A 117,799-nucleotide genomic window follows, 5' to 3' on the forward strand; every position below is an offset into this window, starting at 1 on the left:
GGTATAATAAATACAACAAATGGAAATTCTTCAGTAATTTTCTCAAAGATAAATTATTCGGTTTCGCTAAACAAGCACCCAAATTGTTTGCAAATCTTTTTGAATTCTTTATTTGTATAAGATGTTTTGTAAATATATAAATAGATTTCTTTTTTCTGCATTTTATTATTTTGTCTTTAGAAACCTATTTTAAAGCTATTTGAAAATGTTTGACATGTTTTTTTTTGTCAGATAACATTAGGACAATGACAATTTGAAATGTATTTTTATTAATTTATTCATTTTTATTTTGGCTTACTCCCTTTATTAATCTGGGGTCGCAACAGCGGAATGAACCGCCAACTTATCCAGCAAATGTTTTACGCAGCGGGTGCCCTTCCTTTCTAGGAAACATCAATACACTCTCATTCACACACACACTACAGACATTTAGCTTATTCAATTCGCCTATAATGCATGTCTTTGGACTTATGGGGAAAACCGGAGCACATGGAGGAAACCCACCAAACACAAGGAGAACATGCAAACTCCACACCGAAACGCCAACTGAGCCAGTTACTTTCTTGCTCTGAAGAGATTGTGCAACCCACTGAGCCACTGCGCTGCCCCGTCATTTTTATTGTATAATTAATTTTTTTAACTAAATATGCTTGACACACCCCTGCACTACTTCGAGATTTTTTCAGGAATGCATTCCAATACAGTAAGCATTAGTTTACATGACAGTAAAAAACAAGCTAAATGAAGAAAGTACCGAAACTGTTTTTATATTAGCACCATTATACGCACACACATGCACAAAAAATGCTTTTGTTTTGTTTCTAGTCCAAATATTAAAAAAAATGTTTTGCTTTCAGAAATAATGCATCAAAATTAGATGAGTTTTTCCTTCCAAATAATCTATGTGTATCTTGCTATAATTTTTATTTCTGAAAACAAACCAATATTTTATACTTATGTAAAAATGCTTCTTGATTTAAGAATTAAAATTACTCTAAGTAATAAAGGCATTTTGTGAAATGTGTACAACTGTCAAGTAAAATAATACACATTAATGAAACATCTGGCTTTCAACTAAAAACAAACAAAACTGTATTTTTGGGATTGTTTATTTCTAAGAACATTCTTGTTACAATGACCGATTGGTTTTATTCTAGCTATTTTAATTCTTTAGCTTCCACTCCAAGTAAAGAAGTTACATTTCGTTCTTGACACAGAATCAATTGTAGGTTTATTTGTTTTAACGATAACATATGCGCAAAAGTTTAGTCACCCAATTACAATGCCAGTTAAAGCGTTAAATGACACTCCAGATGGTGCAGGCTGAAAGGTGCTTTATTGCTCGTTTCCACTGAGTGGTACAGTACAGTACAGTACGGTTCAGGTCGGTATGGGTTACCTTTATTAGGCTTGGGTTTCCACAACCAACATTGCGAGTTCAGAATAGTCCAGAAGGCGATTGCTGAAACAATTTGCTCCTGAGTTTTGTCGGGCTTCTCCTTTATTCGCGCTTCACTCGCGAGTTTGTCCTTTTCTTTCTGAATTTGTCACTCTCGCCTTTGTCAGTTTCCAACAGGATTGGGTTTCAAAAGCACGTCAATAATCAGGTTATTATCATCAGCTAAAGAAGTTTGTTATTTCAGATATAGATGCGCAGCAGAGCGCAAGCAAGAAAGCGAAACTGAGACTGGCTCAAAAAAAAACACGGGGCACAGGGTAAATCTGCTCTTCTTTTTGGCTTTTGTGGCTGTTCATCAAGACGACCACAAGGTTAGTTTGAGCCTGGGTCGACTATGGCTCGTTATTATATTTACATTGTAATCTCGGCTCAGTCGGCTTTGTATTTTAAACATGACGGCTCTTTTGTTTTCATTCTGGATTGTTGCGTAAGCAAATGACGTATCTCTGTACACCAATAGCGTTCAGCTGTGTGTCTAGCTCCGCCTTTTGGTACACTTTCTCTTGTTTGGTACCTTTTCGAAAGGGTGACGAAAAAGTGGTATGGTACAGTTCGGTACATCTTTTCACAGTGGAAACGACCATAAAAGCATACCAAACTGAACTGTACCGTACTGTACCACTCAGTGAAAACGGGCCATTACATGCAGTCTGAAGAAACACTGTATTTTTAGAACAAGCTATTTGACCACTGCTAATTCTCTACCCATTGAGCTTGCTTTCTTAACATTTATTTATTCTTGCTGATTGCCTTCTGTTAGATAGTTGTGCACTCATATTGCATATATTTTCAATATCAGAGTTGTTCTAATACATTACCTCCTCTATTTGGTCTGCTACTATGATGCATGTATTTCTAAGTATCTGCAGTACATTTGAATGGTACCAACAGGTTTACATGCTTTGTGTTTTAATGGATAAAAGCATCTTTCTGTCTGTCTGTGTGTCTGTGTGTCTGTCTGTCTGTCTTTCTCTCTTTCTTTCTTTCTTTCTTTCTTTCTTTCTGTGAACATTAATAATAAATACTTGTTGATGAATACCTGTGTAAGACAAAGTATTGTCTGGTCAATTTCATTTGTAAATGTACATCCTTTCCTGTCGTTCATACCTGCCACACATTCCGCAAAAAAAAAGGGCTAGTAATCAGGTAAATTGATTAAATAATTATATAAAATGAAACAGGTGATGTCAACCAGTAATTGTAATTATGGAGCAGCATCCAAGAAATGTCTAGTCTTTTTGGAGCAAAGATAGGCCAGTTTGCCAACAAATATGTGAGAAAATTATTGAAGTGTTAAAAAACAATATTCCTCAAAGAAAGATAAAAAGACATTTGGTTATTTTACTTTCAACAGTGTATAACAGGGGTGGCCAACCCTGTTCCTGGAGAGCCACCTTCCTGCAGATTTCAGTTGCTGCCCATATCAAACACACCTGAACCAATTAATTAGGACCTGAACACCACGTGATAATTAAAGGCAGGTGTGTTTGATATGGGTTGCAACTGAAATCTGCAGGAAAGTGGCTCTCCAGGAACAGGGTTGGCCACCCCTGGTGTATAACATAACTAAAATATTTAAGGAGTTTGGAAGATTTTCAGTGCATGAAGGACAAGGGTGCAAGCCTAGGCTAAACAACTATGATCTCAAGAATCATCATTCAACTATAAGTGATATCACCCAATGGGCTACTTTGGTAAACCTTTGTCAAGTACCAAAATGTGTAGTTGCATCCACAATTCCAGTGAAAACTGTTCTGTGCCAAAAGGAAGCCCTAGGTTAACAGTGTACAGAAGCACTGTCAACTTCTTTGGGCTCAGTCTGGGCTCAGTGGCATCTCGTATGGGCCATTGCATTGGAGAAATGGATGCTGTGTGTTCCCATCAAAAACAGAAAATGATTCAATTAAACTCACCTTTATTTCTAAAGCGCATTTAAAATGTAGATTGTGTCAAAGCAGCTTAACATAGAAGATTATAGTACATTGAAACAGTTTCTGTCCAGTTTTCAGAGTTAAATTCAGTTTAGTTCAGTTCAGTGTGATTTAATTTTCACAGCTGAAAGTCCAAACATTGAAGAGCAAATCCATCAATGTGCAGCTCCACAAGACCCGAACCATGCAAGCCAGTGGCAACAGGGGCAAGGAACAAACTGCACCAATTGACGATAGTGAAGGTAAAAAAAAACCTCAAGAGAAATCAGGATTATGGCTATGGCCACACTTCTTGTGCAGAGCTGGAGTCTAAGCGCCAGAGGCTGGAGAAAGCTGAATGTCTATCGTGGAGAAAGAGGAGAGGTCCCTGGCTTGTGTACAGGCTTGCCCTTTAGGATTAATGCAAAGACTCATCTATCAGTGGGGTCTTACAGGAATCTGTCTCACGCTTTCCACTCCTCCATGACCACAACAGCAGATGCTCAGGATACAGCCTGGTCCAGGATTGTGGAAACCTAGCAAAAATAAAAAAGCAGACTAACATAAGCGTAAATGCTGTTTAAATTATAAAATTATTATTTTAAATGATTAAATTATTATTGTTCAATTAATTAATAAATGTGCTTTTACACAGCTAATTGTAGTCTAGGGATTTTTAAATATGACACAGACAAGTGAGGGCAATAGCATCAACTATCTAATGGGCCAAGCTCTGCTTTCATATGGCACTTCCCTTCTGCTGATAGAGATGTATGCTCTGTGGTCACTTGAAGCACAGTGTGCAGACAATGAAAGCGCTGGGTCTGCCTTCTTCTTGCAGATTCATTACCTATTTTAAAAGGGGGTGCTAGGAACCTTTTGCACATAACTGGGTCAGGGTCTCAGGAAAATGTGAGTAGGCCAGTCCAAATTCCTGGCATGATTTGCTAACCGAAAATGCCACCAAAATCCTAACCCTAATGATTGATCCTTAATTACAGCAATGTGACTAGCAGAGCTGTCATTAGACAAAAATCTTAGAGATACTGAATTAAGTGACTGAAATGGACCTGTAAACCATTAAGGCTGCGGAGGGCATAAGAGGAGGTGGGGATGGATTAAACTCTTGCCATTTGAGAACCAACTGATGAGGTTATGCCTTCCAGGGCCGGCCCGTGGCATAGGCAGTATAGGCCAGTGCTAAGGGCTCATTTCTGGCACCCCCCTGGATGTACAGCGCCCAACCAGGGGGGTGCCAGAAATGAGTGCAGTAAGTTGGTTGTGTTTTCGGTTTTTCTGACACATTCAGTGATAGACGGCAATAACTCAAAAACCTCTTACCCTAAAAAGATCTAAAGTGTGTTTCCTACAAAATGGCAAAGCTGGTTATGTTTCACAGCTGTCTTTTTCTTTTTTTTTCGCTCAACATTATGAACACTGCTCAATTTAAGCCCTCGCCAATAAGCATTTAGCTGGTAGAGGTCGCGCCGAGCGGAGGTCTTAGTAAGAGACCGTCGGAAAAGTGCTTCTTTTTTTTTCTTTTTTTTTTTTGGCTCCGTCCTGCATGTTTTATTTTAAACACAACTAATTTTCTCTTAAATGAGCACAAACAGTTACTAAAGTAGTCGAATGCTTCATTATAGATCTGTGCATTCTTAAATTAACACCTCTGTTATTTAATTAATTAATATGCAAATACAATTAAAAGTGAAGTAGATTTTATAGCTTTATTTAATTTCTGTATAGGCCATCGATTTTAATAGGCTAAACCTTTTATTTTATTGTCAATATTTTATAATGTTTGCTATGTATTCTATAATTTGAAGCTATTTGTTGTCCTATATTTTTTACATCCAACGTTGGACAGATTGCAAATCAATAAATAGCAATAGTGCTATCTGTTAGTTTTGACGTCAGCTAATGTTATGGAAAGACATAAATGTTATGAAAAATAGTAAAAGTAATGTAACTACCCCCATCATTCTTTCCTCAAGCAAATGCGTAAATATTATATCTATTCAGCATTAATGTTAATTGCATTGGCATATTTATCAGACGTTTTCCCAGCTTGTAGTTGTCAAATAAAGTGAAGCACTTTAACATCAAGACCAGCAGCCTGTAAGTACATTTAAGACTTGTTTCAGTTGTTGTGTATGGTTTGAGGACTTGTTTTCAGCTGTTTGTGTAAAGTTGTAGGACATTTAAACTTGCTTTCAGTTGTGTATCATACTAGAAGTGTTTAGCCACTGTTTCCTTGGTTACTATAAGAACTTGTGTAGCGAACGCGGACGGTTTTCGCGTCGTCCGCCTCAGTTTCGGCCCTTGTTTTGACTCGGGAGGCGTGTCCAAACGCCAGGTAACCACTATATAGTGAGCACGCTAGCTTAGTCGGCAGGAGAAGCACTTTAACATCGAGACCAGCAGCCTGTAAGTACATTTAAGACTTGTTTCAGTTGTTGTGTATGGTTTGAGGACTTGTTTTCAGCTGTTTGTGTAAAGTTGTAGGACATTTAAACTTGCTTTCAGTTGTGTATCATACTAGAAGTGTTTAGCCACTGTTTCCTTGGTTACTATAAGAGCTTGTGTAGCGAACGCAGACGGTTTCGCGTCGTCCGCCTCAGTTTCGGCCCTTGTTTTGACTCTCGAGGCGTGTCCAGCTGAATTCAATCAGCTAGTGCTTTGGGGTTATATAAACAACTAGTTCACCGCGGCAACGGTCGTGGCAGCCTCGTGTGAAGACCGACGAGTGTAAAGACCATCGACTCTACCTGCGCGACTCCATCGAGCAAAGACACCGACAAAGCACTTGAGTACTTTACTTTCTTGTTTTACACTTGTTTTTTGTTGTCAGTGCACTTTTATTATGTGTTTTCTGATTCCTGTTGTTACTAACACTCGCAAAACACGTTAGGTACGCTGCAGGCGTAATCCTCACAACCTCCGTTCAATACAGGTATCTGCTATTTCACAACTCTCTCTCTCCGTGGGCCTCTGGAATTGTCAATCAGCTGTTAACAAGGCAGATTTTATTACCTCCATAGCTACATATTCTGACTATAATCTCATGGCTCTAACTGAGACCTGGTTGAGGCCGGAGGACACTGCTACACATGCTACTCTTTCTGCAAATTTCTCTTTTTCCCACACTCCTCGTCACACAGGGAGAGCGGGTGGGACTGGACTACTAATTTCCAAAGAATGGAAATTTACTCTGATACCGTCCCTGCCAACAATCAGCTCCTTTGAATTCCATGCAGTCACCATTATCCACCCCTTCTACATAAATGTGGTTGTCATCTACCGCCCACCAGGTAAATTAGGTCACTTCTTAGATGAACTGGATGTTCTTCTCTCATCTTTTTCTAATATTGACACTCCCTTGTTGGTGCTAGGTGACTTCAACATTTACGTTGACAAACCGCAAGCTGCAGACTTTCAGACTCTGCTTGCCTCTTTTGACCTAAAAAGAGCACCTACCTCTGCTACCCACAAATCAGGTAATCAGCTAGACCTTATTTACACACGACACTGCTTCGCTGATCAAACAATAGTAACTCCACTACAAGTATCGGATCATTTCCTTCTGTCTCTCAACATCCACATTACTCCTGAGCCACCACACACTCCAACACTGATTACCTTTCGCAGAAACCTACGATCTCTCTCACCCAATAGACTATCCACCATTGTTTCAGACTCTCTTCCTCCATCTTGCAAACTCTCTGCACTTGATTCGAACAGTGCCACTGATACACTCTGCTCCACACTAGCATCATGTCTAAACCGATTATGTCCTCTTGCATCCAGGCCAGCCCGTGCCAGTCGTCCTGCACCCTGGCTCTCGGATGCTCTCCGTGAGCATCGCTCAAAACTTCGAGCTGCAGAAAGAATTTGGCGGAAAACTAAAAATCCTGCACAGCTCTTAACATACCAAACTCTTCTGTCCTCTTTCTCAGCTGAGGTTACTTTGGCAAAGCAGACATATTACCGTCTGAAAATCAACAATGCCACTAATCCTCGCCTACTTTTTAAAACATTTTCCTCCCTTCTCTATCCTCCTCCTCCACCCGCATCCTCCACACTTACTACTGATGACTTTGCTAAATTCTTTTGCACCAAAACTGCAAAAATCAGTGCTCAATTTGCTGCACCTACAACAAACACACAAGGTACACCACCAACACCACACACACTCACCTCTTTTTCTCAGCTCTCTGAGTCTGAGGTGTCCAAACTCATGCTATCTTGCCATGCAACCACCTGTCCACTCGATCCCATTCCCTCTCATCTCTTGCAAGCCATCTCTCCTGCAGTCATACCAACACTGACTCACATAATTAACACATCTCTTGACTCTGGTTTATTCCCCACTTCATTTAAGCAGGCTAGGGTAACCCCACTGCTAAAGAAACCCAACCTGGGCCATACGCTACTTGAAAACTACAGACCAGTATCCCTGCTTCCATTCATGGCCAAGATTCTGGAGAAAGTAGTGTTCAATCAAGTCCTGGACTTTCTTACTCAAAACAATCTCATGGACAACAAGCAATCCGGCTTTAAGAAAGGCCACTCAACTGAGACTGCCCTGCTCTCGGTCGTGGAGGATCTCAGACTGGCTAAAGCAGACTCTAAATCATCAGTCCTCATTTTGCTGGACTTGTCAGCTGCTTTTGACACTGTCAACCACCAGATCCTGCTATCTACGCTTGAGTCACTGGGTATTGCGGGCACTGTTATACAATGGTTCAGATCTTACCTCACTGACAGGTCATTCAGGGTGTCTTGGAGAGGAGAGGTGTCCAACCTACAGCATCTAAACACTGGGGTACCTCAAGGCTCTGTTCTTGGGCCACTTCTCTTCTGCATCTACACATCACGGAAACGGAAATGCTTGTAGTTTCTGCCAACTCGACCCTACACCATAACTTTTCAATCCAGATGGATGGGGCAACCATTACTGCATCCAAAATGGTGAAAAGCCTTGGAGTAACGATTGATGACCAACTAAACTTCTCTGACCACATTTCTAGAACTGCTCGATCGTACAGATTCGCACTCTATAACATCAGAAAGATCCGACCCTTCTTATCTGAACATGCAGCTCAACTCCTTGTTCAAGCTCTTGTTCTCTCCAAACTGGATTACTGCAACTCTCTACTAGCTGGGCTTCCAGCTAGCTCTATCAAGCCTCTTCAACTGCTCCAGAATGCAGCAGCACGAGTGGTCTTCAATGAACCTAAACGAGCACATGTCACTCCGCTGCTAGTCCGTTTGCACTGGCTGCCAGTTGCTGCTCGCATCAAATTCAAAGCTCTGATGTTTGCCTACAAAGTGACTTCTGGCCTTGCTCCTTCTTATCTGCTTTCACTTCTGCAGATCTATGTGCCCTCCAGAAACTTGCGTTCTGTGAATGAACGTCGCCTCGTGGTTCCATCCCAAAGAGGGAAGAAATCACTTTCGCTCACGCTCACGCTCAATCTGCCCAGTTGGTGGAATGAACTCCCTAACTGCATCAGAACAGCAGAGTCACTCGCTACTTTCAAGAAACGATTAAAAACCCAACTATTTAGTCTCCACTACACTTCCTAATCTGCAATTGCCTCTCTGAATATCACACTAACTGTAAAAAAAAAAAAAAAAACTAATACTTCCCTTCTTAGACTTTACAGACCTGAAACTTGCCTATAGCACTTATTCATTGTTGCTCTTGGTTGTGTAAATTGCTTCCTTGTCCTCATTTGTAAGTTGCTTTAGATAAAAGCGTCTGCTAAATGACTAAATGTAAATGTAAATGTCAATCCAAAAGCTATTTAGTTTCTTATGACTACAGTGGAATTTACTGTGATGTGACGGGGCGCCACCTGAAATCTTGCCTAGAGTGCCAAATTGCTTAGGGCCGGGCCTGATTCTTTCTCAGCGCCCCTTCAAAGAGAGCAAAGATAGCAGCATGTCAACCTTCAGTTTTGAGGGTGACAGCCAATACTCCAGCTATCCTAATAGAAGATAACACACCACTGATGTGGCATGTCCTGGGTTCTTCTCAGAGAGAAGTGATCCACACAGCAAATAGACTAAACTTCAGGATAAAGGCATGCCTCATACATTGTGCCTCATACATCTTCATCAGGGTTCCATTCTTAGTACCTCTCTTAAATGATCTACATAAATTGGCAGATCCTGGATTTTTTTTACCTTGATAACAGATTTCTGGTTAATTTGGTTTTATAAACAATTTCATGAATTAAAATCATCAGATTAAAATGTCTGGATGAACTTGGCTTAGATTACTTGTGTTGCAAAGTCAAGATCAGCGATCATAATCAGCAATGCAACGATTGGCTCAGCAGCATAATGACATCATCCAGTTAATATTAAATTGTCCATGATAGCAAAATTAAATTAAATCTGTAGTAAACAGTTATTTAAATATGATAAGCAATAACTTTCCACATTTGTTGAGGGCTGCAGGCTTTACACTTTTATATGTCATGTGTAACAATTTTTGTAGTTTATTTAATTTATTTAGGATTTTCTTTAGTAGGCATAATCATAAGACATAACCCCAGTTTTGAGGTGTGAATTACACAACAGTTATGTTTATTAATTTTACTATATATTTTTTTACTGTCTTTGTCAGTTCACTGTTTGTGAGTCTGTGCTGTGTTTATGCTTTGTGAGCTTTGTGATCGTGCTTTGCTCTAAAGCAGTGGTCACCAAACTCTATCCTGGAGGGCCGGTGTCCTGTAGATTTTAGCTCCAACCCTAATCAAACACACACAAACTAATCAAGGTAATCAAGCTAATCAAGGTCTTACAAGGTATACTTGAAACATCCAGGCAGGTGTGTTGAAGAAAGTTGGAGCTAATCCCTGCAGGGACACTGGGCCTCCAGGCCCGAGATTGATGACCCCTGCTCTAAAGCTTCAAGATCAGAATCCTTGTCTAAGTGATTATATTGTTTATCCTGTTGCTTCTTCAAGAAGTGTTACCAGGTTTCTTTTTTTATTTGTTCATTTCATCCTCCTTCATTTCAGTCATTTTATGGAGCTTAAAATATGCCAAAACAATCTGAATTTAAAATTGTGTTAATCTGAACTATTAACACTTATTATTCAATAAAGCTGAATATTGTATGACATTAAAACATGTTTTGAATTTGAATTTCTTAATTTGAATTTCTTAACTTGAAAATTGAAAATTTAAGACAACGATTTTTTTAATCTGTCTTATTACAAAAATTACGATGGATAATAATTAAAAAATAGACAATTCAAATTCATGTTGTTTAGGCATATTTTAAGCCCCATATCATTTTACTCTTAATTTTACTTTACTTTTATTTTCAACTGAGCCTTTCCTTTTTTGTTTTGTTGTAGAGTTTACCGTTTTGATTCTAGCTCTGTCTTTGTGTGTCTTGTTTGTCTTGTCCCTTGTCTTAATGTTCTCATGTCCTGCTCTATTGAGTCCCTGGCTGCTGATATACTCTGCAAGGCTGTTACTGGTGAGAGACTACAGCCCTCTAGTGATTGTTCTCAGTTGTGCAGATCATCTTTCCAGATCTTTACCACTTCCTACCTGGCCAGTTCATCCCTGTTCAGTCTCCTAGACCTGGGACTCTCCAGCACAACCAAACTCCATCACCTGTTTGAACTGTACATTACCTAAACCCTGTTTTAATCTTGTTTGTCAATAGTAAATATGCAAGTACGTAAATCATAGGTCTTAAACTGTATTCCTGGAGGGCCGCAGCTCTGCACAGTTAATAATTCAAATTAAGATAATTCAAATTCAGATTGTTTTGGCATATTTTAAACTCCATATCATTTTGGTCACAAATTTATTTTACTTTACTTAATTTATTTTCGACTGAGTATTTCCCTTTTTTTTGTTGTAAAGTTTATTGTTTTTGGTTATAGTCCTCTATGTCTGTGTTTGTGTCTCTTGTTTGTCTTGTGCCTTGTCTCCATGTTCCCTGGTCCTGTCCAGCCGTTTAGTAATTATATAAATATAATTGTATGTGTTGTATCTGCTGGGGGGACTCATTCCCTGCAGAGTTTCTTCTTATTACCCTTCTTATAGGTGTTTCTTAATCTGAAGAACACATAAATTCCGCATCAAGACAATTTGCATCAAGACAATTTGCTGGCAGCTTTTGTTTATTAAGTCAATTTGTAGTTCTACATTTAATGTAAGTATTCTTCAGATTTTTTTGTATTTTTGCGCTGTGAAAGCCGAAGCAGAAAAATGTATGACATTACCACTTGTCAATAACTACTAAATTTCTTCATTCATCATAAAATCTAAAAGGATTTAGGTGATATACAGATTAAAAACTTGATTAATAATCACTCTAACAATATTGAAATTAGTTACTCTGAAGGCCATGTTAAATCTGTATCCCAGTCCTTTAATTCTGAACAAGTCTTTTTTTTTCTGTGTCAATGTGATGTGAAATTAAAAGTAGACAAATGCTTCAGCGTCTATATTAAGGCAGCTCTTTAAAACATGTTATAAAGACAGTCCTGTTTTTCCAGCTTTGCATGTTATGAGAATTTTATGCACACATACAAAAACTTGATCGCAAACAGGTATATGAGTGAGTAAATGGAAATGTTTTGAAAAAGATGTTGCAAATGCATAAGCCGGGACTTAATTCAGTTGAAAATTTACATTAAAAATATACTTATGCAAACAAACTGTATGTGTTTTAACAACTTGTGACAATTAAATATATACTGTGAAATATATAGTGTGAAAAAATGCAGTTATTTTCATAATGAGTAATTTCTCAATCTGACCACATGATGTTAGTGTAACACAATTAAGTTTTATTCTTTGATACTTATTTATATACATGGATAAAGCAAATGCATTTAAAAAGACATTTTAGGCTACCAGAAAATACAGTTTGCTACAGAAAATATAAAACCAACAGATGAACTTTGGGGGAAACATAAAATGAAAAGTCAGACAGGAATTTGAAAAAAAAGAACATTAAAATGAATGTAAACTTGATGTGAAACCGAGTAAAAGTAAACTACTAATACTACTGTAAACTACCTATAGTACTATTCAACATTGTATTTTACTTTAGTAATGTTATGAATGGGAGTGCTTTTAGCTTGTTAGCAAATATTCCCAGTGTTTCTTGTTTGCTGTATGAGCACAAAGTGCACCTGTAGAAATTGATAGGAGTGTAATTGGAGATGATTTGCCACAGGCAACAGATGCAGTGAAGCCAACACAGTTGAGTAGTCCTCTCACAGACAAACTAGGTGCTTTAGAAATTTTACTTGACAATCATTTATCACTTCAGTCTTGTAGATTATGTAAAGTCCTATTTAAATGATGAGAACTTTTCAATAAGGAGTGTTATCAGAGAAATATTTCTGCATGAAGCGGAGAACATATCCACCTGAAGATGACATCTACAATATTTTTTCCGTATGCACTCTTTTTTGGGATTGGGCTGCAATGTGTTCAAATGAGACTATACACAAACCGGTGGGCAGTCAAAATAACTGGAGGCCCTGAAGCTGCTGACCTTATTGCAGAAAAATATGGATTTGTGAATATGGGCCAGGTAAGTGTACAAAAATGTTTTCTAGTGAAAACACTTCATGTTTTACTCTCTAGTTGAAACTAAACTCTTTAACGATATAAGCTGGATATCATTTCACATGTATTCAACATTGTTTTTCCGCAATGCTTGTTTCCTTTATCAAAGTACTTATTGTGATGCTAAAAGATTTATAAAAATATATTATTCATTCAAATATGGAGATATGTGATGATACTGTGGTAATGGTGTCATGGTTTGGCTTATTGACATAGAAATTGCAAGGTTTCAAGAGGGTTCAATTTCTGCCAAGATAAAACTCCATAAACAAACTCACATTCCTATGAACATATGGTATGTGAACACAAACTTTTTTCTTTAAATTTAGTTTTCTCTTCAAATTAGTCTTTCATTTTTACAAAGCCCATGTCTCTGGGTCACTGGCTCTTCTATAATACATGTGTTTAACCATGCAAGACTGGGCTTCTAACCCTGATGGCATCTTATACCCTCCTACAGTTAGTTAACCAACTGACACATTTCTATTCTCCATATAACAGAGAATTGCAAACTGTCTGTACAAATTAATAGAGCTACTGTAAACATAAAAGACATAATTCAGTGACAAAGGAAATTCGTAGGATTTTTACATGGTATTCTGAATGAAGGACTATAAGCCAACTCTACTCTTGCTGTAAATTATATTGTAAAGGCACTGTGCAAAGTCAAAGTTTAAGGACAATGATATTTACATATTATTTTTATACTTAGAAGTAATACATGTTCAGCAAGAAAACTTCATAAAATGTAAAATGTTGCATTTCTATTTCAAAGTCAAAATTTCCTGCTTTGATAAATGTATTATCTCTCTGCATTTCACCCCAAAATTAAATGTGACTCAATATTTGCTTCTCCAAGCTGTTCCAAACTTGAAATTATTGTATTTCAAATGAGGGAAATTATTTTCTCCGTGAAACACAAATAAAGACAGTAGCTATATGAGCTCATTTTGTCCTATTTTTGAGAGTATACAATCAGAAATTGAGAACATAATCAACAGAAGAAGGCTCTAAGACAAATTAATGTTTAATTATTGAATTGGACAAATTCTGACTGAGGAAATAAGCTGGCCAGTTTGTTATTTGCCTCGGCGGCCATCTTTGAAACACCTCTAGGGCAGTATGCTCAGGCATTCTGTCTGAATGAAGGAACATCAAATTTTCCAAAACTGCATGCCAAGCTTACCATTGAATTTCATATTAGAAATCACCAATAAAATTAAACAACAACTGTGTCTTTAGTTTCATTTCTTAACATCTAAATCACACAAAATCTGCAAAAACTCATGTCTGGTCCAAACCTGAGTGAGGTACAAGTGACATGTCTTGTGTATTCTATAGTCTTTGCTATAGGCTACTGTCTTTTATTTAAACAAGTTTTAAACAGATTTATTATTGTTTTGGGTTTTTTTTTTTTAATGATGGATGATATATATTTTTAAAAAAGCTTTTTTTTATGTTTCTTTGTTCAACATTTATAATTAAAAATTCTAATCTAAATAAAATAAATTGTAGTTTCATTGCACACTTGTAAATAAACACTTTATGCTAAAACAGTATGGTAAGCACTTTTACAAAAATGTAGAAGATGATTTTGTTGCATAAGAAAGTGTGGTTATGATCACCATCCAACAAGCTAATCCAGCAAAAAGAGTGTGTGCTTAAAATGTCACTAAAATGCAGTCATAAAACCACATAATTTAATAGAAGATAAATTGAACAACTGCAAAAAAGGTCCTTTTGAAAGAAAAAAAATAACCACTTCTTTCAATAGGCTGCCTACGGGCCTGAAAGATATTTTAAAGTACATTGGTAACTCCATGTCTTAAAAAAAAAAAAAAAAAAAAAAACTATTGTAATCAAAGTCTACTGTTTTCCCAAAATTCTTTCAATAAACTTATTTTGTATTCAACAGAAGAAAGAAGATAGTAAATCTCTTAAACAAGTGAAGGATGAGTGATTAATGACAAAATTGTGTAAATCTCTTTATGCAAAACAGTAATAATAAAAATCAATAATAATTTGCTTGTGAACCAAATTAGCATTATAGACTGATTTCTGAAAGATATCACACCGAAGATTGGTTAACAAAAATCTATTTAATCACAAGATAGATTTTTTTAAGAGAGAGAAATCTTTAAAGTTAATTTAAATTGTAATAATATTTCATAATACTGTTTTCACTGCTTTTCCAATCAAACAAACACAATCTCGATTAGCATAAGAGTCTTCTTTCAAGTAATCTCTGAGGTTTTGTTGCTTAGAGTAATTTTACGTTTTAGGGCATGTTTAAATTATAGTGGAAATCATGAAATTTCTTTGACTTTTATTTTCTTTTTAGGTTTTACTCTCTGTGTAAACAGAAAATGTTTTGTCAGATCTGATTGAAAACGTTGTGTTTGGTAACATAAGTTCCTTTACCCTCAGTCAAATGACATGTGTAACTGCCGCCCACTATGGGGCTGTTTAGTTCCGGTTAAATCTGGTATGGTTTCAGCCAACATCATAATGTCAAGGCACGGGGTGTCAAAGAGTGATCAGCAGCCAAAGTTTAAGCTCAGCTGAATTGTGTAGCGGTAGCTCAGGTTGCCTCTAATGGTAAGTCTATCAGCGGTGTAGAATAACTCTTTTGTTGTTTCAAAGTCATACGTCAGGCATAGATACATAATTTATATCTCTGTCAGTCACATCTGAGCAGCGGTGGTGTATACAAAACACAATCTTCCTCCTCTTGTGCTGCTGCAGATAGGTGGGCTAGTGGACCATTACCAGTTCCAGCACAGTGGAATCATCAAACGATCCACTATTAAAAGCAAAGGGAATCACAGTCTCATCACCATGGAGACCAAGGTAAAAGGATCATATACCTTCAGTCACAGAGACACCACTGAATAGTTAATAAGTTAGACTACACCACTCTATAAACACCCCACACTTACCAAAACTGATTAAGACAGTGGTGCACCAAACATGGATGCATCCTTAAACTTGCCAAAAACGAAACGATAATTATTCTTAATAAATATTTCATTTCATTTAATTGACTGTGGTTTGTGAAGCATGTAATGTAGTGAAGCATGCACGCTAAAGCACATCATCGATATGTTCTGATGCTATAGGTGGAGTGGATCCAGCAGCAGATGGTTCAGAAGAGAGTCAAAAGAACTGAAACAATGGACCAAACCCATGATGGGAGTTTCAATGACCCCAAATGGGACAGCATGTGGTATATTGTTAGTATGCAACACACTGCAATTTTACATTTAGTAAATGAAACCGTGAAATTGAGTGCTAAATTCTATGCAGGGTGTTATGGTGCAATGTGCTTATGTTCATGTTTTAAAGACACTTGTTGTTGGTATTTGGTTAGTTTAGGATTATGTTAATTAGTATGGTATGAATGATGTTCAGACTGATTTGTTCAACATTTGTGGTGCTATGCTGACATGGTGTATAAGCTTAGTTACTGTTTTGGTGGTGTGGTTAGATTTAAGGGTGGGTTAACATGTAAAGAGTGGGTCAAAAGTGTAATTATATAATTCCTTAATTACAGATGTAATGGCATGCTGGTGATTTAAAAAATTCTAAATGCACCACTATACTTGGTACGTATTTTCAATGTTTTAAAATAAGCTTATCCTGCCCAGGCTGTATTTATTTAATTAAAATACTGTACAGTACAAATTGTAACATTGTGAAATGTTATTGCACTATAAAATAACTTTTCAAAAGTAGTTTATAATATAATTTAATCATTTATTCCAGTCATTTTAAAGAAGAATTTTCAGCTTCGTTATTCCAGTCTTCTAGAGTTAGATGATTCTTCAGAAATCACTCTAATATTAATGAGTATAGTTGTTATTATTATTGGTCACACTTTACAATAAGGTTCATTAGTTTATGTTAATTAATGCATTTAAAAGGATGAACAAACAATGAACGATACATTTACTTCTGTATTTGTTTATGTTAGTTAACGTTAGTTAATGAAAATACAATAGTTCATCATTAGTTCATGTTAACTCATGGTGCATTAACTAATGTTAACAAGCATAAACTTGAATGTTAATAATGCATTAGTAAATGTTCAATTATGATTAATAAATTCTGTACATGTGTTGTTCATGATTAGTTCATGTTAGTAAATGCATTAACTAATGAACCTTATTGTAAATGTTACCTTATTATTAATATTATTATTAATCATGTTAATAGTAATAAAAAGCAAAAATGAATGGACTAATAATTACATTTGAAAATACATACAATAAGTAATAAATAAATATTTAATAAATAAGTATTTAACTTTTTTTTTACATTTAATAAAAAATTTAAAATTAAAATGACCCCTAACTTTTGACTGGTAGTGTATGTACACTGCAATGTTTACATTAAGTGAATTTTTTTATATTTCTAAGCCACATGGACAGTGCAATGGGCTTCAAGCGGTGCTCCACCAGCCATCTGTTTACAGTTCATCAGAAAGCAATATGCATAAAAATACAGGTTATAAATGTAATCAGGGCCACATACCATGCTGTGTAGTTATCAGAAAACAATTGAACATGTTGAATCAATGTATTCTATGGCACATTCAATATAATGTGAGGTCTTTGTTGTTTGTGGCATGTGGTTAAAATGTGCTGCCAAATGTACTTACAAGCATTTATACTTTGCAGAAATTTGATTTCTGTTGTAACTTGCATGTCATGAGTTTACATAAATGTGTAATCTTTTTTTTAAATACTGCATTAATTACACTAGCTCTGATGTTAGTCAGCACATCAAATTAGTAATGTATTTCTGTAAATTATGACTTATTATTTTTACTTATTGTTTTTAATTTGATTTTGAAACATTCATTCATTCATTCATTTTCTTGTCGGCTTAGTCCCTTTATTAATTCAGGGTCGCCACAGCGGAATAAACCACCAACTTATCCAGCAAGTTTTTATGCAGTGGATGCCCTTCCAGCCGCAACCCATCTCTGGGAAAATTTTTAAACATATTAATGTAAATATAATTTAAAGAGAAGCTACTTCTATGATTAAACTTAAGTAAACTTAAGTAACGTAAGTCCTTTTAATCACATCCAGATGGTCATTTATTTTATTGATACTACAATATTAAATGAAATCAATATAAAAAAATGTATACTATATTATAAAGTATAAATAATAAAGTAAAAAAAAAAATTGAGGTTTTGGCATCACAGTGGCGCAGTGGGTAGCATAGCACGATCACCTTACAGCAAAAAGGTCACTGGTTCGAGCCCCGATCAGCATTTCTGTGTGGATTTGCATGTTCTCCCCATGTTCGCGTGGTTTTCTTCCAGATGCTCCAGCTTCCCCCACAGTCCAAAGACATGCTCTGTAGGTGAATTGAATAAGCTAAATTGGCTAGGTGTTTCCCAGTGTTTGTGTTTGTTTGTTTTGTTCCCAGTTGGGTTGTGGCTGGAAGGGCATTCGCTGCTTAAAACATGTGCTGGACAAGTTGGCGGTTCTCTCCGCTGTGGTGACCCCTGATTAATAAAGGGACTAAACCAAAAAGAAAATGAATGAATGAATGAATGAAAGAATGAATGAATGAATGAATGAGATAAGATTTAAGATTTCAGTTCACTAGAAAGATACATTCAATGCAATTAAGTGCACATCTTTATTGAGAGTCTTGTGATAATCTACATGTATTGAAACATACTAAAATTTGTTACATTTGTCTACTGCTCTATAGCACTGTGATCACAACTGCTTAACCGACATGAACATTCAGGCCGCCTGGCGCAGGGGCTACACTGGGAAAGGAGTTGTGGTCTCCATTCTGGATGATGGGATAGAGAGACAACATCCAGACCTAAAACAGAACTATGTAAGTGTCTTTATTTTCTTGTCATTTTGTAAAAATGTGAGTTGAACCTCGTTATCCCCGATTGAACTCTCTGTTCTCTGATGAGGATTTGTGGCCCTGGAAAAGTATAAGCATGGACTGCCATTTGAACTTTTCTCAGTTTCTTAAAATACATTTGCTATAGTCTAATGACATTCTATTCAGCAAAAATGTTACAATGACAAAATGACAAATGTTAGTATTGTTATAGTACAATTTTTTATCTTTTTAGTGACATGATTATTTGACATAGGTTGTATAGGCACAGGCACATACTGCATACTGTATGTTATATATGTGTTGTGCTGAATTTGATTTGCATTTTATTTTTACTGTACAAATAAAAATAAGAGTTTTTGAGTTATATTTTAGTTATATTTATAATTAGTTAACTTAAAAATGAAGATTCTGACATCATTTACACTCCCTCCACTATTTCCAAACCTTTATGAGTTTCTTTCTTTTATTGAACACATACAAAAATATTTTGAATATTGGACCCTAAAACCATTGATGTTGATGGTATTTGATTTTCCTTCTATGGATGTCAATGGACACAGATTTCCAATATTATTTAATATATGTTCTTTAGCAGAAGAAAGAAACTGATAAAGGTTTTAAACCACTTGATGGTGAGTAAAAATGAGACTTTTTTTTTTGTTCATTTTTGGTGACTCGAGTCCTGTTTGTGCATGTGTGTGCATGTCTGTGTGTGCGTGCGTGCGTGCGTGTGTGTGTGTGTGTACCCACATTCTGTTGGCAAACTTAAAAAACGAGCCAAGTCTTTAACAACTTAGATTAAGGAAACAATTTAAAAAAATGTAAATAAAATTGTATATTTAGCCTAAAAAAGTTGGTAGTTTAAGCCCAATGTATTAAATGCTTAATGTATGGAGATGTCCATATCTGCAATGCTGTCTGAATGAGGTGTAGACATAAATTAATGTTCCCTGCTGCATTACCTTACAAAGGATTCTTGAAATGTTAACACCTTTTGCTGTGATATCTTATTGAAAATGTTTATATTTGTCAGCACATGAATGTTTTTGTGTTGTTTATTTATTTATTTGTTTGTTTATTTGTATTATATACTTTATGGTATATTTTGTTCTTTTTACTATATATTTCTTATTGGTAAGACTTTAATTTAATTTAATTTAATTTGTGAATTTGTGCCTTTTTCACATTTTGTTGACTAAACGTTGCATTGCAGCTACATGCCAATTACTTGTCACTTGAGTATTAGTAGTCTGTCTGCTGTCTGTAGACTGTCTGCTGCTCATATCATACTGCTCCTTCAACAGACATTTAATATGACAGACATTCAGCAGGATTCCTGACTCTAACTGCAGTTCGGCAGTTTCACTTTAACTCATTAACATTTCATTCATGCTGGGGTATTAGACTCAAATAAGGAGTAAGGACTGGTGAGAGTGCTATGGAATTTTTTAACGCACGCCAAATGAAAAGAAATAAAATTGCTTATTTCGCGATGTGTGTGTGTGTGTGTGTGTTTGTGTGTGTGTGTGTGTGTGTGTGTGTGTGTGTGTTCATGTTTGCGCGGTCCTTTACTGACCGCGTGTGTGGACCTTGTCTGAAAATATGGCAAAAAGTCCTATATGTATGGTAATTGCTTGATCGCAGTGTTTACTTCAGTAATGCCACTAATATATGCATACTCCACGTCCACTTAATTTCATCTCTGATTAGTTCAGTGATGAGTTATATTTGAGTATAATTTGAGTAATGAGTAATATTTGAATTACAGCTCAAAATTCATGTTTACCTAAATAAACAGTCATATATATATATATATATATATATATATATATATATATATATATATATATATATATATATATATATATATATATATATATATATATATATAAAGAAACTTTGCAAGTACATGTCAAGTAACACTAACCCTAACCCCAGCCTAGTAATCTACTTATAATTTATTGAGAATTAGCTGGCATGTAGATGCAATGTAACTTAAATTAAATAAAATGTGTTAAACGGACCATCAAAATAAAGTGATACCTTAATTTTAGTAGTATAATTGTATATGACAATAGAAAGTTAAAGACAATTTAATGTTACATTTTGTAGCTTAATAAACTCTTTAAATAATTCTTTAAGCACATTAAAGCACATTACCTTTTGTACTTTGTTTGTACTTTGTACTTCAAGTAAATTTGAAAAGGAAGACTTTTACTGCATTAATATTTCAATGAAGTATCTGTGCTTTTAATCAAGTGCTTGATTTCTATACTTTGTCCACCCTGGTGACTAAGATTTTTACAGATTCCTATTCCCTAACCCCAGAAGTCAGCAACAGTTGTTTTAAAAATTCATTCTATGTTTATAAGGATGCACGTGCCAGCTACGACGTCAATGGGAATGATCCCGATCCAACACCACGTTATGATGTCACCAATGAAAACAAGTCAGTCCATTTCCAAACTTGTGACCTAATAGTCTTATTTCTCCCAGTCTTCACATATTTAGATTTTACATTTAAAAATTATTTTATTTGTTATTTGTCTAAAGACATGGAACAAGATGTGCTGGTGTGGTGGCTGCCTCTGCAAACAATTCCCTTTGCATTGTTGGAATTGCTTACAATGCGAAAATTGGTGGTGAGTTGTCTCAATAGCTGTATTACAGTGTGGACTATATACTCTCCACTATTATGCAATAATAATACTTATTGATCTCTCCCTGCACATGTAGGTGTGCGTATGCTAGATGGTGATATGACTGATATGGTAGAAGCCCAATCTCTAAATTTGAGACAGCAGTATATTGACATCTACAGCTCCAGCTGGGGTCCGGATGATGATGGCAGAACAGTTGATGGCCCTGGCCCTCTTGCTCGACTTGCTCTAGAGAATGGCATACGCAAAGTTAGTGTGCTTATGCTTGTCCTATACATATTACCATCATATACACTAACTTGGACACATACATGTATTAAGTTTTTATTATATAATATTTATGGTTTAGTTCAAACCCTGTATTTAAATTTAATAATCAGAAAGTTTTGAACATTTTAAAAAAACTTATTTAAAGTGAGCAAAAATTATATTGAATAAAAATAACACTATGTAAGGATGAGATTCTTTACTACGTATTGGAGTTCAAATATAAAATATTGTACAGGATTTTTTTTTAACTCAGCTCCTCCTCTGACTACTCTATGCTACCAGATTGACAACACAGACAGAAGTGAGCATGCCAGACAACACAGCCTTACTTTTTAAGCTGTTCAGCTAATGTTTATGATTGTATTATCTGTATTATTCACAATTTTTTTATCAAGAATAGTCAACTTGCTAACAGCAACTTTAAGAGAAATTACATGTGAAGTTGTATGTATATTTTAGTGATCTACATTAGTTTAAGTCTTAGTTTAAAATAAAACATTGGCATATATAGATATACTGTATATTTTTGGGTTTATCTAAAGTATTTTTAGTGACACTTGTCACTTGACATTCAAAAGAAAATTTTCATTTTCATCGTTTTCATTTTCCCCAAAACTTATAGTATTGTTATGACAAAAAAAAGACAATTTGTTGGCCCAGTTTGCGTAAACAGGGGTATTTTCAAAACCACAGTTTTTCTATGTGGCCATTTGTCCACAAATGCAGCATCATGTGACCGAAACCAAAACTTTTTGAAGACTCCTGGCAGGGTGAAGATGTTCAGAAACTCTGCTAATGTGTGGTCATGTGTGTGGTGAAACTGGAGTTTTTTGTCTTATGATGTTGAATGCAGAGTCTTTTCTGCCAACTATGTCTTTCTGCAGACTGGCTAACATAACTTTATTCTTATGATTATATCACCACCTATAGGTTTGGTGATGCATCATAGTGTGTTTTGCATTTACATGTGCACATTGACCCACAAGTGGTCAGCCAGTAAGAGCGAAAGGGAACAGCGCCCCGTAGCGTTTGCTTAAAAAATTAAATGCAGCCTTAAATGCAGCCTTATGTCCACTGGACCAAATTAACATATAAAAATGAAATATTACAAAGAAATTAAGACTACTTCACCAATCACACAGAGATGTTTAAAATAATGCCAAACATGAATAAAGGGCTACAAGATACACCAAATTAAAACCTTGGACATTTTATGTGAAATGTGAATGATCTGCTCTGATGGAGAGGGTAACTTAAAGGTCAAGAAGGGGGGCCTTCCCACCAGGTGAGGTGTAGTTCTGTGTTTCCGTCCATGCTTGTATTGTCAACAGTTTTAGGATGATTTGAAAAAAAAAAAAAAAAAAACAGTTGATCAGCTGGTTTTCTGATCTTTTTTTTTCAGATCAAAAAGTTTGTTTTAGCGCCAGATAATTCTTGTGATCTTAACTCATAAAATGTTCACAGTAGTTCTCAGGGTTGATATAGAAAGACTTAGCCATCCTTACAGGACATAGCCTTAGAAAAACATTGGCTTGTTATAATCGTAAAAATGTATATATTTTTTTAATTTTTTTTTAAAGTATTTAAAACCATCCATTCCTATTTTCTTTTAAGGGCAGAAAGGGTCGTGGCTCTATCTTTGTGTGGGCTTCAGGAAATGGTGGTCAGAGTCAAGACCATTGCTCATGTGATGGTTACACCAACAGCATTTACACCATCTCAGTAGGCAGCACAACTCAGAGTGGCAGAAAGCCATGGTACCTGGAAGAGTGCTCTTCTACCCTGGCCACCACCTACAGCAGCGGAGACAGCCACAGTCCGGGTGTTGTGAGTAACTTAGTGTGTCATTGCATATCTGTTTAATGGTGTGCTGGAAGCAGTTTTTTATATAACAATTTGTTTTCAGGTGACGACAGATTTGAGACAACGCTGCACTGATGAACACTCTGGCACCTCAGCATCAGCTCCTATGGCTGCAGGAATCATTGCACTCACACTGGAAGCAAAGTAAATGTGATGTCCGGTCTACAGAATCTGTGCTCTGTGTGTTAAATAAGATTGTTTTGTTTGTTAGATCTGGCAATCAGTTTGTGATAAAATCTAGCAATGTATTTGTAACATATCAAAATGTGCAGCAATCCTAATTCTTAAGGCCACACCACTCTGAGCACATCCGATCTCACCTCAATCTCAGAAGCTATGCTGGCTCATGTCTGATTAGTACTTGGATTGGCCTGCAAATAACAGGCACTGTAAGCTTTTTGTTTAAGGGGTGGGACACACCAAGCTGATTCCGAACAACTAGTGCCAGTGAAACTAACTGTGTTGTCGGTTCATGTCAGGTCTGAAACCGGGAGATGAAATTCACACAGGCAGAGTAAACAAAGAGTTTAGTACCATTATCACAGTAATTGTCATTTATCACTTGGGGATTCACTCCTGCAAATATGTCTGATAATCTAATAATCCATATGATTTGGAAATATTTGTGAATGTTTTGTGAATATTTGTTGCTAAATAACCAATCAAAGCACTCTCTTCAGCCTATAACTGACTATACATGCTGATCTCGATCTGACGATAACCCAAGGAAGTCTAACAGCCAACAGTAGGCTTGGTGTGTCTATTCTTAAAGCCAGCAGTTATGGCTTCATTTTTTGGCAGTTGTGACTTAAGTTTGAGATTAGGGAAATGGACTGTGCAATGGAATGGGCAAAATGCCAAGCATAGTTTCAGTGTTGAGTTTTAGACACGAATACTTGTCGATATGTCCCTGTCCTTTCACTCTTTGCTTTCCTTATTCTTGAGGTTCTGCCAATTGGCAAGTGTATAGGCTTAATAATTCTTTTGGATTGCTCTATTTTTTACATTGGCTCAGAAAGAGTTAACTTAGAGGTAATTTATAACCTCATTAGTATTACTTGTAGTTAACGTTAGTATACCTCTTAACGCCTCTTAACATTAGTATTACATCTTAGAGGTAATTTATTTAGCTCATTAGTTTTGGTCATTTGCTCAACTGCTTTTTATCACATTGTTGAGCCAATTGTATTAAAATGAAATGTTATTCACCTTTATTTGATGAATACATATGAGAAATTAAGTAATTTGTTTGTTCTTTGTCTTCAGTCCAGCTCTGACCTGGAGGGACATTCAGCACATCATAGTTAAAACTTCAAGCCGTGGTCACCTCAGTGCTTCTGATTGGCAGAGCAATGGAGCTGGATATGATGGTAGACTAAACATGGATAAACATTACGCAAAACATTGATGTGTCAAATAAAATAATGCTCATATCTAAAACCATTTTAAGGGTTCATCATTTAGTTTTGATGGAAAAAATCTTAAGAATCTAAAGTAAAATCGAAAGGATTTTAAAAATTATAAAAAACCTCTTGCATACAAGATTTTTAACAGTTTGTGGATCAAATATGATAGGCTACAGTATGTTTATATAGTTAAATAACATTACTTATTATTAGTACTGAATGGAGTCAAGGCATCTACCAATAAAGGCTTAAAATCATACATTTAGTATACATAAGGTAGTGCATGTGATGTGAAAATCAATCATTGACTATACAGTTGTAAGTGTAATAAAGTGTACAGTGTGCACTACACTGTATTTTCATTGGCTGTTTTGCAGTTAGTCACCTTTATGGGTTTGGGTTGCTGAATGCTGAGGCCATGGTGAAGAATGCAGAGACCTGGAAACAAGTGCCTTCTCAACACATATGCGAGGAAAACATAGGCCAAAATGCCAGGTACAGTAGCTGTCTGATCATACTGAAGATTCTAAACTACTTTATATTTCTCATAAAACAGTAGTATATTGATAATACACAAGAACCTACGAGAAACACCACAAGAAATTTCTGAAATCAATACTTCTTTTAATTTTATGTTAGGATCATCAGTCCGGAGCGAGTGCTAAGGTCAGTGTTGAAATCCTCAGGCTGCTCTGCTCAGCGTCTGCAGCGGGTGGTTTATCTGGAGCATGTCATTGTACGTGTCACAATCACACATCCTCACCGTGGAGACCTGTCAATCACATTGACATCACCTTCTGGAACTACATCTCAGCTTCTAGCAAACAGGTACTAGTATGTTGTGCTATGCTTGTGCATGCCCAGAAATGTATGAATCTGTATAATGTTTTGTTATACTTGATTAACATCTTATATGTGTACATTAACCAACATTGCTTTAAAAAAATTAAATGTGTTAGCTGCTTAGAAGTGAAGGATTATATGATCGATTTTGTAATTCTGGCTAGACCAAATGATCACTCCAGTGAAGGTTTCATTAAGTGGGAATTTATGACGACTCACTGCTGGGGTGAAAGACTGGCAGGAGACTGGATCCTGGACATTAGAGACACCCCATCTCCACAGAGAAACAACCGACTCCAAGGTGCTCATCGCATTAAATAATAATACAAATAATTTAATAAGAGTTAAAATAGTGAAGTGATATCTGGTTTTATACTTTGAACATGTGAAAATAGTGTTATTTATTAAAAGTACATTTTTTATGTTTGTCTAGCAACATTAATAATAGTGTGTGTGTGTGTGTGTGTGTTTGTGTGTGTGTGTGTGTGTGTGTGTGTGTGTGTGTGTGTGTGTGTGTGTGTTTGTGTTTGTGCAGTTGTGCATTCATATGTGTGTGTATAATGAGATGGGTATGACATATGTATTACAAGACTGACATATGAGGACATTGCCCACGTTCCCATATCACCCTTTTTGAAGTCTTTTAAAGCATACATAGTATTTATTTATTTTTTTTTTTCTTCAAAAAGTTAAAATGTACACGTACAGTATGTTCCCTGTGAGAGTTCTAGTTAGGGTAGGATGATAGAAGATACATGTGTACCGTATAAAATCAATGGAAACCTATGCAATGTCCCCACAAACAAGAGTGTGTGTGTGTGTGTGTGTGTGTGTGTGTGTGTGTGTGTGTGTGTGTGTGTGTGTGTGTGTGTGTGTGTGTCTGTGTGTGTGTGTGTGTGTGTGTGTGTGTGTGTGTGTGTCTGTGTGTGTGTGTGTGTGTGTGTGTGTGTGTGTGTCTGTGTGTGTGTGTGTGTGTGTGTGTGTGTGTGTGTGTGTGTGTGTGTGTGTGTATACAGTATCATACATGCTTATAAATGCTTTTGTCTTTTTGATATAAACATTAAATCTAAATTAAAATTTTGAGTTTATTGGTACTCTAATTGATTATTAAGAAAGGTTACTTTAAAAAAAAATTCCTTTAAATTACTCTACTCTAAAAGTTACTCTAAGTTACTTTTTAAAAAAGCAGTGAAGCAGAATTTATATTTAGAAGGTTAAGAGTGTTATTAAAATATAATTCAAATTTAATCAATGTTTTACACAGATGTTAAACTTTCAATCTTTTTATGACAAGGCAAGATTACTACATGATTTTGATAAATTCATGAACTAAGTAGAAGAAAAGTTATATCAGTATAATAAATCAATCCCATTAATTCAATTATTTCATTATTTATTATTAATCAAACTGTGATATTAATATAATCATGTAATAATAGTGATAATCTTAAGACACTTAAAAGAAAACTGTGCACCATAAGAAACCTCTAATAGAATGTATTGTTTATCCCTTCTATATTGTTTGTATTAGGGAAACTGGTAGAATGGTCCCTAGTGCTTTATGGAACATCCACACATCCATACATACGACATGAACAGCCCCGTTCTGCCCAGCTGCCATCCGAGGATGAAATCACAGAGGAGTACAATGGTGATTTATTTGATTCTTTACAAGATGAGCAAATTACTTTACAGGATGAGTTAAATAAAATAATTCCTATATACAGTAGCCTTTTAACTATTTTTTTATTTCATTGCATACTAAAAATTAAGTGGCTTGTGTAAAACTGTATTAATTAAAATCTAGTGGCGTCTGCAAAGACTTTTAGACCTATCAGAGCTAAATTACTTTTTCTATGCCATTTTAAATGACTTGGTTTGATATTTTGTATTAGCTTTTTTAACAGACATTTATTCATTACATCAAATGACCACGTTTAGAGTTACTGTAAATATATAAACTTGTTTTCCCCCCCAAAACATAAGGTTCTTGTGACCCAGAATGTAGTGAGGATGGTTGTGAAGGACCTGGACCTCACCAGTGTGTTTCCTGCTTGAACCTTTTCCTAAAGTTCAAAAATAACACACGGTCAGACAATTTTACTATATTCTCCTCTATCCTTTTCTGCTTTAAAAAGGTTACTAAAGAATGTTAATTTCTTTCAGGACCTGTGTGTCTGAGTGTCCAAGTGGATACTGGGGGGATAAGAAAAGATGTAAGAAGTGTTACTCCTCCTGTAAGTCATGTTTGGGAAGCCGCAGTGATCAGTGCACAGCCTGTAAGTCTGGATACCATCTGAATGAGGAAAAAAACAACTGTGTGACCAGCTGTGAGGATGGCTACTTTCTTTACCATGGTAAAACTCGTGTCACAGATTGTTTGTCACTACTGGTGCATTCAAAATCAAAAACTAAATTCTCCTTGTCCTAATTAAGACATGTGGTTGTAATTTTTTGCATTGTTTACTTCTCCTATGTATATTGTTGGCGTAGTAATAATGATTTTTTCTATGCAGAGGAAAACCTGTGTAGGAAGTGTAATATTGAGAACTGTATGAAATGCACCTCAGCCTCCATTTGCACTGAGTGCTCTGAGGGCACAAGGTAATTCATTTTTATTTTATTTATAAAAAATACTTTATTTAATTTATAAAATACTTGACCCTTCCCAGAGGAACTGAAATGGCTTCTCTCTTTTCTCTCTTTTTTAAGCCTGGTGGGCAACAGATGTCAGAAGAGTTGTGAGGTGGGGAGTTACTACTCTGAGCCGGAGGACTCATGTGAGGCCTGCCACCCAGCCTGTGCTACATGTGCTGGTACAATCGACTGAAATACAACATATCAATAAAAACATTCACCAAATATACATATTCAGATCAGTTTGCCTGACATCTCAACACTCCTAACATTACTGTTATGATTAATTCTCTGGGATTGTTTTTTAGGCAACAATGATTAGGGATTTAAAACATTTTTACTTAGTTTTTGTAGTTAATAACTATCTATATTTTCTAATAAAACACATAGGCTCACTCATTTGAAGGTTACAATTTTTTAAATATTTTTTTCCCAATATTGAAATTATACTTTTAAAATTAGACGTTCATATATAAAGGAAAATGTTGTTTATACACACTGTAATGATATTTCAGAATTTCTAAATATGTTACTGTAATTTTCACAGTAAATTACATTAGTGTCACTTTATAGGATTTAACTGTTTAATTTTACGAATTCAGAATTTTATTGTGAAACTAGATATTAAAGTGAGGACAAACTTTATGGTGGCTTGAAAAAGCCAAGTCTGTAAGTTTGAAGTGGTTTTAAAGTGTAAATAGCATGTTATTAGTATAATTCTAGCTTGAATTAGCATGTTACTAGCATGAATTAACATGTCATTAGCATGATTCTAGCATGAATTAGCATGTTACTAGCTGGATTCTACCATGAATTAGCATGTTGTTAGCATGAATTAAAATGTTACTAGCATGAATTAGCATGTTATTAGCATGTTATTAGCACAATTCTAGCATGAATTAGCATGTTACTACTATGTTTCAAGCATGAATTAGCATGTTACTACCTTGATTCTAGCATGCATTAGCATGTTACTTGCTTATTCTACCATGAATTAGCACGTTGTTAGCATGAGTTAGCAAATTATTAGCATGAATTAACATGTTATTAGCACAATTTTAGCATGAATTAGCATGTTACTAGCATGTTTCAAGCATGAATTAGCATGTTACTAGCTTTATTCTAGCATGAATTAGCATGTTACTAGCATGATTCTACCATAAATTAGTGTGTTACTAGCATGAATTAGCATGTTATTAGCACAATTCTAGCATGAATTAACATGTTACTAGCCTATTTCTAGCATAAATTAGCATGTTACTAGCATGAATCTAGCATGAATTAGCATGTTACTAGCATGTTTCTAGCATGAATTGTTACTACCCTATTTCTAGTATGAATTAGCATGTTACTAGCATGATTCTAGCATGATTCTAGCATGTCACTAGCCTGATCCTACCATGAATTAGCATGTTGTTAGCATGTTTCTAGCATGAATTGGCATGTTACTTGCATGTTTTTACCATGAATTAGCATATTACTAGCATGATTCTAGCATGGATTAGCATGTTACTAGCATGTTTCTAGCATGAATTAGCATGTTGTTAGCATGATTCTAGCATAAGTTAGCATGTCACTAGTATGGTTCTAGCATGAATTATCTTGTTACTAGCATGTTTCTAACATGAATTAGCATGTTACTAGCCTGTTTCTAGCATTAATTAGCATGTTACTACCATGAATTAGCAGTTAGCGTTATTTTAACGTGTTACTTGCATGATTCTAGCATGAATCAGCTTTTTTATAGCATGAATTAGCATGTGCTAGCATGACTAGCATGTCACTAGAGTGTTGCTAACATCGTTCTAGCAAAATTTGCATGTCAGTAGAATGTTAAAACTATTAGTATGTGTTAGCTAGTCCCAGTCTATGAGACAGTTGCTAGGGTGTTGTAAGTGGTTTCTAGGGAGTGGCTAGAGGTCATCAGTGATTGGCTACTCTCTAGACTGAGTTGAATGAGGCTAGACTCTAGTCTGTATGACAGTGTGATGTAGAGTTATGAGCTCACAAAGGTTAGCCTTTTACAATGGAAGTCTATGGGGAAATTGCTAGTATGCTGTAAGGGGTTGCTAGATATGGCTATTAAGTTTAAAAAGTCATCAGTTATTGGCTGCTGGCTAGACTGAGTTAAATGAGCCCAGTTAGAAATCTGTAGGAAAGTCTGATGCAAAGTTATGAGCTCACAAAGTTTGACCTAATGTTAAGTCAATGGGACTTTTGGGAATTTTCTGGGTTGTTTTTTTTTTGGAAAACCGAAAGTTGGATCAGTCAGAAAAGATATAGCAACTCGAGTCAGACCAGTTTGAAGGTTTGACGAAAGTTTGATGTAGCTTGAAAGGCTTAGGAGGGGATACCCTTTAAAATTAGTCTCAGAAGGCGGAATAATAATAATAATAAGTTTATGTAGAATATCAGAATAGTTTTCTCAAACCACCATAATTAAGGCAGGCATCATGATGACAGGAAATTACTGTAAAATGTCTATATCTTTTGCATGTTAGTTACAAGAATTCAAACACTATTAATAGTTTATTCAACGTAGAAATTAATATACATTAGCTTTTATGCTAGTATAGGTTTTTTTTTAATATTTAGAAATATTTACAGAACTGTTGTTATTATGAAGTATCTCACAGTAATTTACATAAAGTACCATACTGAGAAAATAATGCAATTATTAGCCAGTATAATTTACTGTGAATTTAGGGTGAAATATTTTACAGTGCAGTATAAGTGTGATTCTTTTGTTAGTTTTGTCTTCATTTAAATCACTAGTGATCTTATTATATTTTATATATTGAATTGCTTATTGTTGTAATTATAAATTAATTGTTCTGATTCTAACCAGCAATTTTCAGCAGGTGTACACTGACCCCTAGGGGTCATATATGTAATACATAAAGAAGATTTACATTTTTCATATATTATTGCAGCATTTTAATACATGTAGCATAATTTCTATAGGCATTAATTATTGGATTTAATGCCTATTTTTAAAATATTGTTATAATTTTTGAATATGTTTGCATTTCTCCGATGTGAGTTACTTTATCACATGGGACTCTGAAAAAAGCTAACCAAATATGTTGAAACTATTGCTTATTTAATGAAATCATGATATATTGGTTAAGAATTATATTTCCTTCATTCATTCATTTTCTTTTCGCCTTAGTCCCTTTATTAATCAGGGGTTGCCAGCAGCGAATGAACTGCCAACTTATCCAGCATATGTTTTATGCAGCAAAATCCCTTCCAGCTGGGAAACACCCATACACTCTCATTCACACACAAACACTAAGGACAGTTTAGCTTACCCAATTCACCTATATCCCATGTCTTAGGACTTGTAGGGGAAACCAGAGCACCTGAAGGAAACCCATGTGAACATGGGGAGAACATGCAAACTCCACACATAAATGGCAACTGACACAGCCGAGGCTTGAACCAGCGACTTTCTTGCAGTGGTGCGACATCACTACCCACTGCGCCACCACGTCCCCCAGAATTATCATTTAAAACATAAAAAATTAAAAACAATTAAAAACAACTTTTTTCTTTCTTGATCACACATTTAAACACATATATGTAAGTTTGTTTTTTGTATGAAATATTTTTGGTTCATGTCTCTGTATAGCTGCAGGTCTGGAGTCATGTAATCGTTGTGCTGAAGGCTACCTGATGGAGAACTGGAGATGTGTGTCCTCTTGCAGTCAAGGTTTCTACGCAGAACAACAGAACTCGGACAATCAGAGCACCTGTAAAAGGTATGTGTGCTACATCCTCCAGCATTTATCATCATCCTGTCACTTTTTTTTTCAAGATTGTCCATTTGTGCAGGTGTGATGCAAGCTGTCTGGCTTGTGTCGGGCCAACTAAAACAAACTGCAGTGAGTGTGTAGACGGACATTCACTTCAGGATGGTGTCTGTGTTCTCAGCCACAACTGTGGCGATGGTAAGTTCTAGTTCTTCTTGTATGAAACCTATTGATGCAAAGAACAATAAAGTTGATGTTTCAGGTAAAACTACAACATACTTGGTTTGTGTTTCAGGGGAATATCAGGATGAGAGTGGAGAGTGTCAGTCATGTCATGTGTCCTGTCAGAAATGTAAAGGTCCACAGAGTGAGGACTGCCTCAGCTGCTTCATTACACAGTAAGACTTTTTTTAAGGATTACTTTCAGGATGAAAAGCTCATGACTGCTACAAAGTTATTGCCTGATGGGTCAGAACAAGACAGTGGAGCTGAAAGTACCATTTTTCATAAAACCTATTTTAAAAGATAACGTTTTAGACTGTGACGCGGTGACACAGTAAGTAGTGCTGTCGCCTCGAGCCTCGACTGGGTCAGTTGACGTTTCTGTGTGGAGTTTGCGTGTTCTCCCTGTGTTGGCGTGGGTTTCCTCCGGGTGCTCCGGTTTCCCCCACAGTCCAAAATCATGCAGTACAGGTGTGCCTGGAAAGCAAATCAGGGCTTTAAGAAAATACTTTTTTTTATTTCGTCCCATGTTTCTTTCATCCCCGCTCTTCCCATATCAAATATATAAGTCAAAAGTGTGTAACATGACATTATTACATTATATCCTATTATAATACATTATATCTTACATTACTACTCACCGTTATTTGCAATATATAGTGCTAAATTCAATGCAGATTGTTTTAAAGTAGATTTAGATGGATACTGTAAACAGGCAATATGCTAATCATGTAAATTCTGAGCATGTAATTGGTAATTGGTACATGCTATTAAAAAACTAAAATAAATATAAAATGAAGTAAAAAAAAAATAGTTAGACAATTCAACTGCATAATTTATTCTTCTGATATATGGAAAAGCACTCTTATCAGAATGTTTTCTTATTTGGTTTTGCATATCTATTGTTTTCCATCTAGTTAAATGCTGTTATTGAAGCAGTGGTGCTTTGTAATTTTGGGTGTGACCACTGCGGGCCGCTGTTGTTATACATCCAGTATAGATATATTCTGTTGTGTTGTGTTTCCCTGACATGATGCAGATGTGAGGAAGTGAAAGTAAACCTTTCTTTAAGTCCGATTCTTCATTTAAAACCAACAGGTTATGGGCCCAGAACGCTACAGTGAATGTGCTGAAAGGCTTATTGAAGATATTGAGCTATTATAAGAAAAAAAAAATTAGCTCAGAATCCAAGACAGTGGCGATTGTGCTGTTAAATTGATCAAACTATCCAACGTGGAAAGTGCAATGTCGGATGGCATTGATGAGAGACAGACTATGGGACTTGGTAAATGGTACTGAAGGTGATCGTGCACTAGCTACCATCGTATTGTCTATTGAACCGTCTATGCTCAATTTAATTGGAGAGCCTGAAGATCCAACTGTCGTGTGGAAAAAGTTATCGGATCAGTTTTAAAAGAAAACATGGGCAAATAAGCTAGCACTGAGGTGAAAACTATAATATTCCTTACAATTAAAAGATCGAGACTCAAGAGCACATTAAGGTTATGACAGAAACATTTGACGCACTGTCAGATGTGGGTGATCATATTGAAGAGGCAGATCGTGTAGTGCACCTGCTCGCGAGTTTACCAGATTCGTTCAATGTGTTAGTTACAGCACTTGAGGCAAGTGTGGATGTACCTAAAATGGTGGTTGTCACAGAACGATTGTTGTATGAAGAATGAAAACTGAGAGATCGAGATGTTGAAGACACTAATAATTATGGTAAAGCTCCGACTGGAAATCAGTTCTTAAAAGGAAAAGGACCAAACTGTCATCACTGCGGAAGATTTGGACACATCAATCACAACTGCAGAAATTACAACAAATGTGCTCAAAATAAAGACTTCAACAAAGAAAGCACAAAGGTAGGCTATAAACACAAAGCAAACAAAGCTCGGGTGAAAAGACAAAAAAATTGCTCAGATAGTGAAAGCATTGGATTAATTGTGAACTACGCGTTATCCTTAACTTCAGACAAAGGAATGGATAGCTGGATTATAGATTCTGGAGCTACTTGTCATATGTGGAATGGCAAAAGACAGTTTGTTGAGTTTAATAGCCTTGAGCCTCCACAAGAAGTTACATTTGGAGAAGGCTATTCTAATAAAACAACTGGATGTGGAGTTTTACAGCTCAAAATGACTCTAACAAATCATAAGACAAAGGAGCGTAAGCTAAATGATGTGCTGTATGTAACACAACTGTCATACAACTTACTGAGAGTGTCAAAAGTAACACAGTTGGTAAAAATGGTCAAGTTTACAGAGGACAGATGTTACATTACAGATGTAAATCAAAAGCTGATTGCTACTGCAACAAAAGAAGGCAGTCTCTATTATGTGAACTGTAGAGAGAGTAATCAGGTGCATGTAACAGAAAATGTGAATACATGTAAGGAGACTAAGGAACAGATCTGGCACCAATGTTATGGCCACCTAGGGATAGATAATCTGAAGAAGCTGCGCAGTGAGTGTTTAGTCGATTGTTTTGTCTTCTATGAGTCATGTGCTGAAGAAAAACACTATCGCAGTAAAGTCACAACCAGTGATCGAAAAAAGGCTGTTGAACCACTTGGCTTAGTGCACAGTGATGTCTGTGGAAAAATAAATGCAAAGTCCTTAAGTGGGGCTGAATACTTTCTGACGTTCATTGATGACAATACTCACTATGTGTGGGTGTATGTACTAAAGCAGAAAAGTTTTTCAGAAGTTCCTAGAATGGAAAGCAAGGGCTGAAAAATCTACAGAGAGACAGCTGAAAGTCTTACGCACAGACAATGGAGGAGAATATACATCATCTGTATTCCAGGATTTTCTGAAGAAAGAAGGAATTCAACATGAGCTCACACTGCCCAAAACTCCTGAACAAAATGGAGTAGCTGAACAAATGAATAAAACACTGGTGAAGACAGTGAGATCAATGTTAGCTGATGCAAAGTTACCTCAAAAGTTCTGGGCAGAAGCACTGTCTACAGCTGTGTATATAAGAAACAGAAGTCCAACAAAATCTGTGAGAGGAATGATTCCCTACGAAGACTGGAGAGGTGAGAAACCAAAGGTTGATCATCTGCACATTTTTGAATGTTCTGTATATGCACATGTTCACAAGGATAAACGAAAGAAACTGGATCCCAAAGCAAAGAAGTGTATCCTTTTAGGATATGGAACAGAAACAATAGATATCGACTCTATGATTCAAAACTTGCAAATGTGTTCTACAGTCAAGATGTGATATTTAACGAATCATATCATGTGTTTGAGAAGGAGCCTGTTGCAAATGAGGAAGGTGCTGTGAAACAATATGTTTAATTTAACTGTCAAGAACCTGCAAATGAGAACTCACCTTATATAACAGTTGAAAGGTGAGAAAACCACCAGATTATTATGGAGAATGGGTATCAGTAACGAGTAACCGGATAACTGAACCAAAAACTGTAAAAGATGTCCTGTCTAGTCCAGACAAGGCCAAATCGAAGGATGCTATGGAGACAGAAATGGAATTACTGTATGCAAACAATGTTTGGAATCTGGTTGAAAAAGGTTGAACCAAAAGGTTGAAAAGCTGTAGGCAGTAAATTGGTGTTCAAGGTCAAAGTTGATGCTGATGAAACTTTTGTAAGGCACAAAGCCTGTCTAGTCGCACAAGAGTTTTCACAAAAGTTTGGATCAGACAATAATGAGACATTCAGTCCAGTGGTCAGATTTGAGTCAGTAAGGACAATAATTGCTCTGGCAAATAAAAAGTGCACATGCAACAACCTGAAGGTTTTGTTGTCAAAAAAAGGAGCACCTAGTTTGCAAACTAAGTCGCAGCATTTATGACCTGAAGCAATCACCAAGATATTGAAACATTGTTCTAGATAAACAACTGAAGAAAATGGGATTCGTGCAGACCACAGGTGATCCATGCATTTATACTGCAGCAACATGTGATCACTGCGGGGCGCTGTTGTTAAACATATATTCTGGTGTGTTATGTTTCCCTGACATGATGCAGATGTGAGGGAGTGAAAGTAAACCTTTCTTTGCGTTCTTAGAGAAAAGAGTCAGAGTCTTCATTTAAAACCAACAATATACTGTATGTCATGAATGAGTTTATTATTTTATCCAGTATGCAATGCATTGCTTCCTGATATTGTTTATTGTCACCATTGACATTGCGGTCATCCTGTCTTTTGATGTCTGTGTTAAACTACATGAAACCAAAAAGCACAGTAGCAGGATCCAACTAAACATTATAATCACTTTGTGATTTCAAATGAATATTAGCTTCAATAAAGCGTCAGCATTAACTATGTTTTACATAAATATTACTAAATTTCAATGTACTTAACAGCTATGCATTCTGAACAAAATACTATTTTTACTTTCATTTTTGTTGCAAAAGATGATGTAGATTTGTGATGAAGGACAACCAATTGTTATTTAATGTTCTGTTATGTTGGAATATAATAGAGTTCCTGTTATGTCTATCTTGGTTAGTTGCTAATAAGTACATTTCCTTTCCTGTTTTTGTAGTTTGCTGGATTATGGTCAGTGTGTCGTCAGCTGCTCAAATGGGAAGTACCCTTCAGGTGGACAATGTCACCTTTGTGATCACACCTGTGCCCAGTGTGTTGATGCTGGTCCTTCTAACTGTACCAGCTGTGATACAGGTCAGTATGCATGTTTTCCCAGTAAATAAGTAAGCCCTAATGTGTGTGACCGCTACCGTTCTTTAAATTTGCATTAATTAATTTCTGATGAATAATTTTGATATTAAAATTGAGCAACTAAACAAAGACCCAAGCTCAATACGAATACATACCTCCCTGTATTTCACTACCCTCAAATTCACAACACACCGTGTTGCCGTGGGGAGCAAATTTCGGGAGTCTCCCACAAATGCATAGAGACTCCGGGATGCCCGCAAACGAATCTTAATCTTCCGGAAATCGCGCGTCTCCCCCCGGTCCTTAAATACCTTGCACACCCCTCTTTACCGCATCCCTTCCAGCTCTTCAGATACGTTCACTACGTAGGGCACAACTCTCCCCCACCACTCAGGTACATCGCATGCACTTGTGTCCACCACTCTTCAGAGCTGGAACAGCATTCAGATAGGCAATTCCTACAGATTTGAACAGGGCAAAACATATCACTGAAGCGATCGATACATTTACTGTATAGCTTTGGATATGAGAGATCTTAATCGGTAGTGGAAATTTCGGATTTTAAGAAAATGTTAAATGTAATAGAGCCCCGTTACATTATTCCTTGATAAGCCCATTTTAGTCAGATAATACCTGCTTTCAGATTCACTGAAATGGAAGGTGACAGTCAAACAACCCAGGCTCATTGTGGAAACGTAGCCCTGCGGACGTTTCTGGAAACCGCGAAATACATCCTGCGAGGTACGTATTTGTGCAGTTTTTGTTTTCACAAATCCGCGAGAGGCCGCTGTGCGCATTTTTTTTGCGTCTGATGGATGGATCGCGTCCCATTTGTGCCCACACTGTTCTCGCGTGAAAAGCCGCCGGAGGCCGCTGTCGAACAACCATCTGTCCGACTGTCCGCCTTACTGAATGACCGAACGATCGACTGGGTGACCCAGCCACCCTCCTCCTCGTCCTCCCCCTCCTTCGGTAAACCCAAGCGACGTTTTACAAAAGCCCTACAGAAAAGAAAAGCAAAAGCCCTCGTCCGATTTTGACTGTGTTTTCGGATTTCAGCGCATTCTCGCCCCATCACGAACTCGTTTGCTTTTATTTTTTGGATTCTATTTTTCATCTTTTTCATTTTTAGATTTCTGGAATTCTGCCCAAAATATACAGTTTTTTTATATTTAATCAATCTTTTTATTAAATATGTTATGGTATCAGAAAACCATAAACACAGTTGTAAGTATTGAATGGATGGCAATGTATGTTTTTCATAATAAATATGTTTCTATGGAGTTAAGGCGATATCTAGTGGTTGATGTTGGTAGCGGAAGTTATTGCTTAAGTTTCGGTTTAATTTTAGTTAAAAGACATGTGACATGTGACATGGCAGTTATTCAGCAGCTTCTTCGGATGAGCAAATTGTGCTAACAGTGTAGTTTAAAAAGGGGCAATACCATGCAAGTATTATTTTTGTTGAATGATTAAGTAAATACAAGGGGTTTTCTGTTAAAGAATGTTGTTTCTTTGTATAATTGATTGTTATTGTCAACAGAATTCATTGAGTTGACGTTGGTGCTTAATGATAAAGCAAACTTTGCAAGAGTTATGTGAATGTAAAAGCCATTTATTTGTCTTCCATAGTTTTTACAAGTAAAAAGGAATAAAGGATAAAAAAGGATGGATCGGCATACGTCATCAGTGATTCTTTATGACTTTTCATGTTACCTGACTGGATAACTAAGCAGCCAGCCTTAGTGAGGCCAGTACATATATACTGAAAATATATTTTTCTTTTGCTAAAATAAATACTTATCGTATTTGACTGCAAATCATCTTTGTCTTTCCTATAGTAAGCTTCATAAACTACCCTTCGCACGATGCACGATAGCCTTAAAAGCCATGCACTGCAGCACACAGGCATGCAATAAAAAAAAATATTTTAATGCATCAAAAAGATGCTCAAATTGCGCAATGACAAGAAATGAAACAGATCGCGCCACCAAACACATAAATAGTGTTTTTTGTACAGATAGACAACAGATAGGTACAGATAGGTCTCCTTTTCCCAAAGACATCGGAAGCCCAAGTAGATCATAAAAATTATTGTGCCACTAATTTTAATGTAACAGATTGTTTCCCAAAAGCATTGTAAATTGCATAGCATTTGAAATCTGTCGTAAACTCCTCTGGAGTAATCAATAAAATTTACAAACATTGTAAGAAGATAAATTTATGAGGATAATCGGCAGACTACACCTGTAAATTAGTCCTATACAGATATCTGATATATGGCCATGTCTATAATATCATGTGTGTGTGTGTTTGTGTCCTGTGTTTTTTAGATAAGTTTGGAGTGGACCGGTATCTGTACCATGGCGAATGTGTGGATGCATGTCCTAAAGCTCATTTCCACACAGTGCTGAAGGCATGTGAGCCGTGTCCTTCATACTGCAAACTTTGCTCATCAGCCACACACTGCATCAAGTGTGAGGACTCTTTCTATGTCAACAATGGAGTCTGTAATAAACTGGAGTGTGGTGAAGGTACGGCTTTAATGTCTTCATACATTTCCAAGGTCACACAATCATATATGTCTGATATATGGCAGATGCAGATTTCATTTATAAATATATGTAATGACTATACTGTATTTCATATGTGCAACACTCACTCACTCATTATCCTTTGACTTAGACCCTGATTTACAATTATGTATTAATTATTCAGTCACTATATTTTGATGTTGCGTTTGTTGAATTAAGTTACATTGCATCTCAATGTCAACTAATTCTCATTAGATTATAAGTAGTTTGTCAGGGTGGGGTTAGTGTTGGTTGACTTGTACTTAAAAAGTTTCTTATAGTCAGTTAAATATCTATTGAAGGAGCGGTATCAGCAGATATTAAGCAGACAGTCTACTAATACTCAAATGAGCCCTCAAAATAAAGTGCTACAGATTATTTGGTATATGTTTATGTGGCGGATGCCCTAAAATTTCTAAATATATCGAAAATGGTTAAAACAAATATTTAAAACATTGGAATTTCAAGTATATACATTTACTCATTAGCTATGATTTTATTTGTGTGTGTGTGTGTGTGTGTGTGTGTATATATATATATATATATATATATATATATATATATATATATATATATATATATATATATATAAATATATATATTAGGGGTGGGCGGTACACCTGTAGCAGCCCCATGGCATCAAAGAAGGAGGCAGAGAGTTTTACTGATGCTTGCACGGTGATTTATTTGAACAGTATGAAACACTGCAATGCTTCACTTGTTACCGTGTTGACAAGAACACCGTAAATCTACACAAATAAAAAAAAAAAACAGTGTAAACCATCACAAGAGCGTAAAGCATAATATACGTGACAAACAATTAAACAAACAAACATACCTCGTTCCGCTTTGCCATAAAGGGGGAGCTAAATTGTTCTCATTCATTTAGCTGCTGGAGTATGCTGCTCATATTTATATTTCAGCGTGAGGCAACAAACACCTGTTATACCAGCCAATGCAGATTATGAGGTGCTGGATGGGAAGCTGCTAAACCCAAATTACTGGGCAACTTATAGGCGTTGCCCTCTAGTGGTGACTTAAGGATAGGGAGGGTGGTGGTCATTACACTCCCACCAAATCATGTTATTGTGCATAAACAACCTTTAACACAAACATATCATACAGTACATGATTTTCAACTTGAATGACCACCTATTAACATAAAATTCGCTGCACCTACACTTTAGATTATATATAGAAATGGTCTGATGCAAGAAGGTCACTTTGTATAACACTCACTCGCTCTCAAGCAGGACCACTAATTTTTGTACTGGTCTTTCAATAATTGTAGGGTTCGAGCACCGCTCTTGCTTTTTGTATGGTCTTCGATCCCCTATTTGAACTTTAACTCGTCGAACTAAACAATCATTTCCCTGAATTACTTCGACAACTCTACCTAACTGCCACTGGTTTCTGGGCATCATTTCCTCTTTGATGATGACTATGTCATTGACTTTGAGATTGCGGCAAGGTACATGCCATTTCTGTCGTGTAGAAAGGTTGAGAAGGTACTCGTTTTTCCAACGACACCAGAACTGCCCTATTAAATACTGAACTCGACGCCATCTTTTTGTGGCATACATGTCCTCTCTCTGAAAGTTCCCAGGAGGTGGAAGAGCAATCTTTGATTTCATAAGAATTAAATGATTTGGCGTTAGAGGTTCTAGAGATGAGGAGTCATTCAAACTGTTTACAGTCAACGGACGACTATTCATAATTGCCATTGCTTCATAAAACAATGTTCTCAGGGATGAATCATCAAGTCTGCCCGGACACTGAGCCAGGGTGGCATTTAGCACATTGCGAACTGTCCTTATTTGCCGCTCACAGACTCCATCGGCATGATTTGCTGAGGGGGCATTAAAGACAAATTCACATTGGGCCTCATTAAGAAATAGTTCCAATGCCTTTACATCACATTCATTGAGAGCCTCTCTAAGCTCATTCCTGGCTCCCACAAAATTAGTGCCATGGTCACAACGTAACTGACGCCAGCACCACGAAGGCTGATGAAGTATCTCAGGGCATTGATAAAAGTGTCTGTAGACAGATCCTCCAGCATTTCAATATGAACTGCTCGAGAGCAGAGACAAGTAAAGATAATTCCATACCTCTTGTATTCTTTTCGACCCTTTTTTATAATGAACGGGCCAAAGCAGTCCATGCCAGAGTAAGAAAAGGGGGCAGAGACTTCAATATGCTCTCTAGGAAGCTCAGCCATCTGTTGTTCTTCTATTGGTCGCCGGAGCTTTCTGCACTGAACACATTTGTGAATTAACTTAGTCACCAATTTACTGCCACAGATTATCCAAAATCCATTTGCTCGAAGTTCCATGAGAGTTTGATACCTCCCTTGATGACAAACCTTTTTGTGATAGTGTGTCACAATAAGTTCTGTGATGTGACAATCCTTTGGCAGGATAACTGGATGCTTTAGCTCTTCACTCAAGGATGCCTCTTTCAACCTTCCTCCAACACAAAGAAGGCCTCTTCTTAATATTGGATTAAGTTGAAAAAGCATGCTAGAGTTTTGAAGAATTTTGTCTCCCTGAATCATCTTCATCTCATGAGAGAATGCCTTTTCTTGGACAAGCTTGATCAGGACCTCAGAAGCTTTTACCTGTTCTTCCACAGTGACAATGTCATTGGGTAATTTCTGACTTGTGGCTAGATGTCTAATTCTAGCAATCACCTTAATAAGAGTTCTCCATGAAGAAAATCGATTGAATTGGTTGAGAAAGTCTGAACTATCACAGCAGTTAGTTGCAAGGGTATGAACAGCTCTGACCTCAGGATCACCTACCAGCAAAGTATTGGAAGGGTTAGGTGGTGGACACACTTCTTGTTCTCAAAGAAATTTAGGTCCTGAGTTCCAAGATGACATGCATGTATCCGTTATGTCAAGGCCTCTCGAGCAGTGATCAGCTGGATTTTCAGATGTTTTAATATAATGCCATTGACTTACATCTGTGATGTCTCTGATTGCCTGAACATGATTCGCAACAAACACATGAAATCGCCTTGATTCATTATTGACATATTCCAACACAACTTGAAAAGCGGTCCAAAAGAACTGCTGATTGATTTCCATCTCCAATTCATTAGTTAGCAGGGCACTCATCTTAGCAGAGACTACAGCTGCAGACAGTTCCAGTCTCGAGATGCTTTTGATTTTTGTTGGTGCTACTTTAGCTTTGGACATTACAAGACTGCAGTGGACTTCATTTCAATTATTTTTGAGCCTAAGGTAGGAACATGCACCGTATCCTAGATTGCTTGCATCTGAAAAATTATGCAGTTCTGTCCGAACAATAGTGCCAAAGGATGGTGGATGATAACATCTTGGAATGCTGAAATACTTCAAATCTATAAAACTATTTTTCCATTCCTCCCACTGTGGGAGTAAGTCCCTGGGAAGAATGTCATCCCATTTGATGTTTCTACGACATAATTCTTGTAGGATGAGTTTTCCTTTCAGGAGAAAGGGTGAGACAAACCCAAGAGGATCGTACATAGAGGCGACAACTGAAAGAATCCCCCTGTGTGTTGATGGCTGCTCCTTCAATTTGACATCAAAGCCAAACGTATCAGTATCCATAGACCACTGGATGCCCAGAACGTGTCCTGTTGTGTAGGGATTCAGATTTAATGCTTTGTTGGTATGTGCCCATTCTGAAGGATTCACACAGTTTAGGACTTCCCTTTTATTTGAATTGAATTTGTGAAAGTTTAGACCCCCACGCTTGCAAAGGGCTTGGGCTTTAATTATTAACTCTTTAGCTTTGTAAATTGATGGAACAGGAATCAGCCTGTCATCAACGGAGAAGTTTTTATTGATGAATGAAGAGGCAGACGGATATTCAGACTTGTATTGCTCTGCCAAAAACTTAAGACCAAAATTAGCGCAACCAGGAGATGAAGCTGCGCCAAATAGATGTACAGCCATCCTGTACTCTTGGGGCTCTTCCTCCATGTCTTCATTATCCCACCAAAGGAATATTAAGAAGTCTCTTTCTTCAGGAGCAACAACAAACTGATGGAACATTTTTTTCTATATCGCATGTTACTGCGACCGTCTCCTTCCTGAATCTACACAAAACTCCCACCAGGGAATTAATTAAGTCTGGGCCAGTGAGAAGCATATCATTAAGAGAGACACGATGGAATTTTGCAGAGCAGTCGAACACCACTCTCAATTTGCCTGGTTTTTGGGCATGATAAATGCTATGGGGGGTTATGTACCACACTGTTTCTCCATCAGGTATTGTAGAGGCTGGTTCTGCATGCTTTACCTTAAACATTTCTTTCATGAAACCTTTGTAACTTGCATAATACTGTGGATTATTTTTCAGTTTCCTTTTCAGATGTTGCAATCGTGCAAGGGCAAGTTTCTTGTTGTTAGGTAGTATAGAAGGGTCACTACTCTTGAAGGGAAGAGGCAGCTGATAATGTCCATCATCATTCTGCTTGACATTTCACTAAGAATTTGTATGAATTGGACATCTTCTTGGGATACATGTTTTTCATCCGAACATCTCTCGTTGAAATCAGACTCCAATCCCCTTAAGATCTCGTTTACCGATGGAACTAACATCTCCTTCACTGAAACTCTGTGAACAAACCTTTGGCTTCCTGGTCTATCCAAATGGGGATTACAAAGGCCTATGATGCTCCATTCCAGTTCTGTTTTCTGAGCAAAAGGCTCATTATCCTTACCAATAATTACTTCTGTTGGAGCTAAAGCAGTGGGGCAATCATAACCTATCAATAATCCTATGTCACAGCTCTGTAATGGAGGCAACTCATTAGCTATTAAGATGAGGCCATTGTGTTGTTGTCTTTCTAGTTGGAATATAAGCCATGTCCACAGGAATAAAGTCACAAGTATAGGCTTGCTGCACTTGAATACATTTTCCTCTCTTGAGTCCACGAACTTGAAGTCCACTAACCTTATAACTAGAAGTGACTGTATCTGTAGCTGTCATATTGCTTAGTTTTAGCTTCACTGCTTGGCTGTTTACACGCAGCTCCTCCAGGAAATCCTTTAAGATAAAGGTTGAATCACTCTGTGTGTCGAGCAGGGCATATGTAAGAATTTCATTGTGGGGCTCTTCTATTGTTGAGAGAAACACAGGAACGATGCTAGACATGGCAAAGGAACTTTGTGTTATTGCATGAGAATTGATTCTTTGAACTTCCTGACTTGTTTGCACATCTGTAGGAGCTGCTTCTGGTCTTTGTGCTTTGACAAGCCGTTTGTCTCTATCTACATGTAGGCAAGTTGGATGGCGCAGGCGACATGTACCACAGATGTGTCTTCGTTTACAATTTTTTGTGATATGTCCTTTTCTTAAACACCCAAAACAGAGATGGTGACTTTAACTGGAAGTCTGATTTCTTTGATGCTGAACCCTTAACCTGAGCCATCGTGTTCAAGGCCTTGGCTCTTTTGGGAAATTTTTACTTATCTGGGGGCCTTTGAACTCATCAGTAGTGAAGAGGTGACAGGGTTACATGCTATCTTTCATTCCCTTTTTACAACCTCTACAAACCGTTTAAAGCTTGGGTAGTCACCAGACTTGTCTAAGTCATCTACCACAATTTTGTTCCATTTGCGTACAATCCACTCAGGTAACTTTTTAAGTCATTTGTAATTTTCCTAACAGTCATTTAAAATGTCTAACCCTTTTACATTAGGAATAGCTTCCACACATCCTTGTAGAAAGTCTGTAAATTCTCTTAATGCCAAAGGATCGTTAGCTCCAATCTTAGGTCACTTCATGAGTCTGTCTCTAAAAGCTCTCTGAACAATGAACGAGTTACCATATCTCTCTTCAAGAACCTTCCAGGCGCCTTGATATGCATCTTCAGAGTTTCTATAAAAGAAACCCTCGACAGCCTTGCGGGCTTCTCCAGCAAGATGAGCCTTTAAGTAGAACATTTTCTCACTTGCAGAAATTGACTTAAAATCAATAAGTGCGGTAAAGGAAATTTTCCAGTCAAAAAATTTTAGTGGATCGCCACTGAAGGTTGTTGGTTCTGGTGTCGGTAGTCGAATTATGCTCAGAGTTTATAAATGCTTGAGTTAGGTTTGCTACCTCTTCAGTTTTCTGCACCTCCTGAAATGCCTGATGTGAATGAAAAGACTGCCTCAGGATTTAGCTGGAACTTGCTATCAGCTTCTAGAAGACTGGATCTAGTAACACTGCCCCTTTCATCTTCACAGTCTTCAAATTCATTATATGCCCTTACACGAGCTGCAGCTACCTTGACTTCCTTATCAGCCTTTAGCATCTGCAGCCTCATTCTCTCCTTCTCAAGTCTTTCATTCATTTCTGCTTCCATTTGTTTTATTTCAGCTAACATGCTTCACTTCGCTTTCAGTCATTTTGTATTTTCTATAGTTTTGCTTGCTGATCATAAATTTCTTTCATTGCATTAGCTTGCTCTACCTTGGTTGCTAGCTCAGCCTCTGCATCAGCTCGCTTACTGGAAGTTTTGGAAGAACTCTTTGACTGGCTTTCTAAGCTTGGACATGATTCTGAAATTACAGTTTCAGTATTTGTGCAACCAAAGAGATGCATGAGATGATGAGAAAAGATGCATGCTCCTCCTTATTTAATATTTGTCTTGTTTTCTCTTTAACAACCACTTCATTATGAATCTCGTCACAAGTTTTAATTCGGTTGCTAACTAAATCACAAATTTCTGCAGTTAAGGTGGTGCAAGCGTGCACTTTTTTTGACAATTTCTGTGGTTGTAGTACGATTGCGCAGCAAAGGAGCATAACACTGATTAACTAAATCTTGTTTGCTTTGAATATTTCTTTGAATTAGATCAAGATTTTCATGAGTGCATAAAGACTTTAATTTTGACCTACTTTCTTTAGCCATTAGCTTCCAGCAGTCATAAGCTTTGTTAAAGGCTTTATGATGCTTCTTTGCTTCCTCATTATGCATCTCCAGGCCCTTTTCTGCTACCCTTTCGTGAACTGAGCCTGATTTGATGCTTTTCTGTGGGAACAACTGATAATTCTCCTGGGAGTGACATTTCACTTGCTTGCTCAGCTGTTTGCTTTATTGTGTCTTCCATTTTAGTCTGTCTTTAATTGCAAAGAGCGGCAGTAACCTTCTTGCATCAGACCATCTCTATAATCAGACACTCAAAATAGAAGCGAACAGATATAAGGCAAATGTCTAACAACTCTACAGATTAAACATTCAGAAATTTGACAGAATTAGACTTTAAATTGTATAAATGCATTTGAATGCAACCCAAACAACATCTTAGTGTATATTTTGAGAAAAAAAATAATATTGTCTGCCTTTTAGTGATTAATCACAAACTAATTCACTTTTAAATACATTAAAATGCTTTAAATACCTTAAATGCTTTTTAAATACTTTAAATACATTTAAATACCTTTAAATACTTTAACAGTTACTTTTAAAACCCACAACTAATCACCTTCAAGAACTTTAAAAAATTTTAAACAAGCATTAAAGTCTCATTTGTTATAAGAGTTTCAACCTATAAAAGTTAAATCACTCAATATTTTAGGGTTCAATTTGTGATTAATGTCACTTATCTTGCTTTCATCTGGAGCCCAAGTCTGTAACTGTAGAAATGGCTTTATCTGCTGTCTTCTGGCTTTTAATGCGTGCACAGCAACCAGCGTTGCCCGTCCGATATGCAGACCAGACCAGTCTGTTGCACGCGTGATAAAACAGCTGGGCCAACGAGATGCGATGAAAGCCTCCGATGCCACGTCACATACACGCAGGGCCGGATTAACCAATGGGCCTTATGGGCACAGGCCCAGGGGCCCGTGCGCACTAGGGGCCCCTGCGAGGGGGGAGAAAAAAAGACAATTTCGGAGTGTCTTTTTAGGCTAATTGCAAATAGCGCATCTAGTTGGACTAAGCTACTCAGGGTTTACGCCCATCGATGCCTGATTGATAGAGACAAGATGAATAAAGAGCAGTGAAAAAATACAGCCGCAGTGGCGCACCTTGTAAGGCACACGGCATCATCTTTCGACGCGATTAATCATAATATCGGTTCGAATCCACCATCAATTGAACTCGTGCTACTTTTTTTTCTCCCCATTACATATCAGATTGGAAATATATTTATTTTTAACAGGAAAGAAACATTTTTTAAAAATAAGAAAATGTGATATAAAGTCACAAGTGTCTCGTGGGTATTTAATAATGTTTAGCCTTATTATAGGCGCCTGCCGCGCCTCCCTCTCTTCAAAAACTCTATTGCTCAGACAACTGTATTTCCTCTGAGCAAAAAAATCGCGATCACATATTAATATTATTATTATATTTAAATTGCCTTTCTTTCTTTAACTAAATAGAATGCTGTCAAGTGCGGAAACGTCAGTTTTGTAATAACTTGCACTAAACTGAGCGGACTGTAGTGTAACGTTATATCTGTCATAGATCAAAAATGAGTGGACAAGTGGATTTAGCAAACGCGAGAGAAAGAGGAGAGGAGGCATCTTTATTGAAGCATTTTCCATACACACCTTCTTTAAACAGACCCGTGATCAGGAGAATGAGGGTACAGAAGAAGACGTTAACTTTAAATGATGAGTAGCTAGCATTAACCAGGCGGAGGAGGCTAACAGCAGCGCAGCGCGGACTGGATTCATCGTGTGAGAGACGGACAGAAAGGGAGAGAGAGAGGGAGAGAGAGAGAAAGGCCAAGAGGAGAGAGAGAGGAGAGAAGAGGTATAGTGTCTGTGATTTCGGATACTTATATGTTTATAATCAAGTCTTCATCACGAGAAGAGTAGAGAAAATACACGGAGGGGAGGAGACAGACAGTAAATTAGTGTTTGTATTATGAAAGACTCAGATTCATAGAACTCAGCTTCATAGAACTGGATTGGAGAAGCATTGTGCGTTATATGCCATGGCAATAATATGCTTTATAAGTTTGTAAAAGCAATACACTAAAATACCCTTAAAATATGTATATATATATATATATATATATATATATATATATATATATATATATATATATATATATATATATATATATATATGTAGTTTTATTAGTATTTTTATTTAATGCTTTGAAAAATAATTTAAATCTTTGCAGACTATAAATACATATGTACTATATATCATTTATTTAAATATGTGGGCAACAAATTATAGATTCATTTTATTTAAAAATTATTATATTATTCTTATTTTTTAAATTCAACTATAGGGGTGCGGCCAGGTAGGGGGCCTTACAAGATAATGTGCCCAGGGACCCCTGAGTTCTTAATCCGGGCCTGCATACACGCGATGAAACAGCAGCGCCTCACGATGAAAGCCTCAAATATTTTTCTTTTTTGTTTTATTTGTTCCTTGCTTGCAACCGTGCCTGTACACAACTATGATTGATTCTCTTTCATATAGAACAGACCATAAGATATTTTGATGCACCCACAGTCTTGCTGCTTTCAGGAGCTCCTAATGTGGCTTTTTGTAAGCAGCACCGGTTGCTTTCTCTTTGAACAGATTATTAATTGGCCTTAACCTTGTAATCATCCTTTCATTGTCACACAGTATGCCTTTCACTTGCATTCTTTGGCTTACGGTTATTTTTGTGTAGAGTACATGAGACAAACCATTTCTCTACACCAGATTTACGCTTAGAAAAAAAGCATTAACACTCTTCATCGCGGTTAAAGAGACGCATCACTTTTAAAACACATTTTCAAATGAGAAACTATAGCATGGATCCCTGAAAGTATAGTCTTAATCTTCAGCCTGCAAAGGCGGCTGGAGTCTCTTCTGTCACTCGCTGTCTCACTTACAGAGATGCTCACAAAGCGATGAGAAGTGTAATTCAATTCATCTTTATTTCCAGAGTGGTTTTTACAACGTAAGCTGTCAAAACAACTTAACACAGATGATGAAAACAGAGTAAAAGCCAATATATTTCAAATTGGGGAACATTCCAACAATTCAGGCAGGAATAAGAGAAGTGGTAACATGCTGGTGTAAGTTCTAGTTACATTGAAACTGCTTCGTTTATTATAAATGTCACGTTGGAAGTTCAGTTCAGCTTATTTCAGTTTAGAACAACGCAAATGTCACTGTTGAAGGGCGATCCATCAAAGAGAAACTCCAACATTGCACTGCTCGATCAGCGCCAACCAAGGAAGCCAGAGGCAGCAACAGTAGCAAGGGACCAAATAACATCCAACTGCAGACCCACACGTTACAGGCCACAGTAGATTCAGACCACTAAATCCAGGCTGGATATACAGTATTTCAAGGAACCAGAACTCTGCCAATTACCCGAAATGAAGAAAAAACCTTGAGAGAATCCAGGCTCAGCGGACCACGGACAGTTCTTTTCTAACTTAACATCTTGGGCAGAGCTGCAGTTTAAGGACAAATAAAAAAGAATTCAAAGCACAGAACTGTAACTCTGAAGATTGCCCAACAAACTTACGACACTATAAAATCACAAGAACAGTATTTCATAACTGTTGCTGTTAACCAAGTCAAACTGCCACTTAGCTAATACTCTTCTTCTCCAGAAAAGCTTTAAGCAGTCAGTAATATTTATCAACAGTGTAGAGAATATTAAACAAACTAATTCTCTACACCAGTTTCAAACTTAGAAAAGGGCATCATCACTCTTCATCATGGATTGGGAGATGCAACACTTTCAAAACACATTTCCTAGGAAGAAACTATAGAAACTAAAGCTGAAAACATAGTCTTAATCTTGAGACTGAAGAAGCAGCTGGAGTCTCTTCTGTCACTCGCTGTCTCACTTACGGAGATGCTCACAAAGCCATGAGAAGTTTGATTAAATTCATCTTTATTTCCACAGTGCTTTTTACAACATAAGCTGTGTCAAAACAACTTAACACAGATGATGAAAACAGAGTAAAAGCCATAATATTTCAAATTGGGGAACATTCCAACAATTCAGGCAGGAATAAGAGAAGTGGTAGCATGCTAGTGTAAGTTCTAGTTAAGTTGAAACTGCTTCGTTTAGTATAAATGTCACGGTGGAAGTTCAATTCAGCTTATTTCAGATCAGCGCAATGCAAATGTCACTGTTGAAAGCCGATCCACAGAAGAGAAACTCCAACGTTGTACATCTCCAGCAGCTTCAACCAAGCAAGCCAGAGGCGGCAACAGTAGCAAGGGACCAAATAACATCCAACTGCAGACCCACACGTTACAGGCCACAGTAGATTCAGACCACTAGAACGAGGCTAGATATATTTCAAAGAACCAGAACTCTGCCAATTACCAGAAATAAAGAAAAAACCTTTTTTTCTCAGCAGACCACGCGCAGTATTTTTCTGACTAAAAATCTTGGGAAGAGCTGCAGTTTAGAGTCAAAGAAAAGATAACTGTGACTCTGAAGATTGACCAACATACTAAAAATGCTAAGAAGTCACAAGAACAATCTTTCATACCTGTTTTTGTTAACCAAGTCTAACTGCCGTTTAGTTTATGCACTTTTCCCCCAAAACTGCTTTAAGCAGTTTTATATTCATATATCTTATAATCATATATTGGGTCGGCTGACTGAAATGAAAATGAAGCTGAAGCTGAAATGAAGATCAGCTTATAACGAGACTGAGCATTTGAAATGACAAACTGAAAACAAAACATTTAAAGAGTGGCAGAAGTGAGACTTTTCTTACTTTCTTTTGTCATTCTTTCTTGAGGTGTATATTATTTTGCTATTTAGTTACTGATGACTGTTTTGCAGCTTTTAGCCGTAAATTGAATGATTTATTATAGTCTTTCGTTTGTTTTGTAGCAGAAATATTATTTATTAAATTGACAAGCATATAAAAACAATAGTGGAAAATAAATATTTATTACTGCAATGCTTCATTTTTGTTTGATGGAAACCATACATTTATTTTATATACTTTTTTTAAGCAAATAACTTACATTCAAGCACATTCAAGGCAGCATCATAATGAGAAATGTAATTCATTGTTACTATTATTGTCATTTTCATCATAATTAATATTCTATAAATATTAAACATTCATTTTGGAATTATTGCACACAAAAATCAATGTCATCTTAGCATTAGTTAGTTGTTTCTGTTTTTAGTTAGTCCTAATTGATGTTGTTTTAAAATACAATAAATCCCTTAAAATACAATTTAGTGGGTGCTCCTAAATTTTTTTCTGGTGCTCCTAAATTCTTTTTGGAGCACTGGTGCTACCAAGTAAAAAAAAAGTTAATTTCGAGCCCTATTACTATATATATTGTTGTAAATAAAAAAGTAAAACAAATTCGTATTAGCTTTGCTGATGGTAGGTAAAAGGCGAGTGGGCATTAAATGACTTGTGAAACATTGTGAAGAAATGTCGAGCCTGTAGCCTATATATCTGAAAAGAGATGAGTGGAGTGTCAGAACCAGAACTATGTCTAGTTTCATAAGAGTTCAGAAGAAGAGAGAGTTAGTTTTTGTGAAAAGCATATATTATTACACTGTTCTTGTGTTATTACACTTCTAATTTTTTATTTTATTTTTTGTACACTGTTAAGTAAGATCTTTAGGTTTTTTGCAAAATAAATATGTTGAGAATGCATAATAATCTCCCATGTTTCTCTTTGATAAGGATACCTATACCGTTTACTTATTATATTATAAAAATATTGACTTTATTCACATACTAAAGGGACAGGACAGGCTACTCCTCCTAAAATGTACAAAAAAAAAGCTTATTATTCCGTGATATTATACTGTCACCGTTCAAAAGATGAAAAACACTGTGATATTAATTTTAGGTCATATCGCTCACCCCTAATATATAATATAATATATATAAATATACAGTTGAAGTCAGAATTATTTGCCCAGAGTAAGGAAATTTTCACAGTATGTCTGATAATATTTTTTCTTCTGTAGAAAGTCTTATTTGTTTTATTTCGGCTAGAATAAAAGCAGGTTTAAATTTTTTAAACACCATTTTAAAGACAAAATTATTAGCCCTATTTAAGCTAAATTTGTATTAAATAGTCTATAGAACAAACCATCGTTATACAATAACTTGCCTACTTTACCCTTCCTAGTTAACCTAATTAACCTAGTTAAGCCTTTAAATGTCACTTTAAGTTGTAAAGAAGTATGTTGAAAAAGATCTAGTAAAATATTATTTACTTTCATCGTGGTAAAGATAAAATAAATCCATTATTAAAAATGAGTTAACAAAACTATTGTTTAGAAATGTGCTGAAAAAATCTTCTCTCGGTTAAACAGAAATTGGGGGAAAAATAATAAAGCGGCCTAATATTTCAGAGGGGCTAATAATTCTGACTTCACCTGTATATACACTGTAAAAAATGTCTGTGATTTTAAGTCTGTACATTCTACAGTGAAAACCTGTTAAATGATTAACAGCTCATTTCAATACAAAATACGGAAAATAGGTGTAACAGATCAAACCTTTAATTTCGAGAAACTAATCATAGTGTCTGAAATCTCACCACACACCCTCATTCACTAGTCCCTAAATTAGTCAATTAGTTTAGTCCACTAGACAGAGTGAATGACCACAAATGACTGAATGATGAACCGCCGATTTTAACAAGCACAATTACTAAAGGAAAGAGCAAGAAATAAAACTACAGACACAGCCTCACACCAAACCAACTGAATTTAACAGAGGATTAAACACCCTAATAAATAACAGCATTAGCAGCTTCACTAATTACAGTTTGACTTCAGTTCTCTTACATCTGCAAGATTATTTGATAATAACAGAGGTTTGTATTTTTATTGAAAATTTGACCTCACCATCATTGAGATCAGAGGCTGCTTTAGTTGGGCTCTTGATCCTTTATCTTCTATCTTAAAGGTTCTCTGGCTGTTAGACTTGTGTGTCTGAAACTCATTAATTATAGCAAGAAAGGTGGTAAAACCATTGTGTACTTATTATAAAATTAACTTTACAAGTCACAAAAAAAAATTGCTAATTGTTTAATTTAGTTTATGTGCTTTTATTTGGGATAGTAGTACAGCTGCGAGAAGGTACAACTATGAAGGAATTAACAATTAGAGTTTCATGCAGGAAATCTCCAGCTCCTTATTAAGGCACAAAGACATCAAGAATTAGGATATGAACCTCAACCAAGGTTGCTGAAGAAAAGCTGCACAATTCATTCATTCCGCAATGCATGCTGGGTACCAGCATAGAACAAAACTCCCAGCATGCATTGCAGCATGAATAAATTATGCAACTTTATGCTTTTAACATTTATTTCTTTTCCTTTATTTTATGTTGTTCTTGGGAGGTAATATTTCAGTAGAGTGTTTTGTTTTGGGTTGATTTTTATTTTTTTGTTTGTCACCATTGTTGAGATTTAAAGACTAATTGTTTATATCTGTGTGTTTGCGAGTGTTGCCACTGATTGAACATTCTCATCATGACTGGTGTATTTAAACCTGTTAAACTGTCATTGATTGATGGTATTCCAGTGGTTTTACTCGCATATGTTATTTAATTCTCGCACCTAACATGATATTCACCAAGAACACAAGGGTGGCTTTGATACACTGGTAAATATCATCAAACTTAACGGTATATGTTTTTTTTGGCTTTTTATGCTATTAATAGTGTGGTTAACACGATTAATTATAACAACCAAAAATAAAAACTGATATAAAACAAGTGATTGAAGAGCCCAACTAAAGCAGACTCTGTCCTCCATCATGGTGACTTCAAATGAATAACATAAATTTCATGAAGAGTATTTTAACCCTAAATGAGAGAAACTCTGGGTTTTCTGTTTCAAAATGGCAGGTTTGTTAAATTCGAGAAACCAGAGTAAGTCAAGCCTGTTTCTGAAAGAAAGGTAACTTTAACTCAGAGTCAGTTACTGTGGTAACTAACTCTGTGAATCTAACCTGGTCCGGAGCAGGTTTATTTTCCAAACTCTGAGTTTCTGTCGGTCTCCTCCCCTTTTTTAAAGATAAAGCGGTATTTCTCACCTTAGCCTTACGTCTCCGCACACCTATTTTAGAGCTCATTTTGGAGATGTGCATAAAAACGATTGATGGAAACGTCATGATTCACATAACTTTTGAAAAAACGCATAATAAAACATGTGCATAACTGAGTAGGTTAAACTTTTATTTGATAAGAAAAGATGCGCATGAACTACGAAGGAAACACTTAACAAATTACAGTATGTGCATTAAAAAAAGGTTTGTTAGAGATGATGATGAAAATGTGTGTGAATGGACAAACCAGCAGACTGAGCACACTGTAAAATCTCTTAAATGTTGTTTTGGTCATTCTAAAATGCCTTACCTGTTTCAGTATTATTGTATATTATTAATTACCTCCGAGCGTCTGGAGCGTGTCAAGATCTCCGCGTCTCATGGCTTCAAACGCCCCCACGAGATCATTGTGTGTGAGCATTGTCTTCTGAGGCGCAAGTACACTTATTAAATAAAAAAAATAATTGGCGCAGCTTCTTCTACTGCAGTAAATTCTGTTTTTATTGTTGATATTTTGCTTAAGTTAATCAGAAAGTGACGATTGTGTTCTCTTTGACTTGCTGGATGAAAACGCTGCTTTATTCGCATCTTTTAGGCGTTATTCCAGTTTTGCACAAATTTATGTAATATATTTGGATGGAAACATAGATATTGTCTACATTTTTGTCACACACAGAACAAAGCCACGCACGAGAATGGCTTGTCCTTTTTTCATAAATAATTAGCTTAACCTTTGACATGTACTGTTACTAGATTAATGGGATTACTATTCTTTCTAAAAAGTATTTTTAGCACTGCTTACCTTCTAAATGTTATATCAACCTCTATCACTTGATCGATAAAAAGGCAGACACACAAGTGCACTGCTAAATCTATTAAAACTGCTAAACATGTATAAAAGTTTAGAAACATTTTATAAACGTCACACATTACATTACTTATTTTATTATATTTAAATATTTAAATACTTTAAATTAAAAATTACGCATTAACTTGAGCAGCTGTTTTCTCACGCTGACTGTCTCTGTTTTACTGATGGTTGCTTCTTTTTAAATATATACGCTCATATTTGCTTTGCATGAGCAGATCAAATTCAGCCGGAGAAAGAAATGCTGATCTCTTTTTTTTAAGATGTTGCCATAGTCACTCGTAATATCTGTGCTCCATTGATAATGTCTTTTTATAGTCACGGTGTGCGCGCTTAACTCTGAGTTGGTCTACTCAAAGTTAATTGATCTAACTCAGATCAGCTATTCTGAAACCGAAAACTCTGAGTTTTTAATCTCTCGGTAAATCAACTCAGAGTTCAAGTTTAAACTCCGAGTTGTTTGAACCTCCTTACTGAAACAGGCCCCTGATGTTTGTGGAGTTGTTTAATGATCTCTTTTGAGATCTTGAAAAATAAAAGTTTTATTATGTAATTTGTTTTATTTTTATTAATTATTATTTTATTTAGAGTTTTATTCTCAGTTGATTTCATCTTTGGTTTTGGCTGTAATTTGTGTTTTTCTTTCCTTCAGTGATTCTGCTGTTAACAGTTGTTCATCAATAATTCTTAATCCTCCTTTAATTAGACACTTAATTATTTCATTAACTTCATCACTGTCTGAGTGTTTAACTCTTTAATGAGGACACTAGTGAGGATTTTGCTCTGGGATTTAAGGGGTTAAATATGTCCGATGAAAAATACAGACTGTGGAATGTATTTTTAACAGAAATATTCTGTAAACTGAATTTACAAACGTAAAATGTTAAAAACAGAACACTGTTGAAAATTGTCCCGTTAAAAAAACAGTAAAATACTGGCAGCTGCAGTTGCTAGCAATGTATTGTTATTTTACAGTATGTTGCTGTAAAAGTATATGGACTACATTGATTTACACAATACTCAAGTGAACTCATTTTGCTCACTGAAAGCAACTGCCTCAAACTGGTCAACTGCTGTATGAGTTTAAGAAATAATGTGCTATACAGGTACGTTTAAAATACTTATAACAATAACTTGTTTTAGTTCATTAGAAAACTTCCGTTTAACTCAAATGTCTTAAATTTCACTGCAGCACACATAAACATAAATCTGGAATTACCAGAAAGATTCTAACTGCATCATCAACTAAACAGCTGCTGTCTTTAAATAAATAAATAATAAAAAAACATGAATAAATTCAGCAGTTCATCTTTAACTCACACACTGGCTCTATACTCTCCTCCACAACGGTGACACACAGAAGAAATTAGCTTCAGGTTTTACAGTAATATACTGTCATCCCTTGATTTAACGGTACTGGCAGCTGTGGTTGCCAGCAATCTACTGTTTTTTTACAGTCTACTTCTGTAGTTTAAATTAACAGTATATTACTGTTAAAATACATTTTTACACTGTGTTTTTACCTCTTACACCTTTAACCCTTTAAACCCCAGAGCATATACTTCTGTTTTAAATGAAGTGTCCGCACTACTGACTGTTTAAGAAACGTGTAGCAAAGCTGAAGTAAATTAATTAATTAACTGACTAATTAAATGATAATTGAGGATTAGCGATGAACAAATGAAGAAATACTGAAGGGAAAAAACAAGAACAGAACACACAAAACTACAACTTTAGTCACAGCTTATTAATGAAATAACCTGAAGGTCAACAAATGATTACATTTACATTTACATTTAGTCATTTAGCAGACGCTTTTATCCAAAGCGACTTACAAATGAGGACAAGGAAGCAATTTACACAACTAAGAGCAACAATGAATAAGTACTAAAGGCAAGTTTCAGGTCTGTAAAGTCTAAGAAGGGAAGTATTAGTAGTTTTTTTTTTTTTTTTTTTTTTTCGTGCAGTTAGTGTGATATTCAAAGAGGCAATTGCAGATTAGGAAGTGAAGTGGAGACTAAATAGTTGAGTTTTTAGTCGTTTCTTGAATATAGCGAGTGACTCTGCTGTTCTGATGCAGTTAGGGAGTTCATTCCACCAACTGGGCAGATTAAGCGTGAGCGTGAGCGTTCGCGAAAGTGATTTTTTCCCTCTTTGGGATGGAACCACGAGGCGACGTTCATTCACAGAACGCAAGTTTCTGGAGGGCACATAGATCTGCAGAAGTGAGTGCAGATAAGAAGGTGCTAGGCCAGAATTCACTTTGTTGGCAAACATCAGAGTTTTGAATTTGATGCGAGCAGCAACTGGCAGCCAGTGCAAACGGACTAGCAGCGGAGTGACATGTGCTCGTTTAGGTTCATTGAAGACAACTCGTGCTGTTGCATTCTGGAGCAGTTGAAGAGGCTTGATAGAGTTAGCTGGAAGCCCAGCTAGTAGAGAGTTGCAGTAATCCAGTTTGGAGAGAACAAGAGCTTGAACAAGGAGTTGAGCTGCATGTTCAGATAAGAAGGGTCGGATCTTTCTGATGTTATAGAGTGCAAATCTGCACGATCAAGCAGTTCTAGAAATGTGGTCAGAGAAGTTTAGTTGGTCATCAATCGTTACTCCAAGGCTTTTCACCATTTTGGATGCAGTAATGGTTGCCCCATCCATCTGGATTGAAAAGTTATGGTGTAGAGTCGGGTTGGCAGAAACTACAAGCATTTCCGTTTTTGCGAGGTTCAGCTGAAGATGATGATCTTTCATCCAGTGTGAAATATCCAACAGGCAGGCTGAGATACGAGCTGGAACCGAGGGATCATCAGGATGAAAAGAGAGGTATAGCTGGGTATCATCAGCATAGCAGTGGTAGGAGAATCCATGTCTCTGGATGACTGGTCCTAGAGATGATGTGTAGATGGAGAAGAGAAGTGGCCCAAGAACAGAGCCTTGAGGTACCCCAGTGTTTAGATGCTGTAGGTTGGACACCTCTCCCCTCCAAGACACCCTGAATAACCTGTCAGAGAGGTAAGATCTGAACCATTGTATAACAGTGCCCGCAACGCCCAGTGACTCAAGCGTAGATAGCAGGATCTGGTGGTTGACAGTGTCAAAAGCAGCTGACAAGTCCAGCAAAATGAGGACTGATGATTTAGAGTCTGCTTTAGCCAGTCTGAGATCCTCCACGACCGAGAGCACGGCAGTCTCAGTTGAGTGGCCTTTCTTAAAGCCGGATTGCTTGTTGTCCATGAGATTGTTTTGAGTAAGAAAGTCCAGAACTTGATTGAACACTATTTTCTCCAGAATCTTGGCCATGAATGGAAGCAGGGATACTGGTCTGTAGTTTTCAAGTAGCGTATGGTAGTTTTAAATCATTTAAATTATAAGTGGATGATTAAACAACTCTACAAACATCATCACCAGCTACACTTATAACTGAAACATTTATTTTTGTATAACATCTACTAAAGTTCTTCTTTAGAAAAAAAGTTAAAGTTTTACGTCACCATCATGGAAAACAGAATTTGCTTTAGTGGGCTCTTAGCCCTGAATTTTTTATCATTTATATATTTTGGCTGCTGCAATTGATAAGAACTTTGTCTTAAAAGCACTTTTGATGTGGCAAGCTAGCCAAAAACCTAAACAAGCTCTGGTGATGTTCATGTTGCTATTAAATGGCAGAATCTGTTCTAATATAATTTACTGCTCCTATTTAACGTTTAATCTGTTGCTTAACATTACATGTCTGACTATGGCAATGATTTCTGGAAGTTATCTTGGACAACTTGCACTCAAAGAAACATCCACAATCAGCGTATGAACCTCAATAATGGTGACAACTAACAAAATTAACAGTTTAACTCACAAACAGGCAACTGAAAGTCTAAACATAAACAACAGCAGAATCAAACACAAATAAAGAAAACTGTGAGACCATTATACAACATTTATTCATGCCGCAATGCATGCTGGGATATTTGTACTGTGCCACACCCAGCATGCATTGCAGCATGAAACATTTGAATTGTTACCATTGTTGAGATACAAGGTCTGATTCATGAAGTCTGAGTGTGTCTTTGTCACAACTGAACTGTTTTTGTATGTTATTTCTTAACTGTTAAGTAATTACATAGAAATCTGTTTCCTCTTCTCACTTATTAAATTAATATCTGCGACTAAGCATAAAATCTATTGCATAAGGCCCTTCATCTAAATTAATACAAAAACATTTATCAGAACTTAGAATAATAGATTAATCTAACTATTAACTTTCCAGCTTTATAGCTATAATAAAAGTGTTTCGTTAATTCTGTATTATAGCAGATAGAGAGTCTGAATCAATAAGTTCAAGGGTGAAGATCCCAACTAAACCCTCACTCCATTACGGTGATACAAAAAACACCTAAATTTCTGTTGGATCTCAATGAGAATAGTATGGAAGTCAAATCAGTCAGTAATAAGTGTGTCTGCTGTTGTTTGTGGAGTTGTTTAATGATCCTCTGCTGAGACTGAAGGTGTTTTATTTTACTTGATTTTATTTAATGTTGTAACTGACGTCACTGTTTGTGTTTCTTGTTTCTCTTTCCTTCAGTAATTGTGATTATTAACAGCAGGTGTTCATTAGTGTCTGAATTCACTCATTAGTGTTCATTAACTCTGTCAGGAGAACTATATTGGTGAACTAGTTGATGGAATAGTGAACAAGGGCACAAAGTGTGATTTTAAACACAGACTTCAAAATGTTGAATCTGAACTCTGTTAGCTCACAGTTTTCTGCAGTTGGTTACTTTCTCGAAAACAAAAATGTTACACAGAATGCACTGTTTTTAACAGAATATTACTGTTTTAGTAAAAAAAACAATATTTTACCGTAGCATCTGGCCATTTTTTAACAGCAATTTTTTACAGTTTGGCAACCACAGCTGCCAGTATTTTTATGTAAAATCAAGAAAAACAACAGCAAAATACTTTAAAATGGTTTTTGTGGCACCATTGTGATGGATAGTAGCATCTGTGTACAAGTCCAAGATGAACTAAGAGTGTCAGATGTTTAGCAGCATCTTCTTTTGTTTAAATGTAACTGTGTAGTTACTAATGCAGTGAAAATCAGTTTGTTAATTACAGTCACACTTGAATACAATTATGCATTGAATGACTTTACATTATATAAAAAGATTTTGTATTGAACTGATGCACTATGGTTCTCAATATCAATAAGCTCAGATTTATTACTTAGACATTTAAAACATTGATTTTAATGCCAGTAAATGCAGTTGCTTTCTGCAAATATAAATAATTAACTCAAAGGTTTGTAAATTATCATTGCATCAGTTGATGCATACATTTTTCTTTTGTTAAAAATACAAAATTTTACTGTAAAAAACTATTTAACAGATAAATTCAGTATTTTTTACAAAAAAGGTCTGGCAACCATAGCTGCCAGTATTTTTCCCTAAATTTTACAGAATTTTTTTACAGTGTATTTATATATATATATACACACATACACATATGGTCATAAAATAATATAATTATATCTATTATATTCCAATACATGTGTACATATTTGAAATTCAAGTGGTTGCATAATTCTACATGTAAAATGGCTGGCTTTGCAATATTTTTATATATTTAAAAAGCAAATATGAACTTGTATATCATATTTGTTATTTGCATGTATCAAATGGGAAACATGGGGTGACATTATTTTGATTTAGCACAAATAGATTTATTTACTGTAAATAAAAAAATTACTGTCAAAGCTGCTCTTTTCTGTGCAAGTCATACAGGCATGGCCCTTATCTTCCCATTGGTTTTCAGTCACTTACATTTGACATTTTGAGAGTTTGAAACTATTATGTGCATTTTTGAGCACACATATTATTATATGAATATGCTATTGTTACCTAATTTATGTGTGTGTTTTAGGAGAGGTGGAAGACCCAGAATATGATGACTGCATGCCATGTGAAGAGGGATGTCATAAGTGTGTTCTCTGTAAGTTCAGCAGTCTCTTGAGTTTACTAAGGCGAAAAGTACTGCTGCTACAGCTCTGTCTTATATCAAAACTACTTTTAGAATATAATTCCTGCAATGGGTGGCTTATGACAGTATCAGGTTTTCTTATTGTGAATAAATATGGAATTGTTTACCGTTGTATATAGTAGCATGCCAATATTAACATAAACTGCAAAAAAGTACATTTAAAAGGTATAATGAGAAAAAAATACTTAGCATATTGCTTTATTGTATATACATGTGCTGAGGAAACCGAATTAATTTGCAAAAGCATTATAAAATACAATAGGTAACACTTTTAAATAAAGAGTCATTAGTGAATGTTAGTTAATGAATTATAATCAGAGAGAAAACATCAGATTTATTATGGTTGGTACGTCATTGTTTAAAAAATACCACTGAATTTAAATTAATTTATTCTATATTTAATAAAACAATTGTGATCAGATTATGACTATAATTTCAACACATTATTGAGCATTAACTAAGAAATGGACACCATCTAAAACTAATAATAGATTTTTAATTTTCAACACGAGTTTAGTTAAATTATATAATGTTAACTATTGGAGCCTTTTGGAGCATTTTCAGTCAATATTTCAGCATATAGTAGGCCAGGTGAACATGTGAAACTGCTAATGTTTGAACTATTAAGCTAATAATCAATTAAATTTCCAGTAATGAGTTGGGTTGCAACAGAGGTGAGGATCCATGTGTAGCTTTATTAAATAGAATAGTCAGGCAGGCAATGGCAAGAGGACCAAACAGGAGCAGGCAGGTAATCCAAAGCGTGGTCAGAAAAACAGGCGATTGGTCGGGACAGGCAGCAAAACAGCATAAAACAACACAGTAGACAGGACAAGAAAATCAGGGAATCTGGAACTGGTGTGTGTGAGGTGCGTAACGGGAGTTGTAGTTCATTGAACTGGCAGATGTGTAGTTTTTCAGCATTCTGAACAGGCTAGGTCACTGGTCATTGTATAATCTCCAAGCACTATGTCTTGCTATGACAATCAAAACAAATGCAATGTAAATATTCTTAAAAAGCACTCTAAAAGTTTAAATAATAGTTACTCACTGTATTTTAGAGTGCTCACAATATAAAAATTGTGCATGTTCATTATAAAAAATATATATATTAAATTATTGAATATTGGCATATGTCTAATTGTTGGGTACAAATTGTTTTGACTTTTTGATAATATGCTGTTTCTTCTATGTTTTACAGATAATCCAAAACACTGTCTATCCTGCATTAATGGATATTACAGGTAAGAATATTTGAATGTCATAACAAAACTATCCAATTATACAAATTTCTGGTGTTCAGAGATGTTAGTGAAATGCATATGTGTTTAACAGGTTTGAGGAAAGCTGCTACAAAAATTGTCCCTCTAAGACATACCCAGTGGAGGAGACCATGAGCTGTGTGTCCTGTGAACATGACTGTGTCAACTGTGATGAAGATGAGTGCAGCTGGTGTGAAGCTGACTTCTTCATATCAAGTGAGACACTGAGTTTTATATGGAACTCAGTTTCAATCTATATTTAAGTTTTGTTTTGTTTTTTTTTAGAAAGATGAGTGTCCACCTTTTCTTCAGACAGCACAGATCTGCATGATTTGACTGTCACCTGCCAATTTAGTGGATCTGAAACAGGAATTATCTGACTGAAATGGGCTTATAAAGGAATAATGTAACGGGACTCTATTACAGTTAGCATTTTCTTAAAACTCAAAATTTCCACAACCGACTGATCTCTCATATGCACAGCTATAAATGTACCAATTTATTTAGCCCTGTTCGAATCTGTAGGAATTGTCTGTCTGAATGCTGTTCCAGTTCCAGTTACTGATTCCGTGATGTCAGTGTAAAGAAGTTATTATGCCTAAATGTTACCTCTAAAATAGCTTACTGAATTAGCAGATGTTGTTTTTTTTCCACCACTTTCTTTGTAGTGGTGATGGTGCGCAACATATCTGAAGAGCGGTGGAGGCGTGTGTGTGCGATGTACCTGAGCGGTGGGTTGAGTTGTGCCCAACGTACCTGAAGAGCTGGGAGGCATGCGGTGGAGAGGGGTGTGCGACGTATTTAAGGACCGAGGTGGTAGACGCACAGTTTCCCAAAGATTAGCATTCGTTTGCAGGCATCCAGGAGTCTCCCAAAACTTCCGGGAGACTTGGGATTACATTAAAGTTACTAGCCATTTTGCTAATTAATTTTGCGCGTGCCTGACTGGAGTTGTGTTTGGAGGCACAACCTGGTGTGGTGATATTTGAACAGGTTATTGAGATTGGCTGTTTTGTGTCGGGGTCCAGTGTTGCTGGGCAACGTGGGCAGAGCCAGCAGGAGCAATCTGACACAGAAGGCAGCAGGATTACTAATGAGTGCATGCTTTAATAAAGTGATAGTCTGAGTAATAAAGCGATGTTCTACTGTTTAACATGACAGTGGGGAAGGCAGCATATTGTCTGCCACGTTACTTGGGATGCCATGTTGAGCGTTGTTGCACTGAAAACATAAAATTTTGTTACTAATTCTTTGTTATCTTTTTAGATGTTAGTCTGAATTGAATCCTTCGGTTTGTAAAGCTTACTGAACCGAAAGTCTGGTGCCGAACAGTTCAATATGAATATGCCTATCGTAACACCCTTATTATATATATTTACACAGTTTAAGTCAGAATTATTAGCCCCCCCTTTGAATTTTTTTCTTTTTTTTTTAAATATTTCCCAAATTATGTTTAACATATGGATATTTTCAAAGTATGTCTAATAATATTTTTCCTTCTGAAGAACGTCTTATTTGTTTTTTTCGGCTAGGAGAAAAGCAATTTTTAATTTTTTAAACACCATTTTAAGGTTAAAATTATTAGCCCCTTTAAGCAATTTTTTTTCCATAGTTTACAGAACAAACGATCGTTATACAATAACTTCCCTAATTACCCTATACTGTCCAGTTAACCTAATTAACCTAGTTAAGTCTTTAAATGTCACTTTAAGCTGTATATTAGTGTCGTGAAAAATATCTGGTAAAATATTATTTAGCGTCATCATGGTAAAGTTAAATAAATCAGTTATTAGAAATGAGTTATTAAAGCTATTATGTTTAGAAATGTGTTAAAAAAATCTTCTCTCCGTTAAACAGAAATTGGAGCAAAAAATAAACGGGGTCAAATAATTCAGTGGGGCTGTATTAGCACGTCCCCGAGTATGTCTTCCGATTTAGAGATTATTTAATTAGTTATCATTTCCTCATATTATTTATGTATACATATACACACATACATATATATATATATATATATATATATATATATTATATATATATATATATATATATATATATATATATATATATATATATATATATATATATATATATATATATATATACACACACACACACACACACACACAATTGAAATCAAATATTTAGGTCTCCTGTGGACTTTTCAGTCTTTTTAAATATTTATCAATATTGAAAAAATATTTTTTCATTTTTTAGCACATCCCCTAGTATGTCTTCCGGTTTGGAGATGGTTTAATTAGTTATCATTTCCTCCTATTACTATTATTGCCTCATATTCTACAATGATGGTATTCTAAGTTGTTTATAAGTTGTTTTTAGTGCAACAGTTTTTTTTGTTTTTTTTTGTTTGTGTATTATTCCTGTTACAGCCACAGGAAAGAATTTAGCCCATGAGATCTTTTTCAGAACGTAGTCTTCTTAAAGTTGAATTTTGTATCAACTGTTTACACTTGAATAGGCTTTATAATTTCTAGATGTCCTTCTGTGCATCATGAATTCAAAATTATTTTGCTTGGGGTGTAAAGAACACAATTTAACCAAAGAAACTGGTATTTTTTGTCTTAGAGTGCAAGTTAAATTGTTAGTTATTTAGCTTTATCTGCATTTAAAGTAGTGTATATAGACCTCTAAATTTGTAATGAATTTGACAATCTTTTCATGGTTTTTCACAATCTCCATGTATCCTACAGATGGGAAATGTGTTCGTGAATGTCCAGATGGGTTCTATAATGATGACGAATCTCAGGAGTGTGAGGAATGCCACTCAGACTGCAAGACATGCAGTGGCCCGGAGGACAGTGACTGTGAAAGCTGCAGCGAGGGACTGACGCTTGACAATGGAGCTTGTGTATCTGAACAGGATGTTTGCCCTGCACAGATGTATCTCACAGGTAAGATATGGAGTCAATCTAGGGTCATAATAAGAGAACAAACATATGTAATTTCATTAGAATATTAAGTATTTTCCTTTATAAATATATCAAAACCTTTTGATTAGTAATGCATATAAACTTGGTAACAATTTATTTTGATGGTCCATTTGAGTATTAGTAGACTGTGCTTAATATCTGCTGATACTGTTGTTACGAACTCCAGTTTTTAAGGCTCGTCTAGGGAAGGGGTTAGCAACATAAAAAGACACAGAAACCAGAAATACAATTCTCTATTTATTTAGAGACCAGAATATAGGTGTCCTAATTAATTAAGGTGGCAACAGAAATATAAAATCATTAATTAAACAATATCCAAGTCAAAGCAATTACTTAAACAAAACATAAATCATAAAGAAAATATTGATAAAAAACATAGATCAAAGAAACGGCACAACACCAGCATGGCTCCTCAGCAGCGGGCCAGCGGCTGCACAAAACGTGCACAGAAGTTTCGGACGTTCATCAGGGCAAAATACGTAGACTCAGCAAGTAAGGGTCATACTCTCCAAAGAGAGACAAGATCGGGTAGATCAGTCAGACGCGCTGGAAAACAAGAGCCACCCCGACACACACTCAGCTTCAGCTTATAAAGGCAACAAGCCGAATTAGCGGCAGGTGCAAGGCGGAGCCAGCCTCAAAGAAAAGAAACAGCAATTAGTAATAATTTCCACCACAACACAAAAATCACGGAGAATAATAATAATAATAATAATATAGAAGGAAGGCTAAATAAAGAATAAACCGTGACACTGCTCCATTAACTATGCAAAACTTTGCAAGTACATGTCAACTTATGCTAACCCTAACCCTAACCCTTAACCCAACCTAACAATCTACGTATAATCTAATGAGAATTAGTTGCCATTTAGATGCAATGTAACTTAAATTCAACAAATGGACCATCAAAATAAAGTGCAACCATAAAAGTTTTAAGATTTATTGAACCCTCATATTCCAGATTTACAAATGTTATTTCAACTAAATATTGTCCTAAAAAGGCACAGACTCTTTATTTATTACTTTATTTAATTGATGTTCCTGTTGATCTCTCACAGATGATGGGGAGTGTGAGGCCTGTCACCCTTTATGTGAATCTTGCTGGGGGAAAATGAAGAATCAGTGCAACACATGTGTCAAAGGTACATAATGATACAAATATGACTTGTGAAAAAGATGGATTGGATAAAAGCATATTTAGACATTTTTGTATGTGTGTTCCAGGTCGATATCTGAATGCAGATCAGTGTGTAGCAAGATGCCCAGTTGGTAGCTTTGGCAGTAAGGATAGTGGTCACTGTGAGACATGCCCACAAGGTTGTGCCCAGTGCCAGGATGAACAGCTTTGCACACGCTGCCAGTCAACACGCAAAAACCCTCTTTATTTGCAGGCTGGCCAGTGTGTACGCAAGTGCACAAGGTTAGAACCTTTATTTTCTTTGTTTATTTGTTTAGCTTGTTTCCATTTGTAGTATAGTTATTATGCTATATTTCTCATCATTTATATATATATATATATATATATATATATATATATATATATATATATATATATATATATAATTGTGTGTGTGTGTTTATACAACATATATAAAAACAAAATCAAACATGGAGACTCTCAAAAACCCTTTTGTATGAGGAACGTTCGAGGTTACAGAAGTAACCCTTTGTTCCCCGAGGAGGGGAACGGAAGTGCCATAGAGTGGATTGATTGAAATCCACGAATGGTAGATTCGGATCAGAAGCTACTTGTCTGGAGAGTATTGAATGGGCCAATGAATGAAAATGAATTGGCAGCGTAAGCTTGCGCAGGTGTGCTGCATCGCCAATTATCCCAGCATATAAGCACACCTGAAGCGAGCAAACGCCATCCTTTTAAGCTGAAGAGACTTTCAAACAGCTAAGGGACAGTCATTATGGCGACGGAGTATGGCACTTCCATTTCCCTCCTCGGGGAACGAAGGGTTACATCTGTAACCTCGAACGTTCCCCTTCGGTTGGGGAACTTCAGTGCCATAGAGTGGATTGATTGAAATCCACGAATGGGAGAAGTATGGAAAGCGCCATAATGACTGCACCTTACCAACGCCCCCGATGAGGGGATAGTCAAGCAAGCGTGAAGCACCCACATCATGGGAGGCGCGGTCCTCCAACGTGTCCCTGGCCCTAATTTATCCTACTTCAACAGAAGTCTTACGGATTTAGATATATTTTTTGGGAGTCGAGAGCATCTAGATAATTCTCAATAATAAGCTTGGGTTAGACCCGCCCTCGTGCAGCTCGGCCAGCACCTGCGCTTGGTAGCGCTGGTAGGTGGCCATCGCATGCAAAGCAGAAGCAGCCTGGCCCACAGCCTTATAAGCTCTGGCTCCGAGGGAGGCAGACAACCTACAGGCTTTGGACGGGAGGCGGGGCAAACCCCGCCACGTAGAGGCGCCGCGCGGACAAAGATTGACCGCGATAGCGCGCTCCACTGATGAGATCGCCTCATACCCCCTGGCAGCTCCGCCGTCAAGGGCGGTGAGGGCGGAGGGACACGCTGCACGGGCAGAGAAAGGTGCCCTCCAAGACTGCGTGAGCCTACTGTGCACTTCCGGGAAGAAGGGAACGAGAAGCTTCGAAGCCATCTAGTCGTTCCCATCTAGTCGGTCCGGCCGTGGAGCTGGGGGATAAACCAGCTCCAACCCCACGGCCGAAGCAGCCCGGGAAAGCACGGCTAACATGTCCGCTTCAGGATCCGATTTGACGGCGCTCACCTGCCCAGAGGGGGCGAGCGGGTCCGGATCTTCGTCGGACAGTGAAAGCCCACCCTCCGATGCCGCGGAGGACATCTGATCTCCGGTGTCAGCGAGCGTGAGAGCTACCATCTGGTTAGATGGACCACTCCCACTACCCGAAGCTTGGATGGAGCGCCGTGAGGAGCGAGAGGTCCGCCGCGAAAACCCACTCTGGACCGGGAGACACTCGTTCGCTCTGAAGTGCAGAACAGCAAGAGGAACCCTCATCGACTCACTCAGAAAGAATCTGAAGCAAAAAGGATGGCGTTTGCTCGCTTCAGGTGTGCTTATATGCTGGGATAATTGGCGATGCAGCACACCTGCGCAAGCTTACGCTGCCAATTCATTTTCATTCATTGGCCCGTTCAATACTCTCCAGACAAGCAGCTTCTGATCCGAATCTCCCATTCATGGATTTCAATCAATCCACTCTATGGCACTGAAGTTCCCCAACCGAAGGGGAACTACTTTTTTCCGCGTTGGATTGAAATCATAAGCTGACAGTTAAACAGCTGAGCAATATATATGTATATATATGTACAAATATGCACTTAAAGTGAAATAACAGCAAACAGTCTTATGCAAAAGTTTGGCCAACCCTGATCATTTTCATAATTGCAATTCATAGCCTGTTGGCCTTTCAAATCAGCAAATTTATTTGCATATATTTTATCCCCTTGGGAAAAAGCAGCACTTTTGTTCTGACATAACATTTATTTAATCAACAAATGCAATGCAACTTAGGTCATAACAAAAACAGACAGGTGCAAAAATTTGGGCACCCCAACAAAACAATGGCATCAATATTTTGTACAGTCATCTTTTGCTGAATTAACAGTCTGAAGACACTTTTTATAGTCCCTGAATTATTGGTGAATGCATTTTGGGCCATTCTTCCTTGCACAATTTCTCCAATTTAGGTTTGATGGGTGCCAAGCATGAACAGCCCTTTTTAAATTAATCCATAAATTTATGATGATATGATGATGTTCAAGTCTGGGACTGGCAAGGCCATTTTAGAACATTATCGTGTCTGAGCATAAACTCCTCGGTAGATCTGAAACTGTGCTTTGGTTCATTGTCCTGCTAAAACATCCAACCCAGGAGTATCCTCTGACAAGGTTTCCAGTACCTGTGCTTGCCACACATCCCCACAGCATAATGGACCCTTCACCAAATATTACAGTAGGGAGCAGGTTCTTCTCCTGGAATGCTGTGTTCTTTTTATGCCATGCAAAACACCTATGATTGTGGCATCTGTCCACAGTATATTTTTTCCAAAATGATTCAGGCTTGTCCAGATGAGCCTTTGCATACCTCAGACGACTCTTATTGTTAGCAGAATGCAGAAAAGGCTTCTTCCGCAACACCTTCCATTGAGCTGTTCTTTGTGAAGAGTGAGCTGTACTGTGGAATGATGTACAATGATATTTTTAGCAGCAAGATGTTCCTGCAGCTTTTTAAAGGTGATCTGTGGTTTGTCTGTGACCATTTTAACCATTCTTCACCTTTGCCTTTCAGATATTTTTCTTGGTCTATCACATCTTTCCTGCACAAGATCTGTTCCTGTGGCCTTCCATTTTCTTCCTATATTTCTAACTGTGGAGAAAGAGACTTAAAACCTTTGTGATAGGTTTTTGCATCCTTCTTCTCAACTGATGTTGGTGAACTATCCTAGTTGTTAGGTCATTAAGAAGTTCTATTGAGGTTCCCGTGTTCCTACTTTCTGGTTCACAATAAGGAGAAGCACAACAAGCAATCAGCTATATCTTAAATATTCTTTCATGATTGGTTTCACCTGTGTTAGGATTGTTAAGGTTCGCTGAGTCGCTCAAATCAATTCTGTTTTGTAATCAATCAGCATTAAGTGACTACAGGTTTTAAAATTCACAAAAAGAGAAGGTGCCTAAACTTTTGCTTAGCATATTTTTCACTTTTCAATTTAATTTTACACACCACACTCAACTACACCACTGATTTTTGTCTGAAACAGATTACATTATCTAGCTTTCACTAGAAGCCGGATGGCATTTCACTGTGATCTTCTCTTATAAAGAAAGAACAAATAATTATGCAGCCACAAAGGGGTACCCAAATTTTTGCATAAAACTGTACACACATAGGATGCTAAGAAAAACCCTAATCACTACTTTGTATGTTTTTTTTTTTTACTTGCTTACATATGTAATGGATGGATTTACATGATATGACCCCTTAAAGATTAAAATGTTACCTCTAAAGAGAAAAGCCACATTACCAGCAAGCACCGTAAAAGGAAAAAAAAAATATGATAATGAGTCAGTTGTGAAAATCATGGTGGGTAACGTTCGAGGTTACAGAAGTAACCCTTCGTTCCCCGAGGAGGGGAACGGAAGTGCCATGAATGGGAGGATTCGGATCAGAAGCCGCTTATCTGGAGAGTATTGAACGGGCCAATGAATGAAATTAATTGGCAGCGTAAGCTTGCGCAGGTGTGCGACATCTGCAATTATCTCAGCATATAAGCACACCTGAAGCCAGCAGACGCCATCCTTTTAAGCTGAAGAGACTTTCAAACAGCTAAGGGACAGTCATTATGGCGACGGAATATGGCACTTCCGTTCCCCTCCTCGGGGAACGAAGGGTTACTTCTGTAACCTCGAACGTTCCCCTTCGGTTGGGGAACTTCAGTGCCATGAATGGGAGAATATGGAAAGCGCCATAATGACTGCACCTTACCAACACCCCCGATGAGGAGATAGTCAAGCAAGCGTGACGCACCCACATCATGGGGGGCGCGGTCCTCCAACGTGTCCCTGGCCCTAATTTATCCTACTTCAACAGAAGTTTTACGGATTTAGATATATTTTTTGGGAAGTCGTGAGCATCTAGATAATTCTAGGAAATACGACAGTACGTTGGGAAGCGTGCAATCCCGATAGGGAGGACGCTGCGGAGGCCATCCGTTACCCAAGGGGGGGATAGATGGCAGAATTTACCTATGGACTAGCCCTAAAAAGGGGGAGTACGCATAGCAAATGAGTGGTTAGCGTAGAGGGAAGACACGGGTCCGCCCAGGGGGGGGACTTAACCGTGGCGGAATAAGCATATGGGATCGCCTAGTGGGGATCACGCATAGCAGGCACCTATACCCAAAACGCGGGCTGACCAGCGGGCAGACCTACAACGTAGTGGGCCAGCAAGTGACTCCTCCGCTGAGTCAGTGCTGGGGGCCACGGAGGAATCTGCAGGGCTCACCTGACGGGGAACTTTACTGACAGATAAAAAAGGCGCACGTACCTCCGTGTTAGGGAGAATGGCGCCGCAAGCGTGTTTCAACACCCTACCGAGTTGTCTCCTCAATCACCAAAGGGTTACCTAATAACCTTGAGGAAACCGGCTCCACTCGCAGATTGTAAAACCTTGCAAATGTGTTGGGTGTCGCCCAGCCCGCAGCTCTACAGATGTCTGTTAGAGAGGCGTCGCGTGCACGCGCCCAAGAGGATGCAACGCTCCGAGTGGAGTGTGCACGAACTCCCGGGGGACACGGCTGACCTCGACTCGAATAAGCGAGTGAAATGGCATCCACAATCCAGTGGGATAATCTTTGTTTCGATACGGCACTTCCCTGCTGCCGACCGCCATAACAGACAAAGAGCTGCTCAGATGATCTAAAATTCTGAGTACGGTCCACATAAATGCGCAGAGCGCGAACTGGACAAATTAAAGAAAGGGCTGGGTCTGCCTCCTCCGGGGGCAGCGCTTGCAGGTTCACTACCTGATCTCTAAAGGGGGTGGTAGGAACCTTGGGCACATAACCGGGGCGGGGTCTCAGGATGACGTGAGAGTAATCCGGCCCGAATTCCAGGCACGAGTCACTGACCGAAAATGCCTCCAGGTCCCCGACCCTCTTGATGGAGGCCAACGCAACCAGCAGAGCTGTCTTCAGGGACAGAAATCTTAGAGATACTGATTCGAGTGGCTCAAAGGGATCGGATCGCAGACTCGTGAGAACGAGGGCGAGATCCCAAGAGGGCATGAGAGGGGGGCGAGATGGATTAATTCGCCTAGCACCCCTAAGGAACTGGATGACCAGGTTATGCTTTCCCACGGTGCCGCCAGCTACCGCGCTATGATAAGCGGAGATGGCGGCCACGTAAACCTTGAGAGTGGAGGGCGACAGCCTGCTGTCCAACTTCTCTTGAAGGAAAGAGAGCACAACACTAATCAGGCAATTTCGGGGGTCTTCTCTGTGAGAGACGCACCATTCAGTGAATAGACTCCACTTCAGGGCGTAGGCGCGCCTCGTGGAGGGGGCTCTAGCCTGAGTGATGGTATTAACCACCGCAGTCGGTAGGTTACCTAAGTCTTCCTCGCGTCTAGGGACCACACGTGGAGGTTCCAAAGATTGGGGCGAGGGTGCCAGATGGTGCCCTGTCCCTGAGAGAGTAGGTCCTCTCTCAAAGGGATCCGCCAGGGGAGGGCCATCGCGAGGAGTGAGAGCTCTGATATCCAGGTCCGGTTGGGCCAAAGGGGCGCAACTAGCAGAACCTGTTCCTCGTCCTCCCTGACCTTGCACAGAAACTGCGCGAGCAGGTTCACTGGGGGAAACGCATACTTGCGCATGCCCCGAGGCCAGCTGTGGGCCAGTGCATCCGTGCCGAGAGAGCCCTCGGTCAGGGAAAAAAACAACTGGCAGTGAGCGTTCTCGGGGGAAGCAAACAGATCGATCTGGGCCTCCCCGAATCGCGCCCATATCAGCTGAACACACTCGGGGTGGAGTCTCCATTCTCCAGGGCGTAACAGCTGTCGTGAGAGCGCATCGGCTGCACGATTGAGCGTGCCTGGGACGTGAATGGCGCGCAGCGATTTCAGCCGCGGGTGACTCCAGAGGAGCAGACGGCGGGCGAGCTGAGACATGCGGCGAGAGCGCATACCCCCCATGCGGTTGATATACGCCGCCATACTGTCCGTCCTGACCAGCACGTGTTGCCGCTCCAGCACCGGTAAAAAGTGGTGGAGAGCGAGGAACACTGCCAACAGCTCTAGGCGATTGATATGCCAATGCAGCTGGGCACCCTTCCAGAGGCCCGCAGCCGCATGCCCGCGACACACGGCCCCCCAACCCGTGTTGGAAGCGTCTGTTGAAACAACAACATGGCTGGACGCCTGTCCTAGAGGCACACCGGCCTGTAGGAACGAGGGGTCGTTCCAAGGGCTGAGGGCGCGGCGACACAGCGCAGTAACCGAGACCCGGTGTGTGCCCGCGTGCCATGCGCGTCTGGGGACCCGATCGTGAAGCCAGTGCTGAAGTGGTCTCATATGGAGCAACCCGAGCGGCGTGACGGCGGCTGCGGATGCCATATGCCCCAGGAGCCTCTGAAAGAACTTCAGTGGGACCACTAGTTTGCTGTCGAGCTCCCTCAGACAGTTCAGCAACAGGCGAGCGCGTTCCTCGGAGAGGTGCGCTACCATGGTGAACGAGTCCAGCTCCATCCCGAGAAAAGAAATCCTCTGCACGGGGGCGAGTTTGCTCTTTTCTCGGTTGACCTGAAGCCCCAGTAGGCGGAGATGCCTAAGCACCTTGTCCCTGTGCATAATCAATTGCTCCCGCGAGTGGGCTAAAATCAGCCAGTTGTCGAGATAATTGAGTATGCGAATGCCCGCGAGCCGAAGGGGCGCTAGGGCACCCTCCGCGAGTTTGGTGAAGACCCGCGGAGACAGAGAGAGCCCGAAGGGGAGGACCTTGTACTGCCACGCTCGACCCGGTGGCGTGGAAGAATGGAGACATGGAAATACGCGTCCTTCAGGTCTATGGCTGCAAACCAATCCCGAGGACGAACGCATTGGAGAATGCGCCTCTGCGTGAGCATTCTGAACGGCAGCTTGTGCAGACAGCGGTTCAAAACGCGCAGATCTAGGATTGGCCGTGACCCACCGCTCTTTTTGGGTACGATGAAGTATGGGCTGTAAAACCCACTCTCCATCTCGGCTGGAGGAACCGGCTCGATTGCACCCTTCGCCAGGAGGGCAGCAATCTCCTCTCGCAAGACAGGGGCGGACAGGGGGTTGACCCTGGAGAAATACACGCCCGTAAACTTGGGGGGCCGTTTCGCGAACTGAATCGCGTAACCGAGTCTGATTGTGCGTATGAGCCACCGCGAGGGGCTGGCCCGCGCTGACCAGGCAGGCAGAGCCCTCGCTAATGGAGTCATCGCTACAATCGCTGACGTACCAGCGGTGGGGCAGCGCGGAGTGGGTGTGCCGATCCGGGAAGCACGAGGGTCCCGCGGAAGAGCTGGAGGAGAGCGATTCGCTCTGGCTCCTCACCCTGACTCCGGAGAGGGGGCTGGAGGGCTGAGGAAAGGGAGACCGCCCCCCCAGCGCTCGTGAGCCACTGGCGAAGCACGTAGAGTCTGCGAGCCGGAAGGCAGCGCGTCCCGGACTGGCAGAACTCGTGCAGTCACATCCGGGGAAGGGAAAAAGTGCTCTTTTACTGATGTTTTGGTGGCACTGAAAAGTACCGTTGTTATCGGGGCCCCGCCCTCCAGCGGGGAAAGAGCAAGTTTCCTCTTCTCCGGATGGCCTGTCTCAGGGACGCTTCGCGGTCCGTTTACCGGACTTAACGGCACCCTGGGCAGGTGGGGCTGCCTGCTTTCGAGGTGAGCGCCGGAGGCGCAGGCGGGGGCGGGGCAGCACTCGTTGGCGGGCGCCCTCGGCGAGGAACAGCGGAGGTGGATGGCTCGGCGGGCGGAGCGGGCTTACGGCCACGCCGATAGATGACATTGCCCATCGCATCCGACTGCTTTTTCACCGCCCTGAATTCCTGGGTGAATTCACCGACGGTGTCGCCGAACAGGCCAGCCTGGGATATGGGCGAGTCAAGAAAGCGAACTTTGTCAACGTCGCGCATATCGGCCAGGTTTAGCCAGAGGTGGCGTTCCTGAACCACAAGTGTGGACATCGTCCTCCCCAGCGCACACGCGGCGGACTTAGTAGTCCGAAGAGCATAGTCGGTCGCGGTGCGCAGCTCATGTAATAAGCTTGGTTTGGACCCGCCCTCGTGCAGCTCGGCCAGCGCCTGCGCTTGGTAGCGCTGGTAGGTGGCCATCGCGTGCAAAGCAGAAGCAGCCTGGCCCGCAGCCTTATAAGCTCTGGCTCCGAGGGAGGCAGACAACCTACAGGCTTTGGACGGGAGGCGGGGCAAACCCCGCCACGTAGAGGCGCCGCGCGGACAAAGATTGACCGCGATAGCGCGCTCCACTGACGGGATCGCCTCATACCCCCTGGCAGCTCCGCCGTCAAGGGCGGTGAGGGCGGAGGCACTCGCAGCACGGGCAGAGAAAGGTGCCCTCCAGGACTGCGTGAGCCTACTGTGCACTTCCGGGAAGAAGGGGACGAGAGGCTTCGAAGGCTTCGCCTTCTGGTCCTCTACGTAGCACCCATCTAGTCGGTCCGGCCGCGGAGCTGGGGGATAAACCATCTCCAACCCCACGGCCGAAGCAGCCCGGGAAAGCACGGCTAACATGTCCGCTTCAGGATCCGATTTGACAGCGCTCACCTGCCCGGAGGGGGCGAGCGGGTCCGGATCTTCGTCGGACAGTGAAAGCCCACCCTCCGATGCCGCGGAGGACCTCTGATCTCCGGTGTCAGCGAGTGTGAGAGCTACCATCTGGTTAGACGGATCACTCTCACCACCCGAAGCTTGGATGGAGCGCCGTGAGGAGCGAAAGGTCCGCGAGCCCGTGGGCGGCGGATTAGCTCCCGCTGAAACCCTCAGATCTGCCCGAGCGCCCGCTGCTTTTTTAGAGCAGGAGGCAACTGGGGTGGCTCGCTCTCTTGCGAAAGTTAGCCGCGATCTTAGCTGTGCAACGGTCATGGCATCGCAATGACGACATGAACCGCCCGCGAGCACCGCATTAACATGCTGGACCCCCAAACATGCAATGCAGTGATCGTGTCCATCATCCGGAGACAGGAAACCCCCGCATCCAGAAACGCACAGTCGGAGCGCCATCCTGAAAAGGACGTGCTGCACGACTGTGTTGCTCTTTTAGGAAAGTTGCAACTATACGCACCGCTCTGGAGGACCGGACCCAAAGAACCGCAGGCAAGGGAGTAACCCAGCTCGACCGTCTGCCACCGCGAAGACCCACTCTGGACCGGGAGACACACTCGTTCGCTCTGAAGTGCTGATCAGCAAGAGGAACCCTCATCGACTCACTCAGAAAGGATCTGAAGCGAAAAGGATGGCGTCTGCTGGCTTCAGGTGTGCTTATATGCTGAGATAATTGCAGATGTCGCACACCTGCGCAAGCTTACGCTGCCAATTAATTTCATTCATTGGCCCGTTCAATACTCTCCAGATAAGCGGCTTCTGATCCGAATCCTCCCATTCATGGCACTGAAGTTCCCCAACCGAAGGGGAACTCTTTATTTGAAAGTGCCCTTGTTGTACCAGCAAACTACGTTTAAATGAAAAAAAAATTATGATAATGGGTCAGTTGTAAAAATCATGGTGGGTAAGTCTTTATTTGAAAGTGCCCTTGTAATGCTGTAATTATTCATTTAAATACTTAGTATTATAAATGAATTGCATGCAGTTGCTATATGATTGGGGTCATGATTAAGGTTAGGTCTAGGGTTGTTTGCATGTAATTGTGCATAATTAGATGGAATTATTATAGCAAGTGCATAGAAAATGTGTAACAAGTAAACCTTAAAATAAATTGTTACCTTAGGATATTATGTATATTGTATTAAACAGTGTATACCTGAATTATGTGTTCAGAGGATACCCTGTAGGTCAGGTGTGTAAGAGCTGTGCATCTGCTTGTACGTCCTGTGAGAAGAATGCAACACACTGTATGAGCTGTGAAGGGACACTTCTGCTCTACAAACATGAGTGTGTGTCGAGCTGTCCATCTGCACACACAGTGAGCAACGGGGAGTGTGTGCAGTGCCAAGAAAACTGTGCTATCTGCTCTGAGGATGGCTGTACAGGTAAGACACATCATCCAGGTTTTCAAGATTTATTGACAAAATAAGAGCAATAAAGATATTTTATTGACGTACAACAGCTGTCACTGAGGTAAAACATGCATCTTACCATGTTACAAATAGTTTCAATGACCAGCTAAAGAGATTAATTAAATTACTGTATGTTGTAAAGCAGCTCTACAAGACAATAGTGTTTTTATTTAGATTTACATCACATCTGAATTTCAATGTTGGTTCAGTTTAGATCAATCCCATTGCCCTTACTCTGTAGCATCAATTACATTACATCTGTTTACATTACTTTCGCATGTTCTCTGTAACATTAATCTTATCAAGCATATTTTTGCTTTTATTATTTGGTTAAGTCCTTACAAACTCTACCATCTCTTTTAGCCACTTATTTGCCGTTTTCCAATCAATTGAATGCTTTAAAATATAAAAAATGTGACTGATGTATATATGGTAGTGTACGAAATTCAAAAACAGGATAATATATTCAGTTATGTCAACCACAGAGCTTATATAAGGTACTATACAAAAACTCACTGACCTTAGGATGATGGAATCACCATCCTATACTTGACCATATACAGTAGTAAATGTAGGTAGTCAATACACTGGATAAAAGCATCTGCTAAATGACTAAATGTAAATGTAGTCAATACACTGTAAAACCCAACAGTCAAATTTATCAATTTAAAAGAGGGTATAGTTAACATAAAATTCATTCATTCATTCATTCATTCATTCATTCATTCATTCATTCATTCATTTTCTTTTCGGCTTAGTCCCTTTATTAATCAGCGGAATGAACCGCCAACTTATCCAGCATGTTTTATGCAGCAGATGCCTTTCCACCTGCAACCCATCACTGGGAAACATCCATACACTCTCATTTAAATACTTAAACTACAGACAATTTAGCTTAACCAATTCACCTATACCACATGTTTTTGGACTTGGGGGGGGGGAAACCGGAGGAAATCCACGCAAACATGGGGAGAACATGCAAACTTCACACAAAATACCTTGTTAATTCTACTCCTTTGAAAAGAGTTTTGAACTCATTGTTGAAGTTAATGAGTAAATAAGTGTTGATTGAGCATTAACAATGTACACCTGCTACTAACTAATTATCTCATTACTTTAACCTAAATGGAGTAGGTTCACAGTACTCATTAGGATTTGTTTATGAACTCAAATGGATTTTAGCAATCGGTTACCTCAAATGATTTGAGTTGCCTTAACTTATTGGGTTTTACAGTGTATTACTCTGCGGTAACATATTAGTTACACTATAACAGAAACACCTTAAAATGAAGTGAAACTGAGCACTGAATGCCTAATTAGAAAAAAAAAATCTATTTTTACAATTGGTCATTAAATATCTCATTTGTCTCTTTAATGGTTGTGTTCTTTAACTATAGGGTGTAAAGAAGACTACTTCCTGCATGTGGGTCAGTGCATAGCCGTGTGTCCTGATGGGTTTTTTGAAGACATGAATCAAGGCATTTGTAAACGTTGCCATGTGGATTGTTCATTATGTGATGGACCTGAATCAAACAACTGTGATGCCTGTTCAGACAGTGACAGCACACTGCACTACGGAGCATGTCTAACTCCCTGCTCCTCACATACATACAGGGAAAGCAGATCAGGAGAGTGCATAGGTGAGCCTACATTCACTCTTCTAAAAATCCCCCTTGTCTTATAACATTTTGTAATTTATTAAAGTAATATAAATAACCACAAATATGTGTTTGACAATGTTTTAATGAAAAATATAGATCTTATGTGCTTATATATTTAAAAGAGCCTTATGAAATTCCCATTGTATGCTCTGTGGGAAATTACTTTTTTTCAGTCTTGTTTGGACATTTCTTAAATCATTTTCATACTTTTCCTCTACTGTTTTTTATGTTCTTTTTTTTATTATTAATTTATTTATTTAATAAATTATTTAATTGCCACCAGAATGACAACTGCCCCCTTTTTATTGTTTTATTTTTAAATATTTCCTAAATGATGTTTAACAGAAAGAATAAATAATGAAATAAAGAATAAAAGCAGATTTCACTTTGTTAAAAAAATATTTTAATGTCAAAGTTATTAGCCCCTTTAAGCTATGTGTTTTTATAGTCTACAGAGCAAACAATTATTATACGATGACTTGCCTAATTACCCTAACCTGGGCTGCATTTCCCAAACAACGACGTAACTCGTGGCTGAACTATCATAGTACAATGCATCGTTTGGGAAAAGAACGATGTAGTGACGAGTGCTTCCCAAAACCCATAGTTTCTCTGTTGCAGATCCATCGCTTGAACCATGTTAGTTATAACGTAAAATGCCCATAATGACGCTCTAAGTAACTACTTCTTTAAAGAATGATTCCCATCCTTTCTTTGTACAAATTATATTGTTTTACAGACGCATTTAAAATAAAATCCAATAATAGATTTGATATAAACATGCCTTCGCTTTCCATATTAACTGAAATATATGTAAATGGCACATAGGGCCAATGTTTTTTTTTTACAAATATTATTGAGAATATGATATGTCCTATTTTAAAACATAAAATCACTTACAAAAGCTAACACGTAATCTAATATTATTTATAAATCATATAAATAAATACATACATAAAAAGGTGACACAGTGGCGCAGTAGGTAGTGCTGCCACCTCACTGCAAGAAGGTCGCTGGTTCCTGCCTCGGCTGGGTCAGTTGGCGCTTTTGTGTGGAGTTTGCATGTTCTCTCTGTGTTCGCTGGGTTTCCTCCGGGTGCTCCAGTTTCCCCCACAGTCCAAAGACATGAGGTACAGGTAAATTGGGTAGGCTAAATTGTCCATAGTGAATGAGTGTGTGGGTGATTCCCAGAGATGGGTTAGCGCTGGAAGGGCATCTACTGCGTAAAAACATGCTGGATGAGTTGGCGGTTCATTCCGCTGTGGTGACCCCGAATAAATAAAGGGACTAAGCCATAAAGAAAACAAACAAATAAAATAAATAAGTACAATAACTTTTAGAATATATTAGAAATGAAAAAAGAAAATTTAATAATATTAATAATATTAATGACAATTATTATTATTATTATTATTATTATTAATAGACAGGATGTTTTTATTGGTTTTTTTTTAGAAAAGTCTACTTTTACAATTTGACACTTGTAAACCACAGCAGAAAGGAACCAGCAGGCCCATGTCATATACAGTACATATACTATAAATAAAAAGAATTAATCAATGCTTTTTGTTTTCACAAGCTTTGGAGACGTAACATAAATTCCGATTTTAAATAATAGGTCATCTATAGCTTTCGCCATGAGGCTGTGTTCAAAATTACGTCAATGTTTTCAAAGTGCACTGTGAAGAGAGCACAATTGTAAACATGAAAATCGCTAAAACTGAACTGCAAAAATAGTTAGAGAGCAAATTACACCTAAAAAAGATGACCTTAATTCATTTTTATTTTTTATAATTCCAACTTTGAATGTTAAAATGTTCTAAATGAATAGGGCATAGGGAGGATTAGTGGAAATAGAACACAGCCAGGAACATGTTTCAAACTACAGCTCTCAAGGTGTAGTTGCGAAGTTTGCGACACAGTTTGCGATGCAATGTTAATTGGAGCGACAGATTTGGGAAACAGCAAGTCAACAAACTATGTTTGTAACGACAGAAATTGCGGCCTTAGTTAGCTAACGATGATTTTGGGAAACGGTGCGTAGATAACCTAATTAACCTAGTTAAGCCTTAAATGATTATTAAAACTATTATGTTTAGAAATGTGTTGAAAACAGAAATTGGGGGGTATGGGGGGGGGGGGGGGTATTTAACAAAGAATTAGAATTTTATGCATTTTTTGACAAACAATTGAAAATGCTTTTGAACAGCTTAAAATTGCACATAATCAATTGTATCAATGTACCAAAGAAGACAAAATTTGTTTTAAAATGCTTTTTTGATATGCACAATTGACATTGTGATATAAGGATTGAACTGATCAGAGAAATGTATCAAAATGTTTCAGGGGAAAAAAAATTAGCAGCTCTTCTGAAAATTCCTTTGTATAACTGCAAAATAAATAAATGTAACTAGTAAAATGAAATTAACAATTATGATACTGTTAAAGCACAATTTAATTGATTATTCTATAAATTATTAGACCAGATAATGCTGATCGTGTGATGTCTCTGCTCTGCAGACTGTGATAGTTCCTGTTTAACCTGCTCTGGTCCACACGACACGTCCTGCACCAGCTGCTCTGAGGGCCTGAAGATGGATGCCCATGGACGCTGTGCCACACCCACCACATGCCCCTCACATCATTACAGTAACCAGGATGGAGAATGCCATTTATGTCATAAGTACTGTCACGAGTGCTCTGGCCCACATCAGGACCAATGTCTCAGCTGCAACCAGAAACATTATCTGCTTAGTGAGTTCATGCAACTGGTGCCTGTTACTCTATTGATGTAGAAGAAGAGGAGGATGTACATGTAAATCAGAGAATGGAGAAAGCTTAGTCTGAATAAATGTGCCTTATTTAAATAAAATTATTTTTTTATATCTGACCCTGAACCACAAAACTATTTGTCTTATGTAACACAAGTATATTTGTGGGAATAGTGAAGAATCTTTTGTATTAGCCAATATTATTGATTTTTATCATTAGAATATCACATAAATGTCATCTGTCGTTGAGACATTTTGCAAATTTTCTTCCAGAAATAAATCAATCAGACAACATTTGATTAGAAATATGTCTTGTGTAAAACTACTTTAAAAGTGGTTTTCTCAGTATTATGATTTTTTTTAACCTTCAGGCACAAATAGTCTGAGGATTCAAAAAATCCCCATTTGGAAAAAATAAATTTTAATAACAGTACATTTAACAATCTTAAATATGTGACAATAGACCACAAACTAGTCTTAAGTTTAGGAGTTAGGTTTGTGGGAATAGTTCACATTTATTTGATCTCAGAAATCATTATAATATTTTGAAAATATCATGAAGAGTTTAATTTGGACAAATGTAGGGGCAATTTTGTCAATAGTTGTTGTTACATATTCCATGTTTTCAAATAGTTTCTCTGCTCAATATTGTCTTATCCCTACAGTACATCAATAAAAAGCATTTTGATTTAGGTTTCTCATGATACTTAAATCTTAAATAGGATTGTGTAGCTTGTTAATTAGTGTACATGTATTGATTAGTTAGAATGAGCCATGTAAATACATTAATCCCACATTCTAATATAATGATAACTATAGAGGCTTAAACAATATGTCATAGACTTTATTCTGAACAAAACTTCCATTTTTCATTTACAGATGGCAGCTGTGTGAACAATTGTCCAGATGAATACTTCAGTGGGGAGACACAGCGCTGTGAACCCTGTCATCCAAACTGTCTGACCTGCATGGGACGACACAGCCATGAGTGCCTGAGCTGCAGAGATCACCTTTATAGAGACGTCAAAGAATGTGTGGACACATGCCGCTCTGGGTAACTACAATATACAATACCTGTAGTAAAGCATATGGCTAATTTATTCTTACAAATGGGTATTTAATTAGTTATTTTAAAAACATTACATCAAAGTAAAATACTCCGTAGACTGATGAGACAAAAGTTGTAGAAGGTGTGTGAATAATAAATTCTGCTGTGTACCAAAATATCCTGATGGACAATCTCCAGCCATGTGTTAGTGAAATCCAAAATTGGGTTCAGCAGCAAGACAATGATCCAAGGCACATCAGCATGTTTACTTCACAGTGCTTGAAAAAAATATTAAATAAAGACTTTAGAGTGGCCTAGTCAATGTGCTAGACTGAACCCTATTGAGGTGCTGTGCCATGACATTAGAAAGACCCTCCAATGTGGCTAATTTACCACAATTCCGCAATTTTGTTTTCCTTTAATATAAAATTGTATCTAATATTTTTATATGGGTTTCATTAGTCTTAATAAAGTCTTAAAAAGGTCTTAAATCAGAGCAGAAAGTATTAAACTGACATGATCATGGCATTGATTTTCTTAAGGAATTGTTTCCTCATGTTTCATTTTAAATTGAAGCAGTAAGGATTAAATAATTCATTCATTCATTTTCATCTGCTTTTCCGGGGCCATTTTCTTTACTTGGTCTTAAAAAGGTATTCAGAAAAGTTTTAATTACCTACATAAAAACTGCGGAAACCCTCTTTTGATTGTTTGTTGTGTTGACACTAATATATTTATCATTTTAATAGAGAATGCATTAAGCTTTCTGTTTAAAATAATTGAATGTATTTTTCCAGGTACTACGCTTCAGCTGTGTCTAGTACGTGCGAGCGGTGTGATGAGAGCTGTGGAGAGTGTCTTCAGGCAGGGGCAGAGGGGTGTGTGAGCTGCAGACAGGGGATGCTGTTTATTAGAAAACAGGGACGCTGTGTGTCCTCCTGTCCCGAATCATACTATCATGACACACACCACAAAACATGTGAAGCCTGCCACCCCAGCTGCAGGACATGCATAGGTATGGAACAATATTTCTCTCAAACTTGTCGATTTACTAAACATACCTATTAAAAGAGTACTTTGTTGTATTAAAAGCACACTTGTAGTGTACTGCATATATTAAGAGCATAAAAAATTTGTTAAAGCTGAAATTAATTAAAGGAAAGGGCATTTAAAAATTCATTTAAATTGAGTATGCTTTCATGAAAAAAAAGTGCACAATGTAATAATGCCAAATTAAAGATTTTATTTTCAAGTATATTTTAAATGATTATTTTAATAATCTTTTGTGATGCTTTAAATAGAGTTACATTATATGCTTACCAACATTCATTGGCACTAGTAATGCACTTTTACACTAGTGTAATATTCAATATTAAATTGAGGTAAATATATTTTAAATGTATTAAATCGCAATCTCATCATTAAAAAATATGACATCTGACGACAAAAAGGACAGTGTTTCAAAAGCGACAAAGAACCACAAATAGAGGTTGTCAAGTTTTCCTGCTATATTAAAAAGGTTAGACAAATATTTTGCATATTGCATACATATTTGACAGAAATAATTATACAGAAACATTTTGTTTTATGTCTTAGATGATAGACTTTTATTTTGTCATTTCTTTATGAGAACAAACATAAATAGACTTTATGATTACTTATATTTGTTCAAACTGACATTGTGTATACTACAATAAGTAACAGTGAATGGACAATTTAATTATCATTGGATTTCTTTTTCTCTGGTATTTTTGAGTGTCCTTTCTGGGCAAATCCTGACCACATTTTTTCTTTTTACATGAATTTCCATATTTAAATGGGGTATGATAGACAATTTTAACTAAATATTATTTAAATATTTTGATTAACAGGCAAGAGTGTTGAGGACTGTGACACATGTTATCCAGGTTTTACACTCACAGGGGGTGTTTGTGAGTCACCATGCATCACAGGAGAGTATGCTAAGTCTGAGGTAAAATTCAGTTATAGTGTAATCTAACCAGCTACAACATTTTTTATGATTTTTGTCATCTGATAGCTGTTATGATCTCTTTACAGGAGCAGGACTATAACTGTGAGTCATGTGATGAGTCCTGTTTGGAATGTAAAGGTCCTGGTCCTCATAACTGCACTATTTGTCCAGCACAGTTCATCCTGGCCTCAGAGGGGCGCTGTCTGCCCTGCTGCACCAACACAGAATTGGAAGACGCAGCTACAGTTCAGCAAGAATGCTGTAACTGTACAGAGAACAGAGGTATTTGGACTTAAAAAGTGACATTTCTTCTTTAAAATGTTACTTGTACTAAAGGATTAGGCACCAATTAAAAATACTGTTTACATATACTTATTGAAAGAAAGTGAAGCTGTTACTATGAAATGTGGAAAACCAAGCTCGCAGCAATCACAATTAGTTGTGTATAAGAATGCCAGACACGCGTCACTCAGCACCTTTTCTAGCTAAAGAAGCCAAACTACAGCAACCACTGTGGCAAAGGAACATAGCATTTACCTGCAAAACCTAGTTTCAAAACTAAATTTATGTAACAATAAACAAGTCAATGATGTCAGAATGACAAGTTCTCTTTTACAAATTACTAGTCATGTTATCAGTATAACAGGTACTCTGGAGTGGGCTTTTGAGAACAGGTAGTTTTGAGAACTTCAATTCTGATCTGAGATTGTAGCAAAGCAACTGACAAAAACTGGAATTTTCCAGTTGGATTTTTTTTTTATTAGAATTTTTAATTTGAGGGTGAATTGTTTCTTTAAGTGAAGTTTCACAAACTAATTTGAGAGGAGCATGCGATATAATTGACTGCTGCTGGCCACTCATCTACGCACATTAGCTAGTCAATCAGATTGATCCAAACCCACTATAAGTAGCCTAGTTGGAACTATGTCTCAACTTCGTTTTCAGAAGAAACCCCCATCCACCCCTTCTCCTCCTTTACCACGGGGAGCTCTCGAGAACCACCTGATCTTGTACTCCCCTCACAAGCTCTATGGACCAGGCGGGAGCCCTGGGCTCAACTATTTCCAAGCTCAGGGCTCTCTCCCTGGACAGCATGCCAAACCTGCTAACTTGCTAACAGTTGTCAAACAATATCTAAGTGTGAACTCTTGAATAGTAAAATAGTTAAATGCTATGTGTAGGTTGCATTCAACTAGGCCAAATTTGGGTAAAATACGGACAAATCCAACTGTTGTGTTAAAATGTTTGTTTCAAGAGTTCACACTTAGATAAGGGAACGAAGATAAGGAAAAAATATCTAGCTAGGCTACTTATAGTGAGTTAGGATAGATCTGATTGGCTAACTAATGAGTGTAGATAGGTGGCCAGCTGCAGTCAATTATATCGCGTGCTCGTCTCGAAATTAGTTTCAAAACTTCACTTCAAGAGTTCACACTTAGATATTGCTTGACAACTGTAAGCAGGTTTGGCATGCTGTCCCGGGAGAGAACCCTGAGCTCAGAAATAGTTGAGCCCAGGGCTCCCGCCAGGTCCATAGAGCATGTGAGGGGAGTACGAGATCAGGTGGTTCTCGAGAGCTCCCCAAATGCATGAAGCTCGGGACAGCAGCCGTGTATTCGAAGAAACTCCCAAAAAGGCTTAAAATGCTATATCCGGCTGCTGGATATAGTTTTTTGAAAAAGAAAAGGTAAAGGGGCTCCTTTGGAGCAAAGGGTGAAACAGGTTCCTGCGGGAACCCGAGCAGAGTTGGCGTGGGCTGTGAATACTCCTGCGGGGGAGTAGAGACTCGGGGAGACCCCTGCGGGGGTCAGAGCCATGGGGTGGGCGGGAATCCTGCTGGAGTCATTATAAGGGAAGGGGAAGGAAGGACTCCGGCTGGAGAGGGGGGTGAAGGGGGGCAGGGGGGGCGGGGACTCTGACGGAGTAATTTTCTCGAGGAACACTCCTTGCAGAGAAAGAGCTGGGAGGTGGCAGCACTATATATAATTATATATTTATATGAAACATATAGATATATAAATATATAATGGGGTAATCTAAGGCCTTTGGGGGGGGGGGGGGGGGGGGGGCTGGTTACTGACTTTTGCTAGAGACGAAGCTCTTGGCTCTCCTGCGGGAGAGAGAGCTGTATGTGCTATCTCCAGCTGGAGTCGGGAAAAGGAATGGTCGGTGAAGCCCCAGCTGGAGGGTGAAATGGCAGTTGGGTGCTCGGGATTAACTCCACGGGAGTTAGAGCGTGAGGGTGACAGCACTATATATAAATATATATTTATATGCGTGGGTGCATATATATATATACAGGGGGGCCTGGGCAGGGAGAGAACTAGATAACTAGAGTTAGGTGAGTGAAAAGGGGGAGAAGGCTGAGTGCAAATCAGCTGGAAGGAAGAAAGGAAGCTAGATGGCTGGGTCGTGCCCGCGCCCTTGGGAGACTGGTTAGTTCCTCTGCCCTCGGGAAGCTGGTATGGTTGGGTCGTATTCTCTCCCTGGACTAGGCACATGCCCTTGGCCGCTTGGATTACTGCGTCTGCTGGTGAGGGTCCTCTGAGCTTCCCTGAGATGACTGTGGCTGAGTCAGATATAAGATTTGAAGGCGTTGGGAGACCACCTACCTAGTGTTTGTAGGTGTTGTTGCGATAACCCTTTGTGTGCTGCTGTGGTGGCGACTCCAATTCTGTATGAGTGACTGCATTATGAATCTGATGGAAGCCTGAAAAGTCCTATGACTTTAGGGTGTTTTTGGAACCAAAACATGTTACTGGGTGGTGTGCATCATCTATGAAAAGAGGGCTAGGGGACTTGCGCTTAGTGTTTCCTATAGTGTATGAAGCTAGGAGTATTTGGAACGGGATTGTGGAGAAGGGAATATTGAATATGAAGATGCAATGTCCTTTTCTGGATTGATCTGTTTACTTTGCTTGATGAGGAAGGAAATTGTTTCCTCGTCAGTCAAGGTCAGATCTGTGATGGTGGGTGGACAGTGGGATCGAAATTTGGTGTCACTGTAAATTCAGAACATCTGAGAAATCCGAAAAAGACGAGAATATACATTGCATCTAGAGTGTGGTCTATATGAAAGGATAGGTAGCCTTTTCTGATTGTGCTATGCATTTGGAGAGTATGTTGTGTGTGTGGTGGGTGGTCCGTGTACGTTTTGTTCATTTGGTTTCCATTTTTAAACGGAATAAAGGAAATGGAGAAAACGGCCATTTTTCCGTTTTTCTTTTGCTCACGAGAAAACGAAAAAACAAGATTTTGGCTGGATTTTCGTTTTTTGGTTTAGGGTAGGAAAACAGATAAACGACTTTAAAATTCATTTTACACATGTAGGCGGTGCTGAAACGCCCACTTTCCTCTAATTGGTCAACCAAATCTGCGCTCGTGACGTCGCCCTCAAAATAAAAGCCTTACACGCAGGCTTTTAATTATTATTATTTAATTATATATTAACTAAGTTTACATATTCTATCATTTGAACCACACACAGTTAGCAGGCTTACATTCATTGCGTATGTATAAATTAAATAAACACGTAAAGCAGTATTCTAAGACATTTGTCATTAAAATAAGGTCATAGTTCACTGCCAAGCTTCTTGCTGCTGTGCACCTGATGCAGAGCAAAGATAGCCATTTCCGAGCAGCACCTGGTTTGCATGATTGTTTCAGAGCAAGGGCTTTATAATAATAATAATAATAATAATAATAATAATAATAATAATAATAATAATAATTATTATTATTATTATTATTATTATTATTATTATTATTATTATTATCAGTTACTAGTTTTTTTATTGTTTGGTGTTTTTTTTTTTCTTTTTAATAGTTGTTAGCAGAACCAGAATAAGAACACTTTGGGCCCTGCTATAAAAACAAAGGGTACCATTTGTTTTCATTTATTTCTTCCTATTTTAATTATATATTGTAATTATTTATTTGATAATTAATACTATTTTATTGCAACGCCAAAGTAGGCCTGTCTTATTATTTTTTTGTAATTTGCTGTTATTGTAGGCTAGATGGCAGGCCTTGCGAAATATTTTAAATAACATTTACTCATAACCTTACTAATTCGAGAGCCGAACCTAAAAAAGTTTAAGTGCAATAAGCCTGTACAATAAAGTGAGTTGCAATGCATATTTCTAGCGCATTTTTTCACTCAACAGTTATTAAAGGAATAATGACAAAAAAATTTAATTAACTAATTAAACACATTATAGTTGATAATAAAATTGCACATTATTTTGACAATAAATAAGGCACCCAGTATGTCTAACGTATGTCTCTTTTATGGCAACACTACTGAATTAGAGGACACAATCTCAAACAAAACTTGATGCTTATTTACATTATCTAAAGTCATTTCTTAGGAGGTAGGATCTGTTGTTGTAAAGCTTATATATTTTCGTTTTACTATGCACTTTAATTTTCTTTAATTTGTAATATTGTGCCTCACTGGTAAAATAACCAGCCTTTGTATTTAAAATATTTGTAAATTGTCCATTCAGTTTGAGGCAAGCTAAACAACCTGTTTTGCTTATTAAATGCATGATTGAAATCCTTAGTTTTCACGGAGAAACAAATCATCCATCCACACAGTTTTGTATAGGACCTGTTTGAACAAAAATATACACTTCATCATAGCCTATAGGAAAATATATCTGTTTGGAACCAATTTTGTTTTGTATAATTAAAATTATTAAAAATACAATAAAAATAAAAAGGAAGAATAACATTTAAGCTGAAACGCTTCAAAATAAGATGCACAATACATGCAGCGCCAAAACACAAACTGTTTTGTTTGTTTAATAAAATAATAATATGAAATTAAAGTGAAATATTTATAGTTCCTATCCTGTATTATAATTGTATTTACTCTATATGACAAAATCATCCGTTGCGCCGGTCAGTTTCACCTTTAACCAAGTGATTTGAATGTGCCAGAACAGCCTTTACAGACTCTTCTATAAATGAGAATATTCACAGATTACCTCGGAATAAGAACTCGATCTGTGAAGGATGCAGAACACAGAAACTCGTTGAGAATGGAGATGCATGTTAGATGTTTTATATCCCTTTAGATATTGTAAATAGCCTAAGTTTTTATTGAGATTGTGTCTTTTCTTTGACACACGCGCTGAACAGCTCCGAAAAGGCGCCTTTATTTAGCCTGTAGCCTAAACAATAGTTTAGATGTTATAACATATAATGTTCCATTAGGCTACTTTAAATGTATAATGTTTTTTAATATTTATGGATTATATAAAATATATAGCTAGTTTATATAAATGCGCTTTGATCATTCAAGGATCATAATGCGTTGCATATTCTTCTTATTCTTCATTAGGCTTGATCCATAAATTGTGTATTTTATAAACTGATCGTTTATAAGGACTAAGTTATTAATAAATGTAATTCCTCAAATGGAAAAGCCTTGATTAAAGAAATAAAGAGAACTCAATTCGGCATATGCATATAGTGCTCTTATTTCTGCGCGCATCGCGCGCTTTACCGAATGACCTTTTTTATTATTTTATGCAATAGTAAATGCATCTGGCAGCACCGAAAAGAACAAATGTCAAGTTATAGCGCAGCGCACAGACAGCTAGCTCGTCTCTTAGTCTGAACCAGGGGTTTTCAAAATATTCATCCACATCCACCCATCCCATTGTATTTTATTTAGGATAAACCACTTATTTAAAATATTTCACATGCCATGGCAAGGCCTATATAAATAAATATATATATATATATATATATATATATATATATATATATAAATAAATAAATAAATATATATATATATATATATATATATATATATATATATATATATATATATATATATATATATATATATATATATATATATATATAATGCCACAATAATAACAGCAACAAATAACAAATAACAAAAAAAAAAAAAAAAAAGACAGGCTTTGGTGTTGCAATAAAATCTTAAAGAGAGTTTTCACGGGTTGCCTGCGTACTCTCCAATACACCACTGAATTAAAGTGTCATAATATTTAATAAATTTAATAATTATAATTAAGATAAACACCTGACCTCAATTTAATAAACACTTTAATTGCCATAGTTTGTTGATTTGAAGTTTAAAGTTTAAGTTAAATCATTTAAGTTAAACATAAATTATTTAAAAACTTAAAAAGACTTAAATTTAGTTATTTAAGACATTTTAGTTCATAAGTTTACATACATTGCACATTGCATTTAGTAGGCCTATTCTGGTCTAAATAAGCTTTTTGCATCTTAGGTGTTTACACACACAAATTAAGCAGTTTATACGTACATTTAATGTTACTTTGAAATTACTTTTGATGCAATAAATAATCCTGAATTGTTGAAAGTGTTAACATATTCTTGAAATGTAGTTATTTTATAACTATGAATTTTATTACTAAACAAAGTGAATCATTATGAATTTGCCAAGAAATAATCCACTTTACCACTGTAAAGCAATGCCCCACACTCTCTAGAACGGTAGAACCTGGACTATATGGAAATATATGTACACTATATATACCAGCACACTCTGCCACACCTGTGGCTATGTCCCTGCTACAATAATTACAACAACAAAAACAACAACAACAACAAAAAAATAATAACAAAAAATTATAATAATAATAAGACAGGCCTAATTTGACGTTGTAATAAAAAGTATTAATTATCAAATAAATATTTACAATAGGCTAAAGGTATATATTAAATTAAAATAGGAAAAAATCAAATGGAAACAAATGGTAGCCTACCATTTATTATAGGCCCATGCATGGTCCAATGTGTTCTTACAACCATTAAATAACTAAGTAAATAATAATAATAATAATAATAATAGGCCTAATAATAATAATAATAAATTATTATTTTATACAGAGTGGGCTATTATTTAGGCCTACAATAGCTCTGAAACAATCATGTAAACCAGGTGCTTTGCTCTGCATCAGGTGCACAGCACCAAGAAGCTTGGCAGTGAACTATGACCTTATTTTAATGACAAATGTCTAAGAATACTGCTGATTTATGTGTTTATTTAATTTATACATGCACAGTGAATGTAAGCCTGCTAACTGTGTGTGGTTCAAATGATAGAATATGTAAACTTAGTTAATATATAATTAAATAATAATAATTAAAAGCCTGCGTGTAAGGCTTTTATTTTGAGGAAGACGTCACGAGCGCAGATTTGGTTGACCAATTAGAGGAAAGTGGGCGTTTCAGCACCGCCTACATGTGTAAAATGAATTTTAAAGTCGTTTATCCGTTTTCCTACCCTAAATCAAAAAACGAAAATCCAGCCAAAATCTCGTTTTTTCATTTTCTTGTGAGCAAAAGAAAAACGAAAAAACGGCCGTTTTCTCCATTTCCTTTATTCCGTTTAAAAATAGAAAACAAATGAACAAAACGTACACGGACTGTGGGCAATCTGGTACATGGGGGGGTAATTCTGAATGCCTTTAATAAGGCTGGTTTGTGAATTAGCAATAGAATCACAAATGGAGCCGTACATGAGTGTGTGGAAGAATTTAATTCCACTTAAATAGCTCTTGATGGAGTTGTCTTGAATGTTTTTGCAAGTATGGGATGCATAGACTGATATATATACTGATATAGGCGGGGAAAACAGAAATGAGGATGTGTTGAGCAGTGAGAAACTGATGAGGTGTTCTGGGGTAACTTAAAATGTATAAATGAATGTTGATGCAAATTGTGTATGCTGTGGTTATGGGATTATCATCTTAAAAGGAGAGATGGGGTCAGCTGCGGCTCTGCTTCTGATACCAGTTTCTGAAAATAGAGCAAAAAGAGAGTCAGCAATTTCCTATGCAACTAGGAACATGTACAACAGTTAAAATGGATTTTTTTTTTCTGAATTCAGAATGTAACAATGAAGAGCCCCCTTAATCAGGATAATGATAACGCCCTTTATTAGTGCAGTGAACGGCAACTTCGTTGTAACAGTGCATGAGAATATTGGAGGCCGACTATTATTATATTTTATATTATTTATAAATTATATATTAATTTCTCCACGACATTGCCCGTTAGCGCGCGTCGGCGGCCCTGATAATATCCCCTACGGAGGGGGCGGCATCTGTGTAAAAAGGATATACTGAGGATGAAATTGGATAGCTAATAGATGAATGGCTTCTATTCCAGCACTTAAGGAAGGAAAGCATAAGCAGGTCGCATGCTTTAAGCGCCACCTTATGGTTACAAACCTTTATGAATTTCTTTCTTCTGTTAAACCAGGGGTCACCAAACATGGTACCCCACGAGGCTCTCTTGTGTTGCTCACAGGCCTGTTCTAAAAATAGCTCACCATAGCGCCACTTACTAGTAAGCTTTCTCTAATATAGAATTAATAATTTAAAAATGTAATATTTGCAAAGATATATAAAAATAGTGTTGCACATTGATATATTAATTACAGGGTATTTCCTACCCTGTTAAATCATTGTTGGTGACTTTGTGAGAATCGTTAACATGATCAGTGTCTTCACATGGATGAATGTTATTAATTATTACCAAAAACTTAAATTATAATTAAAAGTAAATTGAGCAACTTGTTATTTGAGAAGGGTTTATCAAACTGGTAGCCCTCCACTTTAATTGGTACCCAAGAAGTAGCTCTCAGTTTTATAGAGGTTGGTGACTCCCGTGTTAAACGCTAAAGACAACATTTTAAAGAAAGCTGAAAACCTGTAACCATTGACTTCCACAGGAAAGAATAAATAATATGGAAGTCAATGCGGCTGTCCGTAGTGCCCAGCCACAATTCATGACACTTTATATTTTGTCGCGCCGCGGAGCACTATTTGTACATTGATTAGTTTATTTTTGATAACGTATGAATGCGTGTGTCTGGTGTGCATTAGTCTACTATCCCTTCTTAAGCGCACCGCGTCACCGTGCCGTCGGCGCCTCTGGTGCACGACGCCCTTCAGGCAGAGTTTGTTACGGCCAAGATCGGATTTAGATAATTTCTCTTCTACTCCGGAGATTGATGGTGCGAGATGAAGTAGGTGAGTGACGAAAAGGCATCCCTGCGGGATAATGCGCATGTGTGTTTGATGTTTTAAGATGGAGAGCAGTTTGTGCTTAGCGTGATCTTTTCTTCTAGAATATAAAGGGGGACTAATTGTCGATTTATTCAAGTAGCCTATTGATGCTTGGAATTCTGTCACTCCAAATTGATGCTTAAGAATTGTATAGAGTGCTTAAGCCGGAGGTTCTTCCCTGATGAGAATGCAAATATTAGAAAACCGGTCATTATTTAGCTAGAGGATATTAGGGAGAGAGAAACGGGAAACTTGTAGATCAATTACATGCAAACGCCGTAGTTATTGGCGAGAATCCAGCGGATCGTTTAAGGCATAAATGTGTGGGCTACTTCTGCATCCGAATGTTAAACGGACTACGAAATATAATTGTGACCTCTGATTAATGCCAGAAATCGGGTAACGGGTGTAATGTTGATTGCAACCGAGCTTTGCATCCATCTAGATTAGAGAGATTGCTTGGTTTATAACGTGATAGTTTAAAGCATCTTCACTAGGCAGAATCATGCTGTTAATGCTGAAAAAAGGCAGAATTATGAGGAGATGAAAGAGCCGTTATTAGACGTTTTTAGAAACGTTCTAATGCCCATTTCAGTAGGGCTGGTATGAATGTGCTTAACAGGGAATTGCTCTGTGATTTCTGGTTCAGCGTTGGTGGACGGCTAGTGAGGTTATGGGAAGGGAGCGCCGAGATCGGCTGTGATCCAGTAGGTGAAACCTGGAATGAGAAATTCAGAAAATTAGGTCAGTTTGCAAACGTAATTCAGTAAAAGCTTAAACGTGACAAAAGTCGACAAGTAATTTCTGTTTTCACTAGACTTAGCACTTGGCTGATGGTGTATGCGTCGCCGCAGTAGCTGCAAGTGTGTAAAAATGAGAGGGGAAAAAGCAGGGATACGCAAGGTAGAGGGGCGGGGTACGTAGCTCGTAGGTGGTTAGGATTGCTGGAAGAGGAGGACTGGAGTTTGAGCTGGAATCGGGAGCTGCAGGCTGGAAGAGGTGAGGTGGAAGTCCCAAGATTTGCTTAATTGTCCGGGAGATTAGTTTTATTTGTGTTTAGAATTAATGATTGCTGCAATATATCCAAATCCAATATTGTTTTTAATCCTTTCCTTGATGCCCCAGGGAGGCGGAGTGATTGCGGGTATATTATCTGTTGGGGATAGGGGGTGTGGCAGGAGCGTGTTATGTCCTGGGGGGGGTGGTGAAGACGTGGATTCGTAAGATTTTTGGGTTTAATGCAGCGGCTTTGAATTGTGGTCCCGGCGTCTAGGAGTTTGGAGGAGTTCAGTGACAGTCGTTGTTGGATATGAGTGACGCATGATGATGCTGGAGAAGGTACGTAGCGGAGCTGGGGATTGCATTGTGATCTGGCTGGAGTGGATAGGCCTACGGCCTCTTATTGGAGCCTCGGTCTCGAGCTGACTTTCATTCTGGGCTGGGTGTTGTTAAGACGGGGCTGGTGTTTCAGGGAGCGCGGAGCTTTCTTTCTTGTCTGTAGCTGCGCTGATGCTGTTGTGATCTCCGCTGCCGTCGCTGTTGTTGTTTTTGTCATTTTTGTAGTTGCTGATGACGGTAGTAATGGTGGTGTGGTATTGTAGTTGAAGAATAATGGGAGATGTGGAGGATCCGGTTTGTCCGTGAGTAACTTTTGGAGGAGCTAGTGCGGATCTGTTGTTAGCTTCTTCGGAAAACGAAGATAGGGGAGTAATATCTAGCTAGGCTACTTATAGTGAGTTAGGATAGATCTGATTGGCTAACTAATGAGTGTAGATAGGTGGCCAGCTGCAGTCAATTATATCACGTGCTCCTCTCGAAATTTGTTTAAAAACTTCACTTAAAAAGGAATTACCAAATGGAACCAATTAATACCAAATGAGTTTTGTCCATATATTAGCCAAATTGATGTAGAAACAACTCAGCATTTAAATACTAATATATGTATCAACTCTTTGGTTGTATTAGGCATCAAAAAATTTATATTTTTGTCTCTTTTGCAGGTGAATGTGTCCTCAGCACTAATTTTGCCTTTCGTAACCATGAAGAAGAAGACTACACAGGAAACCTTCCACTATTCATCACCACCTCCATCCTGCTGGTCTTTGTATTGATTGCTGTAATCATGCTCATAAAGCGTTCCCTTTCAAAGCGGGCCTTGCCTGATACCCCTGTCCCACGTGGGTATGAAAAATTGGGCCATGATGGTGGCCGAGACAGTTTCTATAGAGGCACATCATCGGCCACCTCAGCTTACAGTGGTCAAGCTAGCTCTAGTTCTGGACATTTCCGTGAGTCAAAGCTGGTGGACCTCGGTGATCAGAAGGGCAGTAGAGATGATGACGATGAAGATGATGAAGATGAGGATATTGTCTACATGGGGCAGGACGGCACTGTTTATCGCAAGTTCAAATATGGGCAACTAGGAGATGAACAGGAGGACGAGTTAGAATATGATGATGAGAGCTACAATTACAGATAACATCTTCAGCCATTTAAACACAAAATGATCCTGCAGGGTTACTGACAGTTAAGAATGCACTTAAGAATCCAAAAAAAATATTATATACAGTAATTTAAAAATATCTGGAGTGTTCAGTAATGTTCTGAAATAAATGTGAATGGTAGCGAACTGTATATGATGATTAGATAGATAGATAGATAGATAGATAGATAGATAGATAGATAGATAGATAGATAGATAGATAGATAGATAGATAGATAGATAGATAGATAGATAGATAGATAGATAGATAGATAGATGGTCTTAGCTGTACATATTTTGGACTTCTTTCATTCATTTTATTTTATGAAGACAGCTGAGCGTTGTTGTATTTTGTCATTGATGTTCTGTTTACCTGTGTGAGTGAATTTTTGGAATGTGTGCATTATGTTAGCAATCATTTTAGGTAATGTCAGTTATTTATCTCCATAGTAATAGAAGTACAGATGAGCTATCTTTGGCTTCCCATAATTGTGTTGTGAAAGTGTGTCAACTATAAATTAATAAAAAAATTAAATAAAAGATTAATTTTAAAAAATGGCATTCAGTATTCATATTGCAAATAAATATTTTTTATCAACTACCCCTTGATTTCCTTTTAAAATAAATAAATTATTATTTATTATAAAATAATAGCAGAAGCAGGGGAAATATTTATATTTGTATTTGAAAGAAATTTCCTTTTTGACTTAGTCCCTTTATTAATCTGGGGTCGCCACAGTGGGATGAACCATCAATTTATCCAGCATACGTTTTATGCATCGGATGCCCTTCCCGCTGCAACTAATTAATGGAAAACACCCACATACTCTCATGTACTCACACTACGGACATTTTAGCTCACCCAATTCTCATATACAGCATGTCGTTGGACTTGTTGGGAAACCCGGAGCACCTGGAGGAAACCCACTTAAACATGGGGACAGCATGCAAACTCAGAAATGCCAACTGACTCAGCTAAGGTTCTAATCAGCTACCTTCTACCCTCTGCACCACTGTGCTGTCTTATAAGCAAACTTATTAGAAACTTCGGTAACACTTTATATTAACTACACACTATAAATAATTTATTAAGCATTAGCAAATAGTGAATTCATTATCTGTTAAGCATTAACTCTACATTAATAAACATTAGTAAGCAGTTTATAACTGCAGCTACAAATGCTCCATTCTTGACTTATAAGCACCTATATAATGTGGTTAATAATTGTATTTTCATACTCTGTTAAAGGGCCATAAAACCCCCTCGTTTCAGCAGTGTGTTTTCACACCTCTACTTTGGAAAAAGTCAGAAAAGTGGGCGTGTCCAGCTCTGTTTAGGGGGGAGTGTCGGAGGAAGAAAAGAGGCTTGGTGTGGGAGTGTCTATTTGGGCGCGCTGAATTTCAGAGTCAAAACACACACCCACAGCAGACAATGTGACTGTGTTTACATGGACATCTGTAGTCGAATTATTTGCCAAATTATTAAATGGTGGACTTTAACTGCAGTTTGGCTCTTTCATTCAGGGAATTCATTCATGTCCCTCCCGACAAACGTGATATTTGATTCGAGGCGGTGCTCCAAGCGTTTATTTTTGATGCAATGTTTGATACCGCACGGCGAATGAGAGAAAAAAAAAACTCAGCATTTCCCGGAAACTTACATGCACACGGCAGGTAGCGTCAGAAAGCCGCGTGTGTTATTCCGGTCACAAAATTCAACACGAGGTTATAGTTTGGTTGTAACTGTTAGTGCTAACTTGTTTACACTCAATAGTTTGTTGGATACGAATAAAATACGAACTGAATAAACAAAGAGCACTGGTCGCTCACTTACCAAATCTGTAGAGACAGGACAATCACCAGCAACTAGAGCCGCGTCTTTATTTAGAGGAGACTACAAGCGAATCCCGGATCTCAGCGTTAGCAGATCAGAACAGCTCTCAGCTAAACAATAATCCTCCTTAGACACGTAAGTTATTGTTGTCGCGTGTCGCGTACACTGTTAATCCACGCGTGAGTCTGCGCTCTCACAGAGAGAAAATGAAAACAAAACTTAACTGCAGCAAACTATAAAAGCAACACTTCACACTTGTTTTGCCAACACAATGTGGCGTCTTTGCCATCTACACTCTGACAGTAATGAATATTAATGAAGTTGCACAATAGAGCGCGCTGATTGGTTTAAACCAAGCCTTACTCATGCATTAATGCAACACACTGTAAGATGTAATAAGACTCACTCTGGCACAGACGCCCAGTCTGCACGCTGGAATACAACGCTATTATGTCATGGCCGTGACGCAGCTTCAAAAATTCGTTTCAAACAGGAAGTACGAATTTGCTTGAAATAACGCAAAAACAACCAATTTACACTTTTTAGTGAAATATAGGTGTCCTAATAGTGTTTTTAGCAGTGTGGGACACATATACGACTGTCAACAGCTCAAAAAATGTGTTTTGGTGTTTCGTGACCCTTTAATGATTTATTTTTCATTACTAAATTAAGTATCGAATTATTTACAAACCGTTTGTTATTGTGAGTAGTTGAGGGTTTTCAAGACCATTCAGAATGAGTTAGTAAATGATTAATAATCTATTGAAATCAACATTTATATGTCTTATTATTCAGGCATATACTAATAGTTAACTAATATGTTAGTAAATGCTTCATTAACTCAACTTCATGCAGTTTTGTGACCTAATCTAAAGTGAGGACTATTCATGCTTTATAAATGTCTTAGAAATGACTATTAAAGGCTCAGTATCAAATGAACGATAATCTGTGCAATCTTTCTAAAAAAGTAAAATTACTGTAAAGTTTAAACATTGCAAAATAACAGGAGAGTCAAAATATGACATCCAACTGGATAAAACAACAACAATATAATACTTTAACATTATAATAAGATGTAATGTTTAAACTCTACAGTGATTCTATTTTAGATAAGGTTGCAAATATCTATTTTTCATTTGAAGTACAGTTTCATTTGTGTATCTTTAAATAAAGAGAAAAGAATAATGTATTTTTTTCCTGTTTAGAATTTAACTGAGCCTTTATTTGTCATTTATAATGGGTTTATAAAGCATGAATAGTCCTCACTTTAGATTTGGTCACAACACTGCATGAAGTTGAGTTAATAAAGCATGTATTAAAATATATAGTAACCATTAATATATGCCTGATTAATAAGACATATAAATGTTGATTTCAATAGTTTATTAATCATTTACTAACTTATTCTGAATGATCCTTAAAACCCTTAACTACTCTTAAATACAAACAGTTTGTAAATAATTCGATACTTAATTTAGTAATGAAAAATAAATCATTAACTAAGTATGAAAATACAATCATTAAACACATTATATGGGTGCTTATAAGTCAAGAATGGAGCATTTGTAGCTGCAGTTATAAACTGCTTGCTAACACTTATTAATGTAGAGTTAATGCTTAACAGATAATGAGTTCACTATTTGTTAATGCTTAATAAATTATTTATAGTGTGTAGTTATTATAAAGTGTTACCGAAACTTCTAAGTTTTAGGGTAAAAAAAAAAAAAAAAAGTTGCTGAGGAAATAATTTTCTTAGGTTTAGGTTAGCTGAATAGGCCTTGTTTATAAAGTGTGTACACTCAGATTTGATTGTGTGTGCATGCTTAAATTTATGACAACATTAATATTTATAAAAAAAAAAAATATGGAAAAGGGGTACTTACCACCACATCAAGGTCTGAGCTGGTATACACATTTTTTCTTGTGGCATAGTTATAGTCCTGAAGCAAATTTAACATTTCATAAAAGCAGAGTGTATGTACCAAATGCATCATAAACAACAAAGATGTAGTGTGAGAGATTAAGGAAGACACAATTTTAATAAATGCATATTTATTAACAAAAGAATAAACGAGGGTTACTAAAATTACTAGATGTACAATAAATGGACTGCATAGGCATGAATCATGAAGGTGATTAAGTTGAGGATTGTGATTAATAACTTCAAGCTAGAGCCTGATAAGGTGAACTTTATTCTAAAATAACAAACAACTAAGGAAGTTTTTTGTTAACAATTAATATCAATAAACATCTAATTAATTAGATCTTTTTTTACTGAAACACACAATACCAAGGTCTTTGATAGAGGTTTGGAAAGTGGTATGTTTACGTTTATGCAGTGGTTGGAAGAAGCTGGATCTTCATGCAGGTCTTAATGCAAGGAACAAGCAGACTTAGCACTAGAGCTTTGAGAAGAAGAAAGCTTAAGATTCTGGAGTACCCAAAACTGGAGATTTCTAATGATGGTGGTTCTGGTGTTGGGGACCAGTGTTGTGCAAGTTACTTCCAAACTGTAATACATTACAGATTACTTATTACTGTTATTTAAATGTAATCCCTTACCTTACAATATTACTGTCTCAGAATTGTAATATGTTACATTACTCTTATATTACTTTTTAGTTACTTTCACCAAAATTACTACAGAATTAGAACTTAACATTATAAAACTCTATAATGTTCTATAATGAGCATTTTACATTCAGTAGAAAGTGATGTGATGTAGCAGAATGACTGTGACCTCTCCAGGCTACTAACAATATAGTATATAATTGGCAATGTGATGGCTCAAGACAATCCAAGAAAGGATGACAGCCAGAATTAAAAATGATCTGTTAAAAGTATGGTAGAGGTAAAGTGATTATCTGGCAATATCTGTGAATGGCTTTCTATATTCATATTAAACACAACAGGCCGATATGTAAACTCCAATGCCATGACAAAATGCAGATTTTGTTTCTTTTCTTATTGTTGCCATTATTGTATTTACTTTACATTCATGTGGTTTACAACACAAAACCGTCCAGCACAAAGTGAGCATGATAAACAGTTTTCTTAGTATAATGTTTGTGCACCGATTTCCTGTTTGTGGACAAAACTGCTTGCGAGCTCTCACATACGCTGCTCGCGCACAAATTCTCACAATATCTCAAATAAGCACTGCTCACGCACAAGTTTTCTTGCGTGCTCTCAGTACACTGCTCTCTCAGTGAGATTATATGCAAACTTACAATTTGTGTCTTGTGTTCCCTCTTCCTTTCAAGCTTTTTGATATGAATTATATTAGTACACTATTTTTTTAACAATAACCAAAATACTAAAATAGACTTATAATTTTTAATCTAATAAACCATAACATTGTTGGCTGTATATTATATGATGAGATATTTCAAATAAAAAAAGCATTTAGACAAAAATAAAAACTAACGCAAGCAGAAATGTAACTAATAGAAAAACTTGATAAGGTATTATAGCCTACTGTACTATTCACTTTTCAAATAAATCTCATTATCAATCACATTTTTTTATGGCATCTAAAATAAAGTGAACTAGTGTCTGTTGTCTTCCACATTGTTGATGAGATTGTGGAGGACATTTTCCCTGCCATCATCTTCATTTTGAAAAGAAGCTGTTCCACAGGGCCCCTGAACACACATATTGTCATTAAGTACTGTAATTACTTTGTTGTGGTAATACTATAGTTGCTATGGTAACACAAGAAGTGTAATATAAACAAATGATCCAGTGCTGTAGTTTTTTTACAATATGGGGTAGATTGTACTACAATTCACCACACTTTACTGTAGTAAAACTACACTTTATATTTAATTTTATGAGTTCACTATTCTTAATACGACAGTATGCTTAAGCATTCATTGTAAATACTATAGCCTAAAACATAGGCAGTATACCTTACACTCAAAAACACTAGTATTTATTATAGAATTTATCTTAACCTGTAAGTAAATAGTGTAGCAATATATAAACCATATAAACATTCTTGGGATAACAATTAAATAGGAGGATCTCTGGAGAGCAACAGAACGAAAGGAAGAGGAAACACATGGCATAGATTGTGAGTCTGCATCATCTGACGGAGCGAGAGCAGGTCGTTAGCACGTGAGCAGCCCAGCCAGTGTTGAGTGAACGCGAGGAGTTTTGTCCACAGAGGAAACCGGCACGTTCACTCGCTCGTATTAAATGAATGAGCTTACGACATTTGTCAGTGAAATAACGCCATATGCACTTACGTCCGTCTCGCGAATGCACTGGCTTATGCCATTTTCATCTATTTGCCGCTTTCTGCTGTGCGTACTGCGAACCGGGCTGAGCCAATATCGCCGGACCTTGAGCTCAGAAGCTGAAATCATTCCGCGTTCAAAGTAAAAAGGTCCCATAGCCAGAGGGAGATTAATGACAGCACGCGCATATATTCTCTAGCCACGAACAGGAAATAGAACTGCGGTATTTTTCAATTGTTAATGTCTTGCGGGTGAAAAGTGTGTTGTAACGCACGTGTTACTGAACATGTACCGAGTAAAATATTACTGAAAATGTATTGGAATGCCTTACACTACTGCGTTACAGGAAAATGTAATACATTACTGTAATACATTACTTTTGTAACGCATTACTCCCAACACTGTTGTGGACATGCCAACGTCTCTATCCTTAAAGGTAGAGTTCTTGAAAATCTGGGGCATGCACCTGGAGGTGGTAGTTCTAAAGCATTGGTTTCAAACACCTTGAAAAAAAGCACTGTGAATCAAACGACCATGAAAATCTTTGCTGGAACATGCACTTAAGTTCTAAAGTCTGATTGGATGATCCTGTGAGTTGGTCACTGGAAGTTGACATCCATAGGGTGACCGGCGTTTGCATAGTCATGGTCCACAGTTAAACTGTTTTTATATTTATCCTTTTATATTTTAGTCCTGCATAATTCACTTTCCAAATGACTTCTAGTTTGTCCAAGGCATTGTTTTGAATACATAAAGTATTCACATACAAACATTTATAAGCATACAGTTTCATACAGTAGAGTATTTTAAACAGTTCATATTATATATGCATAATTATTTAAATCTAAATATGAAGTAAAATATTCTATTTTGTGTCCCCTTTGTGAAGTATTGAAATCCATGTGTCTCTCTGTGTCTGAGATTATGTAGATTAGATCAAGATGCCATTTTGCAAGTTCTGGGATCTTAAAGGGCCATGAAACCCTCCGTTTCAGCAGGGTGTTTTCACACCTCTACTTTGGAAATAGTCAGAAAGGTGGGCGTGTCCAGCTTTGTTTAGGGGGGAGTGTCGGAGGAAGTAAAGAGGCATGGTGTGGGAGTGTCTATTTGGCCGCACTGACTTTCCGAGTCAAAACACACACCCACACAGGGGACAAAGTGACGGTGTTTACATGGACATCTGTAGTCGAATTATTTGCCAAAATATTAAATGGTGGACTTTAACTGCAGTTTGGCTCTTTCATTCAGGGAATTCATTCATGTCCCTCCTTTCGACAAACGAAATATTTGATTCGAGAAGCTGCTCTAAGCGTGTATTTTTCATGCAATGTCTGATACCGCACGGCGAATGAGAGAAAAAAAAACTCAGCATTTCCCGGAAACTTAGATGCACTGGGCAGGTAGCATCAGAAAGCCACGTGTGTTATTCTGGTCACTAAATGCGGCGAAAATCCTACACGAGGTTAAAATTTGGTTGTGGTGCTAACATGTTTGTACTCGGTGCAATAGTTAACTTAGTTCGATACGAACAAACTGAATAAACAAAGAGCACTGGTCGCTCACTTAACAAATCTGTAGAGACAGGACAATCACCAGCAACTAGAGCTGCGTTTTTATTACGAGGAGACTAAAGCGAATCCGGACCTCAGCGTTTGCAGATGAGAACAGCTCTCAGGTAAACAATGTTCCTCCTTAGACATGCAAGTTATTGTTGTCGAGCGTCGCGTACACTGTAATCCACGCGTGACTCCAGCTGAGCTCTAGCAACAACCCTCTCACAGAAAGAAAATGAAAACAAAACTTAACGGCAGCAAACTATAAAAGCAACACTTCACGCTTGTTTTGACAAAACGTGGCGTCTCTGCCGTCTAAACACTATGACAGTAATGAATATTAATGAAGTTGCACAATAAAGCGCGCTGATTGGTTTGAACCAAGCCTTACTTATGCATTAATGCATCACACTGTAAGACGTAATAAGACACACTCTGGCTCAGACGCTGGAAAACACTATTATGTCATGACAGTGACGCAGCTTCAAAAATTCTGTCAGGAATGGGACTGGAAGGACACAAATGCAGGTTCAAATTAAAGATTTTAATGAACAGCAAAGACTGTAGTCAGGGCCACAAAATAACAGCCAAAAAATAACACAAAAATCCAAAAAGATCAAATAAATAGTCTTTAGGACCTCCTCCGTTACCGGGTTTGAAAAGAGAAAAATAAAAATTTCCGAGGGTCAAAAAACAGAGTCTCTCGGCCAGTGGCGCGCTGCACACAAGGAGAAAAAACAACAAAAAGGCCGGGGTTAAGACAGCAAAAATATAATGAGAAAAGAATGTCCTTACAAACTCCTCCGGTAGAGGGCGCACTATGGCCCGGCTGTTTTAGATGTGACCGACGAGAGCGAGCGAGGGAGAGGGGAAGTCGGACGGCAGGTGATGTCGGAGAACTCAGTGCGGAGGGGATGACGGTGCCTGAGAACAGAGGGATATGAGCCAAAATGGAACACACACAAGAAGGACAGAGCGCTAGAAGTAAGATGACGGCCAGGCGAGACACAACTGGAAGGGATAACACCAACCAACACGACAGGACTGGAGAGACAACTCGGAAGACTGTTACACGGACTGACACACAACGATCTGACACAGGATGACACACGAGAGGGAACTAAATAGGGGAAGGAGCATAACTGAATCCAGGTGAGATTAATTAAATCATGATAATAGTAAAAAGGTAACAAGGGGGAGGGAGGAATATTACGTTGAGCACAAGGTGACAGACCAAAACAAAACATCCACGCGTGCTAATGACATGACAACATAAACAAAGGCGGCGTGATCAAACCAGGGGTGTGACAGTACCCCCCCCCCTACGGGCGCCACCAGGCGCTGCAGGGAGAGGCTTACCTCGTCGCCGATGGAAATCCTCGACCAGCGCCTGATCAAGTATGTCCCGGGCTGGGACCCAACTCCTCTCCTCTGGACCATAGCCCTCCCAGTCCACTAGATACTGGAAACCCCTGCCCCTGGGTCTAACATCAAGCAACCTTCGTACTGTGTAGGCTGGTAAGCCGTCCACTAGTTGGGGGGGAGGGGGGGAAGGGGCAGAAGGGACAAGGGGGGAATACATCACAGGTTTAACCCTAGATACATGAAAAATAGGGTGTACCCGACCAAGCTTGGGGGGAAGCTTGAGCCTTACCACCACCGGACTCAAGACTTTAGTGATTTGATATGGACCAATGAACCTGGGGGCCAGCTTGCGTGAAGGCACCCTGAGAGGCAGGTCCTTGGTGGAGAGCCATACTCTTTGACCACAAATGTAATGAGGGGCAGGAGTCCGGTGTTGGTCGGCCGCTGCTTTGGTTCGTCTGCCAACTCGGACCAAGGCCTCCCTAGCTTTCCTCCAGGTGCGTCGACACCGCCGAACGAAAGCTAGGGCAGACGGAACGGCAGCTTCAGGTTCCTGTGAGGGAAACAAAGGGGGTTGGAATCCAATTGAACACTCAAATGGGGACAAACCTGTAGCTGACGACGGAAGAGAGTTGTGAGCGTACTCGACCCATGACAGTTGTTGGCACCAGGAGCTAGGATTGTGGGACGCCAGGCAGCGGAGAGTTCGTTCCAAATCCTGGTTGGCTCGTTCAGACTGCCCGTTGGTCTGAGGATGGAATCCTGATGACAGACTCGTAGAAGCCCCGATCTGTCGACAGAACTCCTTCCAAAAGCAGGAGACAAACTGGGGACCCCTGTCAGAAACCACATTAACCGGAAGACCATGAATCCGGAATACGTGATCAATCACCACTTGCGCAGTCTCCTTGGCTGAAGGAAGTTTGGGGAGGGGAATGAAATGGACTGATTTAGAGAAACGGTCCACCACCGTGAGAATGACGGTGTTTCCTTTAGATTCTGGGAGACCAGTGACAAAATCAAGGGCCACGTGTGACCATGGGCGGGACGGGATGGGTAGGGGGCGAAGCAGACCAACGGGAGGTGCATTAGAAGTCTTGTTCTGGGCACAAACAGAACAAGCCGCCACAAACTGCCTGACGTCCTTGGCCATGGATGGCCACCAGAATCGCTGGTGAATCAAAGCCAGCGATCTCCGCACTCCTGGGTGACAGGCTAGCCTGGACGAGTGTCCCCACTGGATGACCTCTGAGCGAAGTCTGGTTGGAACAAACAGACGGCCCGCTGGGACCCTCCCTGGAACTGAGATCTTTTGTATGGCCTTCTCCACCCGTCTCTCAATGTCCCAGGAGATAGACGCCACCACCATTTCTTTTGGTAAAATGGCATCAACCGATTTCTCCTTTCCTGGGACCTCAAAGAGACGGGAGAGGGCATCGGGCTTGACATTCTTGGTTCCAGGTCTGAATGATAGGGTAAATTTAAAGCGGTCAAAGAAGAGGGCCCAGCGAGCCTGTCGAGGGGTCAGCCTCCTGGCCGAACGGATATATTCGAGATTCTTGTGATCCGTCCAGACCAGGAAAGGTTGGGCTGCCCCTTCTAGCCAGTGACGCCACTCCCCCAGAGCCAGCCTGACTGCCAATAATTCTCGGTTCCCTACGTCATAATTCCGTTCCGAAGGGTTTAGGCGGTGGGAAAAGAAGGCACACGGATGTACTTTCCCGTCCAGGCAAGACCTCTGAGATAGAACTGCGCCTACCCCGACATCAGATGCATCCACCTCAACAATAAATTGTTGTTCAGGATCTGGAATGGACAAAACAGGAGCAGAGACAAAACGGGACTTCAATTCATCAAAGGCCTCCTGTGCATCACTATTCCACTTGAACCATACCTTGGGAGAGGTGAGTGCTGTTAAAGGTGCAGCAATCTGGCCAAAGTTCCTGATGAATCGCCGGTAAAAGTTTGCAAAGCCCAGGAACCGCTGCAGAGCTTTGCGAGAGTCAGGGGTTGGCCACTCGGCAACAGCCCTTATCTTACAGGGATCTGCCTGGATCTCTCCCGCTGAGATGATGAACCCCAGAAACGGAATTGACTGGGCATGGAAAACGCACTTCTCCGCCTTGACATAAAGTTGGTTCTCCAACAACCGTTGTAGCACCTGGCGTACGTGTTGAATATGTATCTGCAGGCACGGGGAAAAGATCAAAATATCATCGAGATACACAAAGACAAAACGATTAACCATGTCTCTCAACACATCATTAACCAGGGCCTGAAAGACAGCCGGGGCGTTGGTCAGACCGAACGGTAAGACCCGGTATTCAAAGTGTCCCGTAGGGGTGTTAAAGGCTGTCTTCCACTCATCCCCCTCACGTATGCGGACAAGATGGTAGGCATTCCTGAGGTCAAGTTTGGTGAAAACCTTGGCTCCCTGCAACAGCTCAAAAGCAGACGACATGAGAGGTAGGGGGTACCTGTTTTTAACGGTAATGTCGTTGAGCCCTCGATAATCAATGCATGGACGCAGGGAGCCATCCTTCTTCTTAACAAAGAAGAATCCAGCACCTGCAGGAGACGAGGAGGGTCGGATGAGACCGGTTTTAAGGGATTCATTAATGTACCTGTCCATAGCCTCTCTCTCTGGACCAGAAAGGGAAAACAAGTGTCCCTTAGGCGGAGAAGTGCCTGGGAGGAGCTCGATGGCACAATCGTATGGTCTGTGAGGAGGCAAGGAAGTGGCCCGGGACTTGTTAAACACCTGGCGCAGGCCGTGGTACTCCACCGGGACCCCAGTCAGATCAGCAGCCTCTGCCTGTAACACAGAGGACACAGAAACAGGAAAAGGGGCACTGCCCAGACAAGAAGACAAACAATACTGGCTCCAAGATAAAATGGCATTACCAGACCAATCAACATGAGGACCATGCTTTACTAACCACGGGTGCCCCAACACTATGGAGGCACTCGGGGAATCCAGAAGCAACAGAGTGGTCACCTCGTGATGATTGCCTGAAACAGTCAGGTTAATAGGAGGGGTAGAATGGGAAACAGTGGTTATAAGGGAGCCGTTGAGGGAGCGAGCAGGGATAGGATCAGGAAGAGGGATAGCAGGAATTCCCCACAAAGCAGCTAGGGAGGAGTCCATAAAATTTCCTTCAGCCCCCGAGTCAACCAGGGCTGAACAAGAATTAGAGGAATCACTGAAGTGTACAGAAACAGGAAGAAGAGTGCGGGAGGAAGAGTGTAGGAAAGGGGTAGTGCTCACCAGTATCCCCCTCTTCACTGGTGAGGCTTGACGTTTGAGTGGGCAGGCTACAGCAAAATGTCCAGGCTTCCCACAGTAAAGGCAGAGTCCCTGGACGAAGCGTTGCTGTCTCTGTAGTGGGGTAAGACGAAGACGCCCTACTTGCATGGGCTCCGGATCCATTGGAGCAGAACCAGATGCTTCTGCAGCCAAGACTGGACGGGAATCCTCCACTCTCCATGGGGGGCGAACCGTTAGACGCTGACGACGACGATGGAGACGTCCCTCAATCCGCAGGGCCATGTTAACTAGGTCATCAAGGTCCTGGGGAAGATCCTGTGTGGCCAGCTCGTCCTGAATGTCATCCTGTAACCCGGCGCGGAACATAGACCTGCACGCGCCCTCGTTCCAGTCACAGGAGGCCGCTAGAGTCTTGAAGGCGATGGCATATTCAGTAACGGATTGTCCTGCCTGGCGTAGGCGTGCCAGCTGGTCCGCTGCTTCCTGGCCCCGGACTGATCGGTCAAATAATCTCACCATTTCTTGGCGAAAGTCTTCAAACGAAGCACAGCAAGGGGCTCTAGTCTCCCACACTGACGTTCCCCAGTCGCGAGCTTTACCGGTGAGGAGGGTCAATACAAACGCCACTTTAGATTCCTCAGATGCATAAGTGCGTGGTTGTAAGGTGAAAACCACTGCACACTGAGACAAGAAGGCTCTACAGGAATTAGGGTCTCCGTTGTAGGGTGGAGGGTTGTTGCAACGGGGCTCCGGATCATGATGACGGAGAGGACCCCCCTGGGCTGCCTCATGCTGTAGGTCCTGGACGAGTGCAGTTAGCTCTGCCACTTGATTGGCCAGGAATTCCACCTCCCTGGTGGTGTTGGTTAATCTAGCCTCATGCTGGCCTAAGAGTGCACCTTGCTGGGTGACTGCAGTTCTGACCGTGTCTGAACCCGCTGCGTCCATTCTCTGGTCAGATCGTACTGTCAGGAATGGGACTGGAAGGACACAAATGCAGGTTCAAATTAAAGATTTTAATGAACAGCAAAGACTGTAGTCAGGGCCACAAAATAACAGCCAAAAAATAACACAAAAATCCAAAAAGATCAAATAAATAGTCTTTAGGACCTCCTCCGTTACCGGGTTTGAAAAGAGAAAAATAAAAATTTCCGAGGGTCAAAAAACAGAGTCTCTCGGCCAGTGGCGCGCTGCACACAAGGAGAAAAAACAACAAAAAGGCCGGGGTTAAGACAGCAAAAATATAATGAGAAAAGAATGTCCTTACAAACTCCTCCGGTAGAGGGCGCACTATGGCCCGGCTGTTTTAGATGTGACCGACGAGAGCGAGCGAGGGAGAGGGGAAGTCGGACGGCAGGTGATGTCGGAGAACTCAGTGCGGAGGGGATGACGGTGCCTGAGAACAGAGGGATATGAGCCAAAATGGAACACACACAAGAAGGACAGAGCGCTAGAAGTAAGATGACGGCCAGGCGAGACACAACTGGAAGGGATAACACCAACCAACACGACAGGACTGGAGAGACAACTCGGAAGACTGTTACACGGACTGACACACAACGATCTGACACAGGATGACACACGAGAGGGAACTAAATAGGGGAAGGAGCATAACTGAATCCAGGTGAGATTAATTAAATCATGATAATAGTAAAAAGGTAACAAGGGGGAGGGAGGAATATTACGTTGAGCACAAGGTGACAGACCAAAACAAAACATCCACGCGTGCTAATGACATGACAACATAAACAAAGGCGGCGTGATCAAACCAGGGGTGTGACAAAATTCGTTTCAAACCGGAAGTCTGAATTTGCTTGAAATAACGCAAAAACAACCAATTTACACTTTTTTGTAAAATATAGGTGTTTTAATAGTGTTTTTAGCAGTGTGGGACACATATACGACTGTCAACAGCTCAAAAAATGTGTTTTGGTGTTTCGTGACCCTTTAAAAGGCTATGAAACCCCCCTGTTTCAGCAGGGTGTTTTCACACCTTTAGTATAGATAAAGTCAGGAAAGTAAGTGTGTCTAGTTTAGTTTAGGTGAGAGTGTCGGGGGAGGGAAGAAGGAAGGATTTGAATAAAATGGGAGTTTCCATTTGAGCATGCGCTAATTTTCACTGAGGCAAAACAAACACACAGACGCAGAGGAGACAGTGACTATAGAATGTTTGATATACCACACATCAAATAAGAAAAAAAAAACTGTATTTCTTTTGTTTTTAACTTAGATGCACTGGGTAGGCAGCGTCAGAAAACCGTGTGTGTATAAACTATTCGGCGAAAATCCTACCTGATGGTAATAGTTTGATTGTGGTGTTTACATGTTTACACTCAGAGAGCAGCATTTACAGCAGATCTTTCAGCCCATAATATTGTAGTGATATTAACGCCCTGTAAACTTTGTAACTAAATCATTTTGACTGAGGTATGTCTTTAAGAACTGAAAGTGTACTGCTGATGATATGAACTAACTTTGCCATCTGAATGAACAAAGAACACTGATCACACACACTTACCAAATCTGTAGAGACAGGACAACCAACACTTTTTTCACTTGTTTTGGCAACACAACGTGGCATCTCTCTGCTGTCTGAATACTGTATCTTTGAAGCGATCATGCATATTAATGAAGTTGCATCGCATACACAATAGAGCATGCTGATTGGTTTGAACCAAGTCTTTCTCATGAATGAATGCTGCACACTCAGAGAAGTCAGGAAGTACTCACAGGTACAGACAGCCAGTCTACACTCTGGAAAACACACAAGAATCTAATCGGCATGACGCAGCTTCAAGAATTTGTTTCAAACCGGAAGAACAAATTTGCTCGAAATAACGCAAAAACAACAAATTTTCACCTTTTTTTTTTTAATATATGTGTCCTAATAGTGTTTTAGCAGCATGGGACACATATTTGACTGTCAACAGCTAAAAAAAAGTGTTTTGGTGTTTTGTGACCCTTTAACACATTTGTCTTTCAGTAGAACAAAGGACAGATGGTCATCATCTCCATTGCCAGTTTTACTGATAAGCTTAACAATAGGGCCAGAGGTAAGTGTTAACTCTGCAGCAGTTTTTCATGTTGGAAATTAATTTCCTCAAGTTCCTGACTTTACCGCTGATCACGACACCTGGCTTCAACAGGCATGCGATAAGCTTCAGCTACAGTCTCAATACTGTTCATTTCAGTTCAAATCAGTACACAACAGTACACTGTTATTTACATTTACTTTACAACTTAGTTTGCATTTACACTATAGCTGCATTTACAATAAAACTAGTTATTCTTTGAATCTTCTCTTCTATTTTTCTTTCTTTCTTTCTTCAGACTGTCTTAGAACATCCCCCCTTGATGGGAAAACATTAAGCATTCATTAAGGCAGTTATTTTGTATCCCCTGGTTAGAATCTATTATTCAATTAAATTGAAAACATGTTTATTGATATAGCGCTTTTACAATATAGATTGTGTCAAAGTAGCTTGACATAGATGTTCTATATTAAATATTAATAGCCCATTAAACCTCCTCATGCATACAGGAATGCAGACAAAAATGAACAAAATTAAACCATTCTATTGTTGTTTCAAAAATAGTGGTCATAAAGATGTTCTTTTTTTAGCCTAAAAGACTGCTTTCTCAAAGGTCCAGCCTGATCTCATGAGAAAACATAAGTATTTTATATTTTGTCAGTTTAGTGGCTAATTTCGTATGAATTTGTTCTAGTTCAGTCGTATGGAAATGTCAGCTTTTAAAAAGGAGGCGTGGCACCCAACCCCGCTCCTAAACCCAACCGTCATTGGGTGATGAGGAAATCGTACTAAATTGTAATTAGATTGTACAAATTCATACAAATTTGCAATTAAATCAAAAAGTTGCATTTTACGGTGAGAACTTTAAAGGTCTTATTCAGAGCTATTTTCTATGCATGTTTTGGCTTTTCATCAAGCATGCATAATCTTATTTATTTTTTCTGCATTGCATATTATTGTTACAGAGTTTGTACTAAATAAAACAAAATAAAATTATAGTCAAGAGAATGGTATAAGTAGAAGGAAAAAGAACAAATGTCAGAACATATCAAAAATATTTCAAGGGCCCCAAAATCATCTTAAATACCAGAAGGTTAAAAAATGAAGAATACTTTCGCATTTTCACAGACACTTTTCTCCAACAACAATTTTGAATCAAATAAAATAATTAAATATATTTACCTTATTCTTCGTCGACGAGCGGGCGCAGCCATTTGAATCTGAATGAATATTTAGACATTATAAACTGCTTTTCCCCTTCTAGGGAACTTCAACACTGCGTCTAACCAGAACGCTAGGGGAACACCTCTTTTATACGCGTCTTGAAGCACATGTGAAATCAATCTAATGTAATTAAGCAGGTGTCGTCAGACCAGAGAGTACAAAAGCCTGTACTGAGCATTCAGTATCAACTTCTTTGCTTTCAAGAAGCACGCACGTGAAAATACACCCTCTTTCTGTGAACTTTCATAACTGATTTGCATACACAAAATACAAAAAAACTGACAACTTACTTTTTTATTTTGGTATGGCAGAGAAAAACTTTAAACGTTGTGTGCCTCCATGCCCTCGCTTTATTGCGGCTGGTGACTCACATGATTTGTGTTTAGAGTGTTTGGGAGAAGAGCATGCCCTGGCAGCATTTGAGAATGCTGACTGTGGACACTGTGACGTCCTCTCCCGTAAAGAGCTGCGTAGTCGGAGAGAGTTCTTTAATAAAGCTCCCGTGGCGCACGCTCCTCGCGGTTCGGGTCCCGCTCGTGCTGAGGCTGAGCGTCGACTTCGGTCGTGGGGTTCGCAGCTAGATCTGGCGGATGAGATGGAGACGGACTCTGTCCTTTCTCTCTCTGGATCCGTGAGATCTAATCCTCCTTCGGGAGCGTCAGAAGCACGCTCTGCGGTTTCTTCTGCGCCTCGTGGGAGGGCGGTGTCCTCCGTTTCCGAGGAAACCGAGGCGCCGCAGCAACAAATACAAAGAGGGTCGGGGAATCTGCCGCCCCAGTCAGTGGATTATGAGGAGTTAGTGGAGGTGATTTCACGTGCTGCTGACAGGTTCGAAGTAATAGATTGGCAGTCAGCACGTGAGCAGCAGCAGCTGCGTCTGACAGGAATGCTGGATGAGAGAGAATTACCCAGCAGAGTAGATCCTCCACTAAGGGACCTCCCCTTTTGTCCCAAGCTACATGATGCGGTTTCTAAATCATGGGAAAATCCGTATTCAGCATGGTTAATGACACCAAAAACAGCTATTTATTCAGCAGTTCGTGGGCTAGGGGAAAAGGCATGTACAGTAATGCCAATGATAGAAGAGGACTTAGCACGTCATCGTCGTTCAGATCTAAAATCTGCAAGGGTCCCTCCTTTGTTGTCGAGACCATTAAGAGTAACATCGGGTCTAGTCAGTAAAGCATATATGACGGCTGGTCAGTCTGTTGGATGCCTGCACACCATGTCAGTGCTGCAGGCATATCAGGCTGACCTAATTAAAGAGTGCCTAGATGGTGGGGGAGCAACACCCGAACAGCTTCAAGAAGCTCTTCGGGCGTCAGATCTAGCTTTAAGAGCTACTAAAGAGGCAGCCTCTAGTTTGGGGCGATCTATGGCTACCCTGGTGGCTACTGAGCGGCACCTCTGGCTGACACAAGCAGAAGTGTCAGAAACCGATAGAGCTATTCTTATGGACGCTCCAATATCGAGCTCAGGGCTCTTCGGTGACGCCGTCGATCGCGTCACCGAATCCCTCGACAGAGTTAAAAAACGCTCTAGCTCCCTCGGGGACTTTCTCCCCCCAAGATCAAAAAGTCAGGGGGCTTTTAAAAGACAGTCCCAGCCGTCAACCAGCTCCTCATATCATGAAGTACAAAGGATAAAACAAAGTCCTGACGTGTTGGGAGTCAGGCTTTCCAGGGCCCCCCTGGACACCGAGAGCACCATTCAGCGCTCTCACTGAACCAGGGTCCATGGAGAAAGGGAGAGGCCACCTCACCACTTATGTTGGTGGGGGGCTCTGTGTCTCCCGGGGTGGGCGTTCCTCAGTGTCTGAGGGCAGGGGGGTCAAAAGAACAACCAGAGGCCAGTCTCGAGAGGCTGGTACCCCTAGCACATTTTTTGGCAGCGTGGAAACACCTGCCGATGGTGTCCCAGTGGGTCCTGTTCACAGTAGAACATGGCTACAAAATACAGTTTTGTGCACGCCCACCTCGCTTCAACGGTATTGCACCCACCATAGTGAAGCCAGAACAGGCTCTGGTTATGGAACAGGAAGTACTGGCCTTATTAATAAAAGGCGCAATAGAGCGTGTTCTCCCACTCGACAGAGAGTCAGGGTTTTACAGCCGGTATTTTATAGTTCCCAAAAAGGATGGGGGATTGCGTCCCATATTAGATCTGAGAAATCTAAATCGGTCCGTCGGGGCCCTCAGGTTCTGGATGTTAACCATCAAAAACGTGGTGTCACAAATTCAGTCCGAAGACTGGTTTGTGACGATAGACCTGAAAGACGCATACTTCCATATTTCCATCCTTCCCCGACACAGGAAATACCTGAGGTTCGCTTGCGGGGGCGAAGCGTTCCAGTATCGGGTTCTTCCATTCGGCCTAGCTCTGTCACCTCGAACCTTTACCGAAATAGTCGAAGCCGCACTAGCTCCACTTCGTATGCAGGGGATACGTATCCTAAACTACATAGACGATTGGCTAATTCCAGCTCAGACTCCAGAAGTGTGCTTGTTCCAGCCAGGACGACCATTTCTTTAGGTGTGCTATGGGACTCCATGACGATGCGAGCACGTCTGTCCCCGCCATGAATCGCTTCGATTCAGTCAACCGTACACAGAGTCAAACTAGGCCAGTTCATCACTGTGAAACACTTTCAGAGGTTGTTGGGTCTCATGGCAGCAGCAGCCAGCGTGATTCCGTTCGGTCTGCTGTACATGAGACCCCTGCAGTGGTGGCTCAAATCCAGGGGGTTTTCCCTCGAGGGGAATCCTTTCCGCATGATCAAGGTCTCGCGGCGCTGCCTTCGAGCCTTAAGTATGTGGAAAATGCCCTGGTTCCTGTCCCAGGGCCTAGTGTTGGGGGCTGTCTGTCATCGCGTCATGCTTATGACAGATGCTTCTCTAACGGGCTGGGGAGTAACCCTGAGGGGGCTTCCCGCAGCGGGACGATGGGGAGAACATCATCGTTACTGGCACATAAACTGCCTGGAGATGATGGCCGTGTTTCTGGCCTTAAAACACTTTCTCCAGATCTAAGGGGCCATCATGTTTTAGTCTGCACGAACAACACATTGGTGGTCGCTTACATCAACCAGCAGGGGGGTCTGAAGTCTCGAATGCTATGCAAACTAGCACATCGGATCCTCCTGTGGGCCCAGAACAAAATCCTGTCCATCAGGGCAATGTATGTCCCGGGCCATCTGAACATGGGAGCAGATCTCCTGTCGAGGCAGCGGGTGAGATCAAGGGAATGGAAACTTCTTCACCCCGAGGTAGTGGAGTCCATTTGGGAAAGATTAGGGAAAGCGCAGGTAGACCTGTTTGCTTCCCAAGAGACCACGCATTGCGTACTATGGTTTTCTCTCTCGCATCCAGCCCCTCTGGGACTGGTTGCCATGGTTCAGACATAGCCGAGGCTACGTCTGTATGCTTTTCCCCCGATCGCTCTGCTCCCAGGAGTCCTGGAGAGGGTCCGTCAAGACTGAGTACAGTTACTGCTGGTAGCCCCGGTTTGGCCTACCAGGATTTGGTTTTCGGACCTCATAGCCCTGCTGGCGGGTCTCTCGTGGGAGATCCCCATCAGCAGGGACCTTCTGTCCCAGGCGGGAGGAATGATACTTCATCCCCTACCCGACCTGTGGAAACTGTGGGTGTGGCCTCTGAGGGGGCCCACCTCATAGAGTATGGACTGTCAACCGAGGTTGCTCAGACCATTCTAAGCTCCAGGGCTCCCTCCACAAGGAAGCTTTATGCCCTAAAATGGGCTCTCTTTTCAGCTTGGTGCAGAGAACACCAGCTGAACCCAGTCAGCTGCCAGGTAGGCTCAGTGCTGGAATTTCTCCAAGATCGCCTGTCTGCTGGGTTAGCTGCATCCACTCTAAGAGTGTACGTGTCAGCTATAGCGGCCTACCGTTCTCCCCTAGATGATGAGTCACTAGGACAGGATCCGCTAATTCGTCGCTTCCTTCGTGGAGCCATAAGGCTAAGGCCTGTCAGCACACACAGGGTACCGACATGGGATTTAACATTGGTGCTCGAGGGCATCTCTGTTCCCCCATTTGAGCCACTGCAGGAGGCGTCAGATAAGTTTCTGACACTAAAAACAGCTTTCTTATTAGCTATTTCTTCCTTGAAAAGGGTTGGTGACCTCCAGGCTTTGTCGGTTGCACCTTCATTTCTGGAGTTTGCTCCAGGCATGTCCAAAGCCTTTCTTTATCCCAGACCGGGGTACGTGCCTAAGGTGCCCACTCATGTGGCGAGACCTGCTGTGCTACAGGCCTTTCACCCGCCCCCATTTCAGTCGTCGGACCAAGAGAAGTTAAACTTACTCTGCCCAGTTAGAGCTCTGAATACATATGTTAACCGGGTTATCAACTGGAGAAAGAGTGAACAGTTACTGGTCTGCTTCGGACCCTCAAAAAGGGGGAGTCCGGCAAATACGCAGACAATAAGTAATTGGATAGTTGAGACTATCTCATTTACCTATCAGGCTGCTGGACGCCCTGCACCTAAAGTTGTTAAGGCCCACTCCACAAGGGCTGTCGGGGCCTCCAAAGCTTCTATTTCGGGCTCAGCCCTTTCTGACATTTGTTTGGCGGCAGGATGGTCGACTC

At 38.9% G+C, this 117,799-nt stretch overlaps 1 protein-coding gene, 1 non-coding gene and 1 pseudogene across 2 annotated transcripts; 1 reads left to right on the forward strand and 2 right to left on the reverse strand.

The window, feature by feature from the left end:
• Window positions 1-12,612: 12,612 nt before the first annotated feature.
• On the forward strand, window positions 12,613-97,232 carry pcsk5a (proprotein convertase subtilisin/kexin type 5a). Its single transcript, XM_021476634.3, has 37 exons — window positions 12,613-12,952; window positions 15,733-15,837; window positions 16,107-16,220; window positions 18,721-18,855; window positions 21,246-21,322; window positions 21,427-21,515; window positions 21,610-21,782; window positions 23,418-23,630; window positions 23,710-23,810; window positions 24,933-25,036; window positions 25,450-25,567; window positions 25,712-25,900; window positions 26,080-26,216; window positions 27,447-27,566; window positions 27,902-28,004; window positions 28,082-28,272; window positions 28,432-28,519; window positions 28,628-28,731; window positions 32,187-32,316; window positions 32,390-32,505; window positions 32,603-32,705; window positions 37,050-37,186; window positions 39,517-39,717; window positions 61,544-61,612; window positions 62,862-62,904; window positions 62,996-63,138; window positions 65,634-65,834; window positions 66,932-67,015; window positions 67,098-67,293; window positions 77,421-77,632; window positions 79,057-79,299; window positions 81,841-82,074; window positions 82,971-83,145; window positions 83,937-84,154; window positions 85,011-85,111; window positions 85,198-85,393; window positions 96,195-97,232. The coding sequence occupies exons 1-37, from the start codon at window positions 12,791-12,793 to the stop codon at window positions 96,671-96,673; spliced, it is 5,604 nt and encodes a 1,867-aa protein (XP_021332309.1). The 5' UTR covers window positions 12,613-12,790; the 3' UTR covers window positions 96,674-97,232.
• On the reverse strand, window positions 49,325-49,525 carry LOC137490170 (small nucleolar RNA U3; annotated as a pseudogene).
• LOC137490171 (small nucleolar RNA U3) lies at window positions 50,286-50,501 on the reverse strand. Its single transcript, XR_011009554.2, has one exon. It is a non-coding gene; the product is annotated as a small nucleolar RNA U3 (small nucleolar RNA).
• Window positions 97,233-117,799: the final 20,567 nt, after the last annotated feature.

This window comes from Danio rerio, chromosome 5 (genome assembly GCF_049306965.1).
Source record: "Danio rerio strain Tuebingen ecotype United States chromosome 5, GRCz12tu, whole genome shotgun sequence".
Lineage (NCBI taxonomy): Eukaryota > Metazoa > Chordata > Actinopteri > Cypriniformes > Danionidae > Danio > Danio rerio.

Bases quoted from the DNA above. Each gene is read 5' to 3' on its own strand.
- pcsk5a (XM_021476634.3), top strand. From the start codon at position 12,791: ATGACATCTACAATATTTTTTCCGTATGCACTCTTTTTTGGGATTGGG. The intron at 12,953-15,732 runs GTAAGTGTACAA...GTGCTGCTGCAG, and splicing joins GATTTGTGAATATGGGCCAG to ATAGGTGGGCTAGTGGACCA. The intron at 28,520-28,627 runs GTAATTCATTTT...CTCTTTTTTAAG, and splicing joins GAGTGCTCTGAGGGCACAAG to CCTGGTGGGCAACAGATGTC.